Source organism: Sus scrofa, chromosome 2, assembly GCF_054392235.1.
Source record: "Sus scrofa isolate SSC_HxYL_T2T_F1_AM1 chromosome 2, Sscrofa_HxYL_maternal_Yorkshire_Landrace_v2.0, whole genome shotgun sequence".
Classification (NCBI taxonomy): Eukaryota; Metazoa; Chordata; class Mammalia; order Artiodactyla; family Suidae; genus Sus; species Sus scrofa.
In genome coordinates this window covers 54,763,285-54,896,955 of record NC_139384.1, presented here as the reverse complement: position 1 = coordinate 54,896,955, position 133,671 = coordinate 54,763,285, and positions in this window count along the sequence as shown.

The following is a 133,671-nucleotide window of genomic DNA, read 5'->3' as shown; positions in this document are numbered from 1 at the left end:
GTTTGTTCCCCGAGCCCAGTTTCCCTTTGCAGAATGCAGCTCCTATCAGCGCGTTTTGTGCGGTTTCGGAGCTAGGCCCTAGGTGGGGCCCTCCCGAGCTGGCTCTGGGGGGGTTGCTAGGGCCAGTGCACACAGGGCTTCTTCAGGCCAAATCAGCCTTCTCCGCGAAGGAGAAGACATTTGGAGTTTGTTTCCAGCGGCGGAGACCACCAGCCAAGCAGCAGTGCCCACGGAGCCAGAGGCAGCCCAGACCCTCCTTGGCCCTATGGGGAGCCTAGGGCTAGGTGAGAAGCAGGCAGGCGCTGCGCTCCTGAGCCAAGCCGCATCGGGGCTGAGGTTTGTTCCCCGAGCCCAGTTTCCCTTTGCAGAATGCAGCTCCTAGCAGCGCGTTTTGTGCGGTTTCGGAGCTAGGCCCTAGGTGGGGCCCTCCCGAGCTGGCTCTGGGGGGGTTGCTAGGGCCAGTGCACACAGGGCTTCTTCAGGCCAAATCAGCCTTCTCCGCGAAGGAGAAGACGTTTGGAGTTGGTTTCCAGCGGCGGAGACCACCAGCCAAGCAGCAGTGCCCACGGAGCCAGAGGCAGCTCAGACCCTCCTTGGCCCTATGGGCAGCCTAGGGCTAGGTGAGAAGCAGGCAGGCGCTGCGCTCCTGAGCCAAGCCGCATCGGGGCTGAGGTTTGTTCCCCGAGCCCAGTTTCCCTTTGCAGAATGCAGCTCCTAGCAGCGCGTTTTGTGCGGTTTCGGAGCTAGGCCCTAGGTGGGGCCCTCCCGAGCTGGCTCTGGGGGGGTTGCTAGGGCCAGTGCACACAGGGCTTCTTCAGGCCAAATCAGCCTTCTCCGCGAAGGAGAAGACGTTTGGAGTTGGTTTCCAGCGGCGGAGACCACCAGCCAAGCAGCAGTGCCCACGGAGCCAGAGGCAGCTCAGACCCTCCTTGGCCCTATGGGGAGCCTAGGGCTAGGTGAGAACCAGGCAGGCGCTGCGCTCCTGAGCCAAGCCGCATCGGGGCTGAGGTTTGTTCCCCGAGCCCAGTTTCCCTTTGCAGAATGCAGCTCCTAGCAGCGCGTTTTGTGCGGTTTCGGAGCTAGGCCCTAGGTGGGGCCCTCCCGAGCTGGCTCTGGGGGGGTTGCTAGGGCCAGTGCACACAGGGCTTCTTCAGGCCAAATCAGCCTTCTCCGCGAAGGAGAAGACGTTTGGAGTTGGTTTCCAGCGGCGGAGACCACCAGCCAAGCAGCAGTGCCCACGGAGCCAGAGGCAGCCCAGACCCTCCCTGGCCCTATGGGGAGCCTAGGGCTAGGTGAGAAGCAGGCAGGCGCTGCGCTCCTGAGCCAAGCCGCATCGGGGCTGAGGTTTGTTCCCCGAGCCCAGTTTCCCTTTGCAGAATGCAGCTCCTAGCAGCGCGTTTTGTGCGGTTACGGAGCTAGGCCCTAGGTGGGGCCCTCCCGAGCTGGCTCTGGGGGGGTTGCTAGGGCCAGTGCACACAGGGCTTCTTCAGGCCAAATCAGCCTTCTCCGCGAAGGAGAAGACGTTTGGAGTTGGTTTCCAGCGGCGGAGACCACCAGCCAAGCAGCAGTGCCCACGGAGCCAGAGGCAGCTCAGACCCTCCCTGGCCCTATTGGGAGCCTAGGGCTAGGTGAGAACCAGGCAGGCGCTGCGCTCCTGAGCCAAGCCGCATCGGGGCTGAGGTTTGTTCCCCGAGCCCAGTTTCCCTTTGCAGAATGCAGCTCCTATCAGCGCGTTTTGTGCGGTTTCGGAGCTAGGCCCTAGGTGGGGCCCTCCCGAGCTGGCTCTGGGGGGGTTGCTAGGGCCAGTGCACACAGGGCTTCTTCAGGCCAAATCAGCCTTCTCCGCGAAGGAGAAGACATTTGGAGTTTGTTTCCAGCGGCGGAGACCACCAGCCAAGCAGCAGTGCCCACGGAGCCAGAGGCAGCCCAGACCCTCCTTGGCCCTATGGGGAGCCTAGGGCTAGGTGAGAAGCAGGCAGGCGCTGCGCTCCTGAGCCAAGCCGCATCGGGGCTGAGGTTTGTTCCCCGAGCCCAGTTTCCCTTTGCAGAATGCAGCTCCTAGCAGCGCGTTTTGTGCGGTTTCGGAGCTAGGCCCTAGGTGGGGCCCTCCCGAGCTGGCTCTGGGGGGGTTGCTAGGGCCAGTGCACACAGGGCTTCTTCAGGCCAAATCAGCCTTCTCCGCGAAGGAGAAGACGTTTGGAGTTGGTTTCCAGCGGCGGAGACCACCAGCCAAGCAGCAGTGCCCACGGAGCCAGAGGCAGCCCAGACCCTCCCTGGCCCTATGGGGAGCCTAGGGCTAGGTGAGAAGCAGGCAGGCGCTGCGCTCCTGAGCCAAGCCGCATCGGGGCTGAGGTTTGTTCCCCGAGCCCAGTTTCCCTTTGCAGAATGCAGCTCCTAGCAGCGCGTTTTGTGCGGTTTCGGAGCTAGGCCCTAGGTGGGGCCCTCCCGAGCTGGCTCTGGGGGGGTTGCTAGGGCCAGTGCACACAGGGCTTCTTCAGGCCAAATCAGCCTTCTCCGCGAAGGAGAAGACGTTTGGAGTTGGTTTCCAGCGGCGGAGACCACCAGCCAAGCAGCAGTGCCCACGGAGCCAGAGGCAGCCCAGACCCTCCCTGGCCCTATGGGGAGCCTAGGGCTAGGTGAGAAGCAGGCAGGCGCTGCGCTCCTGAGCCAAGCCGCATCGGGGCTGAGGTTTGTTCCCCGAGCCCAGTTTCCCTTTGCAGAATGCAGCTCCTAGCAGCGCGTTTTGTGCCGTTTAGGAGCTAGGCCCTAGGTGGGGCCCTCCCGAGCTGGCTCTGGGGGGGTTGCTAGGGCCAGTGCACACAGGGCTTCTTCAGGCCAAATCAGCCTTCTCCGCGAAGGAGAAGACGTTTGGAGTTGGTTTCCAGCGGCGGAGACCACCAGCCAAGCAGCAGTGCCCACGGAGCCAGAGGCAGCCCAGACCCTCCTTGGCCCTATGGGGAGCCTAGGGCTAGGTGAGAAGCAGGCAGGCGCTGCGCTCCTGAGCCAAGCCGCATCGGGGCTGAGGTTTGTTCCCCGAGCCCAGTTTCCCTTTGCAGAATGCAGCTCCTAGCAGCGCGTTTTGTGCCGTTTAGGAGCTAGGACCTAGGTGGGGCCCTCCAGAGCTGGCTCTGGGGGGGTTGCTAGGGCCAGTGCACACAGGGCTTCTTCAGGCCAAATCAGCCTTCTCCGCGAAGGAGAAGACGTTTGGAGTTGGTTTCCAGCGGCGGAGACCACCAGCCAAGCAGCAGTGCCCACGGAGCCAGAGGCAGCCCAGACCCTCCTTGGCCCTATGGGGAGCCTAGGGCTAGGTGAGAACCAGGCAGGCGCTGCGCTCCTGAGCCAAGCCGCATCGGGGCTGAGGTTTGTTCCCCGAGCCCAGTTTCCCTTTGCAGAATGCAGCTCCTAGCAGCGCGTTTTGTGCCGTTTAGGAGCTAGGCCCTAGGTGGGGCCCTCCCGAGCTGGCTCTGGGGGGGTTGCTAGGGCCAGTGCACACAGGGCTTCTTCAGGCCAAATCAGCCTTCTCCGCGAAGGAGAAGACGTTTGGAGTTGGTTTCCAGCGGCGGAGACCACCAGCCAAGCAGCAGTGCCCACGGAGCCAGAGGCAGCCCAGACCCTCCTTGGCCCTATGGTGAGCCTAGGGCTAGGTGAGAACTAGGCAGGCGCTGCGCTCCTGAGCCCAGCCGCATCGGGGCTGAGGTTTGTTCCCCGAGCCCAGTTTCCCTTAGCAGAATGTAGCTCCTGGAAGCGCGTTTTGTGTTCCTTCGAGATAGCCCCTAGTTTGTTCCTCCCTTGCTCTAGGCTAAGGGTGGGTTAATAGTGCCGGTACAAACAAGGCCTTTGTATGTAAAATCAGCCTTCTCTGCGAAGAAGAAGATGCCTAGACTTGGATATCAGCTGCAGAGACCACCAACCAAGCAGCAGTGCCCTCAGAGCCAGAGGGAGCCCAGACCCTCCTTGGCCCTATGGGGAGCCGAGGGCTAGGTGCGAACTAGGTAGGCACTGTGATTCTGAGCCAAACCGCATCGGGGCTGAAGTTTGTTCCCCGAGCCCAGTTTCCCTTTGCAGAATGCAGCTCCTCGAAGCGCGTTTTGTGCCTTTTCGGAGCTAGGCCCAAGGTGGGGCCCTCCCGAGCTGGCTCTGGGGGGGTTGCTAGGGCCAGTGCACACAGGGCTTCTTCAGGCCAAATCAGCCTTCTCCGCGAAGGAGAAGACGTTTGGAGTTGGTTTCCAGCGGCGGAGACCACCAGCCAAGCAGCAGTGCCCACGGAGCCAGAGGCAGCCCAGACCCTCCTTGGCCCTATGGGGAGCCTAGGGCTAGGTGAGAAGCAGGCAGGCGCTGCGCTCCTGAGCCAAGCCGCATCGGGGCTGAGGTTTGTTCCCCGAGCCCAGTTTCCCTTTGCAGAATGCAGCTCCTAGCAGCGCGTTTTGTGCCGTTTAGGAGCTAGGACCTAGGTGGGGCCCTCCCGAGCTGGCTCTGGGGGGGTTGCTAGGGCCAGTGCACACAGGGCTTCTTCAGGCCAAATCAGCCTTCTCCGCGAAGGAGAAGACGTTTGGAGTTGGTTTCCAGCGGCGGAGACCACCAGCCAAGCAGCAGTGCCCACGGAGCCAGAGGCAGCCCAGACCCTCCTTGGCCCTATGGTGAGCCTAGGGCTAGGTGAGAACTAGGCAGGCGCTGCGCTCCTGAGCCCAGCCGCATCGGGGCTGAGGTTTGTTCCCCGAGCCCAGTTTCCCTTAGCAGAATGTAGCTCCTGGAAGCGCGTTTTGTGTTCCTTCGAGATAGCCCCTAGTTTGTTCCTCCCTTGCTCTAGGCTAAGGGTGGGTTAATAGTGCCGGTACAAACAAGGCCTTTGTATGTAAAATCAGCCTTCTCTGCGAAGAAGAAGATGCCTAGACTTGGATATCAGCTGCAGAGACCACCAACCAAGCAGCAGTGCCCTCGGAGCCAGAGGGAGCCCAGACCCTCCTTGGCCCTATGGGGAGCCGAGGGCTAGGTGCGAACTAGGTAGGCACTGTGATCCTGAGCCAAACCGCATCGGGGCTGAAGTTTGTTCCCCGAGCCCAGTTTCCCTTTGCAGAATGCAGCTCCTCGAAGCGCGTTTTGTGCCTTTTCGGAGCTAGGCCCAAGGTGGGGCCCTCCCGAGCTGGCTCTGGGGGGGTTGCTAGGGCCAGTGCACACAGGGCTTCTTCAGGCCAAATCAGCCTTCTCCGCGAAGGAGAAGACGTTTGGAGTTGGTTTCCAGCGGCGGAGACCACCAGCCAAGCAGCAGTGCCCACGGAGCCAGAGGCAGCCCAGACCCTCCTTGGCCCTATGGGGAGCCTAGGGCTAGGTGAGAACCAGGCAGGCGCTGCGCTCCTGAGCCAAGCCGCATCGGGGCTGAGGTTTGTTCCCCGAGCCCAGTTTCCCTTTGCAGAATGCAGCTCCTAGCAGCGCGTTTTGTGCCGTTTAGGAGCTAGGCCCTAGGTGGGGCCCTCCCGAGCTGGCTCTGGGGGGGTTGCTAGGGCCAGTGCACACAGGGCTTCTTCAGGCCAAATCAGCCTTCTCCGCGAAGGAGAAGACGTTTGGAGTTGGTTTCCAGCGGCGGAGACCACCAGCCAAGCAGCAGTGCCCACGGAGCCAGAGGCAGCCCAGACCCTCCTTGGCCCTATGGGGAGCCTAGGGCTAGGTGAGAAGCAGGCAGGCGCTGCGCTCCTGAGCCAAGCCGCATCGGGGCTGAGGTTTGTTCCCCGAGCCCAGTTTCCCTTTGCAGAATGCAGCTCCTAGCAGCGCGTTTTGTGCCGTTTAGGAGCTAGGACCTAGGTGGGGCCCTCCCGAGCTGGCTCTGGGGGGGTTGCTAGGGCCAGTGCACACAGGGCTTCTTCAGGCCAAATCAGCCTTCTCCGCGAAGGAGAAGACGTTTGGAGTTGGTTTCCAGCGGCGGAGACCACCAGCCAAGCAGCAGTGCCCACGGAGCCAGAGGCAGCCCAGACCCTCCTTGGCCCTATGGGGAGCCTAGGGCTAGGTGAGAACCAGGCAGGCGCTGCGCTCCTGAGCCCAGCCGCATCGGGGCTGAGGTTTGTTCCCCGAGCCCAGTTTCCCTTTGCAGAATGCAGCTCCTCGAAGCGCGTTTTGTGCGGTTTCAGAGCTAGGCCCTAGGTGGGTCCCTCCCGAGCTGGCTCTGGGGGGGTTGCTAGGGCCAGTGCACACAGGGCTTCTTCAGGCCAAATCAGCCTTCTCCGCGAAGGAGAAGACGTTTGGAGTTGGTTTCCAGCGGCGGAGACCACCAGCCAAGCAGCAGTGCCCACGGAGCCAGAGGCAGCCCAGACCCTCCTTGGCCCTATGGGGAGCCTAGGGCTAGGTGAGAACCAGGCAGGCGCTGCGCTCCTGAGCCAAGGCGCATCGGGGCTGAGGTTTGTTCCCCGAGCCCAGTTTCCCTTTGCAGAATGCAGCTCCTCGAAGCGCGTTTTGTGCCGTTTCGGAGCTAGGCCCTAGGTGGGGCCCTCCCGAGCTGGCTCTGGGGGGGTTGCTAGGGCCAGTGCACACAGGGCTTCTTCAGGCCAAATCAGCCTTCTCCGCGAAGGAGAAGACGTTTGGAGTTGGTTTCCAGCGGCGGAGACCACCAGCCAAGCAGCAGTGCCCACGGAGCCAGAGGCAGCCCAGACCCTCCTTGGCCCTATGGGGAGCCTAGGGCTAGGTGAGAAGCAGGCAGGCGCTGCGCTCCTGAGCCAAGCCGCATCGGGGCTGAGGTTTGTTCCCCGAGCCCAGTTTCCCTTTGCAGAATGCAGCTCCTAGCAGCGCGTTTTGTGCCGTTTAGGAGCTAGGACCTAGGTGGGGCCCTCCCGAGCTGGCTCTGGGGGGGTTGCTAGGGCCAGTGCACACAGGGCTTCTTCAGGCCAAATCAGCCTTCTCCGCGAAGGAGAAGACGTTTGGAGTTGGTTTCCAGCGGCGGAGACCACCAGCCAAGCAGCAGTGCCCACGGAGCCAGAGGCAGCCCAGACCCTCCTTGGCCCTATGGGGAGCCTAGGGCTAGGTGAGAACTAGGCAGGCGCTGCGCTCCTGAGCCAAGCCGCATCGGGGCTGAGGTTTGTTCCCTGAGCCCAGTTTCCCTTAGCAGAATGCAGCTCCTGGAAGCGCGTTTTGTGTTCCTTCGAGATAGCCCCTAGTTTGTTCCTCCCTTGCTCTAGGCTAAGGGTGGGTTAATAGTGCTGGTACAAACAAGGCCTTTGTATGTAAAATCAGCCTTTTCCGCGAACAAGAAGATGCCTAGACTTGGATATCAGCTGCAGAGACCACCAACCAAGCAGCAGTGCCCTCGGAGCCAGAGGCAGCCCAGACCCTCCTTGGCCTTATGGGGAGCCGAGGGCTAGGTGCGAACTAGGCAGGCACTGTGATCCTCAGCCAAACCGCATCGGGGATGAAGTTTGTTCCCCGAGCCCAGTTTCCCTTTGCAGAATGCAGCTCCTCGAAGCGCGTTTTGTGCCTTTTCGGAGCTAGGCCCAAGGTGGGGCCCTCCCGAGCTGGCTATGGGTGGGTTGCTAGGGCCAGTGCACACAGGGCTTCTTCAGGCCAAATCAGCCTTCTCCGCGAAGGAGAAGACGTTTGGAGTTGGTTTCCAGCGGCGGAGACCACCAGCCAAGCAGCAGTGCCCACGGAGCCAGAGGCAGCCCAGACCCTCCTTGGCCCTATGGGGAGCCTAGGGCTAGGTGAGAACCAGGCAGGCGCTGCGCTCCTGAGCCAAGCCGCATCGGGGCTGAGGTTTGTTCCCCGAGCCCAGTTTCCCTTTGCAGAATGCAGCTCTTCGAAGCGCGTTTTGTGCGGTTTCGGAGCTAGGCCCTAGGTGGGGCCCTCCCGAGCTGGCTCTGGGGGGGTTGCTAGGGCCAGTGCACACAGGGCTTCTTCAGGCCAAATCAGCCTTCTCCGCGAAGGAGAAGACGTTTGGAGTTGGTTTCCAGCGGCGGAGACCACCAGCCAAGCAGCAGTGCCCACGGAGCCAGAGGCAGCCCAGACCCTCCTTGGCCCTATGGGGAGCCTAGGGCTAGGTGAGAAGCAGGCAGGCGCTGCGCTCCTGAGCCAAGCCGCATCGGGGCTGAGGTTTGTTCCCCGAGCCCAGTTTCCCTTTGCAGAATGCAGCTCTTCGAAGCGCGTTTTGTGCCGTTTCGGAGCTAGGCCCTAGGTGGGGCCCTCCCGAGCTGGCTCTGGGGGGGTTGCTAGGGCCAGTGCACACAGGGCTTCTTCAGGCCAAATCAGTCTTCTCCGCGAAGGAGAAGACGTTTGGTGTTGGTTTCCAGCGGCGGAGACCACCAGCCAAGCAGCAGTGCCCACGGAGCCAGAGGCAGCCCAGACCCTCCTTGGCCCTATGGGGAGCCTAGGGCTAGGTGAGAAGCAGGCAGGCGCTGCGCTCCTGAGCCAAGCCGCATCGGGGCTGAGGTTTGTTCCCCGAGCCCAGTTTCCCTTTGCAGAATGCAGCTCCTAGCAGCGCGTTTTGTGCGGTTTCGGAGCTAGGCCCTAGGTGGGGCCCTCCCGAGCTGGCTCTGGGGGGGTTGCTAGGGCCAGTGCACACAGGGCTTCTTCAGGCCAAATCAGCCTTCTCCGCGAAGGAGAAGACGTTTGGAGTTGGTTTCCAGCGGCGGAGACCACCAGCCAAGCAGCAGTGCCCACGGAGCCAGAGGCAGCCCAGACCCTCCTTGGCCCTATGGGCAGCCTAGGGCTAGGTGAGAAGCAGGCAGGCGCTGCGCTCCTGAGCCAAGCCGCATCGGGGCTGAGGTTTGTTCCCCGAGCCCAGTTTCCCTTTGCAGAATGCAGCTCCTAGCAGCGCGTTTTGTGCGGTTTCGGAGCTAGGCCCTAGGTGGGGCCCTCCCGAGCTGGCTATGGGGGGGGTTGCTAGGGCCAGTGCACACAGGGCTTCTTCAGGCCAAATCAGCCTTCTCCGCGAAGGAGAAGACGTTTGGAGTTGGTTTCCAGCGGCGGAGACCACCAGCCAAGCAGCAGTGCCCACGGAGCCAGAGGCAGCCCAGACCCTCCTTGGCCCTATGGGGAGCCTAGGGCTAGGTGAGAACCAGGCAGGCGCTGCGCTCCTGAGCCAAGCCGCATCGGGGCTGAGGTTTGTTCCCCGAGCCCAGTTTCCCTTTGCAGAATGCAGCTCTTCGAAGCGCGTTTTGTGCCGTTTCGGAGCTAGGCCCTAGGTGGGGCCCTCCCGAGCTGGCTCTGGGGGGGTTGCTAGGGCCAGTGCACACAGGGCTTCTTCAGGCCAAATCAGCCTTCTCCGCGAAGGAGAAGACGTTTGGAGTTGGTTTCCAGCGGCGGAGACCACCAGCCAAGCAGCAGTGCCCACGGAGCCAGAGGCAGCCCAGACCCTCCTTGGCCCTATGGGGAGCCTAGGGCTAGGTGAGAACCAGGCAGGCGCTGCGCTCCTGAGCCAAGCCGCATCGGGGCTGAGGTTTGTTCCCCGAGCCCAGTTTCCCTTTGCAGAATGCAGCTCCTAGCAGCGCGTTTTGTGCGGTTTCGGAGCTAGGCCCTAGGTGGGGCCCTCCCGAGCTGGCTCTGGGGGGGTTGCTAGGGCCAGTGCACACAGGGCTTCTTCAGGCCAAATCAGCCTTCTCCGCGAAGGAGAAGACGTTTGGAGTTGGTTTCCAGCGGCGGAGACCACCAGCCAAGCAGCAGTGCCCACGGAGCCAGAGGCAGCCCAGACCCTCCCTGGCCCTATGGGGAGCCTAGGGCTAGGTGAGAACCAGGCAGGCGCTGCGCTCCTGAGCCAAGCCGCATCGGGGCTGAGGTTTGTTCCCCGAGCCCAGTTTCCCTTTGCAGAATGCAGCTCCTAGCAGCGCGTTTTGTGCGGTTTCGGAGCTCGGCCCTAGGTGGGGCCCTCCCGAGCTGGCTCTGGGGGGGTTGCTAGGGCCAGTGCACACAGGGCTTCTTCAGGCCAAATCAGCCTTCTCCGCGAAGGAGAAGACGTTTGGAGTTGGTTTCCAGCGGCGGAGACCACCAGCCAAGCAGCAGTGCCCACGGAGCCAGAGGCAGCCCAGACCCTCCTTGGCCCTATGGGGAGCCTAGGGCTAGGTGAGAAGCAGGCAGGCGCTGCGCTCCTGAGCCAAGCCGCATCGGGGCTGAGGTTTGTTCCCCGAGCCCAGTTTCCCTTTGCAGAATGCAGCTCCTAGCAGCGCGTTTTGTGCGGTTTCGGAGCTAGGCCCTAGGTGGGGCCCTCCCGAGCTGGCTCTGGGGGGGTTGCTAGGGCCAGTGCACACAGGGCTTCTTCAGGCCAAATCAGCCTTCTCCGCGAAGGAGAAGACGTTTGGAGTTGGTTTCCAGCGGCGGAGACCACCAGCCAAGCAGCAGTGCCCACGGAGCCAGAGGCAGCCCAGACCCTCCTTGGCCCTATGGGGAGCCTAGGGCTAGGTGAGAACCAGGCAGGCGCTGCGCTCCTGAGCCAAGCCGCATCGGGGCTGAGGTTTGTTCCCCGAGCCCAGTTTCCCTTTGCAGAATGCAGCTCTTCGAAGCGCGTTTTGTGCGGTTTCGGAGCTAGGCCCTAGGTGGGGCCCTCCCGAGCTGGCTCTGGGGGGGTTGCTAGGGCCAGTGCACACAGGGCTTCTTCAGGCCAAATCAGCCTTCTCCGCGAAGGAGAAGACGTTTGGAGTTGGTTTCCAGCGGCGGAGACCACCAGCCAAGCAGCAGTGCCCACGGAGCCAGAGGCAGCCCAGACCCTCCTTGGCCCTATGGGGAGCCTAGGGCTAGGTGAGAAGCAGGCAGGCGCTGCGCTCCTGAGCCAAGCCGCATCGGGGCTGAGGTTTGTTCCCCGAGCCCAGTTTCCCTTTGCAGAATGCAGCTCTTCGAAGCGCGTTTTGTGCCGTTTCGGAGCTAGGCCCTAGGTGGGGCCCTCCCGAGCTGGCTCTGGGGGGGTTGCTAGGGCCAGTGCACACAGGGCTTCTTCAGGCCAAATCAGTCTTCTCCGCGAAGGAGAAGACGTTTGGTGTTGGTTTCCAGCGGCGGAGACCACCAGCCAAGCAGCAGTGCCCACGGAGCCAGAGGCAGCCCAGACCCTCCTTGGCCCTATGGGGAGCCTAGGGCTAGGTGAGAAGCAGGCAGGCGCTGCGCTCCTGAGCCAAGCCGCATCGGGGCTGAGGTTTGTTCCCCGAGCCCAGTTTCCCTTTGCAGAATGCAGCTCCTAGCAGCGCGTTTTGTGCGGTTTCGGAGCTAGGCCCTAGGTGGGGCCCTCCCGAGCTGGCTCTGGGGGGGTTGCTAGGGCCAGTGCACACAGGGCTTCTTCAGGCCAAATCAGCCTTCTCCGCGAAGGAGAAGACGTTTGGAGTTGGTTTCCAGCGGCGGAGACCACCAGCCAAGCAGCAGTGCCCACGGAGCCAGAGGCAGCCCAGACCCTCCTTGGCCCTATGGGCAGCCTAGGGCTAGGTGAGAAGCAGGCAGGCGCTGCGCTCCTGAGCCAAGCCGCATCGGGGCTGAGGTTTGTTCCCCGAGCCCAGTTTCCCTTTGCAGAATGCAGCTCCTAGCAGCGCGTTTTGTGCGGTTTCGGAGCTAGGCCCTAGGTGGGGCCCTCCCGAGCTGGCTATGGGGGGGGTTGCTAGGGCCAGTGCACACAGGGCTTCTTCAGGCCAAATCAGCCTTCTCCGCGAAGGAGAAGACGTTTGGAGTTGGTTTCCAGCGGCGGAGACCACCAGCCAAGCAGCAGTGCCCACGGAGCCAGAGGCAGCCCAGACCCTCCTTGGCCCTATGGGGAGCCTAGGGCTAGGTGAGAACCAGGCAGGCGCTGCGCTCCTGAGCCAAGCCGCATCGGGGCTGAGGTTTGTTCCCCGAGCCCAGTTTCCCTTTGCAGAATGCAGCTCTTCGAAGCGCGTTTTGTGCCGTTTCGGAGCTAGGCCCTAGGTGGGGCCCTCCCGAGCTGGCTCTGGGGGGGTTGCTAGGGCCAGTGCACACAGGGCTTCTTCAGGCCAAATCAGCCTTCTCCGCGAAGGAGAAGACGTTTGGAGTTGGTTTCCAGCGGCGGAGACCACCAGCCAAGCAGCAGTGCCCACGGAGCCAGAGGCAGCCCAGACCCTCCTTGGCCCTATGGGGAGCCTAGGGCTAGGTGAGAACCAGGCAGGCGCTGCGCTCCTGAGCCAAGCCGCATCGGGGCTGAGGTTTGTTCCCCGAGCCCAGTTTCCCTTTGCAGAATGCAGCTCCTAGCAGCGCGTTTTGTGCGGTTTCGGAGCTAGGCCCTAGGTGGGGCCCTCCCGAGCTGGCTCTGGGGGGGTTGCTAGGGCCAGTGCACACAGGGCTTCTTCAGGCCAAATCAGCCTTCTCCGCGAAGGAGAAGACGTTTGGAGTTGGTTTCCAGCGGCGGAGACCACCAGCCAAGCAGCAGTGCCCACGGAGCCAGAGGCAGCCCAGACCCTCCCTGGCCCTATGGGGAGCCTAGGGCTAGGTGAGAACCAGGCAGGCGCTGCGCTCCTGAGCCAAGCCGCATCGGGGCTGAGGTTTGTTCCCCGAGCCCAGTTTCCCTTTGCAGAATGCAGCTCCTAGCAGCGCGTTTTGTGCGGTTTCGGAGCTCGGCCCTAGGTGGGGCCCTCCCGAGCTGGCTCTGGGGGGGTTGCTAGGGCCAGTGCACACAGGGCTTCTTCAGGCCAAATCAGCCTTCTCCGCGAAGGAGAAGACGTTTGGAGTTGGTTTCCAGCGGCGGAGACCACCAGCCAAGCAGCAGTGCCCACGGAGCCAGAGGCAGCCCAGACCCTCCTTGGCCCTATGGGGAGCCTAGGGCTAGGTGAGAAGCAGGCAGGCGCTGCGCTCCTGAGCCAAGCCGCATCGGGGCTGAGGTTTGTTCCCCGAGCCCAGTTTCCCTTTGCAGAATGCAGCTCCTAGCAGCGCGTTTTGTGCGGTTTCGGAGCTAGGCCCTAGGTGGGGCCCTCCCGAGCTGGCTCTGGGGGGGTTGCTAGGGCCAGTGCACACAGGGCTTCTTCAGGCCAAATCAGCCTTCTCCGCGAAGGAGAAGACGTTTGGAGTTGGTTTCCAGCGGCGGAGACCACCAGCCAAGCAGCAGTGCCCACGGAGCCAGAGGCAGCCCAGACCCTCCTTGGCCCTATGGGGAGCCTAGGGCTAGGTGAGAACTAGGCAGGCGCTGCGCTCCTGAGCCAAGCCGCATCGGGGCTGAGGTTTGTTCCCTGAGCCCAGTTTCCCTTAGCAGAATGCAGCTCCTGGAAGCGCGTTTTGTGTTCCTTCGAGATAGCCCCTAGTTTGTTCCTCCCTTGCTCTAGGCTAAGGGTGGGTTAATAGTGCTGGTACAAACAAGGCCTTTGTATGTAAAATCAGCCTTCTCTGCGAACAAGAAGATGCCTAGACTTGGATATCAGCTGCAGAGACCACCAACCAAGCAGCAGTGCCCTCGGAGCCAGAGGCAGCCCAGACCCTCCTTGGCCCTATGGGGAGCCTAGGGCTAGGTGAGAACCAGGCAGGCGCTGCGCTCCTGAGCCAAGCCGCATCGGGGCTGAGGTTTGTTCCCCGAGCCCAGTTTCCCTTTGCAGAATGCAGCTCTTCGAAGCGCGTTTTGTGCCGTTTCGGAGCTAGGCCCTAGGTGGGGCCCTCCCGAGCTGGCTCTGGGGGGGTTGCTAGGGCCAGTGCACACAGGGCTTCTTCAGGCCAAATCAGCCTTCTCCGCGAAGGAGAAGACGTTTGGAGTTGGTTTCCAGCGGCGGAGACCACCAGCCAAGCAGCAGTGCCCACGGAGCCAGAGGCAGCCCAGACCCTCCTTGGCCCTATGGGGAGCCTAGGGCTAGGTGAGAACCAGGCAGGCGCTGCGCTCCTGAGCCAAGCCGCATCGGGGCTGAGGTTTGTTCCCCGAGCCCAGTTTCCCTTTGCAGAATGCAGCTCCTAGCAGCGCGTTTTGTGCGGTTTCGGAGCTAGGCCCTAGGTGGGGCCCTCCCGAGCTGGCTCTGGGGGGGTTGCTAGGGCCAGTGCACACAGGGCTTCTTCAGGCCAAATCAGCCTTCTCCGCGAAAGAGAAGACGTTTGGAGTTGGTTTCCAGCGGCGGAGACCACCAGCCAAGCAGCAGTGCCCACGGAGCCAGAGGCAGCCCAGACCCTCCTTGGCCCTATGGGGAGCCTAGGGCTAGGTGAGAAGCAGGCAGGCGCTGCGCTCCTGAGCCAAGCCGCATCGGGGCTGAGGTTTGTTCCCCGAGCCCAGTTTCCCTTTGCAGAATGCAGCTCCTAGCAGCGCGTTTTGTGCGGTTTCGGAGCTAGGCCCTAGGTGGGGCCCTCCCGAGCTGGCTCTGGGGGGGTTGCTAGGGCCAGTGCACACAGGGCTTCTTCAGGCCAAATCAGCCTTCTCCGCGAAGGAGAAGACGTTTGGAGTTGGTTTCCAGCGGCGGAGACCACCAGCCAAGCAGCAGTGCCCACGGAGCCAGAGGCAGCCCAGACCCTCCTTGGCCCTATGGGGAGCCTAGGGCTAGGTGAGAACTAGGCAGGCGCTGCGCTCCTGAGCCAAGCCGCATCGGGGCTGAGGTTTGTTCCCTGAGCCCAGTTTCCCTTAGCAGAATGCAGCTCCTGGAAGCGCGTTTTGTGTTCCTTCGAGATAGCCCCTAGTTTGTTCCTCCCTTGCTCTAGGCTAAGGGTGGGTTAATAGTGCTGGTACAAACAAGGCCTTTGTATGTAAAATCAGCCTTCTCTGCGAACAAGAAGATGCCTAGACTTGGATATCAGCTGCAGAGACCACCAACCAAGCAGCAGTGCCCTCGGAGCCAGAGGCAGCCCAGACCTTCCTTGGCCTTATGGGGAGCCGAGGGCTAGGTGCGAACTAGGCAGGCACTGTGATCCTCAGCCAAACCGCATCGGGGATGAAGTTTGTTCCCCGAGCCCAGTTTCCCTTTGCAGAATGCAGCTCCTCGAAGCGCGTTTTGTGCCTTTTCGGAGCTAGGCCCAAGGTGGGGCCCTCCCGAGCTGGCTATGGGTGGGTTGCTAGGGCCAGTGCACACAGGGCTTCTTCAGGCCAAATCAGCCTTCTCCGCGAAGGAGAAGACGTTTGGAGTTGGTTTCCAGCGGCGGAGACCACCAGCCAAGCAGCAGTGCCCACGGAGCCAGAGGCAGCCCAGACCCTCCTTGGCCCTATGGGGAGCCTAGGGCTAGGTGAGAACCAGGCAGGCGCTGCGCTCCTGAGCCAAGCCGCATCGGGGCTGAGGTTTGTTCCCCGAGCCCAGTTTCCCTTTGCAGAATGCAGCTCCTAGCAGCGCGTTTTGTGCGGTTTCGGAGCTAGGCCCTAGGTGGGGCCCTCCCGAGCTGGCTCTGGGGGGGTTGCTAGGGCCAGTGCACACAGGGCTTCTTCAGGCCAAATCAGCCTTCTCCGCGAAGGAGAAGACGTTTGGAGTTGGTTTCCAGCGGCGGAGACCACCAGCCAAGCAGCAGTGCCCACGGAGCCAGAGGCAGCCCAGACCCTCCTTGGCCCTATGGGGAGCCTAGGGCTAGGTGAGAAGCAGGCAGGCGCTGCGCTCCTGAGCCAAGCCGCATCGGGGCTGAGGTTTGTTCCCCGAGCCCAGTTTCCCTTTGCAGAATGCAGCTCTTCGAAGCGCGTTTTGTGCCGTTTCGGAGCTAGGCCCTAGGTGGGGCCCTCCCGAGCTGGCTCTGGGGGGGTTGCTAGGGCCAGTGCACACAGGGCTTCTTCAGGCCAAATCAGCCTTCTCCGCGAAGGAGAAGACGTTTGGAGTTGGTTTCCAGCGGCGGAGACCACCAGCCAAGCAGCAGTGCCCACGGAGCCAGAGGCAGCCCAGACCCTCCTTGGCCCTATGGGCAGCCTAGGGCTAGGTGAGAAGCAGGCAGGCGCTGCGCTCCTGAGCCAAGCCGCATCGGGGCTGAGGTTTGTTCCCCGAGCCCAGTTTCCCTTTGCAGAATGCAGCTCCTCGAAGCGCGTTTTGTGCGGTTTCGGAGCTAGGCCCTAGGTGGGGCCCTCCCGAGCTGGCTATGGGGGGGGTTGCTAGGGCCAGTGCACACAGGGCTTCTTCAGGCCAAATCAGCCTTCTCCGCGAAGGAGAAGACGTTTGGAGTTGGTTTCCAGCGGCGGAGACCACCAGCCAAGCAGCAGTGCCCACGGAGCCAGAGGCAGCCCAGACCCTCCCTGGCCCTATGGGGAGCCTAGGGCTAGGTGAGAACCAGGCAGGCGCTGCGCTCCTGAGCCAAGCCGCATCGGGGCTGAGGTTTGTTCCCCGAGCCCAGTTTCCCTTTGCAGAATGCAGCTCCTAGCAGCGCGTTTTGTGCGGTTTCGGAGCTCGGCCCTAGGTGGGGCCCTCCCGAGCTGGCTCTGGGGGGGTTGCTAGGGCCAGTGCACACAGGGCTTCTTCAGGCCAAATCAGCCTTCTCCGCGAAGGAGAAGACGTTTGGAGTTGGTTTCCAGCGGCGGAGACCACCAGCCAAGCAGCAGTGCCCACGGAGCCAGAGGCAGCCCAGACCCTCCTTGGCCCTATGGGGAGCCTAGGGCTAGGTGAGAACCAGGCAGGCGCTGCGCTCCTGAGCCAAGCCGCATCGGGGCTGAGGTTTGTTCCCCGAGCCCAGTTTCCCTTTGCAGAATGCAGCTCCTAGCAGCGCGTTTTGTGCGGTTTCGGAGCTAGGCCCTAGGTGGGGCCCTCCCGAGCTGGCTCTGGGGGGGTTGCTAGGGCCAGTGCACACAGGGCTTCTTCAGGCCAAATCAGCCTTCTCCGCGAAGGAGAAGACGTTTGGAGTTGGTTTCCAGCGGCGGAGACCACCAGCCAAGCAGCAGTGCCCACGGAGCCAGAGGCAGCCCAGACCCTCCCTGGCCCTATGGGGAGCCTAGGGCTAGGTGAGAAGCAGGCAGGCGCTGCGCTCCTGAGCCAAGCCGCATCGGGGCTGAGGTTTGTTCCCCGAGCCCAGTTTCCCTTTGCAGAATGCAGCTCTTCGAAGCGCGTTTTGTGCGGTTTCGGAGCTAGGCCCTAGGTGGGGCCCTCCCGAGCTGGCTCTGGGGGGGTTGCTAGGGCCAGTGCACACAGGGCTTCTTCAGGCCAAATCAGCCTTCTCCGCGAAGGAGAAGACGTTTGGAGTTGGTTTCCAGCGGCGGAGACCACCAGCCAAGCAGCAGTGCCCACGGAGCCAGAGGCAGCCCAGACCCTCCTTGGCCCTATGGGGAGCCTAGGGCTAGGTGAGAAGCAGGCAGGCGCTGCGCTCCTGAGCCAAGCCGCATCGGGGCTGAGGTTTGTTCCCCGAGCCCAGTTTCCCTTTGCAGAATGCAGCTCTTCGAAGCGCGTTTTGTGCCGTTTCGGAGCTAGGCCCTAGGTGGGGCCCTCCCGAGCTGGCTCTGGGGGGGTTGCTAGGGCCAGTGCACACAGGGCTTCTTCAGGCCAAATCAGTCTTCTCCGCGAAGGAGAAGACGTTTGGTGTTGGTTTCCAGCGGCGGAGACCACCAGCCAAGCAGCAGTGCCCACGGAGCCAGAGGCAGCCCAGACCCTCCTTGGCCCTATGGGGAGCCTAGGGCTAGGTGAGAAGCAGGCAGGCGCTGCGCTCCTGAGCCAAGCCGCATCGGGGCTGAGGTTTGTTCCCCGAGCCCAGTTTCCCTTTGCAGAATGCAGCTCCTAGCAGCGCGTTTTGTGCGGTTTCGGAGCTAGGCCCTAGGTGGGGCCCTCCCGAGCTGGCTCTGGGGGGGTTGCTAGGGCCAGTGCACACAGGGCTTCTTCAGGCCAAATCAGCCTTCTCCGCGAAGGAGAAGACGTTTGGAGTTGGTTTCCAGCGGCGGAGACCACCAGCCAAGCAGCAGTGCCCACGGAGCCAGAGGCAGCCCAGACCCTCCTTGGCCCTATGGGCAGCCTAGGGCTAGGTGAGAAGCAGGCAGGCGCTGCGCTCCTGAGCCAAGCCGCATCGGGGCTGAGGTTTGTTCCCCGAGCCCAGTTTCCCTTTGCAGAATGCAGCTCCTAGCAGCGCGTTTTGTGCGGTTTCGGAGCTAGGCCCTAGGTGGGGCCCTCCCGAGCTGGCTCTGGGGGGGTTGCTAGGGCCAGTGCACACAGGGCTTCTTCAGGCCAAATCAGCCTTCTCCGCGAAGGAGAAGACGTTTGGAGTTGGTTTCCAGCGGCGGAGACCACCAGCCAAGCAGCAGTGCCCACGGAGCCAGAGGCAGCCCAGACCCTCCTTGGCCCTATGGGGAGCCTAGGGCTAGGTGAGAACCAGGCAGGCGCTGCGCTCCTGAGCCAAGCCGCATCGGGGCTGAGGTTTGTTCCCCGAGCCCAGTTTCCCTTTGCAGAATGCAGCTCCTCGAAGCGCGTTTTGTGCCGTTTCGGAGCTAGGCCCTAGGTGGGGCCCTCCCGAGCTGGCTCTGGGGGGGTTGCTAGGGCCAGTGCACACAGGGCTTCTTCAGGCCAAATCAGCCTTCTCCGCGAAGGAGAAGACGTTTGGAGTTGGTTTCCAGCGGCGGAGACCACCAGCCAAGCAGCAGTGCCCACGGAGCCAGAGGCAGCCCAGACCCTCCTTGGCCCTATGGGGAGCCTAGGGCTAGGTGAGAACCAGGCAGGCGCTGCGCTCCTGAGCCAAGCCGCATCGGGGCTGAGGTTTGTTCCCCGAGCCCAGTTTCCCTTTGCAGAATGCAGCTCCTAGCAGCGCGTTTTGTGCGGTTTCGGAGCTAGGCCCTAGGTGGGGCCCTCCCGAGCTGGCTCTGGGGGGGTTGCTAGGGCCAGTGCACACAGGGCTTCTTCAGGCCAAATCAGCCTTCTCCGCGAAGGAGAAGACGTTTGGAGTTGGTTTCCAGCGGCGGAGACCACCAGCCAAGCAGCAGTGCCCACGGAGCCAGAGGCAGCCCAGACCCTCCCTGGCCCTATGGGGAGCCTAGGGCTAGGTGAGAACCAGGCAGGCGCTGCGCTCCTGAGCCAAGCCGCATCGGGGCTGAGGTTTGTTCCCCGAGCCCAGTTTCCCTTTGCAGAATGCAGCTCCTAGCAGCGCGTTTTGTGCGGTTTCGGAGCTCGGCCCTAGGTGGGGCCCTCCCGAGCTGGCTCTGGGGGGGTTGCTAGGGCCAGTGCACACAGGGCTTCTTCAGGCCAAATCAGCCTTCTCCGCGAAGGAGAAGACGTTTGGAGTTGGTTTCCAGCGGCGGAGACCACCAGCCAAGCAGCAGTGCCCACGGAGCCAGAGGCAGCCCAGACCCTCCTTGGCCCTATGGGGAGCCTAGGGCTAGGTGAGAAGCAGGCAGGCGCTGCGCTCCTGAGCCAAGCCGCATCGGGGCTGAGGTTTGTTCCCCGAGCCCAGTTTCCCTTTGCAGAATGCAGCTCCTAGCAGCGCGTTTTGTGCGGTTTCGGAGCTAGGCCCTAGGTGGGGCCCTCCCGAGCTGGCTCTGGGGGGGTTGCTAGGGCCAGTGCACACAGGGCTTCTTCAGGCCAAATCAGCCTTCTCCGCGAAGGAGAAGACGTTTGGAGTTGGTTTCCAGCGGCGGAGACCACCAGCCAAGCAGCAGTGCCCACGGAGCCAGAGGCAGCCCAGACCCTCCTTGGCCCTATGGGGAGCCTAGGGCTAGGTGAGAACTAGGCAGGCGCTGCGCTCCTGAGCCAAGCCGCATCGGGGCTGAGGTTTGTTCCCTGAGCCCAGTTTCCCTTAGCAGAATGCAGCTCCTGGAAGCGCGTTTTGTGTTCCTTCGAGATAGCCCCTAGTTTGTTCCTCCCTTGCTCTAGGCTAAGGGTGGGTTAATAGTGCTGGTACAAACAAGGCCTTTGTATGTAAAATCAGCCTTCTCTGCGAACAAGAAGATGCCTAGACTTGGATATCAGCTGCAGAGACCACCAACCAAGCAGCAGTGCCCTCGGAGCCAGAGGCAGCCCAGACCCTCCTTGGCCCTATGGGGAGCCTAGGGCTAGGTGAGAACCAGGCAGGCGCTGCGCTCCTGAGCCAAGCCGCATCGGGGCTGAGGTTTGTTCCCCGAGCCCAGTTTCCCTTTGCAGAATGCAGCTCTTCGAAGCGCGTTTTGTGCCGTTTCGGAGCTAGGCCCTAGGTGGGGCCCTCCCGAGCTGGCTCTGGGGGGGTTGCTAGGGCCAGTGCACACAGGGCTTCTTCAGGCCAAATCAGCCTTCTCCGCGAAGGAGAAGACGTTTGGAGTTGGTTTCCAGCGGCGGAGACCACCAGCCAAGCAGCAGTGCCCACGGAGCCAGAGGCAGCCCAGACCCTCCTTGGCCCTATGGGGAGCCTAGGGCTAGGTGAGAAGCAGGCAGGCGCTGCGCTCCTGAGCCAAGCCGCATCGGGGCTGAGGTTTGTTCCCCGAGCCCAGTTTCCCTTTGCAGAATGCAGCTCTTCGAAGCGCGTTTTGTGCCGTTTCGGAGCTAGGCCCTAGGTGGGGCCCTCCCGAGCTGGCTCTGGGGGGGTTGCTAGGGCCAGTGCACACAGGGCTTCTTCAGGCCAAATCAGTCTTCTCCGCGAAGGAGAAGACGTTTGGTGTTGGTTTCCAGCGGCGGAGACCACCAGCCAAGCAGCAGTGCCCACGGAGCCAGAGGCAGCCCAGACCCTCCTTGGCCCTATGGGGAGCCTAGGGCTAGGTGAGAAGCAGGCAGGCGCTGCGCTCCTGAGCCAAGCCGCATCGGGGCTGAGGTTTGTTCCCCGAGCCCAGTTTCCCTTTGCAGAATGCAGCTCCTAGCAGCGCGTTTTGTGCGGTTTCGGAGCTAGGCCCTAGGTGGGGCCCTCCCGAGCTGGCTCTGGGGGGGTTGCTAGGGCCAGTGCACACAGGGCTTCTTCAGGCCAAATCAGCCTTCTCCGCGAAGGAGAAGACGTTTGGAGTTGGTTTCCAGCGGCGGAGACCACCAGCCAAGCAGCAGTGCCCACGGAGCCAGAGGCAGCCCAGACCCTCCTTGGCCCTATGGGCAGCCTAGGGCTAGGTGAGAAGCAGGCAGGCGCTGCGCTCCTGAGCCAAGCCGCATCGGGGCTGAGGTTTGTTCCCCGAGCCCAGTTTCCCTTTGCAGAATGCAGCTCCTAGCAGCGCGTTTTGTGCGGTTTCGGAGCTAGGCCCTAGGTGGGGCCCTCCCGAGCTGGCTCTGGGGGGGTTGCTAGGGCCAGTGCACACAGGGCTTCTTCAGGCCAAATCAGCCTTCTCCGCGAAGGAGAAGACGTTTGGAGTTGGTTTCCAGCGGCGGAGACCACCAGCCAAGCAGCAGTGCCCACGGAGCCAGAGGCAGCCCAGACCCTCCTTGGCCCTATGGGGAGCCTAGGGCTAGGTGAGAACCAGGCAGGCGCTGCGCTCCTGAGCCAAGCCGCATCGGGGCTGAGGTTTGTTCCCCGAGCCCAGTTTCCCTTTGCAGAATGCAGCTCTTCGAAGCGCGTTTTGTGCCGTTTCGGAGCTAGGCCCTAGGTGGGGCCCTCCCGAGCTGGCTCTGGGGGGGTTGCAAGGGCCAGTGCACACAGGGCTTCTTCAGGCCAAATCAGCCTTCTCCGCGAAGGAGAAGACGTTTGGAGTTGGTTTCCAGCGGCGGAGACCACCAGCCAAGCAGCAGTGCCCACGGAGCCAGAGGCAGCCCAGACCCTCCTTGGCCCTATGGGGAGCCTAGGGCTAGGTGAGAACCAGGCAGGCGCTGCGCTCCTGAGCCAAGCCGCATCGGGGCTGAGGTTTGTTCCCCGAGCCCAGTTTCCCTTTGCAGAATGCAGCTCCTAGCAGCGCGTTTTGTGCGGTTTCGGAGCTAGGCCCTAGGTGGGGCCCTCCCGAGCTGGCTCTGGGGGGGTTGCTAGGGCCAGTGCACACAGGGCTTCTTCAGGCCAAATCAGCCTTCTCCGCGAAGGAGAAGACGTTTGGAGTTGGTTTCCAGCGGCGGAGACCACCAGCCAAGCAGCAGTGCCCACGGAGCCAGAGGCAGCCCAGACCCTCCCTGGCCCTATGGGGAGCCTAGGGCTAGGTGAGAACCAGGCAGGCGCTGCGCTCCTGAGCCAAGCCGCATCGGGGCTGAGGTTTGTTCCCCGAGCCCAGTTTCCCTTTGCAGAATGCAGCTCCTAGCAGCGCGTTTTGTGCGGTTTCGGAGCTCGGCCCTAGGTGGGGCCCTCCCGAGCTGGCTCTGGGGGGGTTGCTAGGGCCAGTGCACACAGGGCTTCTTCAGGCCAAATCAGCCTTCTCCGCGAAGGAGAAGACGTTTGGAGTTGGTTTCCAGCGGCGGAGACCACCAGCCAAGCAGCAGTGCCCACGGAGCCAGAGGCAGCCCAGACCCTCCTTGGCCCTATGGGGAGCCTAGGGCTAGGTGAGAAGCAGGCAGGCGCTGCGCTCCTGAGCCAAGCCGCATCGGGGCTGAGGTTTGTTCCCCGAGCCCAGTTTCCCTTTGCAGAATGCAGCTCCTAGCAGCGCGTTTTGTGCGGTTTCGGAGCTAGGCCCTAGGTGGGGCCCTCCCGAGCTGGCTCTGGGGGGGTTGCTAGGGCCAGTGCACACAGGGCTTCTTCAGGCCAAATCAGCCTTCTCCGCGAAGGAGAAGACGTTTGGAGTTGGTTTCCAGCGGCGGAGACCACCAGCCAAGCAGCAGTGCCCACGGAGCCAGAGGCAGCCCAGACCCTCCTTGGCCCTATGGGGAGCCTAGGGCTAGGTGAGAACTAGGCAGGCGCTGCGCTCCTGAGCCAAGCCGCATCGGGGCTGAGGTTTGTTCCCTGAGCCCAGTTTCCCTTAGCAGAATGCAGCTCCTGGAAGCGCGTTTTGTGTTCCTTCGAGATAGCCCCTAGTTTGTTCCTCCCTTGCTCTAGGCTAAGGGTGGGTTAATAGTGCTGGTACAAACAAGGCCTTTGTATGTAAAATCAGCCTTCTCTGCGAACAAGAAGATGCCTAGACTTGGATATCAGCTGCAGAGACCACCAACCAAGCAGCAGTGCCCTCGGAGCCAGAGGCAGCCCAGACCCTCCTTGGCCCTATGGGGAGCCTAGGGCTAGGTGAGAACCAGGCAGGCGCTGCGCTCCTGAGCCAAGCCGCATCGGGGCTGAGGTTTGTTCCCCGAGCCCAGTTTCCCTTTGCAGAATGCAGCTCTTCGAAGCGCGTTTTGTGCCGTTTCGGAGCTAGGCCCTAGGTGGGGCCCTCCCGAGCTGGCTCTGGGGGGGTTGCTAGGGCCAGTGCACACAGGGCTTCTTCAGGCCAAATCAGCCTTCTCCGCGAAGGAGAAGACGTTTGGAGTTGGTTTCCAGCGGCGGAGACCACCAGCCAAGCAGCAGTGCCCACGGAGCCAGAGGCAGCCCAGACCCTCCTTGGCCCTATGGGGAGCCTAGGGCTAGGTGAGAACCAGGCAGGCGCTGCGCTCCTGAGCCAAGCCGCATCGGGGCTGAGGTTTGTTCCCCGAGCCCAGTTTCCCTTTGCAGAATGCAGCTCCTAGCAGCGCGTTTTGTGCGGTTTCGGAGCTAGGCCCTAGGTGGGGCCCTCCCGAGCTGGCTCTGGGGGGGTTGCTAGGGCCAGTGCACACAGGGCTTCTTCAGGCCAAATCAGCCTTCTCCGCGAAGGAGAAGACGTTTGGAGTTGGTTTCCAGCGGCGGAGACCACCAGCCAAGCAGCAGTGCCCACGGAGCCAGAGGCAGCCCAGACCCTCCCTGGCCCTATGGGGAGCCTAGGGCTAGGTGAGAACCAGGCAGGCGCTGCGCTCCTGAGCCAAGCCGCATCGGGGCTGAGGTTTGTTCCCCGAGCCCAGTTTCCCTTTGCAGAATGCAGCTCCTAGCAGCGCGTTTTGTGCGGTTTCGGAGCTCGGCCCTAGGTGGGGCCCTCCCGAGCTGGCTCTGGGGGGGTTGCTAGGGCCAGTGCACACAGGGCTTCTTCAGGCCAAATCAGCCTTCTCCGCGAAAGAGAAGACGTTTGGAGTTGGTTTCCAGCGGCGGAGACCACCAGCCAAGCAGCAGTGCCCACGGAGCCAGAGGCAGCCCAGACCCTCCTTGGCCCTATGGGGAGCCTAGGGCTAGGTGAGAAGCAGGCAGGCGCTGCGCTCCTGAGCCAAGCCGCATCGGGGCTGAGGTTTGTTCCCCGAGCCCAGTTTCCCTTTGCAGAATGCAGCTCCTAGCAGCGCGTTTTGTGCGGTTTCGGAGCTAGGCCCTAGGTGGGGCCCTCCCGAGCTGGCTCTGGGGGGGTTGCTAGGGCCAGTGCACACAGGGCTTCTTCAGGCCAAATCAGCCTTCTCCGCGAAGGAGAAGACGTTTGGAGTTGGTTTCCAGCGGCGGAGACCACCAGCCAAGCAGCAGTGCCCACGGAGCCAGAGGCAGCCCAGACCCTCCTTGGCCCTATGGGGAGCCTAGGGCTAGGTGAGAACTAGGCAGGCGCTGCGCTCCTGAGCCAAGCCGCATCGGGGCTGAGGTTTGTTCCCCGAGCCCAGTTTCCCTTAGCAGAATGCAGCTCCTGGAAGCGCGTTTTGTGTTCCTTCGAGATAGCCCCTAGTTTGTTCCTCCCTTGCTCTAGGCTAAGGGTGGGTTAATAGTGCTGGTACAAACAAGGCCTTTGTATGTAAAATCAGCCTTCTCTGCGAACAAGAAGATGCCTAGACTTGGATATCAGCTGCAGAGACCACCAACCAAGCAGCAGTGCCCTCGGAGCCAGAGGCAGCCCAGACCCTCCTTGGCCTTATGGGGAGCCGAGGGCTAGGTGCGAACTAGGCAGGCACTGTGATCCTCAGCCAAACCGCATCGGGGATGAAGTTTGTTCCCCGAGCCCAGTTTCCCTTTGCAGAATGCAGCTCCTCGAAGCGCGTTTTGTGCCTTTTCGGAGCTAGGCCCAAGGTGGGGCCCTCCCGAGCTGGCTATGGGTGGGTTGCTAGGGCCAGTGCACACAGGGCTTCTTCAGGCCAAATCAGCCTTCTCCGCGAAGGAGAAGACGTTTGGAGTTGGTTTCCAGCGGCGGAGACCACCAGCCAAGCAGCAGTGCCCACGGAGCCAGAGGCAGCCCAGACCCTCCTTGGCCCTATGGGGAGCCTAGGGCTAGGTGAGAACCAGGCAGGCGCTGCGCTCCTGAGCCAAGCCGCATCGGGGCTGAGGTTTGTTCCCCGAGCCCAGTTTCCCTTTGCAGAATGCAGCTCCTAGCAGCGCGTTTTGTGCGGTTTCGGAGCTAGGCCCTAGGTGGGGCCCTCCCGAGCTGGCTCTGGGGGGGTTGCTAGGGCCAGTGCACACAGGGCTTCTTCAGGCCAAATCAGCCTTCTCCGCGAAGGAGAAGACGTTTGGAGTTGGTTTCCAGCGGCGGAGACCACCAGCCAAGCAGCAGTGCCCACGGAGCCAGAGGCAGCCCAGACCCTCCTTGGCCCTATGGGGAGCCTAGGGCTAGGTGAGAAGTAGGCAGGCGCTGCGCTCCTGAGCCAAGCCGCATCGGGGCTGAGGTTTGTTCCCCGAGCCCAGTTTCCCTTTGCAGAATGCAGCTCTTCGAAGCGCGTTTTGTGCCGTTTCGGAGCTAGGCCCTAGGTGGGGCCCTCCCGAGCTGGCTCTGGGGGGGTTGCTAGGGCCAGTGCACACAGGGCTTCTTCAGGCCAAATCAGCCTTCTCCGCGAAGGAGAAGACGTTTGGAGTTGGTTTCCAGCGGCGGAGACCACCAGCCAAGCAGCAGTGCCCACGGAGCCAGAGGCAGCCCAGACCCTCCTTGGCCCTATGGGCAGCCTAGGGCTAGGTGAGAAGCAGGCAGGCGCTGCGCTCCTGAGCCAAGCCGCATCGGGGCTGAGGTTTGTTCCCCGAGCCCAGTTTCCCTTTGCAGAATGCAGCTCCTCGAAGCGCGTTTTGTGCGGTTTCGGAGCTAGGCCCTAGGTGGGGCCCTCCCCAGCTGGCTATGGGGGGGGTTGCTAGGGCCAGTGCACACAGGGCTTCTTCAGGCCAAATCAGCCTTCTCCGCGAAGGAGAAGACGTTTGGAGTTGGTTTCCAGCGGCGGAGACCACCAGCCAAGCAGCAGTGCCCACGGAGCCAGAGGCAGCCCAGACCCTCCTTGGCCCTATGGGGAGCCTAGGGCTAGGTGAGAACCAGGCAGGCGCTGCGCTCCTGAGCCAAGCCGCATCGGGGCTGAGGTTTGTTCCCCGAGCCCAGTTTCCCTTTGCAGAATGCAGCTCTTCGAAGCGCGTTTTGTGCCGTTTCGGAGCTAGGCCCTAGGTGGGGCCCTCCCGAGCTGGCTCTGGGGGGGTTGCTAGGGCCAGTGCACACAGGGCTTCTTCAGGCCAAATCAGCCTTCTCCGCGAAGGAGAAGACGTTTGGAGTTGGTTTCCAGCGGCGGAGACCACCAGCCAAGCAGCAGTGCCCACGGAGCCAGAGGCAGCCCAGACCCTCCTTGGCCCTATGGGGAGCCTAGGGCTAGGTGAGAACCAGGCAGGCGCTGCGCTCCTGAGCCAAGCCGCATCGGGGCTGAGGTTTGTTCCCCGAGCCCAGTTTCCCTTTGCAGAATGCAGCTCCTAGCAGCGCGTTTTGTGCGGTTTCGGAGCTAGGCCCTAGGTGGGGCCCTCCCGAGCTGGCTCTGGGGGGGTTGCTAGGGCCAGTGCACACAGGGCTTCTTCAGGCCAAATCAGCCTTCTCCGCGAAGGAGAAGACGTTTGGAGTTGGTTTCCAGCGGCGGAGACCACCAGCCAAGCAGCAGTGCCCACGGAGCCAGAGGCAGCCCAGACCCTCCCTGGCCCTATGGGGAGCCTAGGGCTAGGTGAGAAGCAGGCAGGCGCTGCGCTCCTGAGCCAAGCCGCATCGGGGCTGAGGTTTGTTCCCCGAGCCCAGTTTCCCTTTGCAGAATGCAGCTCTTCGAAGCGCGTTTTGTGCGGTTTCGGAGCTAGGCCCTAGGTGGGGCCCTCCCGAGCTGGCTCTGGGGGGGTTGCTAGGGCCAGTGCACACAGGGCTTCTTCAGGCCAAATCAGCCTTCTCCGCGAAGGAGAAGACGTTTGGAGTTGGTTTCCAGCGGCGGAGACCACCAGCCAAGCAGCAGTGCCCACGGAGCCAGAGGCAGCCCAGACCCTCCTTGGCCCTATGGGGAGCCTAGGGCTAGGTGAGAAGCAGGCAGGCGCTGCGCTCCTGAGCCAAGCCGCATCGGGGCTGAGGTTTGTTCCCCGAGCCCAGTTTCCCTTTGCAGAATGCAGCTCTTCGAAGCGCGTTTTGTGCCGTTTCGGAGCTAGGCCCTAGGTGGGGCCCTCCCGAGCTGGCTCTGGGGGGGTTGCTAGGGCCAGTGCACACAGGGCTTCTTCAGGCCAAATCAGTCTTCTCCGCGAAGGAGAAGACGTTTGGTGTTGGTTTCCAGCGGCGGAGACCACCAGCCAAGCAGCAGTGCCCACGGAGCCAGAGGCAGCCCAGACCCTCCTTGGCCCTATGGGGAGCCTAGGGCTAGGTGAGAAGCAGGCAGGCGCTGCGCTCCTGAGCCAAGCCGCAACGGGGCTGAGGTTTGTTCCCCGAGCCCAGTTTCCCTTTGCAGAATGCAGCTCCTAGCAGCGCGTTTTGTGCGGTTTCGGAGCTAGGCCCTAGGTGGGGCCCTCCCGAGCTGGCTCTGGGGGGGTTGCTAGGGCCAGTGCACACAGGGCTTCTTCAGGCCAAATCAGCCTTCTCCGCGAAGGAGAAGACGTTTGGAGTTGGTTTCCAACGGCGGAGACCACCAGCCAAGCAGCAGTGCCCACGGAGCCAGAGGCAGCCCAGACCCTCCTTGGCCCTATGGGCAGCCTAGGGCTAGGTGAGAAGCAGGCAGGCGCTGCGCTCCTGAGCCAAGCCGCATCGGGGCTGAGGTTTGTTCCCCGAGCCCAGTTTCCCTTTGCAGAATGCAGCTCCTAGCAGCGCGTTTTGTGCGGTTTCGGAGCTAGGCCCTAGGTGGGGCCCTCCCGAGCTGGCTATGGGGGGGGTTGCTAGGGCCAGTGCACACAGGGCTTCTTCAGGCCAAATCAGCCTTCTCCGCGAAGGAGAAGACGTTTGGAGTTGGTTTCCAGCGGCGGAGACCACCAGCCAAGCAGCAGTGCCCACGGAGCCAGAGGCAGCCCAGACCCTCCTTGGCCCTATGGGGAGCCTAGGGCTAGGTGAGAACTAGGCAGGCGCTGCGCTCCTGAGCCAAGCCGCATCGGGGCTGAGGTTTGTTCCCCGAGCCCAGTTTCCCTTTGCAGAATGCAGCTCCTCGAAGCGCGTTTTGTGCCGTTTCGGAGCTAGGCCCTAGGTGGGGCCCTCCCGAGCTGGCTCTGGGGGGGTTGCTAGGGCCAGTGCACACAGGGCTTCTTCAGGCCAACTCAGCCTTCTCCGCGAAGGAGAAGACGTTTGGAGTTGGTTTCCAGCGGCGGAGACCACCAGCCAAGCAGCAGTGCCCACGGAGCCAGAGGCAGCCCAGACCCTCCTTGGCCCTATGGGGAGCCTAGGGCTAGGTGAGAACCAGGCAGGCGCTGCGCTCCTGAGCCAAGCCGCATCGGGGCTGAGGTTTGTTCCCCGAGCCCAGTTTCCCTTTGCAGAATGCAGCTCCTAGCAGCGCGTTTTGTGCGGTTTCGGAGCTAGGCCCTAGGTGGGGCCCTCCCGAGCTGGCTCTGGGGGGGTTGCTAGGGCCAGTGCACACAGGGCTTCTTCAGGCCAAATCAGCCTTCTCCGCGAAGGAGAAGACGTTTGGAGTTGGTTTCCAGCGGCGGAGACCACCAGCCAAGCAGCAGTGCCCACGGAGCCAGAGGCAGCCCAGACCCTCCCTGGCCCTATGGGGAGCCTAGGGCTAGGTGAGAACCAGGCAGGCGCTGCGCTCCTGAGCCAAGCCGCATCGGGGCTGAGGTTTGTTCCCCGAGCCCAGTTTCCCTTTGCAGAATGCAGCTCCTAGCAGCGCGTTTTGTGCGGTTTCGGAGCTCGGCCCTAGGTGGGGCCCTCCCGAGCTGGCTCTGGGGGGGTTGCTAGGGCCAGTGCACACAGGGCTTCTTCAGGCCAAATCAGCCTTCTCCGCGAAAGAGAAGACGTTTGGAGTTGGTTTCCAGCGGCGGAGACCACCAGCCAAGCAGCAGTGCCCACGGAGCCAGAGGCAGCCCAGACCCTCCTTGGCCCTATGGGGAGCCTAGGGCTAGGTGAGAAGCAGGCAGGCGCTGCGCTCCTGAGCCAAGCCGCATCGGGGCTGAGGTTTGTTCCCCGAGCCCAGTTTCCCTTTGCAGAATGCAGCTCCTAGCAGCGCGTTTTGTGCGGTTTCGGAGCTAGGCCCTAGGTGGGGCCCTCCCGAGCTGGCTCTGGGGGGGTTGCTAGGGCCAGTGCACACAGGGCTTCTTCAGGCCAAATCAGCCTTCTCCGCGAAGGAGAAGACGTTTGGAGTTGGTTTCCAGCGGCGGAGACCACCAGCCAAGCAGCAGTGCCCACGGAGCCAGAGGCAGCCCAGACCCTCCTTGGCCCTATGGGGAGCCTAGGGCTAGGTGAGAACTAGGCAGGCGCTGCGCTCCTGAGCCAAGCCGCATCGGGGCTGAGGTTTGTTCCCCGAGCCCAGTTTCCCTTAGCAGAATGCAGCTCCTGGAAGCGCGTTTTGTGTTCCTTCGAGATAGCCCCTAGTTTGTTCCTCCCTTGCTCTAGGCTAAGGGTGGGTTAATAGTGCTGGTACAAACAAGGCCTTTGAATGTAAAATCAGCCTTCTCTGCGAACAAGAAGATGCCTAGACTTGGATATCAGCTGCAGAGACCACCAACCAAGCAGCAGTGCCCTCGGAGCCAGAGGCAGCCCAGACCCTCCTTGGCCTTATGGGGAGCCGAGGGCTAGGTGCGAACTAGGCAGGCACTGTGATCCTCAGCCAAACCGCATCGGGGATGAAGTTTGTTCCCCGAGCCCAGTTTCCCTTTGCAGAATGCAGCTCCTCGAAGCGCGTTTTGTGCCTTTTCGGAGCTAGGCCCAAGGTGGGGCCCTCCCGAGCTGGCTATGGGTGGGTTGCTAGGGCCAGTGCACACAGGGCTTCTTCAGGCCAAATCAGCCTTCTCCGCGAAGGAGAAGACGTTTGGAGTTGGTTTCCAGCGGCGGAGACCACCAGCCAAGCAGCAGTGCCCACGGAGCCAGAGGCAGCCCAGACCCTCCTTGGCCCTATGGGGAGCCTAGGGCTAGGTGAGAACCAGGCAGGCGCTGCGCTCCTGAGCCAAGCCGCATCGGGGCTGAGGTTTGTTCCCCGAGCCCAGTTTCCCTTTGCAGAATGCAGCTCTTCGAAGCGCGTTTTGTGCGGTTTCGGAGCTAGGCCCTAGGTGGGGCCCTCCCGAGCTGGCTCTGGGGGGGTTGCTAGGGCCAGTGCACACAGGGCTTCTTCAGGCCAAATCAGCCTTCTCCGCGAAGGAGAAGACGTTTGGAGTTGGTTTCCAGCGGCGGAGACCACCAGCCAAGCAGCAGTGCCCACGGAGCCAGAGGCAGCCCAGACCCTCCTTGGCCCTATGGGCAGCCTAGGGCTAGGTGAGAAGCAGGCAGGCGCTGCGCTCCTGAGCCAAGCCGCATCGGGGCTGAGGTTTGTTCCCCGAGCCCAGTTTCCCTTTGCAGAATGCAGCTCCTCGAAGCGCGTTTTGTGCGGTTTCGGAGCTAGGCCCTAGGTGGGGCCCTCCCGAGCTGGCTATGGGGGGGGTTGCTAGGGCCAGTGCACACAGGGCTTCTTCAGGCCAAATCAGCCTTCTCCGCGAAGGAGAAGACGTTTGGAGTTGGTTTCCAGCGGCGGAGACCACCAGCCAAGCAGCAGTGCCCACGGAGCCAGAGGCAGCCCAGACCCTCCTTGGCCCTATGGGGAGCCTAGGGCTAGGTGAGAACCAGGCAGGCGCTGCGCTCCTGAGCCAAGCCGCATCGGGGCTGAGGTTTGTTCCCCGAGCCCAGTTTCCCTTTGCAGAATGCAGCTCTTCGAAGCGCGTTTTGTGCCGTTTCGGAGCTAGGCCCTAGGTGGGGCCCTCCCCAGCCTGCTATGGGGGGGTTGCTAGGGCCAGTGCACACAGGGCTTCTTCAGGCCAAATCAGCCTTCTCCGCGAAGGAGAAGACGTTTGGAGTTGGTTTCCAGCGGCGGAGACCACCAGCCAAGCAGCAGTGCCCACGGAGCCAGAGGCAGCCCAGACCCTCCTTGGCCCTATGGGGAGCCTAGGGCTAGGTGAGAACCAGGCAGGCGCTGCGCTCCTGAGCCAAGCCGCATCGGGGCTGAGGTTTGTTCCCCGAGCCCAGTTTCCCTTTGCAGAATGCAGCTCCTAGCAGCGCGTTTTGTGCGGTTTCGGAGCTAGGCCCTAGGTGGGGCCCTCCCGAGCTGGCTCTGGGGGGGTTGCTAGGGCCAGTGCACACAGGGCTTCTTCAGGCCAAATCAGCCTTCTCCGCGAAGGAGAAGACGTTTGGAGTTGGTTTCCAGCGGCGGAGACCACCAGCCAAGCAGCAGTGCCCACGGAGCCAGAGGCAGCCCAGACCCTCCCTGGCCCTATGGGGAGCCTAGGGCTAGGTGAGAAGCAGGCAGGCGCTGCGCTCCTGAGCCAAGCCGCATCGGGGCTGAGGTTTGTTCCCCGAGCCCAGTTTCCCTTTGCAGAATGCAGCTCTTCGAAGCGCGTTTTGTGCGGTTTCGGAGCTAGGCCCTAGGTGGGGCCCTCCCGAGCTGGCTCTGGGGGGGTTGCTAGGGCCAGTGCACACAGGGCTTCTTCAGGCCAAATCAGCCTTCTCCGCGAAGGAGAAGACGTTTGGAGTTGGTTTCCAGCGGCGGAGACCACCAGCCAAGCAGCAGTGCCCACGGAGCCAGAGGCAGCCCAGACCCTCCTTGGCCCTATGGGGAGCCTAGGGCTAGGTGAGAAGCAGGCAGGCGCTGCGCTCCTGAGCCAAGCCGCATCGGGGCTGAGGTTTGTTCCCCGAGCCCAGTTTCCCTTTGCAGAATGCAGCTCTTCGAAGCGCGTTTTGTGCCGTTTCGGAGCTAGGCCCTAGGTGGGGCCCTCCCGAGCTGGCTCTGGGGGGGTTGCTAGGGCCAGTGCACACAGGGCTTCTTCAGGCCAAATCAGTCTTCTCCGCGAAGGAGAAGACGTTTGGAGTTGGTTTCCAGCGGCGGAGACCACCAGCCAAGCAGCAGTGCCCACGGAGCCAGAGGCAGCCCAGACCCTCCTTGGCCCTATGGGGAGCCTAGGGCTAGGTGAGAAGCAGGCAGGCGCTGCGCTCCTGAGCCAAGCCGCATCGGGGCTGAGGTTTGTTCCCCGAGCCCAGTTTCCCTTTGCAGAATGCAGCTCCTAGCAGCGCGTTTTGTGCGGTTTCGGAGCTAGGCCCTAGGTGGGGCCCTCCCGAGCTGGCTCTGGGGGGGTTGCTAGGGCCAGTGCACACAGGGCTTCTTCAGGCCAAATCAGCCTTCTCCGCGAAGGAGAAGACGTTTGGAGTTGGTTTCCAGCGGCGGAGACCACCAGCCAAGCAGCATTGCCCACGGAGCCAGAGGCAGCCCAGACCCTCCTTGGCCCTATGGGGAGCCTAGGGCTAGGTGAGAACCAGGCAGGCGCTGCGCTCCTGAGCCAAGCCGCATCGGGGCTGAGGTTTGTTCCCCGAGCCCAGTTTCCCTTTGCAGAATGCAGCTCTTCGAAGCGCGTTTTGTGCCTTTTCGGAGCTAGGCCCTAGGTGGGGCCCTCCCGAGCTGGCTCTGGGGGGGTTGCTAGGGCCAGTGCACACAGGGCTTCTTCAGGCCAAATCAGCCTTCTCCGCGAAGGAGAAGACGTTTGGAGTTTGTTTCCAGCGGCGGAGACCACCAGCCAAGCAGCAGTGCCCACGGAGCCAGAGGCAGCCCAGACCCTCCTTGGCCCTATGGGGAGCCTAGGGCTAGGTGAGAACCAGGCAGGCGCTGCGCTCCTGAGCCAAGCCGCATCGGGGCTGAGGTTTGTTCCCCGAGCCCAGTTTCCCTTTGCAGAATGCAGCTCCTAGCAGCGCGTTTTGTGCGGTTTCGGAGCTAGGCCCTAGGTGGGGCCCTCCCGAGCTGGCTATGGGTGGGTTGCTAGGGCCAGTGCACACAGGGCTTCTTCAGGCCAAATCAGCCTTCTCCGCGAAGGAGAAGACGTTTGGAGTTGGTTTCCAGCGGCGGAGACCACCAGCCAAGCAGCAGTGCCCACGGAGCCAGAGGCAGCCCAGACCCTCCCTGGCCCTATGGGGAGCCTAGGGCTAGGTGAGAACCAGGCAGGCGCTGCGCTCCTGAGCCAAGCCGCATCGGGGCTGAGGTTTGTTCCCCGAGCCCAGTTTCCCTTTGCAGAATGCAGCTCCTAGCAGCGCGTTTTGTGCGGTTTCGGAGCTCGGCCCTAGGTGGGGCCCTCCCGAGCTGGCTCTGGGGGGGTTGCTAGGGCCAGTGCACACAGGGCTTCTTCAGGCCAAATCAGCCTTCTCCGCGAAAGAGAAGACGTTTGGAGTTGGTTTCCAGCGGCGGAGACCACCAGCCAAGCAGCAGTGCCCACGGAGCCAGAGGCAGCCCAGACCCTCCTTGGCCCTATGGGGAGCCTAGGGCTAGGTGAGAAGCAGGCAGGCGCTGCGCTCCTGAGCCAAGCCGCATCGGGGCTGAGGTTTGTTCCCCGAGCCCAGTTTCCCTTTGCAGAATGCAGCTCCTAGCAGCGCGTTTTGTGCGGTTTCGGAGCTAGGCCCTAGGTGGGGCCCTCCCGAGCTGGCTCTGGGGGGGTTGCTAGGGCCAGTGCACACAGGGCTTCTTCAGGCCAAATCAGCCTTCTCCGCGAAGGAGAAGACGTTTGGAGTTGGTTTCCAGCGGCGGAGACCACCAGCCAAGCAGCAGTGCCCACGGAGCCAGAGGCAGCCCAGACCCTCCCTGGCCCTATGGGGAGCCTAGGGCTAGGTGAGAAGCAGGCAGGCGCTGCGCTCCTGAGCCAAGCCGCATCGGGGCTGAGGTTTGTTCCCCGAGCCCAGTTTCCCTTTGCAGAATGCAGCTCCTAGCAGCGCGTTTTGTGCGGTTTCGGAGCTAGGCCCTAGGTGGGGCCCTCCCGAGCTGGCTCTGGGGGGGTTGCTAGGGCCAGTGCACACAGGGCTTCTTCAGGCCAAATCAGCCTTCTCCGCGAAGGAGAAGACGTTTGGAGTTGGTTTCCAGCGGCGGAGACCACCAGCCAAGCAGCAGTGCCCACGGAGCCAGAGGCAGCCCAGACCCTCCCTGGCCCTATGGGGAGCCTAGGGCTAGGTGAGAACCAGGCAGGCGCTGCGCTCCTGAGCCAAGCCGCATCGGGGCTGAGGTTTGTTCCCCGAGCCCAGTTTCCCTTTGCAGAATGCAGCTCCTAGCAGCGCGTTTTGTGCGGTTTCGGAGCTCGGCCCTAGGTGGGGCCCTCCCGAGCTGGCTCTGGGGGGGTTGCTAGGGCCAGTGCACACAGGGCTTCTTCAGGCCAAATCAGCCTTCTCCGCGAAAGAGAAGACGTTTGGAGTTGGTTTCCAGCGGCGGAGACCACCAGCCAAGCAGCAGTGCCCACGGAGCCAGAGGCAGCCCAGACCCTCCTTGGCCCTATGGGGAGCCTAGGGCTAGGTGAGAAGCAGGCAGGCGCTGCGCTCCTGAGCCAAGCCGCATCGGGGCTGAGGTTTGTTCCCCGAGCCCAGTTTCCCTTTGCAGAATGCAGCTCCTAGCAGCGCGTTTTGTGCGGTTTCGGAGCTAGGCCCTAGGTGGGGCCCTCCCGAGCTGGCTCTGGGGGGGTTGCTAGGGCCAGTGCACACAGGGCTTCTTCAGGCCAAATCAGCCTTCTCCGCGAAGGAGAAGACGTTTGGAGTTGGTTTCCAGCGGCGGAGACCACCAGCCAAGCAGCAGTGCCCACGGAGCCAGAGGCAGCCCAGACCCTCCTTGGCCCTATGGGGAGCCTAGGGCTAGGTGAGAACTAGGCAGGCGCTGCGCTCCTGAGCCAAGCCGCATCGGGGCTGAGGTTTGTTCCCTGAGCCCAGTTTCCCTTAGCAGAATGCAGCTCCTGGAAGCGCGTTTTGTGTTCCTTCGAGATAGCCCCTAGTTTGTTCCTCCCTTGCTCTAGGCTAAGGGTGGGTTAATAGTGCTGGTACAAACAAGGCCTTTGTATGTAAAATCAGCCTTCTCTGCGAACAAGAAGATGCCTAGACTTGGATATCAGCTGCAGAGACCACCAACCAAGCAGCAGTGCCCTCGGAGCCAGAGGCAGCCCAGACCCTCCTTGGCCTTATGGGGAGCCGAGGGCTAGGTGCGAACTAGGCAGGCACTGTGATCCTCAGCCAAACCGCATCGGGGATGAAGTTTGTTCCCCGAGCCCAGTTTCCCTTTGCAGAATGCAGCTCCTCGAAGCGCGTTTTGTGCCTTTTCGGAGCTAGGCCCAAGGTGGGGCCCTCCCGAGCTGGCTATGGGTGGGTTGCTAGGGCCAGTGCACACAGGGCTTCTTCAGGCCAAATCAGCCTTCTCCGCGAAGGAGAAGACGTTTGGAGTTGGTTTCCAGCGGCGGAGACCACCAGCCAAGCAGCAGTGCCCACGGAGCCAGAGGCAGCCCAGACCCTCCTTGGCCCTATGGGGAGCCTAGGGCTAGGTGAGAACCAGGCAGGCGCTGCGCTCCTGAGCCAAGCCGCATCGGGGCTGAGGTTTGTTCCCCGAGCCCAGTTTCCCTTTGCAGAATGCAGCTCTTCGAAGCGCGTTTTGTGCGGTTTCGGAGCTAGGCCCTAGGTGGGGCCCTCCCGAGCTGGCTCTGGGGGGGTTGCTAGGGCCAGTGCACACAGGGCTTCTTCAGGCCAAATCAGCCTTCTCCGCGAAGGAGAAGACGTTTGGAGTTGGTTTCCAGCGGCGGAGACCACCAGCCAAGCAGCAGTGCCCACGGAGCCAGAGGCAGCCCAGACCCTCCTTGGCCCTATGGGCAGCCTAGGGCTAGGTGAGAAGCAGGCAGGCGCTGCGCTCCTGAGCCAAGCCGCATCGGGGCTGAGGTTTGTTCCCCGAGCCCAGTTTCCCTTTGCAGAATGCAGCTCCTCGAAGCGCGTTTTGTGCGGTTTCGGAGCTAGGCCCTAGGTGGGGCCCTCCCGAGCTGGCTATGGGGGGGGTTGCTAGGGCCAGTGCACACAGGGCTTCTTCAGGCCAAATCAGCCTTCTCCGCGAAGGAGAAGACGTTTGGAGTTGGTTTCCAGCGGCGGAGACCACCAGCCAAGCAGCAGTGCCCACGGAGCCAAAGGCAGCCCAGACCCTCCTTGGCCCTATGGGGAGCCTAGGGCTAGGTGAGAACCAGGCAGGCGCTGCGCTCCTGAGCCAAGCCGCATCGGGGCTGAGGTTTGTTCCCCGAGCCCAGTTTCCCTTTGCAGAATGCAGCTCTTCGAAGCGCGTTTTGTGCCGTTTCGGAGCTAGGCCCTAGGTGGGGCCCTCCCGAGCTGGCTCTGGGGGGGTTGCTAGGGCCAGTGCACACAGGGCTTCTTCAGGCCAAATCAGCCTTCTCCGCGAAGGAGAAGACGTTTGGAGTTGGTTTCCAGCGGCGGAGACCACCAGCCAAGCAGCAGTGCCCACGGAGCCAGAGGCAGCCCAGACCCTCCTTGGCCCTATGGGGAGCCTAGGGCTAGGTGAGAACCAGGCAGGCGCTGCGCTCCTGAGCCAAGCCGCATCGGGGCTGAGGTTTGTTCCCCGAGCCCAGTTTCCCTTTGCAGAATGCAGCTCCTAGCAGCGCGTTTTGTGCGGTTTCGGAGCTAGGCCCTAGGTGGGGCCCTCCCGAGCTGGCTCTGGGGGGGTTGCTAGGGCCAGTGCACACAGGGCTTCTTCAGGCCAAATCAGCCTTCTCCGCGAAGGAGAAGACGTTTGGAGTTGGTTTCCAGCGGCGGAGACCACCAGCCAAGCAGCAGTGCCCACGGAGCCAGAGGCAGCCCAGACCCTCCCTGGCCCTATGGGGAGCCTAGGGCTAGGTGAGAAGCAGGCAGGCGCTGCGCTCCTGAGCCAAGCCGCATCGGGGCTGAGGTTTGTTCCCCGAGCCCAGTTTCCCTTTGCAGAATGCAGCTCTTCGAAGCGCGTTTTGTGCGGTTTCGGAGCTAGGCCCTAGGTGGGGCCCTCCCGAGCTGGCTCTGGGGGGGTTGCTAGGGCCAGTGCACACAGGGCTTCTTCAGGCCAAATCAGCCTTCTCCGCGAAGGAGAAGACGTTTGGAGTTGGTTTCCAGCGGCGGAGACCACCAGCCAAGCAGCAGTGCCCACGGAGCCAGAGGCAGCCCAGACCCTCCTTGGCCCTATGGGGAGCCTAGGGCTAGGTGAGAAGCAGGCAGGCGCTGCGCTCCTGAGCCAAGCCGCATCGGGGCTGAGGTTTGTTCCCCGAGCCCAGTTTCCCTTTGCAGAATGCAGCTCCTAGCAGCGCGTTTTGTGCGGTTTCGGAGCTAGGCCCTAGGTGGGGCCCTCCCGAGCTGGCTCTGGGGGGGTTGCTAGGGCCAGTGCACACAGGGCTTCTTCAGGCCAAATCAGCCTTCTCCGCGAAGGAGAAGACGTTTGGAGTTGGTTTCCAGCGGCGGAGACCACCAGCCAAGCAGCAGTGCCCACGGAGCCAGAGGCAGCCCAGACCCTCCTTGGCCCTATGGGCAGCCTAGGGCTAGGTGAGAAGCAGGCAGGCGCTGCGCTCCTGAGCCAAGCCGCATCGGGGCTGAGGTTTGTTCCCCGAGCCCAGTTTCCCTTTGCAGAATGCAGCTCCTAGCAGCGCGTTTTGTGCGGTTTCGGAGCTAGGCCCTAGGTGGGGCCCTCCCGAGCTGGCTATGGGGGGGGTTGCTAGGGCCAGTGCACACAGGGCTTCTTCAGGCCAAATCAGCCTTCTCCGCGAAGGAGAAGACGTTTGGAGTTGGTTTCCAGCGGCGGAGACCACCAGCCAAGCAGCAGTGCCCACGGAGCCAGAGGCAGCCCAGACCCTCCTTGGCCCTATGGGGAGCCTAGGGCTAGGTGAGAACCAGGCAGGCGCTGCGCTCCTGAGCCAAGCCGCATCGGGGCTGAGGTTTGTTCCCCGAGCCCAGTTTCCCTTTGCAGAATGCAGCTCTTCGAAGCGCGTTTTGTGCCGTTTCGGAGCTAGGCCCTAGGTGGGGCCCTCCCGAGCTGGCTCTGGGGGGGTTGCTAGGGCCAGTGCACACAGGGCTTCTTCAGGCCAAATCAGCCTTCTCCGCGAAGGAGAAGACGTTTGGAGTTTGTTTCCAGCGGCGGAGACCACCAGCCAAGCAGCAGTGCCCACGGAGCCAGAGGCAGCCCAGACCCTCCTTGGCCCTATGGGGAGCCTAGGGCTAGGTGAGAAGCAGGCAGGCGCTGCGCTCCTGAGCCAAGCCGCATCGGGGCTGAGGTTTGTTCCCCGAGCCCAGTTTCCCTTTGCAGAATGCAGCTCCTAGCAGCGCGTTTTGTGCGGTTTCGGAGCTAGGCCCTAGGTGGGGCCCTCCCGAGCTGGCTCTGGGGGGGTTGCTAGGGCCAGTGCACACAGGGCTTCTTCAGGCCAAATCAGCCTTCTCCGCGAAGGAGAAGACGTTTGGAGTTGGTTTCCAGCGGCGGAGACCACCAGCCAAGCAGCAGTGCCCACGGAGCCAGAGGCAGCCCAGACCCTCCCTGGCCCTATGGGGAGCCTAGGGCTAGGTGAGAACCAGGCAGGCGCTGCGCTCCTGAGCCAAGCCGCATCGGGGCTGAGGTTTGTTCCCCGAGCCCAGTTTCCCTTTGCAGAATGCAGCTCCTAGCAGCGCGTTTTGTGCGGTTTCGGAGCTCGGCCCTAGGTGGGGCCCTCCCGAGCTGGCTCTGGGGGGGTTGCTAGGGCCAGTGCACACAGGGCTTCTTCAGGCCAAATCAGCCTTCTCCGCGAAAGAGAAGACGTTTGGAGTTGGTTTCCAGCGGCGGAGACCACCAGCCAAGCAGCAGTGCCCACGGAGCCAGAGGCAGCCCAGACCCTCCTTGGCCCTATGGGGAGCCTAGGGCTAGGTGAGAAGCAGGCAGGCGCTGCGCTCCTGAGCCAAGCCGCATCGGGGCTGAGGTTTGTTCCCCGAGCCCAGTTTCCCTTTGCAGAATGCAGCTCCTAGCAGCGCGTTTTGTGCGGTTTCGGAGCTCGGCCCTAGGTGGGGCCCTCCCGAGCTGGCTCTGGGGGGGTTGCTAGGGCCAGTGCACACAGGGCTTCTTCAGGCCAAATCAGCCTTCTCCGCGAAAGAGAAGACGTTTGGAGTTGGTTTCCAGCGGCGGAGACCACCAGCCAAGCAGCAGTGCCCACGGAGCCAGAGGCAGCCCAGACCCTCCTTGGCCCTATGGGGAGCCTAGGGCTAGGTGAGAAGCAGGCAGGCGCTGCGCTCCTGAGCCAAGCCGCATCGGGGCTGAGGTTTGTTCCCCGAGCCCAGTTTCCCTTTGCAGAATGCAGCTCCTAGCAGCGCGTTTTGTGCGGTTTCGGAGCTAGGCCCTAGGTGGGGCCCTCCCGAGCTGGCTATGGGGGGGGTTGCTAGGGCCAGTGCACACAGGGCTTCTTCAGGCCAAATCAGCCTTCTCCGCGAAGGAGAAGACGTTTGGAGTTGGTTTCCAGCGGCGGAGACCACCAGCCAAGCAGCAGTGCCCACGGAGCCAGAGGCAGCCCAGACCCTCCTTGGCCCTATGGGGAGCCTAGGGCTAGGTGAGAACCAGGCAGGCGCTGCGCTCCTGAGCCAAGCCGCATCGGGGCTGAGGTTTGTTCCCCGAGCCCAGTTTCCCTTTGCAGAATGCAGCTCTTCGAAGCGCGTTTTGTGCCGTTTCGGAGCTAGGCCCTAGGTGGGGCCCTCCCGAGCTGGCTCTGGGGGGGTTGCTAGGGCCAGTGCACACAGGGCTTCTTCAGGCCAAATCAGCCTTCTCCGCGAAGGAGAAGACGTTTGGAGTTTGTTTCCAGCGGCGGAGACCACCAGCCAAGCAGCAGTGCCCACGGAGCCAGAGGCAGCCCAGACCCTCCTTGGCCCTATGGGGAGCCTAGGGCTAGGTGAGAAGCAGGCAGGCGCTGCGCTCCTGAGCCAAGCCGCATCGGGGCTGAGGTTTGTTCCCCGAGCCCAGTTTCCCTTTGCAGAATGCAGCTCCTAGCAGCGCGTTTTGTGCGGTTTCGGAGCTAGGCCCTAGGTGGGGCCCTCCCGAGCTGGCTCTGGGGGGGTTGCTAGGGCCAGTGCACACAGGGCTTCTTCAGGCCAAATCAGCCTTCTCCGCGAAGGAGAAGACGTTTGGAGTTGGTTTCCAGCGGCGGAGACCACCAGCCAAGCAGCAGTGCCCACGGAGCCAGAGGCAGCCCAGACCCTCCCTGGCCCTATGGGGAGCCTAGGGCTAGGTGAGAACCAGGCAGGCGCTGCGCTCCTGAGCCAAGCCGCATCGGGGCTGAGGTTTGTTCCCCGAGCCCAGTTTCCCTTTGCAGAATGCAGCTCCTAGCAGCGCGTTTTGTGCGGTTTCGGAGCTCGGCCCTAGGTGGGGCCCTCCCGAGCTGGCTCTGGGGGGGTTGCTAGGGCCAGTGCACACAGGGCTTCTTCAGGCCAAATCAGCCTTCTCCGCGAAAGAGAAGACGTTTGGAGTTGGTTTCCAGCGGCGGAGACCACCAGCCAAGCAGCAGTGCCCACGGAGCCAGAGGCAGCCCAGACCCTCCTTGGCCCTATGGGGAGCCTAGGGCTAGGTGAGAAGCAGGCAGGCGCTGCGCTCCTGAGCCAAGCCGCATCGGGGCTGAGGTTTGTTCCCCGAGCCCAGTTTCCCTTTGCAGAATGCAGCTCCTAGCAGCGCGTTTTGTGCGGTTTCGGAGCTCGGCCCTAGGTGGGGCCCTCCCGAGCTGGCTCTGGGGGGGTTGCTAGGGCCAGTGCACACAGGGCTTCTTCAGGCCAAATCAGCCTTCTCCGCGAAAGAGAAGACGTTTGGAGTTGGTTTCCAGCGGCGGAGACCACCAGCCAAGCAGCAGTGCCCACGGAGCCAGAGGCAGCCCAGACCCTCCTTGGCCCTATGGGGAGCCTAGGGCTAGGTGAGAAGCAGGCAGGCGCTGCGCTCCTGAGCCAAGCCGCATCGGGGCTGAGGTTTGTTCCCCGAGCCCAGTTTCCCTTTGCAGAATGCAGCTCCTAGCAGCGCGTTTTGTGCGGTTTCGGAGCTAGGCCCTAGGTGGGGCCCTCCCGAGCTGGCTCTGGGGGGGTTGCTAGGGCCAGTGCACACAGGGCTTCTTCAGGCCAAATCAGCCTTCTCCGCGAAGGAGAAGACGTTTGGAGTTGGTTTCCAGCGGCGGAGACCACCAGCCAAGCAGCAGTGCCCACGGAGCCAGAGGCAGCCCAGACCCTCCCTGGCCCTATGGGGAGCCTAGGGCTAGGTGAGAAGCAGGCAGGCGCTGCGCTCCTGAGCCAAGCCGCATCGGGGCTGAGGTTTGTTCCCCGAGCCCAGTTTCCCTTTGCAGAATGCAGCTCCTAGCAGCGCGTTTTGTGCGGTTTCGGAGCTAGGCCCTAGGTGGGGCCCTCCCGAGCTGGCTCTGGGGGGGTTGCTAGGGCCAGTGCACACAGGGCTTCTTCAGGCCAAATCAGCCTTCTCCGCGAAGGAGAAGACGTTTGGAGTTGGTTTCCAGCGGCGGAGACCACCAGCCAAGCAGCAGTGCCCACGGAGCCAGAGGCAGCCCAGACCCTCCCTGGCCCTATGGGGAGCCTAGGGCTAGGTGAGAACCAGGCAGGCGCTGCGCTCCTGAGCCAAGCCGCATCGGGGCTGAGGTTTGTTCCCCGAGCCCAGTTTCCCTTTGCAGAATGCAGCTCCTAGCAGCGCGTTTTGTGCGGTTTCGGAGCTAGGCCCTAGGTGGGGCCCTCCCGAGCTGGCTCTGGGGGGGTTGCTAGGGCCAGTGCACACAGGGCTTCTTCAGGCCAAATCAGCCTTCTCCGCGAAGGAGAAGACGTTTGGAGTTGGTTTCCAGCGGCGGAGACCACCAGCCAAGCAGCAGTGCCCACGGAGCCAGAGGCAGCCCAGACCCTCCTTGGCCCTATGGGGAGCCTAGGGCTAGGTGAGAACTAGGCAGGCGCTGCGCTCCTGAGCCAAGCCGCATCGGGGCTGAGGTTTGTTCCCCGAGCCCAGTTTCCCTTAGCAGAATGCAGCTCCTGGAAGCGCGTTTTGTGTTCCTTCGAGATAGCCCCTAGTTTGTTCCTCCCTTGCTCTAGGCTAAGGGTGGGTTAATAGTGCTGGTACAAACAAGGCCTTTGTATGTAAAATCAGCCTTCTCTGCGAACAAGAAGATGCCTAGACTTGGATATCAGCTGCAGAGACCACCAACCAAGCAGCAGTGCCCTCGGAGCCAGAGGCAGCCCAGACCCTCCTTGGCCTTATGGGGAGCCGAGGGCTAGGTGCGAACTAGGCAGGCACTGTGATCCTCAGCCAAACCGCATCGGGGATGAAGTTTGTTCCCCGAGCCCAGTTTCCCTTTGCAGAATGCAGCTCCTCGAAGCGCGTTTTGTGCCTTTTCGGAGCTAGGCCCAAGGTGGGGCCCTCCCGAGCTGGCTATGGGTGGGTTGCTAGGGCCAGTGCACACAGGGCTTCTTCAGGCCAAATCAGCCTTCTCCGCGAAGGAGAAGACGTTTGGAGTTGGTTTCCAGCGGCGGAGACCACCAGCCAAGCAGCAGTGCCCACGGAGCCAGAGGCAGCCCAGACCCTCCTTGGCCCTATGGGGAGCCTAGGGCTAGGTGAGAACCAGGCAGGCGCTGCGCTCCTGAGCCAAGCCGCATCGGGGCTGAGGTTTGTTCCCCGAGCCCAGTTTCCCTTTGCAGAATGCAGCTCTTCGAAGCGCGTTTTGTGCGGTTTCGGAGCTAGGCCCTAGGTGGGGCCCTCCCGAGCTGGCTCTGGGGGGGTTGCTAGGGCCAGTGCACACAGGGCTTCTTCAGGCCAAATCAGCCTTCTCCGCGAAGGAGAAGACGTTTGGAGTTGGTTTCCAGCGGCGGAGACCACCAGCCAAGCAGCAGTGCCCACGGAGCCAGAGGCAGCCCAGACCCTCCTTGGCCCTATGGGGAGCCTAGGGCTAGGTGAGAACCAGGCAGGCGCTGCGCTCCTGAGCCAAGCCGCATCGGGGCTGAGGTTTGTTCCCCGAGCCCAGTTTCCCTTTGCAGAATGCAGCTCCTAGCAGCGCGTTTTGTGCGGTTTCGGAGCTAGGCCCTAGGTGGGGCCCTCCCGAGCTGGCTCTGGGGGGGTTGCTAGGGCCAGTGCACACAGGGCTTCTTCAGGCCAAATCAGCCTTCTCCGCGAAGGAGAAGACGTTTGGAGTTGGTTTCCAGCGGCGGAGACCACCAGCCAAGCAGCAGTGCCCACGGAGCCAGAGGCAGCCCAGACCCTCCCTGGCCCTATGGGGAGCCTAGGGCTAGGTGAGAAGCAGGCAGGCGCTGCGCTCCTGAGCCAAGCCGCATCGGGGCTGAGGTTTGTTCCCCGAGCCCAGTTTCCCTTTGCAGAATGCAGCTCTTCGAAGCGCGTTTTGTGCGGTTTCGGAGCTAGGCCCTAGGTGGGGCCCTCCCGAGCTGGCTCTGGGGGGGTTGCTAGGGCCAGTGCACACAGGGCTTCTTCAGGCCAAATCAGCCTTCTCCGCGAAGGAGAAGACGTTTGGAGTTGGTTTCCAGCGGCGGAGACCACCAGCCAAGCAGCAGTGCCCACGGAGCCAGAGGCAGCCCAGACCCTCCTTGGCCCTATGGGGAGCCTAGGGCTAGGTGAGAAGCAGGCAGGCGCTGCGCTCCTGAGCCAAGCCGCATCGGGGCTGAGGTTTGTTCCCCGAGCCCAGTTTCCCTTTGCAGAATGCAGCTCTTCGAAGCGCGTTTTGTGCCGTTTCGGAGCTAGGCCCTAGGTGGGGCCCTCCCGAGCTGGCTCTGGGGGGGTTGCTAGGGCCAGTGCACACAGGGCTTCTTCAGGCCAAATCAGCCTTCTCCGCGAAAGAGAAGACGTTTGGAGTTGGTTTCCAGCGGCGGAGACCACCAGCCAAGCAGCAGTGCCCACGGAGCCAGAGGCAGCCCAGACCCTCCTTGGCCCTATGGGGAGCCTAGGGCTAGGTGAGAAGCAGGCAGGCGCTGCGCTCCTGAGCCAAGCCGCATCGGGGCTGAGGTTTGTTCCCCGAGCCCAGTTTCCCTTTGCAGAATGCAGCTCCTAGCAGCGCGTTTTGTGCGGTTTCGGAGCTAGGCCCTAGGTGGGGCCCTCCCGAGCTGGCTCTGGGGGGGTTGCTAGGGCCAGTGCACACAGGGCTTCTTCAGGCCAAATCAGCCTTCTCCGCGAAGGAGAAGACGTTTGGAGTTGGTTTCCAGCGGCGGAGACCACCAGCCAAGCAGCAGTGCCCACGGAGCCAGAGGCAGCCCAGACCCTCCTTGGCCCTATGGGCAGCCTAGGGCTAGGTGAGAAGCAGGCAGGCGCTGCGCTCCTGAGCCAAGCCGCATCGGGGCTGAGGTTTGTTCCCCGAGCCCAGTTTCCCTTTGCAGAATGCAGCTCCTAGCAGCGCGTTTTGTGCGGTTTCGGAGCTAGGCCCTAGGTGGGGCCCTCCCGAGCTGGCTATGGGGGGGGTTGCTAGGGCCAGTGCACACAGGGCTTCTTCAGGCCAAATCAGCCTTCTCCGCGAAGGAGAAGACGTTTGGAGTTGGTTTCCAGCGGCGGAGACCACCAGCCAAGCAGCAGTGCCCACGGAGCCAGAGGCAGCCCAGACCCTCCTTGGCCCTATGGGGAGCCTAGGGCTAGGTGAGAACCAGGCAGGCGCTGCGCTCCTGAGCCAAGCCGCATCGGGGCTGAGGTTTGTTCCCCGAGCCCAGTTTCCCTTTGCAGAATGCAGCTCTTCGAAGCGCGTTTTGTGCCGTTTCGGAGCTAGGCCCTAGGTGGGGCCCTCCCGAGCTGGCTCTGGGGGGGTTGCTAGGGCCAGTGCACACAGGGCTTCTTCAGGCCAAATCAGCCTTCTCCGCGAAGGAGAAGACGTTTGGAGTTTGTTTCCAGCGGCGGAGACCACCAGCCAAGCAGCAGTGCCCACGGAGCCAGAGGCAGCCCAGACCCTCCTTGGCCCTATGGGGAGCCTAGGGCTAGGTGAGAAGCAGGCAGGCGCTGCGCTCCTGAGCCAAGCCGCATCGGGGCTGAGGTTTGTTCCCCGAGCCCAGTTTCCCTTTGCAGAATGCAGCTCCTAGCAGCGCGTTTTGTGCGGTTTCGGAGCTAGGCCCTAGGTGGGGCCCTCCCGAGCTGGCTCTGGGGGGGTTGCTAGGGCCAGTGCACACAGGGCTTCTTCAGGCCAAATCAGCCTTCTCCGCGAAGGAGAAGACGTTTGGAGTTGGTTTCCAGCGGCGGAGACCACCAGCCAAGCAGCAGTGCCCACGGAGCCAGAGGCAGCCCAGACCCTCCCTGGCCCTATGGGGAGCCTAGGGCTAGGTGAGAACCAGGCAGGCGCTGCGCTCCTGAGCCAAGCCGCATCGGGGCTGAGGTTTGTTCCCCGAGCCCAGTTTCCCTTTGCAGAATGCAGCTCCTAGCAGCGCGTTTTGTGCGGTTTCGGAGCTCGGCCCTAGGTGGGGCCCTCCCGAGCTGGCTCTGGGGGGGTTGCTAGGGCCAGTGCACACAGGGCTTCTTCAGGCCAAATCAGCCTTCTCCGCGAAAGAGAAGACGTTTGGAGTTGGTTTCCAGCGGCGGAGACCACCAGCCAAGCAGCAGTGCCCACGGAGCCAGAGGCAGCCCAGACCCTCCTTGGCCCTATGGGGAGCCTAGGGCTAGGTGAGAAGCAGGCAGGCGCTGCGCTCCTGAGCCAAGCCGCATCGGGGCTGAGGTTTGTTCCCCGAGCCCAGTTTCCCTTTGCAGAATGCAGCTCCTAGCAGCGCGTTTTGTGCGGTTTCGGAGCTCGGCCCTAGGTGGGGCCCTCCCGAGCTGGCTCTGGGGGGGTTGCTAGGGCCAGTGCACACAGGGCTTCTTCAGGCCAAATCAGCCTTCTCCGCGAAAGAGAAGACGTTTGGAGTTGGTTTCCAGCGGCGGAGACCACCAGCCAAGCAGCAGTGCCCACGGAGCCAGAGGCAGCCCAGACCCTCCTTGGCCCTATGGGGAGCCTAGGGCTAGGTGAGAAGCAGGCAGGCGCTGCGCTCCTGAGCCAAGCCGCATCGGGGCTGAGGTTTGTTCCCCGAGCCCAGTTTCCCTTTGCAGAATGCAGCTCCTAGCAGCGCGTTTTGTGCGGTTTCGGAGCTAGGCCCTAGGTGGGGCCCTCCCGAGCTGGCTATGGGGGGGGTTGCTAGGGCCAGTGCACACAGGGCTTCTTCAGGCCAAATCAGCCTTCTCCGCGAAGGAGAAGACGTTTGGAGTTGGTTTCCAGCGGCGGAGACCACCAGCCAAGCAGCAGTGCCCACGGAGCCAGAGGCAGCCCAGACCCTCCTTGGCCCTATGGGGAGCCTAGGGCTAGGTGAGAACCAGGCAGGCGCTGCGCTCCTGAGCCAAGCCGCATCGGGGCTGAGGTTTGTTCCCCGAGCCCAGTTTCCCTTTGCAGAATGCAGCTCTTCGAAGCGCGTTTTGTGCGGTTTCGGAGCTAGGCCCTAGGTGGGGCCCTCCCGAGCTGGCTCTGGGGGGGTTGCTAGGGCCAGTGCACACAGGGCTTCTTCAGGCCAAATCAGCCTTCTCCGCGAAGGAGAAGACGTTTGGAGTTTGTTTCCAGCGGCGGAGACCACCAGCCAAGCAGCAGTGCCCACGGAGCCAGAGGCAGCCCAGACCCTCCTTGGCCCTATGGGGAGCCTAGGGCTAGGTGAGAAGCAGGCAGGCGCTGCGCTCCTGAGCCAAGCCGCATCGGGGCTGAGGTTTGTTCCCCGAGCCCAGTTTCCCTTTGCAGAATGCAGCTCCTAGCAGCGCGTTTTGTGCGGTTTCGGAGCTAGGCCCTAGGTGGGGCCCTCCCGAGCTGGCTCTGGGGGGGTTGCTAGGGCCAGTGCACACAGGGCTTCTTCAGGCCAAATCAGCCTTCTCCGCGAAGGAGAAGACGTTTGGAGTTGGTTTCCAGCGGCGGAGACCACCAGCCAAGCAGCAGTGCCCACGGAGCCAGAGGCAGCCCAGACCCTCCCTGGCCCTATGGGGAGCCTAGGGCTAGGTGAGAACCAGGCAGGCGCTGCGCTCCTGAGCCAAGCCGCATCGGGGCTGAGGTTTGTTCCCCGAGCCCAGTTTCCCTTTGCAGAATGCAGCTCCTAGCAGCGCGTTTTGTGCGGTTTCGGAGCTCGGCCCTAGGTGGGGCCCTCCCGAGCTGGCTCTGGGGGGGTTGCTAGGGCCAGTGCACACAGGGCTTCTTCAGGCCAAATCAGCCTTCTCCGCGAAAGAGAAGACGTTTGGAGTTGGTTTCCAGCGGCGGAGACCACCAGCCAAGCAGCAGTGCCCACGGAGCCAGAGGCAGCCCAGACCCTCCTTGGCCCTATGGGGAGCCTAGGGCTAGGTGAGAAGCAGGCAGGCGCTGCGCTCCTGAGCCAAGCCGCATCGGGGCTGAGGTTTGTTCCCCGAGCCCAGTTTCCCTTTGCAGAATGCAGCTCCTAGCAGCGCGTTTTGTGCGGTTTCGGAGCTCGGCCCTAGGTGGGGCCCTCCCGAGCTGGCTCTGGGGGGGTTGCTAGGGCCAGTGCACACAGGGCTTCTTCAGGCCAAATCAGCCTTCTCCGCGAAAGAGAAGACGTTTGGAGTTGGTTTCCAGCGGCGGAGACCACCAGCCAAGCAGCAGTGCCCACGGAGCCAGAGGCAGCCCAGACCCTCCTTGGCCCTATGGGGAGCCTAGGGCTAGGTGAGAAGCAGGCAGGCGCTGCGCTCCTGAGCCAAGCCGCATCGGGGCTGAGGTTTGTTCCCCGAGCCCAGTTTCCCTTTGCAGAATGCAGCTCCTAGCAGCGCGTTTTGTGCGGTTTCGGAGCTAGGCCCTAGGTGGGGCCCTCCCGAGCTGGCTCTGGGGGGGTTGCTAGGGCCAGTGCACACAGGGCTTCTTCAGGCCAAATCAGCCTTCTCCGCGAAGGAGAAGACGTTTGGAGTTGGTTTCCAGCGGCGGAGACCACCAGCCAAGCAGCAGTGCCCACGGAGCCAGAGGCAGCCCAGACCCTCCCTGGCCCTATGGGGAGCCTAGGGCTAGGTGAGAAGCAGGCAGGCGCTGCGCTCCTGAGCCAAGCCGCATCGGGGCTGAGGTTTGTTCCCCGAGCCCAGTTTCCCTTTGCAGAATGCAGCTCCTAGCAGCGCGTTTTGTGCGGTTTCGGAGCTAGGCCCTAGGTGGGGCCCTCCCGAGCTGGCTCTGGGGGGGTTGCTAGGGCCAGTGCACACAGGGCTTCTTCAGGCCAAATCAGCCTTCTCCGCGAAGGAGAAGACGTTTGGAGTTGGTTTCCAGCGGCGGAGACCACCAGCCAAGCAGCAGTGCCCACGGAGCCAGAGGCAGCCCAGACCCTCCCTGGCCCTATGGGGAGCCTAGGGCTAGGTGAGAACCAGGCAGGCGCTGCGCTCCTGAGCCAAGCCGCATCGGGGCTGAGGTTTGTTCCCCGAGCCCAGTTTCCCTTTGCAGAATGCAGCTCCTAGCAGCGCGTTTTGTGCGGTTTCGGAGCTCGGCCCTAGGTGGGGCCCTCCCGAGCTGGCTCTGGGGGGGTTGCTAGGGCCAGTGCACACAGGGCTTCTTCAGGCCAAATCAGCCTTCTCCGCGAAAGAGAAGACGTTTGGAGTTGGTTTCCAGCGGCGGAGACCACCAGCCAAGCAGCAGTGCCCACGGAGCCAGAGGCAGCCCAGACCCTCCTTGGCCCTATGGGGAGCCTAGGGCTAGGTGAGAAGCAGGCAGGCGCTGCGCTCCTGAGCCAAGCCGCATCGGGGCTGAGGTTTGTTCCCCGAGCCCAGTTTCCCTTTGCAGAATGCAGCTCCTAGCAGCGCGTTTTGTGCGGTTTCGGAGCTAGGCCCTAGGTGGGGCCCTCCCGAGCTGGCTCTGGGGGGGTTGCTAGGGCCAGTGCACACAGGGCTTCTTCAGGCCAAATCAGCCTTCTCCGCGAAGGAGAAGACGTTTGGAGTTGGTTTCCAGCGGCGGAGACCACCAGCCAAGCAGCAGTGCCCACGGAGCCAGAGGCAGCCCAGACCCTCCTTGGCCCTATGGGGAGCCTAGGGCTAGGTGAGAACTAGGCAGGCGCTGCGCTCCTGAGCCAAGCCGCATCGGGGCTGAGGTTTGTTCCCTGAGCCCAGTTTCCCTTAGCAGAATGCAGCTCCTGGAAGCGCGTTTTGTGTTCCTTCGAGATAGCCCCTAGTTTGTTCCTCCCTTGCTCTAGGCTAAGGGTGGGTTAATAGTGCTGGTACAAACAAGGCCTTTGTATGTAAAATCAGCCTTCTCTGCGAACAAGAAGATGCCTAGACTTGGATATCAGCTGCAGAGACCACCAACCAAGCAGCAGTGCCCTCGGAGCCAGAGGCAGCCCAGACCCTCCTTGGCCTTATGGGGAGCCGAGGGCTAGGTGCGAACTAGGCAGGCACTGTGATCCTCAGCCAAACCGCATCGGGGATGAAGTTTGTTCCCCGAGCCCAGTTTCCCTTTGCAGAATGCAGCTCCTCGAAGCGCGTTTTGTGCCTTTTCGGAGCTAGGCCCAAGGTGGGGCCCTCCCGAGCTGGCTATGGGTGGGTTGCTAGGGCCAGTGCACACAGGGCTTCTTCAGGCCAAATCAGCCTTCTCCGCGAAGGAGAAGACGTTTGGAGTTGGTTTCCAGCGGCGGAGACCACCAGCCAAGCAGCAGTGCCCACGGAGCCAGAGGCAGCCCAGACCCTCCTTGGCCCTATGGGGAGCCTAGGGCTAGGTGAGAACCAGGCAGGCGCTGCGCTCCTGAGCCAAGCCGCATCGGGGCTGAGGTTTGTTCCCCGAGCCCAGTTTCCCTTTGCAGAATGCAGCTCTTCGAAGCGCGTTTTGTGCGGTTTCGGAGCTAGGCCCTAGGTGGGGCCCTCCCGAGCTGGCTCTGGGGGGGTTGCTAGGGCCAGTGCACACAGGGCTTCTTCAGGCCAAATCAGCCTTCTCCGCGAAGGAGAAGACGTTTGGAGTTGGTTTCCAGCGGCGGAGACCACCAGCCAAGCAGCAGTGCCCACGGAGCCAGAGGCAGCCCAGACCCTCCTTGGCCCTATGGGGAGCCTAGGGCTAGGTGAGAAGCAGGCAGGCGCTGCGCTCCTGAGCCAAGCCGCATCGGGGCTGAGGTTTGTTCCCCGAGCCCAGTTTCCCTTTGCAGAATGCAGCTCTTCGAAGCGCGTTTTGTGCCGTTTCGGAGCTAGGCCCTAGGTGGGGCCCTCCCGAGCTGGCTCTGGGGGGGTTGCTAGGGCCAGTGCACACAGGGCTTCTTCAGGCCAAATCAGCCTTCTCCGCGAAGGAGAAGACGTTTGGAGTTGGTTTCCAGCGGCGGAGACCACCAGCCAAGCAGCAGTGCCCACGGAGCCAGAGGCAGCCCAGACCCTCCTTGGCCCTATGGGCAGCCTAGGGCTAGGTGAGAACCAGGCAGGCGCTGCGCTCCTGAGCCAAGCCGCATCGGGGCTGAGGTTTGTTCCCCGAGCCCAGTTTCCCTTTGCAGAATGCAGCTCCTAGCAGCGCGTTTTGTGCGGTTTCGGAGCTAGGCCCTAGGTGTGGCCCTCCCGAGCTGGCTCTGGGGGGATTGCTAGGGCCAGTGCACACAGGGCTTCTTCAGGCCAAATCAGCCTTCTCCGCGAAGGAGAAGACGTTTGGAGTTGGTTTCCAGCGGCGGAGACCACCAGCCAAGCAGCAGTGCCCACGGAGCCAGAGGCAGCCCAGACCCTCCTTGGTCCTATGGGGAGCCTAGGGCTAGGTGAGAACCAGGCAGGCGCTGCGCTCCTGAGCCAAGGCGCATCGGGGCTGAGGTTTGTTCCCCGAGCCCAGTTTCCCTTTGCAGAATGCAGCTCCTAGCAGCGCGTTTTGTGCGGTTTCGGAGCTAGGCCCTAGGTGGGGCCCTCCCGAGCTGGCTCTGGGGGGGTTGCTAGGGCCAGTGCACACAGGGCTTCTTCAGGCCAAATCAGCCTTCTCCGCGAAGGAGAAGACGTTTGGAGTTGGTTTCCAGCGGCGGAGACCACCAGCCAAGCAGCAGTGCCCACGGAGCCAGAGGCAGCCCAGACCCTCCTTGGCCCTATGGGGAGCCTAGGGCTAGGTGAGAACCAGGCAGGCGCTGCGCTCCTGAGCCAAGCCGCATCGGGGCTGAGGTTTGTTCCCCGAGCCCAGTTTCCCTTTGCAGAATGCAGCTCCTAGCAGCGCGTTTTGTGCGGTTTCGGAGCTAGGCCCTAGGTGGGGCCCTCCCGAGCTGGCTCTGGGGGGGTTGCTAGGGCCAGTGCACACAGGGCTTCTTCAGGCCAAATCAGCCTTCTCCGCGAAGGAGAAGACGTTTGGAGTTGGTTTCCAGCGGCGGAGACCACCAGCCAAGCAGCAGTGCCCACGGAGCCACAGGCAGCCCAGACCCTCCTTGGCCCTATGGGGAGCCTAGGGCTAGGTGAGAAGCAGGCAGGCGCTGCGCTCCTGAGCCAAGCCGCATCGGGGCTGAGGTTTGTTCCCCGAGCCCAGTTTCCCTTTGCAGAATGCAGCTCCTAGCAGCGCGTTTTGTGCGGTTTCGGAGCTAGGCCCTAGGTGGGGCCCTCCCGAGCTGGCTCTGGGGGGGTTGCTAGGGCCAGTGCACACAGGGCTTCTTCAGGCCAAATCAGCCTTCTCCGCGAAGGAGAAGACGTTTGGAGTTGGTTTCCAGCGGCGGAGACCACCAGCCAAGCAGCAGTGCCCACGGAGCCAGAGGCAGCCCAGACCCTCCCTGGCCCTATGGGGAGCCTAGGGCTAGGTGAGAACCAGGCAGGCGCTGCGCTCCTGAGCCAAGCCGCATCGGGGCTGAGGTTTGTTCCCCGAGCCCAGTTTCCCTTTGCAGAATGCAGCTCCTAGCAGCGCGTTTTGTGCGGTTTCGGAGCTAGGCCCTAGGTGGGGCCCTCCCGAGCTGGCTCTGGGGGGGTTGCTAGGGCCAGTGCACACAGGGCTTCTTCAGGCCAAATCAGCCTTCTCCGCGAAGGAGAAGACGTTTGGAGTTGGTTTCCAGCAGCGGAGACCACCAGCCAAGCAGCAGTGCCCACGGAGCCAGAGGCAGCCCAGACCCTCCTTGGCCCTATGGGGAGCCTAGGGCTAGGTGAGAACCAGGCAGGCGCTGCGCTCCTGAGCCAAGCCGCATCGGGGCTGAGGTTTGTTCCCCGAGCCCAGTTTCCCTTTGCAGAATGCAGCTCCTAGCAGCGCGTTTTGTGCGGTTTCGGAGCTAGGCCCTAGGTGGGGCCCTCCCGAGCTGGCTCTGGGGGGGTTGCTAGGGCCAGTGCACACAGGGCTTCTTCAGGCCAAATCAGCCTTCTCCGCGAAGGAGAAGACGTTTGGAGTTGGTTTCCAGCGGCGGAGACCACCAGCCAAGCAGCAGTGCCCACGGAGCCAGAGGCAGCCCAGACCCTCCTTGGCCCTATGGGGAGCCTAGGGCTAGGTGAGAACCAGGCAGGCGCTGCGCTCCTGAGCCAAGCCGCATCGGGGCTGAGGTTTGTTCCCCGAGCCCAGTTTCCCTTTGCAGAATGCAGCTCCTAGCAGCGCGTTTTGTGCGGTTTCGGAGCTAGGCCCTAGGTGGGGCCCTCCCGAGCTGGCTATGTGGGGGGTTGCTAGGGCCAGTGCACACAGGGCTTCTTCAGGCCAAATCAGCCTTCTCCGCGAAGGAGAAGACGTTTGGAGTTGGTTTCCAGCGGCGGAGACCACCAGCCAAGCAGCAGTGCCCACGGAGCCAGAGGCAGCCCAGACCCTCCTTGGCCCTATGGGGAGCCTAGGGCTAGGTGAGAAGCAGGCAGGCGCTGCGCTCCTGAGCCAAGCCGCATCGGGGCTGAGGTTTGTTCCCCGAGCCCAGTTTCCCTTTGCAGAATGCAGCTCCTAGCAGCGCGTTTTGTGCGGTTTCGGAGCTAGGCCCTAGGTGGGGCCCTCCCGAGCTGGCTCTGGGGGGGTTGCTAGGGCCAGTGCACACAGGGCTTCTTCAGGCCAAATCAGCCTTCTCCGCGAAGGAGAAGACGTTTGGAGTTGGTTTCCAGCGGCGGAGACCACCAGCCAAGCAGCAGTGCCCACGGAGCCAGAGGCAGCCCAGACCCTCCCTGGCCCTATGGGGAGCCTAGGGCTAGGTGAGAAGCAGGCAGGCGCTGCGCTCCTGAGCCAAGCCGCATCGGGGCTGAGGTTTGTTCCCCGAGCCCAGTTTCCCTTTGCAGAATGCAGCTCCTAGCAGCGCGTTTTGTGCGGTTTCGGAGCTAGGCCCTAGGTGGGGCCCTCCCGAGCTGGCTCTGGGGGGGTTGCTAGGGCCAGTGCACACAGGGCTTCTTCAGGCCAAATCAGCCTTCTCCGCGAAGGAGAAGACGTTTGGAGTTGGTTTCCAGCGGCGGAGACCACCAGCCAAGCAGCAGTGCCCACGGAGCCAGAGGCAGCCCAGACCCTCCTTGGCCCTATGGGCAGCCTAGGGCTAGGTGAGAACCAGGCAGGCGCTGCGCTCCTGAGCCAAGCCGCATCGGGGCTGAGGTTTGTTCCCCGAGCCCAGTTTCCCTTTGCAGAATGCAGCTCCTAGCAGCGCGTTTTGTGCGGTTTCGGAGCTAGGCCCTAGGTGGGGCCCTCCCGAGCTGGCTCTGGGGGGGTTGCTAGGGCCAGTGCACACAGGGCTTCTTCAGGCCAAATCAGCCTTCTCCGCGAAGGAGAAGACATTTGGAGTTGGTTTCCAGCGGCGGAGACCACCAGCCAAGCAGCAGTGCCCACGGAGCCAGAGGCAGCCCAGACCCTCCCTGGCCCTATGGGGAGCCTAGGGCTAGGTGAGAAGCAGGCAGGCGCTGCGCTCCTGAGCCAAGCCGCATCGGGGCTGAGGTTTGTTCCCCGAGCCCAGTTTCCCTTTGCAGAATGCAGCTCCTAGCAGCGCGTTTTGTGCGGTTTCGGAGCTAGGCCCTAGGTGGGGCCCTCCCGAGCTGGCTCTGGGGGGGTTGCTAGGGCCAGTGCACACAGGGCTTCTTCAGGCCAAATCAGCCTTCTCCGCGAAGGAGAAGACGTTTGGAGTTGGTTTCCAGCGGCGGAGACCACCAGCCAAGCAGCAGTGCCCACGGAGCCAGAGGCAGCCCAGACCCTCCCTGGCCCTATGGGGAGCCTAGGGCTAGGTGAGAAGCAGGCAGGCGCTGCGCTCCTGAGCCAAGCCGCATCGGGGCTGAGGTTTGTTCCCCGAGCCCAGTTTCCCTTTGCAGAATGCAGCTCCTAGCAGCGCGTTTTGTGCGGTTTCGGAGCTAGGCCCTAGGTGGGGCCTTCCCGAGCTGGCTCTGGGGGGGTTGCTAGGGCCAGTGCACACAGGGCTTCTTCAGGCCAAATCAGCCTTCTCCGCGAAGGAGAAGACGTTTGGAGTTGGTTTCCAGCGGTGGAGACCACCAGCCAAGCAGCAGTGCCCACGGAGCCAGAGGCAGCCCAGACCCTCCCTGGCCCTATGGGGAGCCTAGGGCTAGGTGAGAACCAGGCAGGCGCTGCGCTCCTGAGCCAAGCCGCATCGGGGCTGAGGTTTGTTCCCCGAGCCCAGTTTCCCTTTGCAGAATGCAGCTCCTAGCAGCGCGTTTTGTGCGGTTTCGGAGCTAGGCCCTAGGTGGGGCCCTCCCGAGCTGGCTCTGGGGGGGTTGCTAGGGCCAGTGCACACAGGGCTTCTTCAGGCCAAATCAGCCTTCTCCGCGAAGGAGAAGACGTTTGGAGTTGGTTTCCAGCGGCGGAGACCACCAGCCAAGCAGCAGTGCCCACGGAGCCAGAGGCAGCCCAGACCCTCCTTGGCCCTATGGGGAGCCTAGGGCTAGGTGAGAACCAGGCAGGCGCTGCGCTCCTGAGCCAAGGCGCATCGGGGCTGAGGTTTGTTCCCCGAGCCCAGTTTCCCTTTGCAGAATGCAGCTCCTAGCAGCGCGTTTTGTGCGGTTTCGGAGCTAGGCCCTAGGTGGGGCCCTCCCGAGCTGGCTATGTGGGGGGTTGCTAGGGCCAGTGCACACAGGGCTTCTTCAGGCCAAATCAGCCTTCTCCGCGAAGGAGAAGACGTTTGGAGTTGGTTTCCAGCGGCGGAGACCACCAGCCAAGCAGCAGTGCCCACGGAGCCAGAGGCAGCCCAGACCCTCCTTGGCCCTATGGGGAGCCTAGGGCTAGGTGAGAAGCAGGCAGGCGCTGCGCTCCTGAGCCAAGCCGCATCGGGGCTGAGGTTTGTTCCCCGAGCCCAGTTTCCCTTTGCAGAATGCAGCTCCTAGCAGCGCGTTTTGTGCGGTTTCGGAGCTAGGCCCTAGGTGGGGCCCTCCCGAGCTGGCTCTGGGGGGGTTGCTAGGGCCAGTGCACACAGGGCTTCTTCAGGCCAAATCAGCCTTCTCCGCGAAGGAGAAGACGTTTGGAGTTGGTTTCCAGCGGCGGAGACCACCAGCCAAGCAGCAGTGCCCACGGAGCCAGAGGCAGCCCAGACCCTCCCTGGCCCTATGGGGAGCCTAGGGCTAGGTGAGAACCAGGCAGGCGCTGCGCTCCTGAGCCAAGCCGCATCGGGGCTGAGGTTTGTTCCCCGAGCCCAGTTTCCCTTTGCAGAATGCAGCTCCTAGCAGCGCGTTTTGTGCGGTTTCGGAGCTAGGCCCTAGGTGGGGCCCTCCCGAGCTGGCTCTGGGGGGGTTGCTAGGGCCAGTGCACACAGGGCTTCTTCAGGCCAAATCAGCCTTCTCCGCGAAGGAGAAGACGTTTGGAGTTGGTTTCCAGCGGCGGAGACCACCAGCCAAGCAGCAGTGCCCACGGAGCCAGAGGCAGCCCAGACCCTCCCTGGCCCTATGGGGAGCCTAGGGCTAGGTGAGAACCAGGCAGGCGCTGCGCTCCTGAGCCAAGCCGCATCGGGGCTGAGGTTTGTTCCCCGAGCCCAGTTTCCCTTTGCAGAATGCAGCTCCTAGCAGCGCGTTTTGTGCGGTTTCGGAGCTAGGCCCTAGGTGGGGCCCTCCCGAGCTGGCTCTGGGGGGGTTGCTAGGGCCAGTGCACACAGGGCTTCTTCAGGCCAAATCAGCCTTCTCCGCGAAGGAGAAGACGTTTGGAGTTGGTTTCCAGCGGCGGAGACCACCAGCCAAGCAGCAGTGCCCACGGAGCCAGAGGCAGCCCAGACCCTCCCTGGCCCTATGGGGAGCCTAGGGCTAGGTGAGAACCAGGCAGGCGCTGCGCTCCTGAGCCAAGCCGCATCGGGGCTGAGGTTTGTTCCCCGAGCCCAGTTTCCCTTTGCAGAATGCAGCTCCTAGCAGCGCGTTTTGTGCCGTTTCGGAGCTAGGCCCTAGGTGGGGCCCTCCCGAGCTGGCTCTGGGGGGGTTGCTAGGGCCAGTGCACACAGGGCTTCTTCAGGCCAAATCAGCCTTCTCCGCGAAGGAGAAGACGTTTGGAGTTGGTTTCCAGCGGCGGAGACCACCAGCCAAGCAGCAGTGCCCACGGAGCCAGAGGCAGCCCAGACCCTCCCTGGCCCTATGGGGAGCCTAGGGCTAGGTGAGAAGCAGGCAGGCGCTGCGCTCCTGAGCCAAGCCGCATCGGGGCTGAGGTTTGTTCCCCGAGCCCAGTTTCCCTTTGCAGAATGCAGCTCCTAGCAGCGCGTTTTGTGCGGTTTCGGAGCTAGGCCCTAGGTGGGGCCCTCCCGAGCTGGCTCTGGGGGGGTTGCTAGGGCCAGTGCACACAGGGCTTCTTCAGGCCAAATCAGCCTTCTCCGCGAAGGAGAAGACGTTTGGAGTTGGTTTCCAGCGGCGGAGACCACCAGCCAAGCAGCAGTGCCCACGGAGCCAGAGGCAGCCCAGACCCTCCTTGGCCCTATGGGGAGCCTAGGGCTAGGTGAGAACCAGGCAGGCGCTGCGCTCCTGAGCCAAGGCGCATCGGGGCTGAGGTTTGTTCCCCGAGCCCAGTTTCCCTTTGCAGAATGCAGCTCCTAGCAGCGCGTTTTGTGCGGTTTCGGAGCTAGGCCCTAGGTGGGGCCCTCCCGAGCTGGCTATGTGGGGGGTTGCTAGGGCCAGTGCACACAGGGCTTCTTCAGGCCAAATCAGCCTTCTCCGCGAAGGAGAAGACGTTTGGAGTTGGTTTCCAGCGGCGGAGACCACCAGCCAAGCAGCAGTGCCCACGGAGCCAGAGGCAGCCCAGACCCTCCTTGGCCCTATGGGGAGCCTAGGGCTAGGTGAGAAGCACGCAGGCGCTGCGCTCCTGAGCCAAGCCGCATCGGGGCTGAGGTTTGTTCCCCGAGCCCAGTTTCCCTTTGCAGAATGCAGCTCCTAGCAGCGCGTTTTGTGCGGTTTCGGAGCTAGGCCCTAGGTGGGGCCCTCCCGAGCTGGCTCTGGGGGGGTTGCTAGGGCCAGTGCACACAGGGCTTCTTCAGGCCAAATCAGCCTTCTCCGCGAAGGAGAAGACGTTTGGAGTTGGTTTCCAGCGGCGGAGACCACCAGCCAAGCAGCAGTGCCCACGGAGCCAGAGGCAGCCCAGACCCTCCCTGGCCCTATGGGGAGCCTAGGGCTAGGTGAGAACCAGGCAGGCGCTGCGCTCCTGAGCCAAGCCGCATCGGGGCTGAGGTTTGTTCCCCGAGCCCAGTTTCCCTTTGCAGAATGCAGCTCCTAGCAGCGCGTTTTGTGCGGTTTCGGAGCTAGGCCCTAGGTGGGGCCCTCCCGAGCTGGCTCTGGGGGGGTTGCTAGGGCCAGTGCACACAGGGCTTCTTCAGGCCAAATCAGCCTTCTCCGCGAAGGAGAAGACGTTTGGAGTTGGTTTCCAGCGGCGGAGACCACCAGCCAAGCAGCAGTGCCCACGGAGCCAGAGGCAGCCCAGACCCTCCTTGGCCCTATGGGCAGCCTAGGGCTAGGTGAGAAGCAGGCAGGCGCTGCGCTCCTGAGCCAAGCCGCATCGGGGCTGAGGTTTGTTCCCCGAGCCCAGTTTCCCTTTGCAGAATGCAGCTCCTAGCAGCGCGTTTTGTGCCGTTTCGGAGCTAGGCCCTAGGTGGGGCCCTCCCGAGCTGGCTCTGGGGGGGTTGCTAGGGCCAGTGCACACAGGGCTTCTTCAGGCCAAATCAGCCTTCTCCGCGAAGGAGAAGACGTTTGGAGTTGGTTTCCAGCGGCGGAGACCACCAGCCAAGCAGCAGTGCCCACGGAGCCAGAGGCAGCCCAGACCCTCCTTGGCCCTATGGGGAGCCTAGGGCTAGGTGAGAACCAGGCAGGCGCTGCGCTCCTGAGCCAAGGCGCATCGGGGCTGAGGTTTGTTCCCCGAGCCCAGTTTCCCTTTGCAGAATGCAGCTCCTCGAAGCGCGTTTTGTGCCGTTTCGGAGTAGGCCCTAGGTGGGGCCCTCCCGAGCTGGCTCTGGGGGGGTTGCTAGGGCCAGTGCACACAGGGCTTCTTCAGGCCAAATCAGCCTTCTCCGCGAAGGAGAAGACGTTTGGAGTTGGTTTCCAGCGGCGGAGACCACCAGCCAAGCAGCAGTGCCCACGGAGCCACAGGCAGCCCAGACCCTCCTTGGCCCTATGGGGAGCCTAGGTCTAGGTGAGAACCAGGCAGGCGCTGCGCTCCTGAGCCAAGCCGCATCGGGGCTGAGGTTTGTTCCCCGAGCCCAGTTTCCCTTTGCAGAATGCAGCTCCTAGCAGCGCGTTTTGTGCGGTTTCGGAGCTAGGCCCTAGGTGGGGCCCTCCCGAGCTGGCTCTGGGGGGATTGCTAGGGCCAGTGCACACAGGGCTTCTTCAGGCCAAATCAGCCTTCTCCGCGAAGGAGAAGATGTTTGGTGTTGGTTTCCAGCGGCGGAGACCACCAGCCAAGCAGCAGTGCCCACGGAGCCAGAGGCAGCCCAGACCCTCCTTGGCCCTATGGGGAGCCTAGGGCTAGGTGAGAAGCAGGGAGGCGCTGCGCTCCTGAGCCAAGCCGCATCGGGGCTGAGGTTTGTTCCCCGAGCCCAGTTTCCCTTTGCAGAATGCAGCTCCTCGAAGCGCGTTTTGTGCCGTTTCGGAGCTAGGCCCTAGGTGGGGCCCTCCCGAGCTGGCTCTGGGGGGGTTGCTAGGGCCAGTGCACACAGGGCTTCTTCAGGCCAAATCAGCCTTCTCCGCGAAGGAGAAGACGTTTGGAGTTGGTTTCCAGCGGCGGAGACCACCAGCCAAGCAGCAGTGCCCACGGAGCCAGAGGCAGCCCAGACCCTCCTTGGCCCTATGGGCAGCCTAGGGCTAGGTGAGAACCAGGCAGGCGCTGCGCTCCTGAGCCAAGGCGCATCGGGGCTGAGGTTTGTTCCCCGAGCCCAGTTTCCCTTTGCAGAATGCAGCTCCTCGAAGCGCGTTTTGTGCCGTTTCGGAGTAGGCCCTAGGTGGGGCCCTCCCGAGCTGGCTCTGGGGGGGTTGCTAGGGCCAGTGCACACAGGGCTTCTTCAGGCCAAATCAGCCTTCTCCGCGAAGGAGAAGACGTTTGGAGTTGGTTTCCAGCGGCGGAGACCACCAGCCAAGCAGCAGTGCCCACGGAGCCAGAGGCAGCCCAGACCCTCCCTGGCCCTATGGGGAGCCTAGGGCTAGGTGAGAAGCAGGCAGGCGCTGCGCTCCTGAGCCAAGCCGCATCGGGGCTGAGGTTTGTTCCCCGAGCCCAGTTTCCCTTTGCAGAATGCAGCTCCTAGCAGCGCGTTTTGTGCGGTTTCGGAGCTAGGCCCTAGGTGGGGCCCTCCCGAGCTGGCTCTGGGGGGGTTGCTAGGGCCAGTGCACACAGGGCTTCTTCAGGCCAAATCAGCCTTCTCCGCGAAGGAGAAGACGTTTGGAGTTGGTTTCCAGCGGCGGAGACCACCAGCCAAGCAGCAGTGCCCACGGAGCCAGAGGCAGCCCAGACCCTCCCTGGCCCTATGGGGAGCCTAGGGCTAGGTGAGAACCAGGCAGGCGCTGCGCTCCTGAGCCAAGCCGCATCGGGGCTGAGGTTTGTTCCCCGAGCCCAGTTTCCCTTTGCAGAATGCAGCTCCTAGCAGCGCGTTTTGTGCGGTTTCGGAGCTAGGCCCTAGGTGGGGCCCTCCCGAGCTGGCTCTGGGGGGGTTGCTAGGGCCAGTGCACACAGGGCTTCTTCAGGCCAAATCAGCCTTCTCCGCGAAGGAGAAGACGTTTGGAGTTGGTTTCCAGCGGCGGAGACCACCAGCCAAGCAGCAGTGCCCACGGAGCCAGAGGCAGCCCAGACCCTCCCTGGCCCTATTGGGAGCCTATGGCTAGGTGAGAACCAGGCAGGCGCTGCGCTCCTGAGCCAAGCCGCATCGGGGCTGAGGTTTGTTCCCCGAGCCCAGTTTCCCTTTGCAGAATGCAGCTCCTAGCAGCGCGTTTTGTGCGGTTTCGGAGCTAGGCCCTAGGTGGGGCCCTCCCGAGCTGGCTCTGGGGGGGTTGCTAGGGCCAGTGCACACAGGGCTTCTTCAGGCCAAATCAGCCTTCTCCGCGAAGGAGAAGACGTTTGGAGTTGGTTTCCAGCGGCGGAGACCACCAGCCAAGCAGCAGTGCCCACGGAGCCAGAGGCAGCCCAGACCCTCCTTGGCCCTATGGGGAGCCTAGGGCTAGGTGAGAACCAGGCAGGCGCTGCGCTCCTGAGCCAAGGCGCATCGGGGCTGAGGTTTGTTCCCCGAGCCCAGTTTCCCTTTGCAGAATGCAGCTCCTCGAAGCGCGTTTTGTGCCGTTTCGGAGCTAGGCCCTAGGTGGGGCCCTCCCGAGCTGGCTCTGGGGGGGTTGCTAGGGCCAGTGCACACAGGGCTTCTTCAGGCCAAATCAGCCTTCTCCGCGAAGGAGAAGACGTTTGGAGTTGGTTTCCAGCGGCGGAGACCACCAGCCAAGCAGCAGTGCCCACGGAGCCAGAGGCAGCCCAGACCCTCCTTGGCCCTATGGGGAGCCTAGGGCTAGGTGAGAAGCAGGCAGGCGCTGCGCTCCTGAGCCAAGCCGCATCGGGGCTGAGGTTTGTTCCCCGAGCCCAGTTTCCCTTTGCAGAATGCAGCTCCTAGCAGCGCGTTTTGTGCGGTTTCGGAGCTAGGCCCTAGGTGGGGCCCTCCCGAGCTGGCTCTGGGGGGGTTGCTAGGGCCAGTGCACACAGGGCTTCTTCAGGCCAAATCAGCCTTCTCCGCGAAGGAGAAGACGTTTGGAGTTGGTTTCCAGCGGTGGAGACCACCAGCCAAGCAGCAGTGCCCACGGAGCCAGAGGCAGCCCAGACCCTCCCTGGCCCTATGGGGAGCCTAGGGCTAGGTGCGAAGCAGGCAGGCGCTGCGCTCCTGAGCCAAGCCGCATCGGGGCTGAGGTTTGTTCCCCGAGCCCAGTTTCCCTTTGCAGAATGCAGCTCCTAGCAGCGCGTTTTGTGCGGTTTCGGAGCTAGGCCCTAGGTGGGGCCCTCCCGAGCTGGCTCTGGGGGGGTTGCTAGGGCCAGTGCACACAGGGCTTCTTCAGGCCAAATCAGCCTTCTCCGCGAAGGAGAAGACGTTTGGAGTTGGTTTCCAGCGGCGGAGACCACCAGCCAAGCAGCAGTGCCCACGGAGCCAGAGGCAGCCCAGACCCTCCCTGGCCCTATGGGGAGCCTAGGGCTAGGTGAGAACCAGGCAGGCGCTGCGCTCCTGAGCCAAGCCGCATCGGGGCTGAGGTTTGTTCCCCGAGCCCAGTTTCCCTTTGCAGAATGCAGCTCCTAGCAGCGCGTTTTGTGCGGTTTCGGAGCTAGGCCCTAGGTGGGGCCCTACGAGCTGGCTCTGGGGGGGTTGCTAGGGCCAGTGCGTCGGGACTTTGGGGCTGAGCGGCCGAGCTGGCTGGGGGGCATGGCTGGAGACTGGGCGCAGAAGGCCTTCGCCCACCCAATCCTGCTTCCCCACGAAGGAGAACATGTTAGGAGTGGGTTTCGGGTGCCGGAGACCCCCAGCAAAGCAGCAGGGCCCAAGGAGCCAGAGGCAACCCAAACCCGCATCGCCCTATGAAGAGCGCAGGGCCGAGGGCGAAAACCGCTTGAGCTGCTTTCCTGAGCTAAGGGGCCTAGGGGTTGTGGTTTGCTGCCAAGGAGAGTTTCCCTTTGCAGGATGCAGCTCCCAGAAGCTCGTTTTGGGTCGCCGTTGCGAGGGGGCCTCGGCGCTGAGCGGCCGAGCTGGCTCAGGGGGCATGGCTGGGGACTGGGCGCAGAAGGCCGTCGAGCGCCCAATCCTGCTTCCCCACGAAGGAGAACCTGATGGGAGTGGGTTTTGGGCGCCGGAGACCCCCAGCAAAGCAGCAGGGCCCAGGGAGCAAGGGGCAGCCTAGCCCCGCTTTGCCCTATGGATAGCGGAGGGCCGGGGGTGTAAACAGCTTGTGTTGAGTTTCTGCACAGAGGCAAGGTGAGGCTGTGGTTTGCTGCTGGAGGAGAGTTTCCCTTTGCAGGGTGCAGCTCCCAGAAGCTCGTTTTGGGTCGCCATTGCGTCGGGACTTCGGCGCTGAGCGGCCGAGCTGGCTGGGGGGCATGGCTGGAGACTGGGCGCAGAAGGCCTTCGCCCACCCAATCCTGCTTCCCCACGAAGGAGAACATGTTAGGAGTGGGTTTCGGGTGCCGGAGACCCCCAGCAAAGCAGCAGGGCCCAAGGAGCCAGAGGCAACCCAGCCCCGCATCGCCCTATGCAGAGCGCAGGGCCGGGGGCGAAAACGGCTTGCGCAGCTTTCCTGAGCGGAGGCGCGTTAGGGCTGTGGTTTGCTGCCCTAGGAGAGTTTCCCTTTGCAGGATGCAGCTCCAAGAAGCTCGTTTTGGGTTGCCATTGCGACAGGACCTCGGCGCTGAGCGGCCGAGCTGGCTCAGGGGGCATGGCTGGGGCCTGGGCGCAGACGGCCTTCGCGCTCCCAATCCTGCTTGCCCACGAAGGAGAACCCGTGTGGAGTGTGATTCGGGTGCAGGAAACCCCCAGCAAAGCAGCAGGGCCCAGGGATCCAGGGGTAGCCCAGCTCAGCTGCGCCCTATGGGAGCGGTGGGCCGGTGTCGAAAACGGATAGCGGGGCTTTCCTGAGTGGAGGCGCGTTGGGGCTGTGGTTTGCTGCCAAGGAGAGTTTCCCTTTGCAGGATGCAGCTCCAAGAAGCTCGTTTTGGGTCGCCGTTGCGAGGGGACCTCAGCGCTGAGAGGCCGAGCTGGTTCAGGGGGCATGGCTGGGACCAGGGCGCAGAAGGCCTTCGTGCGCCCAGTCCTGCTTCCCCACGAAGGAGAACCCGTGGGGAGTGGGTTTCGGGCGCCAGAGACCCCCAGCAAAGCAGCAGTGCCCAGGGAGCCATGGGCAGCCCAGCCCCGCATCGCCCTAGGGAGAGCGCAGGGCCTGGGGCGAAAACGGCTTGCGCTGCTTTCCTGAGCCAAGGCGCCTAGGGGTTGTGGTTTGCTGCCCGAGGAGAGTTTCCCTTTGCAGGATGCAGCTCCCAGAAGCTGGTTTTGGGCCGTCAGTGCGACGGGGCCTCGGCGCTGAGCGGCCGAGCTGGCTCAGGGGGCATGGCTGGGCCCAAGGCGCAGAAGGACTTCGCGCACCCAATCCTGCTTCCCCACGAAGGAGAACCCGTTGGGAGTGGGTTTCGGGCGCCGGAGACCCCGAGCAAAGCAGCAGGGCCCAGGGATCCAGGGGTAGCCCAGCTCAGCTGCGCCCTATGGAGAGCGGAGGGTCAGAGTGGAAAACGGATAGCGGGGCTTTCCTGAGTGGAGGCGCGGTGGAGCTGTGGTTTGCTGCCCGAGGAGAGTTTCCCTTTGCAGGATGCAGCTGCCAGAAGCTCCTTTGGGGCCTTCGGTGCGAGGGGGTCTCACGCTGAGCGGCCGAGCTGGCTCAGGGGGCATGGCTGGGACCAGGGCGCAGAAGGACTTCGCGCGCCCAATCCTGCTTCCCCACGAAGGAGAACCCGTGGGGAGTGGGTTTCGGGCGCCGGAGACCCCGAGCAAAGCAGCAGGGCCCAGGGAGCCAGGGGCAGCCCAGCCCCGCATCGCCCTAGGGAGAGCGCAGGGCCGGGGGTGTAAACAGCTTGTGTTGAGTTTCTGCACAGAGGCAAGGTGAGGCTGTGGTTTGCTGCTGGAGGAGAGTTTCCCTTTGCAGGGTGCAGCTCCCAGAAGCTCGTTTTGGGTCGCCATTGTGTCGGGACTTCGGCGCTGAGCGGCCTAGCTGGCTGGGGGGCATGGCTGGGGACTGGGCGCAGAAGGCCTTCGCGCACCCAATCCTGCTTCCCCACGAAGGAGAACATGTTAGGAGTGGGTTTCGGGTGCCGGAGACCCCCAGCAAAGCAGCAGGGCCCAAGGAGCCAGAGGCAACCCAAACCCGCATCGCCCTATGAAGAGCGCAGGGCCGAGGGCGAAAACCGCTTGAGCTGCTTTCCTGAGCTAAGGGGCCTAGGGGTTGTGGTTTGCTGCCAAGGAGAGTTTCCCTTTGCAGGATGCAGCTCCCAGAAGCTCGTTTTGGGCCATCAGTGCGACGGGGTCTCGGCGCTGAGTGGCCGAGCTGGCTCAGGGGGCATGGCTGGGGCCTGGGCGCAGACGGCCTTCGCGCGCCCAATCCTGCTTCCCCAGGAAGGAGAACCCGTGGGGAGTGGGTTTCGGGCGCCGGAGACCCCGAGCAAAGCAGCAGGGCCCAGGGAGCCAGGGGCAGCCCAGCCCCGCATCGCCCTAGGGAGAGCGCAGGGCCAGGGGCGAAAACGGCTTGCGCTGCTTTCCTGAGCAGAGGCGCGTTAGGGCTGTGGTTTGCTGCCAAGGAGAGTTTCCCTTTGCAGGATGCAGCTCCCAGAAGCTCGTTTTGGGTCGCCTTTGCGAGGGGGCCTCGGCGCTGAGCGGCCGAGCTGGCTCAGGGGGCATGGCTGGGGACTGGGCGCAGAAGGCCGTCGAGCGCCCAATCCTGCTTCCCCACGAAGGAGAACCTGATGGGAGTGGGTTTTGGGCGCCGGAGACCCCCAGCAAAGCAGCAGGGCCCAGGGAGCAAGGGGCAGCCCAGCCCCGCTTTGCCCTATGGATAGCGGAGGGCCGGGGGTGTAAACAGCTTGTGTTGAGTTTCTGCACAGAGGCAAGGTGAGGCTGTGGTTTGCTGCTGGAGGAGAGTTTCCCTTTGCAGGGTGCAGCTCCCAGAAGCTCGTTTTGGGTCGCCATTGCGTCGGGACTTCGGCGCTGAGCGGCCGAGCTGGCTGGGGGCATGGCTGGAGACTGGGCGCAGAAGGCCTTCGCCCACCCAATCCTGCTTCCCCACGAAGGAGAACATGTTAGGAGTGGGTTTCGGGTGCCGGAGACCCCCAGCAAAGCAGCAGGGCCCAAGGAGCCAGAGGCAACCCAGCCCCGCATCGCCCTATGCAGAGCGCAGGGCCGGGGGCGAAAACGGCTTGCGCAGCTTTCCTGAGCGGAGGCGCGTTAGGGCTGTGGTTTGCTGCCCTAGGAGAGTTTCCCTTTGCAGGATGCAGCTCCAAGAAGCTCGTTTTGGGTTGCCATTGCGACAGGACCTCGGCGCTGAGCGGCCGAGCTGGCTCAGGGGGCATGGCTGGGGCCTGGGCGCAGACGGCCTTCGCGCTCCCAATCCTGCTTGCCCACGAAGGAGAACCCGTGTGGAGTGTGATTCGGGTGCAGGAAACCCCCAGCAAAGCAGCAGGGCCCAGGGATCCAGGGGTAGCCCAGCTCAGCTGCGCCCTATGGAGAGCGGTGGGCCGGTGTCGAAAACGGATAGCGGGGCTTTCCTGAGTGGAGGCGCATTGGGGCTGTGGTTTGCTGCCCGAGGAGAGTTTCCCTTTGCAGGATGCAGCTCCAAGAAGCTCGTTTTGGGTCGCCGTTGCGAGGGGACCTCGGCCGAGCTGGCTCAGGGGGCATGGCTGGGACCAGGGCGCAGAAGGCCTTCGTGCGCCCAGTCCTGCTTGCCCACGAAGGAGAACCCGTTGGGAGTGGGTTTCGGCGCCGGAGACCCCGAGCAAAGCAGCAGGGCCCAGGGATCCAGGGGCAGCCCAGCCCCGCATCGCCCTAGGGAGAGCGCAGGGCCTGGGGCGAAAATGGCTTGCGCTGCTTTCCTGAGCCAAGGCGCCTAGGGGTTTTGGTTTGCTGCCCGAGGAGAGTTTCCCTTTGCAGGATGCAGCTCCCAGAAGCTCGTTTTGGGCCTTAGGTGGGAGGGGGCCTCGGCGCTGTGCAGCCGAGCAGGCTCAGGGGGCATGGCTGGGGCCTGGGCGCACAAGGCCTTCGCGCACCCAATCCTGTTTCCCCACGAAGGAGAACCCGTGTGGAGTGTGATTCGGGTGCAGGAAACCCCCAGCAAAGCAGCAGGGCCCAGGGATCCAGGGGTAGCCCAGCTCAGCTGCGCCCTATGGAGAGTGGAGGGTCAGTGTCGAAAACGGATAGCGGGGCTTTCCTGAGTGGAGGCGCGTTGGAGCTGTGGTTTGCTGCCCGAGGAGAGTTTCCCTTTGCAGGATGCAGCTCCCAGAAGCTCGTTTTGGGTCGCCGTTGCGAGGGGGCCTCTGCGCTGAGCGGCCGAGCTGGCTCAGGGGGCATGGCTGGGGACTGGGCGCAGAAGGCCGTCGAGCGCCCAATCCTGCTTCCCCACGAAGGAGAACCTGATGGGAGTGGGTTTTGGGCGCCGGAGACCCCCAGCAAAGCAGCAGGGCCCAGGGAGCAAGGGGCAGCCCAGCCCCGCTTTGCCCTATGGATAGCGGAGGGCCGGGGGTGTAAACAGCTTGTGTTGAGTTTCTGCACAGAGGCAAGGTGAGGCTGTGGTTTGCTCCTGGAGGAGAGTTTCCCTTTGCAGGGTGCAGCTCCCAGAAGCTCGTTTTGGGTCGCCATTGCGTCGGGACTTCGGCGCTGAGCGGCCGAGCTGGCTGGGGGGCATGGCTGGAGACTGGGCGCAGAAGGCCTTCGCCCACCCAATCCTGCTTCCCCACGAAGGAGAACATGTTAGGAGTGGGTTTCGGGTGCCGGAGACCCCCAGCAAAGCAGCAGGGCCCAAGGAGCCAGAGGCAACCCAGCCCCGCATCGCCCTATGCAGAGCGCAGGGCCGGGGGCGAAAACGGCTTGCGCAGCTTTCCTGAGCGGAGGCGCGTTAGGGCTGTGGTTTGCTGCCCTAGGAGAGTTTCCCTTTGCAGGATGCAGCTCCAAGAAGCTCGTTTTGGGTTGCCATTGCGACAGGACCTCGGCGCTGAGCGGCCGAGCTGGCTCAGGGGGCATGGCTGGGGCCTGGGCGCACAAGGCCTTCGCGCTCCCAATCCTGCTTCCCCACGAAGGAGAACCCGTGTGGAGTGTGATTCGGGTGCAGGAAACACCCAGCAAAGCAGCAGGGCCCAGGGATCCAGGGGTAGCCCAGCTCAGCTGCGCCCTATGGAGAGCGGTGGGCCGGTGTCGAAAACGGATAGCGGGGCTTTCCTGAGTGGAGGCGCGTTGGGGCTGTGGTTTGCTGCCCGAGGAGAGTTTCCCTTTGCAGGATGCAGCTCCAAGAAGCTCGTTTTGGGTCGCCGTTGCGAGGGGACCTCGGCCGAGCTGGCTCAGGGGGCATGGCTGGGACCAGGGCGCAGAAGGCCTTCGTGCGCCCAGTCCTGCTTGCCCACGAAGGAGAACCCGTTGGGAGTGGGTTTCGGCGCCGGAGACCCCGAGCAAAGCAGCAGGGCCCAGGGATCCAGGGGCAGCCCAGCCCCGCATCGCCCTAGGGAGAGCGCAGGGCCGGGGGCGAAAATGGCTTGCGCTGCTTTCCTGAGCCAAGGTGCCTAGGGGTTTTGGTTTGCTGCCCGAGGAGAGTTTCCCTTTGCAGGATGCAGCTCCCAGAAGCTCGTTTTGGGCCTTAGGTGGGAGGGGGCCTCGGCGCTGTGCAGCCGAGCAGGCTCAGGGGGCATGGCTGGGGCCTGGGCGCACAAGGCCTTCGCGCACCCAATCCTGTTTCCCCACGAAGGAGAACCCGTGTGGAGTGTGATTCGGGTGCAGGAAACCCCCAGCAAAGCAGCAGGGCCCAGGGATCCAGGGGTAGCCCAGCTCAGCTGCGCCCTATGGAGAGTGGAGGGTCAGTGTCGAAAACGGATAGCGGGGCTTTCCTGAGTGGAGGCGCGTTGGAGCTGTGGTTTGCTGCCCGAGGAGAGTTTCCCTTTGCAGGATGCAGCTCCCAGAAGCTCGTTTTGGGTCGCCGTTGCGAGGGGGCCTCGGCGCTGAGCGGCCGAGCTGGCTCAGGGGGCATGGCTGGGGACTGGGCGCAGAAGGCCGTCGAGCGCCCAATCCTGCTTCCCCACGAAGGAGAACCTGATGGGAGTGGGTTTTGGGCGCCGGAGACCCCCAGCAAAGCAGCAGGGCCCAGGGAGCAAGGGGCAGCCCAGCCCCGCTTTGCCCTATGGATAGCAGAGGGCCGGGGGTGTAAACAGCTTGTGTTGAGTTTCTGCACAGAGGCAAGGTGAGGCTGTGGTTTGCTCCTGGAGGAGAGTTTCCCTTTGCAGGGTGCAGCTCCCAGAAGCTCGTTTTGGGTCGCCATTGCGTCGGGACTTCGGCGCTGAGCGGCCGAGCTGGCTGGGGGGCATGGCTGGAGACTGGGCGCAGAAGGCCTTCGCCCACCCAATCCTGCTTCCCCACGAAGGAGAACATGTTAGGAGTGGGTTTCGGGTGCCGGAGACCCCCAGCAAAGCAGCAGGGCCCAAGGAGCCAGAGGCAACCCAGCCCCGCGACGCCCTATGCAGAGCGCAGGGCCGGGGGCGAAAACGGCTTGCGCAGCTTTCCTGAGCGGAGGCGCGTTAGGGCTGTGGTTTGCTGCCCTAGGAGAGTTTCCCTTTGCAGGATGCAGCTCCAAGAAGCTCGTTTTGGGTTGCCATTGCGACAGGACCTCGGCGCTGAGCGGCCGAGCTGGCTCAGGGGGCATGGCTGGGGCCTGGGCGCAGACGGCTTTCGCGCTCCCAATCCTGCTTGCCCACGAAGGAGAACCCGTGGGGAGTGGGTTTCGGGCGCCGGAGACCCCGAGCAAAGCAGCAGGGCCCAGGGAGCCAGGGGCAGCCCAGCCCCGCATCGCCCTAGGGAGAGCGCAGGGCCTGGGGCGAAAACCGCTTGCGCTGCTTTCCTGAGCTAAGGGGCCTAGGGGTTGTGGTTTGCTGCCAAGGAGAGTTTCCCTTTGCAGGATGCAGCTCCCAGAAGCTCGTTTTGGGCCATCAGTGCGACTGGGCCTCGGCGCTGAGCGGCCGAGCTGGAACAGGGGGCATGGCTGGGGCCTGGGCGCAGACGGCCTTCGCGCGCCCAATCCTGCTTCCCCAGGAAGGAGAACCCGTGGGGAGTGGGTTTCGGGCGCTGGAGACCCGGAGCAAAGCAGCAGGGCCCAGGGAGCCAGGGGCAGCCCAGCCCCGCATCGCCCTAGGGAGAGCGCAGGGCCAGGGGCGAAAACGGCTTGCGCTGCTTTCCTGAGCAGAGGCGCGTTAGGGCTGTGGTTTGCTGCCCTAGGAGAGTTTCCCTTTGCAGGATGCAGCTCCCAGAAGCTCGTTTTGGGTCGCCTTTGCGAGGGGGCCTCGGCGCTGAGCGGCCGAGCTGGCTCAGGGGGCATGGCTGGGGACTGGGCGCAGAAGGCCGTCGAGCGCCCAATCCTGCTTCCCCACGAAGGAGAACCTGATGGGAGTGGGTTTTGGGCGCCGGAGACCCCCAGCAAAGCAGCAGGGCCCAGGGAGCAAGGGGCAGCCCAGCCCCGCTTTGCCCTATGGATAGCGGAGGGCCGGGGGTGTAAACAGCTTGTGTTGAGTTTCTGCACAGAGGCAAGGTGAGGCTGTGGTTTGCTGCTGGAGGAGAGTTTCCCTTTGCAGGATGCAGCTCCAAGAAGCTCGTTTTGGGTTGCCATTGCGACAGGACCTCGGCGCTGAGCGGCCGAGCTGGCTCAGGGGGCATGGCTGGGGCCTGGGCGCAGACGGCCTTCGCGCTCCCAATCCTGCTTCCCCACGAAGGAGAACCCGTGTGGAGTGTGATTCGGGTGCAGGAAACCCCCAGCAAAGCAGCAGGGCCCAGGGATCCAGGGGTAGCCCAGCTCAGCTGCGCCCTATGGAGAGCGGTGGGCCGGTGTCGAAAACGGATAGCGGGGCTTTCCTGAGTGGAGGCGCGTTGGGGCTGTGGTTTGCTGCCAAGGAGAGTTTCCCTTTGCAGGATGCAGCTCCAAGAAGCTCGTTTTGGGTCGCCGTTGCGAGGGGACCTCGGCCGAGCTGGCTCAGGGGGCATGGCTGGGACCAGGGCGCAGAAGGCCTTCGTGCGCCCAGTCCTGCTTGCCCACGAAGGAGAACCCGTGGGGAGTGGGTTTCGGGCGCCAGAGACCCCCAGCAAAGCAGCAGTGCCCGGGGAGCCAGGGGCAGGCCAGCCCTGCATCGCCCTAGGGAGAGCGCAGGGCCTGGGGCGAAAAGGGCTTGCGCTGCTTTCATGAGCCAAGGCGCCTAGGGGTTTTGGTTTGCTGCCCTAGGAGAGTTTCCCTTTGCAGGATGCAGCTCCCAGAAGCTCGTTTTGGGCCTTAGGTGGGAGGGGGCCTCGGCGCTGTGCAGCCGAGCAGGCTCAGGGGGCATGGCTGGGGCCAGGGCGCACAAGGCCTTCGCGCACCCAATCCTGTTTCCCCACGAAGGAGAACCCGTGTGGAGTGTGATTCAGGTGCAGGAAACCCCCAGCAAAGCAGCAGGGCCCAGGGATCCAGGGGCAGCGCAGCCCCGCATCGCCCTAGGGAGAGCGCAGGGCCGGGGCGAAAACGGCTTGCGCTGCTTTCCTGAGCCAAGGCGCCTAGGGGTTTTGGTTTGCTGCCCGAGGAGAGTTTCCCTTTGCAGGATGCAGTTCCCAGAAGCTCGTTTTGGGCCTTAGGTGGGAGGGGGCCTCGGCGCTGTGCAGCCGAGCAGGCTCAGGGGGCATGGCTGGGGCCTGGGCGCACAAGGCCTTCGCGCACCCAATCCTGTTTCCCCACGAATGAGAACCCGTGTGGAGTGTGATTCGGGTGCAGGAAACCCCCAGCAAAGCAGCAGGGCCCAGGGATCCAGGGGTAGCCCAGCTCAGCTGCGCTCTATGGAGAGTGGAGGGTCAGTGTGGAAAACGGATAGCGGGGCTTTCCTGAGTGGAGGCGCGTTGGAGCTGTGGTTTGCTGCCCGAGGAGAGTTTCCCTTTGCAGGATGCAGCTCCCAGAAGCTCGTTTTGGGTCGCCGTTGCGAGGGGGCCTCGGCGCTGAGCGGCCGAGCTGGCTCAGGGGGCATGGCTGGGGACTGGGCGCAGAAGGCCGTCGAGCGCCCAATCCTGCTTCCCCACGAAGGAGAACCTGATGGGAGTGGGTTTTGGGCGCCGGAGACCCCCAGCAAAGCAGCAGGGCCCAGGGAGCAAGGGGCAGCCCAGCCCCGCTTTGCCCTATGGATAGCGGAGGGCCGGGGGTGTAAACAGCTTGTGTTGAGTTTCTGCACAGAGGCAAGGTGAGGCTGTGGTTTGCTCCTGGAGGAGAGTTTCCCTTTGCAGGGTGCAGCTCCCAGAAGCTCGTTTTGGGTCGCCATTGCGTCGGGACTTCGGCGCTGAGCGGCCGAGCTGGCTGGGGGGCATGGCTGGAGACTGGGCGCAGAAGGCCTTCGCCCACCCAATCCTGCTTCCCCACGAAGGAGAACATGTTAGGAGTGGGTTTCGGGTGCCGGAGACCCCCAGCAAAGCAGCAGGGCCCAAGGAGCCAGAGGCAACCCAGCCCCGCATCGCCCTATGCAGAGCGCAGGGCCGGGGGCGAAAACGGCTTGTGCAGCTTTCCTGAGCGGAGGCGCGTTAGGGCTGTGGTTTGCTGCCCTAGGAGAGTTTCCCTTTGCAGGATGCAGCTCCAAGAAGCTCGTTTTGGGTTGCCATTGCGACAGGACCTCAGCGCTGAGCGGCCGAGCTGGCTCAGGGGGCATTGCTGGGGCCTGGGCGCAGACGGCCTTCGCGCTCCCAATCCTGCTTGCCCACGAAGGAGAACCCGTGGGGAGTGGGTTTCGGGCGCCGGAGACCCCGAGCAAAGCAGCAGGGCCCAGGGAGCCAGGGGCAGCCCAGCCCCGCATCGACCTAGGGAGAGCGCAGGGCCTGGGGCGAAAACCGCTTGCGCTGCTTTCCTGAGCTAAGGCGCCTAGGGGTTGTGGTTTGCTGCCAAGGAGAGTTTCCCTTTGCAGGATGCAGCTCCCAGAAGCTCGTTTTGGGCCATCAGTGCGACTGGGCCTCGGCGCTGAGCGGCCGAGCTGGAACAGGGGGCATGGCTGGGGCCTGGGCGCAGACGGCCTTCGCGCGCCCAATCCTGCTTCCCCAGGAAGGAGAACCCGTGGGGAGTGGGTTTCGGGCGCTGGAGACCCGGAGCAAAGCAGCAGGGCCCAGGGAGCCAGGGGCAGCCCAGCCCCGCATCGCCCTAGGGAGAGCGCAGGGCCAGGGGCGAAAACGGCTTGCGCTGCTTTCCTGAGCAGAGGCGCGTTAGGGCTGTGGTTTGCTGCCCTAGGAGAGTTTCCCTTTGCAGGATGCAGCTCCCAGAAGCTCGTTTTGGGTCGCCTTTGCGAGGGGGCCTCGGCGCTGAGCGGCCGAGCTGGCTCAGGGGGCATGGCTGGGGACTGGGCGCAGAAGGCCGTCGAGCGCCCAATCCTGCTTCCCCACGAAGGAGAACCTGATGGGAGTGGGTTTTGGGCGCCGGAGACCCCCAGCAAAGCAGCAGGGCCCAGGGAGCAAGGGGCAGCCCAGCCCCGCTTTGCCCTATGGATAGCGGAGGGCCGGGGGTGTAAACAGCTTGTGTTGAGTTTCTGCACAGAGGCAAGGTGAGGCTGTGGTTTGCTGCTGGAGGAGAGTTTCCCTTTGCAGGATGCAGCTCCAAGAAGCTCGTTTTGGGTTGCCATTGCGACAGGACCTCGGCGCTGAGCGGCCGAGCTGGCTCAGGGGGCATGGCTGGGGCCTGGGCGCAGACGGCCTTCGCGCTCCCAATCCTGCTTCCCCACGAAGGAGAACCCGTGTGGAGTGTGATTCGGGTGCAGGAAACCCCCAGCAAAGCAGCAGGGCCCAGGGATCCAGGGGTAGCCCAGCTCAGCTGCGCCCTATGGAGAGCGGTGGGCCGGTGTCGAAAACGGATAGCGGGGCTTTCCTGAGTGGAGGCGCGTTGGGGCTGTGGTTTGCTGCCAAGGAGAGTTTCCCTTTGCAGGATGCAGCTCCAAGAAGCTCGTTTTGGGTCGCCGTTGCGAGGGGACCTCGGCCGAGCTGGCTCAGGGGGCATGGCTGGGACCAGGGCGCAGAAGGCCTTCGTGCGCCCAGTCCTGCTTGCCCACGAAGGAGAACCCGTGGGGAGTGGGTTTCGGGCGCCAGAGACCCCCAGCAAAGCAGCAGTGCCCGGGGAGCCAGGGGCAGGCCAGCCCTGCATCGCCCTAGGGAGAGCGCAGGGCCTGGGGCGAAAAGGGCTTGCGCTGCTTTCATGAGCCAAGGCGCCTAGGGGTTTTGGTTTGCTGCCCTAGGAGAGTTTCCCTTTGCAGGATGCAGCTCCCAGAAGCTCGTTTTGGGCCTTAGGTGGGAGGGGGCCTCGGCGCTGTGCAGCCGAGCAGGCTCAGGGGGCATGGCTGGGGCCAGGGCGCACAAGGCCTTCGCGCACCCAATCCTGTTTCCCCACGAAGGAGAACCCGTGTGGAGTGTGATTCAGGTGCAGGAAACCCCCAGCAAAGCAGCAGGGCCCAGGGATCCAGGGGCAGCGCAGCCCCGCATCGCCCTAGGGAGAGCGCAGGGCCGGGGCGAAAACGGCTTGCGCTGCTTTCCTGAGCCAAGGCGCCTAGGGGTTTTGGTTTGCTGCCCGAGGAGAGTTTCCCTTTGCAGGATGCAGTTCCCAGAAGCTCGTTTTGGGCCTTAGGTGGGAGGGGGCCTCGGCGCTGTGCAGCCGAGCAGGCTCAGGGGGCATGGCTGGGGCCTGGGCGCACAAGGCCTTCGCGCACCCAATCCTGTTTCCCCACGAATGAGAACCCGTGTGGAGTGTGATTCGGGTGCAGGAAACCCCCAGCAAAGCAGCAGGGCCCAGGGATCCAGGGGTAGCCCAGCTCAGCTGCGCTCTATGGAGAGTGGAGGGTCAGTGTGGAAAACGGATAGCGGGGCTTTCCTGAGTGGAGGCGCGTTGGAGCTGTGGTTTGCTGCCCGAGGAGAGTTTCCCTTTGCAGGATGCAGCTCCCAGAAGCTCGTTTTGGGTCGCCGTTGCGAGGGGGCCTCGGCGCTGAGCGGCCGAGCTGGCTCAGGGGGCATGGCTGGGGACTGGGCGCAGAAGGCCGTCGAGCGCCCAATCCTGCTTCCCCACGAAGGAGAACCTGATGGGAGTGGGTTTTGGGCGCCGGAGACCCCCAGCAAAGCAGCAGGGCCCAGGGAGCAAGGGGCAGCCCAGCCCCGCTTTGCCCTATGGATAGCGGAGGGCCGGGGGTGTAAACAGCTTGTGTTGAGTTTCTGCACAGAGGCAAGGTGAGGCTGTGGTTTGCTCCTGGAGGAGAGTTTCCCTTTGCAGGGTGCAGCTCCCAGAAGCTCGTTTTGGGTCGCCATTGCGTCGGGACTTCGGCGCTGAGCGGCCGAGCTGGCTGGGGGGCATGGCTGGAGACTGGGCGCAGAAGGCCTTCGCCCACCCAATCCTGCTTCCCCACGAAGGAGAACATGTTAGGAGTGGGTTTCGGGTGCCGGAGACCCCCAGCAAAGCAGCAGGGCCCAAGGAGCCAGAGGCAACCCAGCCCCGCATCGCCCTATGCAGAGCGCAGGGCCGGGGGCGAAAACGGCTTGTGCAGCTTTCCTGAGCGGAGGCGCGTTAGGGCTGTGGTTTGCTGCCCTAGGAGAGTTTCCCTTTGCAGGATGCAGCTCCAAGAAGCTCGTTTTGGGTTGCCATTGCGACAGGACCTCAGCGCTGAGCGGCCGAGCTGGCTCAGGGGGCATGGCTGGGGCCTGGGCGCAGACGGCCTTCGCGCTCCCAATCCTGCTTGCCCACGAAGGAGAACCCGTGGGGAGTGGGTTTCGGGCGCCGGAGACCCCGAGCAAAGCAGCAGGGCCCAGGGAGCCAGGGGCAGCCCAGCCCCGCATCGACCTAGGGAGAGCGCAGGGCCTGGGGCGAAAACCGCTTGCGCTGCTTTCCTGAGCTAAGGCGCCTAGGGGTTGTGGTTTGCTGCCAAGGAGAGTTTCCCTTTGCAGGATGCAGCTCCCAGAAGCTCGTTTTGGGCCATCAGTGCGACTGGGCCTCGGCGCTGAGCGGCCGAGCTGGCTCAGGGGGCATGGCTGGGGCCTGGGCGCAGACGGCCTTCGCGCGCCCAATCCTGCTTCCCCCGGAAGGAGAACCCGTGGGGAGTGGGTTTCGGGCGCTGGAGACCCGGAGCAAAGCAGCTGGGCCCAGGGAGCCAGGGGCAGCCCAGCCCCGCATCGCCCTAGGGAGAGCGCAGGGCCAGGGGCGAAAACGGCTTGCGCTGCTTTCCTGAGCAGAGGCGCGTTAGGGCTGTGGTTTGCTGCCCTAGGAGAGTTTCCCTTTGCAGGATGCAGCTCCCAGAAGCTCGTTTTGGGTCGCCTTTGCGAGGGGGCCTCGGCGCTGAGCGGCCGAGCTGGCTCAGGGGGCATGGCTGGGGACTGGGCGCAGAAGGCCGTCGAGCGCCCAATCCTGCTTCCCCACGAAGGAGAACCTGATGGGAGTGGGTTTTGGGCGCCGGAGACCCCCAGCAAAGCAGCAGGGCCCAGGGAGCAAGGGGCAGCCCAGCCCCGCTTTGCCCTATGGATAGCGGAGGGCCGGGGGTGTAAACAGCTTGTGTTGAGTTTCTGCACAGAGGCAAGGTGAGGCTGTGGTTTGCTGCTGGAGGAGAGTTTCCCTTTGCAGGATGCAGCTCCCAGAAGCTCGTTTTGGGTTGCCATAGCGACAGGACCTCGGCGCTGAGCGGCCGAGCTGGCTCAGGGGGCATGGCTGGGGCCTGGGCGCAGACGGCCTTCGCGCTCCCAATCCTGCTTCCCCACGAAGGAGAACCCGTGTGGAGTGTGATTCGGGTGCAGGAAACACCCAGCAAAGCAGCAGGGCCCAGGGATCCAGGGGTAGCCCAGCTCAGCTGCGCCCTATGGAGAGCGGTGGGCCGGTGTCGAAAACGGATAGCGGGGCTTTCCTGAGTGGAGGCGCGTTGGGGCTGTGGTTTGCTGCCCGAGGAGAGTTTCCCTTTGCAGGATGCAGCTCCAAGAAGCTCGTTTTGGGTCGCCGTTGCGAGGGGACCTCGGCCGAGCTGGCTCAGGGGGCATGGCTGGGACCAGGGCGCAGAAGGCCTTCGTGCGCCCAGTCCTGCTTGCCCACGAAGGAGAACCCGTGGGGAGTGGGTTTCGGGGGCCAGAGACCCCCAGCAAAGCAGCAGTGCCCAGGGAGCCAGGGGCAGGCCAGCCCCGCATCGCCCTAGGGAGAGCTCAGGGCCTGGGGCGAAAACGGCTTGCGCTGCTTTCCTGAGCCAAGGCGCCTAGGGGTTGTGGTTTGCTGCCCTAGGAGAGTTTCCCTTTGCAGGATGCAGCTGCCAGAAGCTCCTTTGGGGCCTTCGGTGCGAGGGGGTCTCACGCTGAGCGGCCGAGCTGGCTCAGGGGGCATGGCTGGGACCAGGGCGCAGAAGGACTTCGCGCGCCCAATCCTGCTTCCCCACGAAGGAGAACCCGTGGGGAGTGGGTTTCGGGCGCCGGAGACCCCGAGCAAAGCAGCAGGGCCCAGGGAGCCAGGGGCAGCCCAGCCCCGCATCGCCCTAGGGAGAGCGCAGGGCCGGGGGTGTAAACAGCTTGTGTTGAGTTTCTGCACAGAGGCAAGGTGAGGCTGTGGTTTGCTGCTGGAGGAGAGTTTCCCTTTGCAGGGTGCAGCTCCCAGAAGCTCGTTTTGGGTCGCCATTGCGTCGGGACTTCGGCGCTGAGCGCCCTGCTGGCTGGGGGGCATGGCTGGGGACTGGGCGCAGAAGGCCTTCGCGCACCCAATCCTGCTTCCCCACGAAGGAGAACATGTTAGGAGTGGGTTTCGGGTGCCGGAGACCCCCAGCAAAGCAGCAGGGCCCAAGGAGCCAGAGGCAACCCAAACCCGCATCGCCCTATGGATAGCGGAGGGCCGGGGGTGTAAACAGCTTGTGTTGAGTTTCTGCACAGAGGCAAGGTGAGGCTGTGGTTTGCTGCTGGAGGAGAGTTTCCCTTTGCAGGGTGCAGCTCCCAGAAGCTCGTTTTGGGTCGCCATTGCGTCGGGACTTCGGCGCTGAGCGGCCGAGCTGGCTGGGGGGCATGGCTGGAGACTGGGCGCAGAAGGCCTTCGCCCACCCAATCCTGCTTCCCCACGAAGGAGAACATGTTAGGAGTGGGTTTCGGGTGCCGGAGACCCCCAGCAAAGCAGCAGGGCCCAAGGAGCCAGAGGCAACCCAGCCCCGCATCGCCCTATGCAGAGCGCAGGGCCGGGGGCGAAAACGGCTTGCGCAGCTTTCCTGAGCGGAGGCGCGTTAGGGCTGTGGTTTGCTGCCCTAGGAGAGTTTCCCTTTGCAGGATGCAGCTCCAAGAAGCTCGTTTTGGGTTGCCATTGCGACAGGACCTCGGCGCTGAGCGGCCGAGCTGGCTCAGGGGGCATGGCTGGGGCCTGGGCGCAGACGGCCTTCGCGCTCCCAATCCTGCTTCCCCACGAAGGAGAACCCGTGTGGAGTGTGATTCGGGTGCAGGAAACACCCAGCAAAGCAGCAGGGCCCAGGGATCCAGGGGTAGCCCAGCTCAGCTGCGCCCTATGGAGAGCGGTGGGCCGGTGTCGAAAACGGATAGCGGGGCTTTCCTGAGTGGAGGCGCGTTGGGGCTGTGGTTTGCTGCCCGAGGAGAGTTTCCCTTTGCAGGATGCAGCTCCAAGAAGCTCGTTTTGGGTCGCCGTTGCGAGGGGACCTCGGCCGAGCTGGCTCAGGGGGCATGGCTGGGACCAGGGCGCAGAAGGCCTTCGTGCGCCCAGTCCTGCTTGCCCACGAAGGAGAACCCGTGGGGAGTGGGTTTCGGGGGCCAGAGACCCCCAGCAAAGCAGCAGTGCCCAGGGATCCAGGGGCAGCCCAGCCCCGCATCGCCCTAGGGAGAGCGCAGGGCCTGGGGCGAAAACGGCTTGCGCTGCTTTCCTGAGCCAAGGCGCCTAGGGGTTGTGGTTTGCTGCCCTAGGAGAGTTTCCCTTTGCAGGATGCAGCTCCAAGAAGCTGGTTTTGGGCCGTCAGTGCGACGGGGCCTCGGCGCTGAGCGGCCGAGCTGGCTCAGGGGGCATGGCTGGGCCCAAGGCGCAGAAGGACTTCGCGTGCCCAATCCTGCTTCCCCACGAAGGAGAACCCGTTGGGAGTGGGTTTCGGCGCCGGAGACCCCGAGCAAAGCAGCAGGGCCCAGGGATCCAGGGGCAGCCCAGCCCCGCATCGCCCTAGGGAGAGCGCAGGGCCTGGGGCGAAAACGGCTTGCGCTGCTTTCCTGAGCCAAGGCGCCTAGGGGTTTTGGTTTGCTGCCCGAGGAGAGTTTCCCTTTGCAGGATGCAGCTCCCAGAAGCTCGTTTTGGGCCTTAGGTGGGAGGGGGCCTCGGCGCTGTGCAGCCGAGCAGGCTCAGGGGGCATGGCTGGGGCCTGGGCGCACAAGGCCTTCGCGCACCCAATCCTGTTTCCCCACGAAGGAGAACCCGTGTGGAGTGTGATTCGGGTGCAGGAAACCCCCAGCAAAGCAGCAGGGCCCAGGGATCCAGGGGTAGCCCAGCTCAGCTGCGCCCTATGGAGAGTGGAGGGTCAGTGTCGAAAACGGATAGCGGGGCTTTCCTGAGTGGAGGCGCGTTGGAGCTGTGGTTTGCTGCCCGAGGAGAGTTTCCCTTTGCAGGATGCAGCTGCCAGAAGCTCCTTTGGGGCCTTCGGTGCGAGGGGGTCTCACGCTGAGCGGCCGAGCTGGCTCAGGGGGCATGGCTGGGACCAGGGCGCAGAAGGCCTTCGTGCGCCCAGTCCTGCTTGCCCACGAAGGAGAACCCGTGGGGAGTGGGTTTCGGGCGCCAGAGACCCCCAGCAAAGCAGCAGTGCCCAGGGAGCCATGGGCAGCCCAGCCCCGCATCGCCCTAGGGAGAGCGCAGGGCCTGGCGTGAAAACGGCTTGCGCTGCTTTCCTGAGCCAAGGCGCCTAGGGGTTGTGGTTTGCTGCCCTAGGAGAGTTTCCCTTTGCAGGATGCAGCTCCCAGAAGCTAGTTTTGGGCCGTCAGTGCGACGGGGCCTCGGCGCTGAGCGGCCGAGCTGGCTCAGGGGGCATGGCTGGGCCCAAGGCGCAGAAGGACGTCGCGCGCCCAATCCTGCTTCCCCACGAAGGAGAACCCGTGGGGAGTGGGTTTCGGGCGCCGGAGACCCCGAGCAAAGCAGCAGGGCCCAGGGAGCCAGGGGCAGCCCAGCCCCGCATCGCCCTAGGGAGAGCGCAGGGCCGGGGGTGTAAACAGCTTGTGTTGAGTTTCTGCACAGAGGCACGGTGAGGCTGTGGTTTGCTGCTGGAGGACAGTTTCCCTTTGCAGGGTGCAGCTCCCAGAAGCTCGTTTTGGGTCGCCATTGCGTCGGGACTTCGGCGCTGAGCGGCCTAGCTGGCTGGGGGGCATGGCTGGGGACTGGGCGCAGAAGGCCTTCGCGCACCCAATCCTGCTTCCCCACGAAGGAGAACATGTTAGGAGTGGGTTTCGGGTGCCGGAGACCCCCAGCAAAGCAGCAGGGCCCAAGGAGCCAGAGGCAACCCAAACCCGCATCGCCCTATGAAGAGCGCAGGGCCGAGGGCGAAAACCGCTTGAGCTGCTTTCCTGAGCTAAGGGGCCTAGGGGTTGTGGTTTGCTGCCAAGGAGAGTTTCCCTTTGCAGGATGCAGCTCCCAGAAGCTCGTTTTGGGCCATCAGTGCGACGGGGCCTCGGCGCTGAGTGGCCGAGCTGGCTCAGGGGGCATGGCTGGGGCCTGGGCGCAGACGGCCTTCGCGCGCCCAATCCTGCTTCCCCAGGAAGGAGAACCCGTGGGGAGTGGGTTTCGGGCGCCGGAGACCCCGAGCAAAGCAGCAGGGCCCAGGGAGCCAGGGGCAGCCCAGCCCCGCATCGCCCTAGGGAGAGCGCAGGGCCAGGGGCGAAAACGGCTTGCGCTGCTTTCCTGAGCAGAGGCGCGTTAGGGCTGTGGTTTGCTGCCCTAGGAGAGTTTCCCTTTGCAGGATGCAGCTCCCAGAAGCTCGTTTTGGGTCGCCGTTGCGAGGGGGCCTCGGCGCTGAGCGGCCGAGCTGGCTCAGGGGGCATGGCTGGGGACTGGGCGCAGAAGGCCGTCGAGCGCCCAATCCTGCTTCCCCACGAAGGAGAACCTGATGGGAGTGGGTTTTGGGCGCCGGAGACCCCCAGCAAAGCAGCAGGGCCCAGGGAGCAAGGGGCAGCCCAGCCCCGCTTTGCCCTATGGATAGCGGAGGGCCGGGGGTGTAAACAGCTTGTGTTGAGTTTCTGCACAGAGGCAAGGTGAGGCTGTGGTTTGCTGCTGGAGGAGAGTTTCCCTTTGCAGGGTGCAGCTCCCAGAAGCTCGTTTTGGGTCGCCATTGCGTCGGGACTTCGGCGCTGAGCGGCCGAGCTGGCTGGGGGGCATGGCTGGAGACTGGGCGCAGAAGGCCTTCGCCCACCCAATCCTGCTTCCCCACGAAGGAGAACATGTTAGGAGTGGGTTTCGGGTGCCGGAGACCCCCAGGAAAGCAGCAGGGCCCAAGGAGCCAGAGGCAACCCAGCCCCGCATCGCCCTATGCAGAGCGCAGGGCCGGGGGCGAAAACGGCTTGCGCAGCTTTCCTGAGCGGAGGCGCGTTAGGGCTGTGGTTTGCTGCCCTAGGAGAGTTTCCCTTTGCAGGATGCAGCTCCAAGAAGCTCGTTTTGGGTTGCCATTGCGACAGGACCTCAGCGCTGAGCGGCCGAGCTGGCTCAGGGGGCATGGCTGGGGCCTGGGCGCAGACGGCCTTCGCGCTCCCAATCCTGCTTGCCCACGAAGGAGATCCCGTGGGGAGTGGGTTTCGGGCGCCGGAGACCCCGAGCAAAGCAGCAGGGCCCAGGGAGCCAGGGGCAGCCCAGCCCCGCATCGCCCTAGGGAGAGCGCAGGGCCTGGGGAGAAAACCGCTTGCGCTGCTTTCCTGAGCTAAGGCGCCTAGGGGTTGTGGTTTGCTGCCAAGGAGAGTTTCCCTTTGCAGGATGCAGCTCCCAGAAGCTCGTTTTGGGCCGTCAGTGCGACTGGGCCTCGGCGCTGAGCGGCCGAGCTGGCTCAGGGGGCATGGCTGGGGCCTGGGCGCAGACGGCCTTCGCGCGCCCAATCCTGCTTCCCCCGGAAGGAGAACCCGTGGGGAGTGGGTTTAGGGCTCTGGAGACCCGGAGCAAAGCAGCTGGGCCCAGGGAGCCAGGGGCAGCCCAGCCCCGCATCGCCCTAGGGAGAGCGCAGGGCCAGGGGCGAAAAAGGCTTGCACTGCTTTCCTGAGCAGAGGCGCGTTAGGGCTGTGGTTTGCTGCCCTAGGAGAGTTTCCCTTTGCAGGATGCAGCTCCCAGAAGCTCGTTTTGGGTCGCCTTTGCGAGGGGGCCTCGGCGCTGAGCGGCCGAGCTGGCTCAGGGGGCATGGCTGGGGACTGGGCGCAGAAGGCCGTCGAGCGCCCAATCCTGCTTCCCCACGAAGGAGAACCTGATGGGAGTGGGTTTTGGGCGCCGGAGACCCCCAGCAAAGCAGCAGGGCCCAGGGAGCAAGGGGCAGCCCAGCCCCGCTTTGCCCTATGGATAGCGGAGGGCCGGGGGTGTAAACAGCTTGTGTTGAGTTTCTGCACAGAGGAAAGGTGAGGCTGTGGTTTGCTGCTGGAGGAGAGTTTCCCTTTGCAGGATGAAGCTCCAAGAAGCTCGTTTTGGGTTGCCATTGCGACAGGACCTCGGCGCTGAGCGGCCAAGCTGGCTCAGGGGGCATGGCTGCGGCCTGGGCGCAGACGGCCTTCGCGCTCCCAATCCTGCTTCCCCACGAAGGAGAACCCGTGTGGAGTGTGATTCGGGTGCAGGAAACACCCAGCAAAGCAGCAGGGCCCAGGGATCCAGGGGTAGCCCAGCTCAGCTGCGCCCTATGGAGAGCGGTGGGCGGTGTCGAAAACGGATAGCGGGGCTTTCCTGAGTGGAGGCGCGTTGGGGCTGTGGTTTGCTGCCCGAGGAGAGTTTCCCTTTGCAGGATGCAGCTCCAAGAAGCTCGTTTTGGGTCGCCGTTGCGAGGGGACCTCAGCGCTGAGCGGCCGAGCTGGTTCAGGTGGCATGGCTGGGACCAGGGCGCAGAAGGCCTTCGTGCGCCCAGTCCTGCTTGCCCACGAAGGAGAACCCGTGGGGAGTGGGTTTCGGGCGCCAGAGACCCCCAGCAAAGCAGCAGTGCCCAGGGATCCAGGGGCAGCCCAGCCCCGCATCGCCCTAGGGAGAGCGCAGGGCCTGGGGCGAAAACGGCTTGCGCTGCTTTCCTGAGCCAAGGCGCCTAGGGGTTGTGGTTTGCTGCCAGAGGAGAGTTTCCCTTTGCAGGATGCAGCTCCCAGAAGCTGGTTTTGGGCCGTCAGTGCGACGGGGCCTCGGCGCTGAGCGGCCGAGCTGGCTCAGGGGGCATGGCTGGGCCCAAGGCGCAGAAGGACTTCGCGTGCCCAATCCTGCTTCCCCACGAAGGAGAACCCGTTGGGAGTGGGTTTCGGCGCCGGAGACCCCGAGCAAAGCAGCAGGGCCCAGGGATCCAGGGGCAGCCCAGCCCCGCATCGCCCTAGGGAGAGCGCAGGGCCTGGGGCGAAAACGGCTTGCGCTGCTTTCCTGAGCCAAGGCGCCTAGGGGTTTTGGTTTGCTGCCCGAGGAGAGTTTCCCTTTGCAGGATGCAGCTCCCAGAAGCTCGTTTTGGGCCTTAGGTGGGAGGGGGCCTCGGCGCTGTGCAGCCGAGCAGGCTCAGGGGGCATGGCTGGGGCCTGGGCGCACAAGGCCTTCGCGCACCCAATCCTGTTTCCCCACGAAGGAGAACCCGTGTGGAGTGTGATTCGGGTGCAGGAAACCCCCAGCAAAGCAGCAGGGCCCAGGGATCCAGGGGTAGCCCAGCTCAGCTGCGCCCTATGGAGAGTGGAGGGTCAGTGTCGAAAACGGATAGCGGGGCTTTCCTGAGTGGAGGCGCGTTGGAGCTGTGGTTTGCTGCCCGAGGAGAGTTTCCCTTTGCAGGATGCAGCTGCCAGAAGCTCCTTTGGGGCCTTCGGTGCGAGGGGGTCTCACGCTGAGCGGTCGAGCTGGCTCAGGGGGCATGGCTGGGACCAGGGCGCAGAAGGCCTTCGTGCGCCCAGTCCTGCTTGCCCACGAAGGAGAACCCGTGGGGAGTGGGTTTCGGGCGCCAGAGACCCCCAGCAAAGCAGCAGTGCCCAGGGAGCCATGGGCAGCCCAGCCCCGCATCGCCCTAGGGAGAGCGCAGGGCCTGGGGCGAAAACGGCTTGCGCTGCTTTCCTGAGCCAAGGCGCCTAGGGGTTGTGGTTTGCTGCCCTAGGAGAGTTTCCCTTTGCAGGATGCAGCTCCCAGAAGCTGGTTTTGGGCCGTCAGTGCGACGGGGCCTCGGCGCTGAGCGGCCGAGCTGGCTCAGGGGGCATGGCTGGGCCCAAGGCGCAGAAGGACTTCGCGCGCCCAATCCTGCTTCCCCACGAAGGAGAACCCGTTGGGAGTGGGTTTCGGGCGCCGGAGACCCCCAGCAAAGCAGCAGGGCCCAGGGAGCCAGGGGTAGCCCAGCTCAGCTGCGCCCTATGGAGAGCGGAGGGTCAGAGTCGAAAACGGATAGCGGGGCTTTCCTGAGTGGAGGCGCGGTGGAGCTGTGGTTTGCTGCCCGAGGAGAGTTTCCCTTTGCAGGATGCAGCTGCCAGAAGCTCCTTTGGGGCCTTCGGTGCGAGGGGGTCTCACGCTGAGCGGCCGAGCTGGCTCAGGGGGCATGGCTGGGACCAGGGCGCAGAAGGACTTCGCGCGCCCAATCCTGCTTCCCCACGAAGGAGAACCCGTGGGGAGTGGGTTTCAGGCGCCGGAGACCCCGAGCAAAGCAGCAGGGCCCAGGGAGCCAGGGGCAGCCCAGCCCCGCATCGCCCTAGGGAGAGCGCAGGGCCGGGGGTGTAAACAGCTTGTGTTGAGTTTCTGCACAGAGGCACGGTGAGGCTGTGGTTTGCTGCTGGAGGACAGTTTCCCTTTGCAGGGTGCAGCTCCCAGAAGCTCGTTTTGGGTCGCCATTGCGTCGGGACTTCGGCGCTGAGCGGCCTAGCTGGCTGGGGGGCATGGCTGGGGACTGGGCGCAGAAGGCCTTCGCGCACCCAATCCTGCTTCCCCACGAAGGAGAACATGTTAGGAGTGGGTTTCGGCGCCGGAGACCCCCAGCAAAGCAGCAGGGCCCAAGGAGCCAGAGGCAACCCAAACCCGCATCGCCCTATGAAGAGCGCAGGGCCGAGGGCGAAAACCGCTTGAGCTGCTTTCCTGAGCTAAGGGGCCTAGGGGTTGTGGTTTGCTGCCAAGGAGAGTTTCCCTTTGCAGGATGCAGCTCCCAGAAGCTCGTTTTGGGCCATCAGTGCGACGGGGCCTCGGCGCTGAGTGGCCGAGCTGGCTCAGCGGGCATGGCTGGGGCCTGGGCGCAGACGGCCTTCGCGCGCCCAATCCTGCTTCCCCAGGAAGGAGAACCCGTGGGGAGTGGGTTTCGGGCGCCGGAGACCCCGAGCAAAGCAGCAGGGCCCAGGGAGCCAGGGGCAGCCCAGCCCCGCATCGCCCTAGGGAGAGCGCAGGGCCAGGGGCGAAAACGGCTTGCGCTGCTTTCCTGAGCAGAGGCGCGTTAGGGCTGTGGTTTGCTGCCCTAGGAGAGTTTCCCTTTGCAGGATGCAGCTCCCAGAAGCTCGTTTTGGGTCGCCTTTGCGAGGGGGCCTCGGCGCTGAGCGGCCGAGCTGGCTCAGGGGGCATGGCTGGGGACTGGGCGCAGAAGGCCGTCGAGCGCCCAATCCTGCTTCCCCACGAAGGAGAACCTGATGGGAGTGGGTTTTGGGCGCCGGAGACCCCCAGCAAAGCAGCAGGGCCCAGGGAGCAAGGGGCAGCCAGCCCCGCTTTGCCCTATGGATAGCGGAGGGCCGGGGGTGTAAACAGCTTGTGTTGAGTTTCTGCACAGAGGCAAGGTGAGGCTGTGGTTTGCTGCTGGAGGAGAGTTTCCCTTTGCAGGGTGCAGCTCCCAGAAGCTCGTTTTGGGTCGCCATTGCGTCGGGACTTCGGCGCTGAGCGGCCGAGCTGGCTGGGGGGCATGGCTGGAGACTGGGCGCAGAAGGCCTTCGCCCACCCAATCCTGCTTCCCCACGAAGGAGAACATGTTAGGAGTGGGTTTCGGGTGCCGGAGACCCCCAGCAAAGCAGCAGGGCCCAAGGAGCCAGAGGCAACCCAGCCCCGCATCGCCCTATGCAGAGCGCAGGGCCGGGGGCGAAAACGGCTTGCGCAGCTTTCCTGAGTGGAGGCGCGTTAGGGCTGTGGTTTGCTGCCCTAGGAGAGTTTCCCTTTGCAGGATGCAGCTCCAAGAAGCTCGTTTTGGGTTGCCATTGCGACAGGACCTCGGCGCTGAGCGGCCGAGCTGGCTCAGGGGGCATGGCTGGGGCCTGGGCGCAGACGGCCTTCGCGCTCCCAATCCTGCTTCCCCACGAAGGAGAACCCGTGTGGAGTGTGATTCGGGTGCAGGAAACCCCCAGCAAAGCAGCAGGGCCCAGGGATCCAGGGGTACCCCAGCTCAGCTGCGCCCTATGGAGAGCGGTGGGCGGTGTCGAAAACGGATAGCGGGGCTTTCCTGAGTGGAGGCGCATTGGGGCTGTGGTTTGCTGCCCGAGGAGAGTTTCCCTTTGCAGGATGCAGCTCCAAGAAGCTCGTTTTGGGTCGCCGTTGCGAGGGGACCTCAGCGCTGAGCGGCCGAGCTGGTTCAGGTGGCATGGCTGGGACCAGGGCGCAGAAGGCCTTCGTGCGCCCAGTCCTGCTTGCCCACGAAGGAGAACCCGTGGGGAGTGGGTTTCGGGCGCCAGAGACCCCCAGCAAAGCAGCAGTGCCCAGGGAGCCATGGGCAGCCCAGCCCCGCATCGCCCTAGGGAGAGCGCAGGGCCTGGGGCGAAAACGGCTTGCGCTGCTTTCCTGAGCCAAGGCGCCTAGGGGTTGTGGTTTGCTGCCCTAGGAGAGTTTCCCTTTGCAGGATGCAGCTCCAAGAAGCTGGTTTTGGGCCGTCAGTGCGACGGGGCCTCGGCGCTGAGCGGCCGAGCTGGCTCAGGGGGCATGGCTGGGCCCAAGGCGCAGAAGGACTTCGCGTGCCCAATCCTGCTTCCCCACGAAGGAGAACCCGTTGGGAGTGGGTTTCGGGCGCCGGAGACCCCGAGCAAAGCAGCAGGGCCCAGGGAGCCAGGGGCAGCCCAGCCCCGCATCGCCCTAGGGAGAGTGCAGGGCCGGGGGTGTAAACAGCTTGTGTTGACTTTCTGCACAGAGGCAAGGTGAGGCTGTGGTTTGCTGCTGGAGGAGAGTTTCCCTTTGCAGGGTGCAGCTCCCAGAAGCTCGTTTTGGGTCGCCATTGCGTCGGGACTTCGGCGCTGAGCGCCCTGCTGGCTGGGGGGCATGGCTGGGGACTGGGCGCAGAAGGCCTTCGCGCACCCAATCCTGCTTCCCCACGAAGGAGAACCCGTTGGGAGTGGGTTTCGGGCGCCGGAGACCCCGAGCAAAGCAGCAGGGCCCAGGGATCCAGGGGCAGCCCAGCCCCGCATCGCCCTAGGGAGAGCGCAGGGCCTGGGGCGAAAACGGCTTGCGCTGCTTTCCTGAGCCAAGGCGCCTAGGGGTTTTGGTTTGCTGCCCGAGGAGAGTTTCCCTTTGCAGGATGCAGCTCCCAGAAGCTCGTTTTGGGCCTTAGGTGGGAGGGGGCCTCGGCGCTGTGCAGCCGAGCAGGCTCAGGGGGCATGGCTGGGGCCTGGGCGCACAAGGCCTTCGCGCACCCAATCCTGTTTCCCCACGAAGGAGAACCCGTGTGGAGTGTGATTCGGGTGCAGGAAACCCCCAGCAAAGCAGCAGGGCCCAGGGATCCAGGGGTAGCCCAGCTCAGCTGCGCCCTATGGAGAGTGGAGGGTCAGTGTCGAAAACGGATAGCGGGGCTTTCCTGAGTGGAGGCGCGTTGGAGCTGTGGTTTGCTGCCCGAGGAGAGTTTCCCTTTGCAGGATGCAGCTGCCAGAAGCTCCTTTGGGGCCTTCGGTGCGAGGGGGTCTCACGCTGAGCGGTCGAGCTGGCTCAGGGGGCATGGCTGGGACCAGGGCGCAGAAGGCCTTCGTGCGCCCAGTCCTGCTTGCCCACGAAGGAGAACCCGTGGGGAGTGGGTTTCGGGCGCCAGAGACCCCCAGCAAAGCAGCAGTGCCCAGGGAGCCATGGGCAGCCCAGCCCCGCATCGCCCTAGGGAGAGCGCAGGGCCTGGGGCGAAAACGGCTTGCGCTGCTTTCCTGAGCCAAGGCGCCTAGGGGTTGTGGTTTGCTGCCCTAGGAGAGTTTCCCTTTGCAGGATGCAGCTCCCAGAAGCTGGTTTTGGGCCGTCAGTGCGACGGGGCCTCGGCGCTGAGCGGCCGAGCTGGCTCAGGGGGCATGGCTGGGCCCAAGGCGCAGAAGGACTTCGCGCGCCCAATCCTGCTTCCCCACGAAGGAGAACCCGTTGGGAGTGGGTTTCGGGCGCCGGAGACCCCCAGCAAAGCAGCAGGGCCCAGGGAGCCAGGGGTAGCCCAGCTCAGCTGCGCCCTATGGAGAGCGGAGGGTCAGAGTCGAAAACGGATAGCGGGGCTTTCCTGAGTGGAGGCGCGGTGGAGCTGTGGTTTGCTGCCCGAGGAGAGTTTCCCTTTGCAGGATGCAGCTGCCAGAAGCTCCTTTGGGGCCTTCGGTGCGAGGGGGTCTCACGCTGAGCGGCCGAGCTGGCTCAGGGGGCATGGCTGGGACCAGGGCGCAGAAGGACTTCGCGCGCCCAATCCTGCTTCCCCACGAAGGAGAACCCGTGGGGAGTGGGTTTCAGGCGCCGGAGACCCCGAGCAAAGCAGCAGGGCCCAGGGAGCCAGGGGCAGCCCAGCCCCGCATCGCCCTAGGGAGAGCGCAGGGCCGGGGGTGTAAACAGCTTGTGTTGAGTTTCTGCACAGAGGCACGGTGAGGCTGTGGTTTGCTGCTGGAGGACAGTTTCCCTTTGCAGGGTGCAGCTCCCAGAAGCTCGTTTTGGGTCGCCATTGCGTCGGGACTTCGGCGCTGAGCGGCCTAGCTGGCTGGGGGGCATGGCTGGGGACTGGGCGCAGAAGGCCTTCGCGCACCCAATCCTGCTTCCCCACGAAGGAGAACATGTTAGGAGTGGGTTTCGGCGCCGGAGACCCCCAGCAAAGCAGCAGGGCCCAAGGAGCCAGAGGCAACCCAAACCCGCATCGCCCTATGAAGAGCGCAGGGCCGAGGGCGAAAACCGCTTGAGCTGCTTTCCTGAGCTAAGGGGCCTAGGGGTTGTGGTTTGCTGCCAAGGAGAGTTTCCCTTTGCAGGATGCAGCTCCCAGAAGCTCGTTTTGGGCCATCAGTGCGACGGGGCCTCGGCGCTGAGTGGCCGAGCTGGCTCAGCGGGCATGGCTGGGGCCTGGGCGCAGACGGCCTTCGCGCGCCCAATCCTGCTTCCCCAGGAAGGAGAACCCGTGGGGAGTGGGTTTCGGGCGCCGGAGACCCCGAGCAAAGCAGCAGGGCCCAGGGAGCCAGGGGCAGCCCAGCCCCGCATCGCCCTAGGGAGAGCGCAGGGCCAGGGGCGAAAACGGCTTGCGCTGCTTTCCTGAGCAGAGGCGCGTTAGGGCTGTGGTTTGCTGCCCTAGGAGAGTTTCCCTTTGCAGGATGCAGCTCCCAGAAGCTCGTTTTGGGTCGCCTTTGCGAGGGGGCCTCGGCGCTGAGCGGCCGAGCTGGCTCAGGGGGCATGGCTGGGGACTGGGCGCAGAAGGCCGTCGAGCGCCCAATCCTGCTTCCCCACGAAGGAGAACCTGATGGGAGTGGGTTTTGGGCGCCGGAGACCCCCAGCAAAGCAGCAGGGCCCAGGGAGCAAGGGGCAGCCAGCCCCGCTTTGCCCTATGGATAGCGGAGGGCCGGGGGTGTAAACAGCTTGTGTTGAGTTTCTGCACAGAGGCAAGGTGAGGCTGTGGTTTGCTGCTGGAGGAGAGTTTCCCTTTGCAGGGTGCAGCTCCCAGAAGCTCGTTTTGGGTCGCCATTGCGTCGGGACTTCGGCGCTGAGCGGCCGAGCTGGCTGGGGGGCATGGCTGGAGACTGGGCGCAGAAGGCCTTCGCCCACCCAATCCTGCTTCCCCACGAAGGAGAACATGTTAGGAGTGGGTTTCGGGTGCCGGAGACCCCCAGCAAAGCAGCAGGGCCCAAGGAGCCAGAGGCAACCCAGCCCCGCATCGCCCTATGCAGAGCGCAGGGCCGGGGGCGAAAACGGCTTGCGCAGCTTTCCTGAGTGGAGGCGCGTTAGGGCTGTGGTTTGCTGCCCTAGGAGAGTTTCCCTTTGCAGGATGCAGCTCCAAGAAGCTCGTTTTGGGTTGCCATTGCGACAGGACCTCGGCGCTGAGCGGCCGAGCTGGCTCAGGGGGCATGGCTGGGGCCTGGGCGCAGACGGCCTTCGCGCTCCCAATCCTGCTTCCCCACGAAGGAGAACCCGTGTGGAGTGTGATTCGGGTGCAGGAAACCCCCAGCAAAGCAGCAGGGCCCAGGGATCCAGGGGTACCCCAGCTCAGCTGCGCCCTATGGAGAGCGGTGGGCGGTGTCGAAAACGGATAGCGGGGCTTTCCTGAGTGGAGGCGCATTGGGGCTGTGGTTTGCTGCCCGAGGAGAGTTTCCCTTTGCAGGATGCAGCTCCAAGAAGCTCGTTTTGGGTCGCCGTTGCGAGGGGACCTCAGCGCTGAGCGGCCGAGCTGGTTCAGGTGGCATGGCTGGGACCAGGGCGCAGAAGGCCTTCGTGCGCCCAGTCCTGCTTGCCCACGAAGGAGAACCCGTGGGGAGTGGGTTTCGGGCGCCAGAGACCCCCAGCAAAGCAGCAGTGCCCAGGGAGCCATGGGCAGCCCAGCCCCGCATCGCCCTAGGGAGAGTGCAGGGCCTGGGGCGAAAACGGCTTGCGCTGCTTTCCTGAGCCAAGGCGCCTAGGGGTTGTGGTTTGCTGCCCTAGGAGAGTTTCCCTTTGCAGGATGCAGCTCCAAGAAGCTGGTTTTGGGCCGTCAGTGCGACGGGGCCTCGGCGCTGAGCGGCCGAGCTGGCTCAGGGGGCATGGCTGGGCCCAAGGCGCAGAAGGACTTCGCGTGCCCAATCCTGCTTCCCCACGAAGGAGAACCCGTTGGGAGTGGGTTTCGGGCGCCGGAGACCCCGAGCAAAGCAGCAGGGCCCAGGGAGCCAGGGGCAGCCCAGCCCCGCATCGCCCTAGGGAGAGTGCAGGGCCGGGGGTGTAAACAGCTTGTGTTGACTTTCTGCACAGAGGCAAGGTGAGGCTGTGGTTTGCTGCTGGAGGAGAGTTTCCCTTTGCAGGGTGCAGCTCCCAGAAGCTCGTTTTGGGTCGCCATTGCGTCGGGACTTCGGCGCTGAGCGCCCTGCTGGCTGGGGGGCATGGCTGGGGACTGGGCGCAGAAGGCCTTCGCGCACCCAATCCTGCTTCCCCACGAAGGAGAACATGTTAGGAGTGGGTTTCGGGTGCCGGAGACCCCCAGCAAAGCAGCAGGGCCCAAGGAGCCAGAGGCAACCCAAACCCGCATCGCCCTATGGATAGCGGAGGGCCGGGGGTGTAAACAGCTTGTGTTGAGTTTCTGCACAGAGGCAAGGTGAGGCTGTGGTTTGCTGCTGGAGGAGAGTTTCCCTTTGCAGGGTGCAGCTCCCAGAAGCTCGTTTTGGGTCGCCATTGCGTCGGGACTTCGGCGCTGAGCGGCCGAGCTGGCTGGGGGGCATGGCTGGAGACTGGGCGCAGAAGGCCTTCGCCCACCCAATCCTGCTTCCCCACGAAGGAGAACATGTTAGGAGTGGGTTTCGGGTGCCGGAGACCCCCAGCAAAGCAGCAGGGCCCAAGGAGCCAGAGGCAACCCAGCCCCGCATCGCCCTATGCAGAGCGCAGGGCCGGGGGCGAAAACGGCTTGCGCAGCTTTCCTGAGCGGAGGCGCGTTAGGGCTGTGGTTTGCTGCCCTAGGAGAGTTTCCCTTTGCAGGATGCAGCTCCAAGAAGCTCGTTTTGGGTTGCCATTGCGACAGGACCTCGGCGCTGAGCGGCCGAGCTGGCTCAGGGGGCATGGCTGGGGCCTGGGCGCAGACGGCCTTCGCGCTCCCAATCCTGCTTCCCCACGAAGGAGAACCCGTGTGGAGTGTGATTCGGGTGCAGGAAACCCCCAGCAAAGCAGCAGGGCCCAGGGATCCAGGGGTAGCCCAGCTCAGCTGCGCCCTATGGAGAGCGGTGGGTGGTGTCGAAAACGGATAGCGGTGCTTTCCTGAGTGGAGGCGCATTGGGGCTGTGGTTTGCTGCCCGAGGAGAGTTTCCCTTTGCAGGATGCAGCTCCAAGAAGCTCGTTTTGGGTCGCCGTTGAGAGGGGACCTCGGCCGAGCTGGCTCAGGGGGCATGGCTGGGACCAGGGCGCAGAAGGCCTTCGTGCGCCCAGTCCTGCTTGCCCACGAAGGAGAACCCGTGGGGAGTGGGTTTCGGGCGCCAGAGACCCCCAGCAAAGCAGCAGTGCCCAGGGAGCCATGTGCAGCCCAGCCCCGCATCGCCCTAGGGAGAGCGCAGGGCCTGGCGTGAAAACGGCTTGCGCTGCTTTCCTGAGCCAAGGCGCCTAGGGGTTGTGGTTTGCTGCCCTAGGAGAGTTTCCCTTTGCAGGATGCAGCTCCAAGAAGCTGGTTTTGGGCCGTCAGTGCGACGGGGCCTCGGCGCTGAGCGGCCGAGCTGGCTCAGGGGGCATGGCTGGGCCCAAGGCGCAAAAGGACTTCGCGTGCCCAATCCTGCTTCCCCACGAAGGAGAACCCGTTGGGAGTGGGTTTCGGCGCCGGAGACCCCGAGCAAAGCAGCAGGGCCCAGGGATCCAGGGGCAGCCCAGCCCCGCATCGCCCTAGGGAGAGCGCAGGGCCGGGGCGAAAACGGCTTGCGCTGCTTTCCTGAGCCAAGGCGCCTAGGGGTTTTGGTTTGCTGCCCGAGGAGAGTTTCCCTTTGCAGGATGCAGCTCCCAGAAGCTCGTTTTGGGCCTTAGGTGGGAGGGGGCCTCGGCGCTGTGCAGCCGAGCAGGCTCAGGGGGCATGGCTGGGGCCTGGGCGCACAAGGCCTTCGCGCACCCAATCCTGTTTCCCCACGAAGGAGAACCCGTGTGGAGTGTGATTCGGGTGCAGGAAACCCCCAGCAAAGCAGCAGGGCCCAGGGATCCAGGGGTAGCCCAGCTCAGCTGCGCCCTATGGAGAGTGGAGGCTCAGTGTCGAAAACGGATAGCGGGGCTTTCCTGAGTGGAGGCGCGGTGGAGCTGTGGTTTGCTGCCCGAGGAGAGTTTCCCTTTGCAGGATGCAGCTGCCAGAAGCTCCTTTGGGGCCTTCGGTGCGAGGGGGTCTCACGCTGAACGGCCGAGCTGGCTCAGGGGGCATGGCTGGGACCAGGGCGCAGAAGGACTTCGCGCGCCCAATCCTGCTTGCCCACAAAGGAGAACCCGTGGGGAGTGGGTTTCGGGCGCCGGAGACCCCGAGCAAAGCAGCAGGGCCCAAGGAGCCAGAGGCAACCCAGCCCCGCATCGCCCTATGCAGAGCGCAGGGCCGGGGGCGAAAACGGCTTGCGCTGCTTTCCTGAGTGGAGGCGCATTAGGGCTGTGGTTTGCTGCCCTAGGAGAGTTTCCCTTTGCAGGATGCAGCTCCAAGAAGCTCGTTTTGGGTTGCCATTGGGACAGGACCTCGGCGCTGAGCGGCCGAGCTGGCTCAGGGGGCATGGCTGCGGCCTGGGCGCACAAGGCCTTCGCGCTCCCAATCCTGCTTCCCCACGAAGGAGAACCCGTGTGGAGTGTGATTCGGGTGCAGGAAACCCCCAGCAAAGCAGCAGGGCCCAGGGATCCAGGGGTAGCCCAGCTCAGCTGCGCCCTATGGAGAGCGGTGGGCGGTGTCGAAAACGGATAGCGGTGCTTTCCTGAGTGGAGGCGCATTGGGGCTGTGGTTTGCTGCCCGAGGAGAGTTTCCCTTTGCAGGATGCAGCTGCCAGAAGCTCCTTTGGGGCCTTAGGTGCGAGGGGGTCTCACGCTGAGCGGCCGAGCTGGCTCAGGGGGCATGGCTGGGCCCAAGGCGCAGAAGGACTTCGCGCGCCCAATCCTGCTTCCCCACGAAGGAGAACCCGTTGGGAGTGGGTTTCGGGCGCCGGAGACCCCCAGCAAAGCAGCAGGGCCCAGGGATCCAGGGGTAGCCCAGCTCAGCTGCGCCCTATGGAGAGCGGAGGGTCAGAGTCGAAAACGGATAGCGGGGCTTTCCTGAGTGGAGGCGCGGTGGAGCTGTGGTTTGCTGCCCGAGGAGAGTTTCCCTTTGCAGGATGCAGCTGCCAGAAGCTCCTTTGGGGCCTTCGGTGCGAGGGGGTCTCACGCTGAGCGGCCGAGCTGGCTCAGGGGGCATGGCTGGGACCAGGGCGCAGAAGGACTTCGCGCGCCCAATCCTGCTTCCCCACGAAGGAGAACCCGTGGGGAGTGGGTTTCGGGCGCCGGAGACCCCGAGCAAAGCAGCAGGGCCCAGGGAGCCAGGGGCAGCCCAGCCCCGCATCGCCCTAGGGAGAGCGCAGGGCCGGGGGTGTAAACAGCTTGTGTTGAGTTTCTGCACAGAGGCAAGGTGAGGCTGTGGTTTGCTGCTGGAGGAGAGTTTCCCTTTGCAGGGTGCAGCTCCCAGAAGCTCGTTTTGGGTCGCCATTGCGTCGGGACTTCGGCGCTGAGCGGCCTAGCTGGCTGGGGGGCATGGCTGGGGACTGGGCGCAGAAGGCCTTCGCGCACCCAATCCTGCTTCCCCACGAAGGAGAACATGTTAGGAGTGGGTTTCGGGTGCCGGAGACCCCCAGCAAAGCAGCAGGGCCCAAGGAGCCAGAGGCAACCCAAACCCGCATCGCCCTATGAAGAGCGCAGGGCCGAGGGCGAAAACCGCTTGAGCTGCTTTCCTGAGCTAAGGGGCCTAGGGGTTGTGGTTTGCTGCCAAGGAGAGTTTCCCTTTGCAGGATGCAGCTCCCAGAAGCTCGTTTTGGGTCGCCGTTGCGACAGGACCTCGGCGCTGAGCGGCCGAGCTGGCTCAGGGGGCATGGCTGGGGCCTGGGCGCAGACGGCCTTCGCGCGCCCAATCCTGCTTCCCCCGGAAGGAGAACCCGTGGGGAGTGGGTTTCGGGCGCTGGAGACCCGGAGCAAAGCAGCAGGGCCCAGGGAGCCAGGGGCAGCCCAGCCCCGCTTCGCCCTATGGAGAGCGCATGGCCAGGGGCGAAAACGGCTTGCGCTGCTTTCCTGAGCAGAGGCGCGTTAGGGCTGTGGTTTGCTGCCCTAGGAGAGTTTCCCTTTGCAGGATGCAGCTCCCAGAAGCTCGTTTTGGGTCGCCTTTGCGAGGGGGCCTCGGCGCTGAGCGGCCGAGCTGGCTCAGGGGGCATGGCTGGGGACTGGGCGCAGAATGCCGTCGAGCGCCCAATCCTGCTTCCCCACGAAGGAGAACCTGATGGGAGTGGGTTTTGGGCGCCGGAGACCCCCAGCAAAGCAGCAGGGCCCAGGGAGCAAGGGGCAGCCCAGCCCCGCTTTACCCTATGGATAGCGGAGGGCCGGGGGTGTAAACAGCTTGTGTTGAGTTTCTGCACAGAGGCAAGGTGAGGCTGTGGTTTGCTGCTGGAGGAGAGTTTCCCTTTGCAGGATGCAGCTCCAAGAAGCTCGTTTTGGGTTGCCATTGCGACAGGACCTCGGCGCTGAGCGGCCGAGCTGGCTCAGTGGGCATGGCTGGGGCCTGGGCGCAGACGGCCTTCGCGCTCCCAATCCTGCTTCCCCACGAAGGAGAACCCGTGTGGAGTGTGATTCGGGTGCAGGAAACCCCGAGCAAAGCAGCAGGGCCCAGGGATCCAGGGGTAGCCCAGCTCAGCTGCGCCCTCTGGAGAGCGGTGGGCCGGTGTCGAAAACGGATAGCGGGGCTTTCCTGAGTGGAGGCGCGTTGGGGCTGTGGTTTGCTGCCAAGGAGAGTTTCCCTTTGCAGGATGCAGCTCCAAGAAGCTCGTTTTGGGTCGCCGTTGCGAGGGGACCTCGGCCGAGCTGGCTCAGGGGGCATGGCTGGGCCCAGGGCGCAGAAGGCCTTCGTGCGCCCAGTCCTGCTTGCCCACGAAGGAGAACCCGTGGGGAGTGGGTTTCGGGCGCCAGAGACCCCCAGCAAAGCAGCAGTGCCCAGGGAGCCAGGGGCAGGCCAGCCCCGCATCGCCCTAGGGAGAGCGCAGGGCCTGGGGCGAAAAGGGCTTGCGCTGCTTTCATGAGCCAAGGCGCCTAGGGGTTTTGGTTTGCTGCCCAAGGAGAGTTTCCCTTTGCAGGATGCAGCTCCCAGAAGCTCGTTTTGGGCCGTCAGTGCGACGGGGCCTCGGCGCTGAGCGGCCGAGCTGGCTCAGGGGGCATGGCTGGGCCCAACGCGCAGAAGGACTTCGCGTGCCCAATCCTGCTTCCCCACGAAGGAGAACCCGTTGGGAGTGGGTTTCGGCGCCGGAGACCCCGAGCAAAGCAGCAGGGCCCAGGGATCCAGGGGCAGCCCAGCCCCGCATCGCCCTAGGGAGAGCGCAGGGCCTGGGGCGAAAACGGCTTGCGCTGCTTTCCTGAGCCAAGGCGCCTAGGGGTTTTGGTTTGCTGCACGAGGAGAGTTTCCCTTTGCAGGATGCAGCTCCCAGAAGCTCGTTTTGGGCCTTAGGTGGGAGGGGGCCTCGGCGCTGTGCAGCCGAGCAGGCTCAGGGGGCATGGCTGGGGCCTGGGCGCACAAGGCCTTCGCGCACCCAATCCTGTTTCCCCACGAAGGAGAACCCGTGTGGAGTGTGATTCGGGTGCAGGAAACCCCCAGCAAAGCAGCAGGGCCCAGGGATCCAGGGGCAGCGCAGCCCCGCATCGCCCTAGGGAGAGCGCAGGGCCGGGGCGAAAACGGCTTGCGCTGCTTTCCTGAGCCAAGGCGCCTAGGGGTTTTGGTTTGCTGCCCGAGGAGAGTTTCCCTTTGCAGGATGCAGCTCCCAGAAGCTCGTTTTGGGCCTTAGGTGGGAGGGGGCCTCGGCGCTGTGCAGCCGAGCAGGCTCAGGGGGCATGGCTGGGGCCTGGGCGCACAAGGCCTTCGCGCACCCAATCCTGTTTCCCCACGAAGGAGAACCCGTGTGGAGTGTGATTCCGGTGCAGGAAACCCCCAGCAAAGCAGCAGGGCCCAGGGATCCAGGGGTAGCCCAGCTCAGCTGCGCCCTATGGAGAGTGGAGGGTCAGTGTCGAAAACGGATAGCGGGGCTTTCCTGAGTGGAGGCGCGTTGGAGCTGTGGTTTGCTGCCCGAGGAGAGTTTCCCTTTGCAGGATGCAGCTCCCAGAAGCTCGTTTTGGGTCGCCGTTGCGAGGGGGCCTCGGCGCTGAGCGGCCGAGCTGGCTCAGGGGGCATGGCTGGGGACTGGGCGCAGAAGGCCGTCGAGCGCCCAATCCTGCTTCCCCACGAAGGAGAACCTGATGGGAGTGGGTTTTGGGCGCCGGAGACCCCCAGCAAAGCAGCAGGGCCCAGGGAGCAAGGGGCAGCCCAGCCCCGCTTTGCCCTATGGATAGCGGAGGGCCGGGGGTGTAAACAGCTTGTGTTGAGTTTCTGCACAGAGGCAAGGTGAGGCTGTGGTTTGCTCCTGGAGGAGAGTTTCCCTTTGCAGGGTGCAGCTCCCAGAAGCTCGTTTTGGGTCGCCATTGCGTCGGGACTTCGTCGCTGAGCGGCCGAGCTGGCTGGGGGGCATGGCTGGAGACTGGGCGCAGAAGGCCTTCGCCCACCCAATCCTGCTTCCCCACGAAGGAGAACATGTTAGGAGTGGGTTTCGGGTGCCGGAGACCCCCAGCAAAGCAGCAGGGCCCAAGGAGCCAGAGGCAACCCAGCCCCGCATCGCCCTATGCAGAGCGCAGGGCCGGGGGCGAAAACGGCTTGCGCAGCTTTCCTGAGCGGAGGCGCGTTAGGGCTGTGGTTTGCTGCCCTAGGAGAGTTTCCCTTTGCAGGATGCAGCTCCAAGAAGCTCGTTTTGGGTTGCCATTGCGAGAGGACCTCAGCGCTGAGCGGCCGAGCTGGCTAAGGGGGCATGGCTGGGGCCTGGGCGCAGACGGCCTTCGCGCTCCCAATCCTGCTTGCCCACGAAGGAGAACCCGTGGGGAGTGGGTTTCGGGCGCCGGAGACCCCGAGCAAAGCAGCAGGGCCCAGGGAGCCAGGGGCAGCCCAGCCCCGCATCGCCCTAGGGAGAGCGCAGGGCCTGGGGCGAAAACCGCTTGCGCTGCTTTCCTGAGCTAAGGCGCCTAGGGGTTGTGGTTTGCTGCCAAGGAGAGTTTCCCTTTGCAGGATGCAGCTGCCAGAAGCTCGTTTTGGGCCGTCAGTGCGACTGGGCCTCGGCGCTGAGCGGCCGAGCTGGCTCAGGGGGCATGGCTGGGGCCTGGGCGCAGACGGCCTTCGCGCGCCCAATCCTGCTTCCCCAGGAAGGAGAACCCGTGGGGAGTGGGTTTCGGGCGCTGGAGACCCGGAGCAAAGCAGCAGGGCCCAGGGAGTCAGGGGCAGCCCAGCCCCGCTTCGCCCTATGGAGAGCGCATGGCCAGGGGCGAAAAGGGCTTGCGCTGCTTTCCTGAGCAGAGGCGCGTTAGGGCTGTGGTTTGCTGCCCTAGGAGAGTTTCCCTTTGCAGGATGCAGCTCCCAGAAGCTCGTTTTGGGTCGCCTTTGCGAGGGGGCCTCGGCGCTGAGCGGCCGAGCTGGCTCAGGGGGCATGGCTGGGGACTGGGCGCAGAATGCCGTCGAGCGCCCAATCCTGCTTCCCCACGAAGGAGAACCTGATGGGAGTGGGTTTTGGGCGCCGGAGACCCCCAGCAAAGCAGCAGGGCCCAGGGAGCAAGGGGCAGCCCAGCCCCGCTTTGCCCTATGGATAGCGGAGGGCCGGGGGTGTAAACAGCTTGTGTTGAGTTTCTGCACAGAGGCAAGGTGAGGCTGTGGTTTGCTGCTGGAGGAGAGTTTCCCTTTGCAGGATGCAGCTCCAAGAAGCTCGTTTTGGGTTGCCATTGCGACAGGACCTCGGCGCTGAGCGGCCGAGCTGGCTCAGGGGGCATGGCTGGGGCCTGGGCGCAGACGGCCTTCGCGCTCCCAATCCTGCTTCCCCACGAAGGAGAACCCGTGTGGAGTGTGATTCGGGTGCAGGAAACACCCAGCAAAGCAGCAGGGCCCAGGGATCCAGGGGTAGCCCAGCTCAGCTGCGCCCTATGGAGAGCGGTGGGCCGGTGTCGAAAACGGATAGCGGTGCTTTCCTGAGTGGAGGCGCGTTGGGGCTGTGGTTTGCTGCCCGAGGAGAGTTTCCCTTTGCAGGATGCAGCTCCAAGAAGCTCGTTTTGGGTCGCCGTTGCGAGGGGACCTCGGCCGAGCTGGCTCAGGGGGCATGGCTGGGACCAGGGCGCAGAAGGCCTTCGTGCGCCCAGTCCTGCTTGCCCACGAAGGAGAACCCGTGGGGAGTGGGTTTCGGGGGCCAGAGACCCCCAGCAAAGCAGCAGTGCCCAGGGATCCAGGGGCAGCCCAGCCCCGCATCGCCCTAGGGAGAGCGCAGGGCCTGGGGCGAAAACGGCTTGCGCTGCTTTCCTGAGCCAAGGCGCCTAGGGGTTGTGGTTTGCTGCCCTAGGAGAGTTTCCCTTTGCAGGATGCAGCTCCAAGAAGCTGGTTTTGGGCCGTCAGTGCGACGGGGCCTCGGCGCTGAGCGGCCGAGCTGGCTCAGGGGGCATGGCTGGGCCCAAGGCGCAGAAGGACTTCGCGTGCCCAATCCTGCTTCCCCACGAAGGAGAACCCGTTGGGAGTGGGTTTCGGCGCCGGAGACCCCGAGCAAAGCAGCAGGGCCCAGGGATCCAGGGGCAGCCCAGCCCCGCATCGCCCTAGGGAGAGCGCAGGGCCTGGGGCGAAAACGGCTTGCGCTGCTTTCCTGAGCCAAGGCGCCTAGGGGTTTTGGTTTGCTGCCCGAGGAGAGTTTCCCTTTGCAGGATGCAGCTCCCAGAAGCTCGTTTTGGGCCTTAGGTGGGAGGGGGCCTCGGCGCTGTGCAGCCGAGCAGGCTCAGGGGGCATGGCTGGGGCCTGGGCGCACAAGGCCTTCGCGCACCCAATCCTGTTTCCCCACGAAGGAGAACCCGTGTGGAGTGTGATTCGGGTGCAGGAAACCCCCAGCAAAGCAGCAGGGCCCAGGGATCCAGGGGTAGCCCAGCTCAGCTGCGCCCTATGGAGAGTGGAGGGTCAGTGTCGAAAACGGATAGCGGGGCTTTCCTGAGTGGAGGCGCGTTGGAGCTGTGGTTTGCTGCCCGAGGAGAGTTTCCCTTTGCAGGATGCAGCTGCCAGAAGCTCCTTTGGGGCCTTCGGTGCGAGGGGGTCTCACGCTGAGCGGTCGAGCTGGCTCAGGGGGCATGGCTGGGACCAGGGCGCAGAAGGCCTTCGTGCGCCCAGTCCTGCTTGCCCACGAAGGAGAACCCGTGGGGAGTGGGTTTCGGGCGCCAGAGACCCCCAGCAAAGCAGCAGTGCCCAGGGAGCCATGGGCAGCCCAGCCCCGCATCGCCCTAGGGAGAGCGCAGGGCCTGGGGCGAAAACGGCTTGCGCTGCTTTCCTGAGCCAAGGCGCCTAGGGGTTGTGGTTTGCTGCCCTAGGAGAGTTTCCCTTTGCAGGATGCAGCTCCCAGAAGCTGGTTTTGGGCCGTCAGTGCGACGGGGACTCGGCGCTGAGCGGCCGAGCTGGCTCAGAGGGCATGGCTGGGCCCAAGGCGCAGAAGGACTTCGCGCGCCCAATCCTGCTTCCCCACGAAGGAGAACCCGTTGGGAGTGGGTTTCGGGCGCCGGAGACCCCCAGCAAAGCAGCAGGGCCCAGGGATCCAGGGGTAGCCCAGCTCAGCTGCGCCCTATGGAGAGCGGAGGGTCAGAGTCGAAAACGGATAGCGGGGCTTTCCTGAGTGGAGGCGCGGTGGAGCTGTGGTTTGCTGCCCGAGGAGAGTTTCCCTTTGCAGGATGCAGCTGCCAGAAGCTCCTTTGGGGCCTTCGGTGCGAGGGGGTCTCACGCTGAGCGGCCGAGCTGGCTCAGGGGGCATGGCTGGGACCAGGGCGCAGAAGGACTTCGCGCGCCCAATCCTGCTTCCCCACGAAGGAGAACCCGTGGGGAGTGGGTTTCGGGCGCCGGAGACCCCGAGCAAAGCAGCAGGGCCCAGGGAGCCAGGGGCAGCCCAGCCCCGCATCGCCCTAGGGAGAGCGCAGGGCCGGGGGTGTAAACAGCTTGTGTTGAGTTTCTGCACAGAGGCAAGGTGAGGCTGTGGTTTGCTGCTGGAGGAGAGTTTCCCTTTGCAGGGTGCAGCTCCCAGAAGCTCGTTTTGGGTCGCCATTGCGTCGGGACTTCGGCGCTGAGCGGCCTAGCTGGCTGGGGGGCATGGCTGGGGACTGGGCGCAGAAGGCCTTCGCGCACCCAATCCTGCTTCCCCACGAAGGAGAACATGTTAGGAGTGGGTTTCGGGTGCCGGAGACCCCCAGCAAAGCAGCAGGGCCCAAGGAGCCAGAGGCAACCCAAACCCGCATCGCCCTATGAAGAGCGCAGGGCCGAGGGCGAAAACCGCTTGAGCTGCTTTCCTGAGCTAAGGGGCCTAGGGGTTGTGGTTTGCTGCCAAGGAGAGTTTCCCTTTGCAGGATGCAGCTCCCAGAAGCTCGTTTTGGGTCGCCGTTGCGACAGGACCTCGGCGCTGAGCGGCCCAGCTGGCTCAGGGGGCATGGCTGGGGCCTGGGCGCAGACGGCCTTCGCGCGCCCAATCCTGCTTCCCCAGGAAGGAGAACCCGTGGGGAGTGGGTTTCGGGCGCTGGAGACCCGGAGCAAAGCAGCAGGGCCCAGGGAGCCAGGGGCAGCCCAGCCCCGCTTCGCCCTATGGAGAGCGCATGGCCAGGGGCGAAAACGGGTTGCGCTGCTTTCCTGAGCAGAGGCGCGTTAGGGCTGTGGTTTGCTGCCCTAGGAGAGTTTCCCTTTGCAGGATGCAGCTCCCAGAAGCTCGTTTTGGGTCGCCTTTGCGAGGGGGCCTCGGCGCTGAGCGGCCGAGCTGGCTCAGGGGGCATGGCTGGGGACTGGGCGCAGAATGCCGTCGAGCGCCCAATCCTGCTTCCCCACGAAGGAGAACCTGATGGGAGTGGGTTTTGGGCGCCGGAGACCCCCAGCAAAGCAGCAGGGCCCAGGGAGCAAGGGGCAGCCCAGCCCCGCTTTGCCCTATGGATAGCGGAGGGCCGGGGGTGTAAACAGCTTGTGTTGAGTTTCTGCACAGAGGCAAGGTGAGGCTGTGGTTTGCTGCTGGAGGAGAGTTTCCCTTTGCAGGATGCAGCTCCAAGAAGCTCGTTTTGGGTTGCCATTGCGACAGGACCTCGGCGCTGAGCGGCCGAGCTGGCTCAGGGGGCATGGCTGGGGCCTGGGCGCAGACGGCCTTCGCGCTCCCAATCCTGCTTCCCCACGAAGGAGAACCCGTGTGGAGTGTGATTCGGGTGCAGGAAACCCCGAGCAAAGCAGCAGGGCCCAGGGATCCAGGGGTAGCCCAGCTCAGCTGCGCCCTATGGAGAGCGGTGGGCCGGTGTCGAAAACGGATAGCGGGGCTTTCCTGAGTGGAGGCGCGTTGGGGCTGTGGTTTGCTGCCAAGGAGAGTTTCCCTTTGCAGGATGCAGCTCCAAGAAGCTCGTTTTGGGTCGCCGTTGCGAGGGGACCTCGGCCGAGCTGGCTCAGGGGGCATGGCTGGGACCAGGGCGCAGAAGGCCTTCGTGCGCCCAGTCCTGCTTGCCCACGAAGGAGAACCCGTGGGGAGTGGGTTTCGGGCGCCAGAGACCCCCAGCAAAGCAGCAGTGCCCAGGGAGCCAGGGGCAGGCCAGCCCCGCATCGCCCTAGGGAGAGCGCAGGGCCTGGGGCGAAAAGGGCTTGCGCTGCTTTCATGAGCCAAGGCGCCTAGGGGTTGTGGTTTGCTGCCCGAGGAGAGTTTCCCTTTGCAGGATGCAGCTCCCAGAAGCTCGTTTTGGGCCATCAGTGCGACGGGGCCTCGGCGCTGAGCGGCCGAGCTGGCTCAGGGGGCATGGCTGGGCCCAACGCGCAGAAGGACTTCGCGTGCCCAATCCTGCTTCCCCACGAAGGAGAACCCGTTGGGAGTGGGTTTCGGCGCCGGAGACCCCGAGCAAAGCAGCAGGGCCCAGGGATCCAGGGGCAGCCCAGCCCCGCATCGCCCTAGGGAGAGCGCAGGGCCTGGGGCGAAAACGGCTTGCGCTGCTTTCCTGAGCCAAGGCGCCTAGGGGTTTTGGTTTGCTGCCCGAGGAGAGTTTCCCTTTGCAGGATGCAGCTCCCAGAAGCTCGTTTTGGGCCTTAGGTGGGAGGGGGCCTCGGCGCTGTGCAGCCGAGCAGGCTCAGGGGGCATGGCTGGGGCCTGGGCGCACAAGGCCTTCGCGCACCCAATCCTGTTTCCCCACGAAGGAGAACCCGTGTGGAGTGTGATTCGGGTGCAGGAAACCCCCAGCAAAGCAGCAGGGCCCAGGGATCCAGGGGCAGCGCAGCCCCGCATCGCCCTAGGGAGAGCGCAGGGCCGGGGCGAAATCGGCTTGCGCTGCTTTCCTGAGCCAAGGCGCCTAGGGGTTTTGGTTTGCTGCCCGAGGAGAGTTTCCCTTTGCAGGATGCAGCTCCCAGAAGCTCGTTTTGGGCCTTAGGTGGGAGGGGGCCTCGGCGCTGTGCAGCCCAGCAGGCTCAGGGGGCATGGCTGGGGCCTGGGCGCACAAGGCCTTCGCGCACCCAATCCTGTTTCCCCACGAAGGAGAACCCGTGTGGAGTGTGATTCGGGTGCAGGAAACCCCCAGCAAAGCAGCAGGGCCCAGGGATCCAGGGGCAGCGCAGCCCCGCATCGCCCTAGGGAGAGCGCAGGGCCGGGGCGAAAACGGCTTGCGCTGCTTTCCTGAGCCAAGGCGCCTAGGGGTTTTGGTTTGCTGCCCGAGGAGAGTTTCCCTTTGCAGGATGCAGCTCCCAGAAGCTCGTTTTGGGCCTTAGGTGGGAGGGGGCCTCGGCGCTGTGCAGCCGAGCAGGCTCAGGGGGCATGGCTGGGGCCTGGGCGCACAAGGCCTTCGCGCACCCAATCCTGTTTCCCCACGAAGGAGAACCCGTGTGGAGTGTGATTCGGGTGCAGGAAACCCCCAGCAAAGCAGCAGGGCCCAGGGATCCAGGGGTAGCCCAGCTCAGCTGCGCCCTATGGAGAGTGGAGGGTCAGTGTCGAAAACGGATAGCGGGGCTTTCCTGAGTGGAGGCGCGTTGGAGCTGTGGTTTGCTGCCCGAGGAGAGTTTCCCTTTGCAGGATGCAGCTCCCAGAAGCTCGTTTTGGGTCGCCTTTGCGAGGGGGCCTCGGCGCTGAGCGGCCGAGCTGGCTCAGGGGGCATGGCTGGGGACTGGGCGCAGAAGGCCGTCGAGCGCCCAATCCTGCTTCCCCACGAAGGAGAACCTGATGGGAGTGGGTTTTTGGCGCCGGAGACCCCCAGCAAAGCAGCAGGGCCCAGGGAGCAAGGGGCAGCCCAGCCCCGCTTTGCCCTATGGATAGCGGAGGGCCGGGGGTGTAAACAGCTTGTGTTGAGTTTCTGCACAGAGGCAAGGTGAGGCTGTGGTTTGCTCCTGGAGGAGAGTTTCCCTTTGCAGGGTGCAGCTCCCAGAAGCTCGTTTTGGGTCGCCATTGCGTCGGGACTTCGGCGCTGAGCGGCCGAGCTGGCTGGGGGGCATGGCTGGAGACTGGGCGCAGAAGGCCTTCGCCCACCCAATCCTGCTTCCCCACGAAGGAGAACATGTTAGGAGTGGGTTTCGGGTGCCGGAGACTCCCAGCAAAGCAGCAGGGCCCAAGGAGCCAGAGGCAACCCAGCCCCGCATCGCCCTATGCAGAGCGCAGGGCCGGGGGCGAAAACGGCTTGCGCAGCTTTCCTGAGCAGAGGCGCGTTAGGGCTGTGGTTTGCTGCCCTAGGAGAGTTTCCCTTTGCAGGATGCAGCTCCAAGAAGCTCGTTTTGGGTTGCCATTGCGACAGGACCTCGGCGCTGAGCGGCCGAGCTGGCTCAGGGGGCATAGCTGGGGCCTGGGCGCACAAGGCCTTCGCTCACCCAATCCTGTTTCCCCACGAAGGAGAACCCGTGTGGAGTGTGATTCGGGTGCAGGAAACCCCCAGCAAAGCAGCAGGGCCCAGGGATCCAGGGGCAGCGCAGCCCCGCATCGCCCTAGGTAGAGCGCAGGGCCGGGGCGAAAACGGCTTGCGCTGCTTTCCTGAGCCAAGGCGCCTAGGGGTTTTGGTTTGCTGCCCGAGGAGAGTTTCCCTTTGCAGGATGCAGCTCCCAGAAGCTCGTTTTGGGCCTTAGGTGGGAGGGGGCCTCGGCGCTGTGCAGCCGAGCAGGCTCAGGGGGCATGGCTGGGGCCTGGGCGCACAAGGCCTTCGCGCACCCAATCCTGTTTCCCCACGAAGGAGAACCCGTGTGGAGTGTGATTCGGGTGCAGGAAACCCCCAGCAAAGCAGCAGGGCCCAGGGATCCAGGGGTAGCCCAGCTCAGCTGCGCCCTATGGAGAGTGGAGGGTCAGTGTCGAAAACGGATAGCGGGGCTTTCCTGAGTGGAGGCGCGTTGGAGCTGTGGTTTGCTGCCCGAGGAGAGTTTCCCTTTGCAGGATGCAGCTCCCAGAAGCTCGTTTTGGGTCGCCTTTGCGAGGGGGCCTCGGCGCTGAGCGGCCGAGCTGGCTCAGGGGGCATGGCTGGGGACTGGGCGCAGAAGGCCGTCGAGCGCCCAATCCTGCTTCCCCACGAAGAAGAACCTGATGGGAGTGGGTTTTTGGCGCCGGAGACCCCCAGCAAAGCAGCAGGGCCCAGGGAGCAAGGGGCAGCCCAGCCCCGCTTTGCCCTATGGATAGCGGAGGGCCGGGGGTGTAAACAGCTTGTGTTGAGTTTCTGCACAGAGGCAAGGTGAGGCTGTGGTTTGCTGCTGGAGGAGAGTTTCCCTTTGCAGGATGCAGCTCCCAGAAGCTCCTTTTGGGTCGCCATTGCGTCGGGACTTCGGCGCTGAGCGGCCGAGCTGGCTGGGGGGCATGGCTGGAGACTGGGCGCAGAAGGCCTTCGCCCACCCAATCCTGCTTCCCCACGAAGGAGAACATGTTAGGAGTGGGTTTCGGGTGCCGGAGACCCCCAGCAAAGCAGCAGGGCCCAAGGAGCCAGAGGCAACCCAGCCCCGCATCGCCCTATGCAGAGCGCAGGGCCGGGGGCGAAAACAGCTTGCGCAGCTTTTCTGAGCAGAGGCGCGTTAGGGCTGTGGTTTGCTGCCCTAGGAGAGTTTCCCTTTGCAGGATGCAGCTCCAAGAAGCTCGTTTTGGGTTGCCATTGCGACAGGACCTCGGCGCTTAGCGGCCGAGCTGGCTCAGGGGGCATGGCTGGGGCCTGGGCGCAGACGGCCTTCGCGCTCCCAATCCTGCTTGCCCACGAAGGAGAACCCGTGGGGAGTGGGTTTCGGGCGCTGGAGACCCCGAGCAAAGCAGCAGGGCCCAGGGAGCCAGGGGCAGCCCAGCCCCGCATCGCCCTAGGGAGAGCGCAGGGCCTGGGGCGAAAACCGCTTGCGCTGCTTTCCTGAGCTAAGGCGCCTAGGGGTTGTGGTTTGCTGCCAAGGAGAGTTTCCCTTTGCAGGATGCAGCTCCCAGAAGCTCGTTTTGGGCCGTCAGTGCGACTGGGCCTCGGCGCTGAGCGGCCGAGCTGGCTCAGGGGGCATGGCTGGGGCCTGGGCGCAGACGGCCTTCGCGCGCCCAATCCTGCTTCCCCCGGAAGGAGAACCCGTGGGGAGTGGGTTTCGGGCGCTGGAGACCCGGAGCAAAGCAGCTGGGCCCAGGGAGCCAGGGGCAGCCCAGCCCCGCATCGCCCTAGGGAGAGCGCAGGGCCAGGGGCGAAAACGGCTTGCGCTGCTTTCCTGAGCAGAGGCGCGTTAGGGCTGTGGTTTGCTGCCCTAGGAGAGTTTCCCTTTGCAGGATGCAGCTCCCAGAAGCTCGTTTTGGGTCGCCGTTGCGAGGGGGCCTCGGCGCTGAGCGGCCGAGCTGGCTCAGGGGGCATGGCTGGGGACTGGGCGCAGAATGCCGTCGAGCGCCCAATCCTGCTTCCCCACGAAGGAGAACCTGATGGGAGTGGGTTTTGGGCGCCGGAGACCCCCAGCAAAGCAGCAGGGCCCAGGGAGCAAGGGGCAGCCCAGCCCCGCTTTGCCCTATGGAGAGCGGAGGGCCGGGGGTGTAAACAGCTTGTGTTGAGTTTCTGCACAGAGGCAAGGTGAGGCTGTGGTTTGCTGCTGGAGGAGAGTTTCCCTTTGCAGGATGCAGCTCCAAGAAGCTCGTTTTGGGTTGCCATTGCGACAGGACCTCGGCGCTGAGCGGCCGAGCTGGCTCAGGGGGCATGGCTGGGGCCTGGGCGCAGACGGCCTTCGCGCTCCCAATCCTGCTTCCCCACGAAGGAGAACCCGTGTGGAGTGTGATTCGGGTGCAGGAAACACCCAGCAAAGCAGCAGGGCCCAGGGATCCAGGGGTAGCCCAGCTCAGCTGCGCCCTATGGAGAGCGGTGGGCCGGTGTCGAAAACGGATAGCGGGGCTTTCCTGAGTGGAGGCGCGTTGGGGCTGTGGTTTGCTGCCCGAGGAGAGTTTCCCTTTGCAGGATGCAGCTCCAAGAAGCTCGTTTTGGGTCGCCGTTGCGAGGGGACCTCGGCCGAGCTGGCTCAGGGGGCATGGCTGGGACCAGGGCGCAGAAGGCCTTCGTGCGCCCAGTCCTGCTTGCCCACGAAGGAGAACCCGTGGGGAGTGGGTTTCGGGGGCCAGAGACCCCCAGCAAAGCAGCAGTGCCCAGGGATCCAGGGGCAGCCCAGCCCCGCATCGCCCTAGGGAGAGCGCAGGGCCTGGGGCGAAAACGGCTTGCGCTGCTTTCCTGAGCCAAGGCGCCTAGGGGTTGTGGTTTGCTGCCCTAGGAGAGTTTCCCTTTGCAGGATGCAGCTCCAAGAAGCTGGTTTTGGGCCGTCAGTGCGACGGGGCCTCGGCGCTGAGCGGCCGAGCTGGCTCAGGGGGCATGGCTGGGCCCAAGGCGCAGAAGGACTTCGCGTGCCCAATCCTGCTTCCCCACGAAGGAGAACCCGTTGGGAGTGGGTTTCGGCGCCGGAGACCCCGAGCAAAGCAGCAGGGCCCAGGGATCCAGGGGCAGCCCAGCCCCGCATCGCCCTAGGGAGAGCGCAGGGCCTGGGGCGAAAACGGCTTGCGCTGCTTTCCTGAGCCAAGGCGCCTAGGGCTTTTGGTTTGCTGCCCGAGGAGAGTTTCCCTTTGCAGGATGCAGCTCCCAGAAGCTCGTTTTGGGCCTTAGGTGGGAGGGGGCCTCGGCGCTGTGCAGCCGAGCAGGCTCAGGGGGCATGGCTGGGGCCTGGGCGCACAAGGCCTTCGCGCACCCAATCCTGTTTCCCCACGAAGGAGAACCCGTGTGGAGTGTGATTCGGGTGCAGGAAACCCCCAGCAAAGCAGCAGGGCCCAGGGATCCAGGGGTAGCCCAGCTCAGCTGCGCCCTATGGAGAGTGGAGGGTCAGTGTCGAAAACGGATAGCGGGGCTTTCCTGAGTGGAGGCGCGTTGGAGCTGTGGTTTGCTGCCCGAGGAGAGTTTCCCTTTGCAGGATGCAGCTGCCAGAAGCTCCTTTGGGGCCTTCGGTGCGAGGGGGTCTAACGCTGAGCGGCCGAGCTGGCTCAGGGGGCATGGCTGGGACCAGGGCGCAGAAGGCCTTCGTGCGCCCAGTCCTGCTTGCCCACGAAGGAGAACCCGTGGGGAGTGGGTTTCGGGCGCCAGAGACCCCCAGCAAAGCAGCAGTGCCCAGGGAGCCATGTGCAGCCCAGCCCCGCATCGCCCTAGGGAGAGCGCAGGGCCTGGCGTGAAAACGGCTTGCGCTGCTTTCCTGAGCCAAGGCGCCTAGGGGTTGTGGTTTGCTGCCCTAGGAGAGTTTCCCTTTGCAGGATGCAGCTCCCAGAAGCTAGTTTTGGGCCGTCAGTGCGACGGGGCCTCGGCGCTGAGCGGCCGAGCTGGCTCAGGGGGCATGGCTGGGCCCAAGGCGCAGAAGGACGTCGCGCGCCCAATCCTGCTTCCCCACGAAGGAGAACCCGTGGGGAGTGGGTTTCGGGCGCCGGAGACCCCGAGCAAAGCAGCAGGGCCCAGGGAGCCAGGGGCAGCCCAGCCCCGCATCGCCCTAGGGAGAGCGCAGGGCCGGGGGTGTAAACAGCTTGTGTTGAGTTTCTGCACAGAGGCACGGTGAGGCTGTGGTTTGCTGCTGGAGGACAGTTTCCCTTTGCAGGGTGCAGCTCCCAGAAGCTCGTTTTGGGTCGCCATTGCGTCGGGACTTCGGCGCTGAGCGGCCTAGCTGGCTGGGGGGCATGGCTGGGGACTGGGCGCAGAAGGCCTTCGCGCACCCAATCCTGCTTCCCCACGAAGGAGAACATGTTAGGAGTGGGTTTCGGGTGCCGGAGACCCCCAGCAAAGCAGCAGGGCCCAAGGAGCCAGAGGCAACCCAACCCCGCATCGCCCTATGAAGAGCGCAGGGCCGAGGGCGAAAACCGCTTGAGCTGCTTTCCTGAGCTAAGGGGCCTAGGGGTTGTGGTTTGCTGCCAAGGAGAGTTTCCCTTTGCAGGATGCAGCTCCCAGAAGCTCGTTTTGGGCCATCAGTGCGACGGGGCCTCGGCGCTGAGTGGCCCAGCTGGCTCAGGGGGCATGGCTGGGGCCTGGGCGCAGACGGCCTTCGCGCGCCCAATCCTGCTTCCCCAGGAAGGAGAACCCGTGGGGAGTGGGTTTCGGGCGCCGGAGACCCCGAGCAAAGCAGCAGGGCCCAGGGAGCCAGGGGCAGCCCAGCCCCGCATCGCCCTAGGGAGAGCGCAGGGCCAGGGGCGAAAACGGCTTGCGCTGCTTTCCTGAGCAGAGGCGCGTTAGGGCTGTGGTTTGCTGCCCTAGGAGAGTTTCCCTGTGCAGGATGCAGCTCCCAGAAGCTCGTTTTGGGTCGCCGTTGCGAGGGGGCCTCGGCGCTGAGCGGCTGAGCTGGCTCAGGGGGCATGGCTGGGGACTGGGCGCAGAAGGCCGTCGAGCGCCCAATCCTGCTTCCCCACGAAGGAGAACCTGATGGGAGTGGGTTTTGGGCGCCGGAGACCCCCAGCAAAGCAGCAGGGCCCAGGGAGCAAGGGGCAGCCCAGCCCCGCTTTGCCCTATGGATAGCGGAGGGCCGGGGGTGTAAACAGCTTGTGTTGAGTTTCTGCACAGAGGCAAGGTGAGGCTGTGGTTTGCTGCTGGAGGAGAGTTTCCCTTTGCAGGGTGCAGCTCCCAGAAGCTCGTTTTGGGTCGCCATTGCGTCGGGACTTCGGCGCTGAGCGGCCGAGCTGGCTGGGGGGCATGGCTGGAGACTGGGCGCAGAAGGCCTTCGCCCACCCAATCCTGCTTCCCCACGAAGGAGAACATGTTAGGAGTGGGTTTCGGGTGCCGGAGACCCCCAGCAAAGCAGCAGGGCCCAAGGAGCCAGAGGCAACCCAGCCCCGCATCGCCCTATGCAGAGCGCAGGGCCGGGGGCGAAAACGGCTTGCGCTGCTTTCCTGAGCGGAGGCGCGTTAGGGCTGTGGTTTGCTGCCCTAGGAGAGTTTCCCTTTGCAGGATGCAGCTCCCAGAAGCTGGTTTTGGGCCGTCAGTGCGACGGGGCCTCGGCGCTGAGCGGCCGAGCTGGCTCAGGGGGCATGGCTGGGCCCAAGGCGCAGAAGGACTTCGCGCGCCCAATCCTGCTTCCCCACGAAGGAGAACCCGTTGGGAGTGGGTTTCGGGCGCCGGAGACCCCCAGCAAAGCAGCAGGGCCCAGGGATCCAGGGGTAGCCCAGCTCAGCTGCGCCCTATGGAGAGCGGAGGGTCAGAGTCGAAAACGGATAGCGGGGCTTTCCTGAGTGGAGGCGCGGTGGAGCTGTGGTTTGCTGCCAAGGAGAGTTTCCCTTTGCAGGATGCAGCTGCCAGAAGCTCCTTTGGGGCCTTCGGTGCGAGGGGGTCTCACGCTGAGCGGCCGAGCTGGCTCAGGGGGCATGGCTGGGACCAGGGCGCAGAAGGACTTCGCGCGCCCAATCCTGCTTCCCCACGAAGGAGAACCCGTGGGGAGTGGGTTTCGGGCGCCGGAGACCCCGAGCAAAGCAGCAGGGCCCAGGGAGCCAGGGGCAGCCCAGCCCCGCATCGCCCTAGGGAGAGCGCAGGGCCGGGGGTGTAAACAGCTTGTGTTGAGTTTCTGCACAGAGGCAAGGTGAGGCTGTGGTTTGCTGCTGGAGGAGAGTTTCCCTTTGCAGGATGCAGCTCCCAGAAGCTCGTTTTGGGTCGCCATTGCGTCGGGACTTCGGCGCTGAGCGGCCTAGCTGGCTGGGGGGCATGGCTGGGGACTGGGCGCAGAAGGCCTTCGCGCACCAAATCCTGCTTCCCCACGAAGGAGAACATGTTAGGAGAGGGTTTCGGGTGCCGGAGACCCCCAGCAAAGCAGCAGGGCCCAGGGAGCCAGAGGCAACCCAAACCCGCATCGCCCTATGGATAGCGGAGGGCCGGGGGTGTAAACAGCTTGTGTTGAGTTTCTGCACAGAGGCAAGGTGAGGCTGTGGTTTGCTGCTGGAGGAGAGTTTCCCTTTGCAGGGTGCAGCTCCCAGAAGCTCGTTTTGGGTCGCCATTGCGTCGGGACTTCGGCGCTGAGCGGCCGAGCTGGCTGGGGGGCATGGCTGGAGACTAGGCGCAGAAGGCCTTCGCCCACCCAATCCTGCTTCCCCACGAAGGAGAACATGTTAGGAGTGGGTTTCGGGCGCCAGAGACCCCCAGCAAAGCAGCAGTGCCCAGGGAGCCATGGGCAGCCCAGCCCCGCATCGCCCTAGGGAGAGCGCAGGGCCTGGGGCGAAAACGGCTTGCGCTGCTTTCCTGAGCCAAGGCGCCTAGGGGTTGTGGTTTGCTGCCCGAGGAGAGTTTCCCTTTGCAGGATGCAGCTCCCAGAAGCTGGTTTTGGGCCGTCAGTGCGACGGGGCCTCGGCGCTGAGCGGCCGAGCTGGCTCAGGGGGCATGGCTGGGCTTAAGGCGCAGAAGGACTTCGCGTGCCCAATCCTGCTTCCCCACGAAGGAGAACCCGTTGGGAGTGGGTTTTGGGCGCCGGAGACCCCCAGCAAAGCAGCAGGGCCCAGGGATCCAGGGGTAGCCCAGCTCAGCTGCGCCCTATGGAGAGCGGAGGGTCAGAGTCGAAAACGGATAGCGGGGCTTTCCTGAGTGGAGGCGCGGTGGAGCTGTGGTTTGCTGCCCGAGGAGAGTTTCCCTTTGCAGGATGCAGCTGCCAGAAGCTCCTTTGGGGCCTTCGGTGCGAGGGGGTCTCACGCTGAGCGGCCGAGCTGGCTCAGGGGGCATGGCTGGGACCAGGGCGCAGAAGGACTTCGCGCGCCCAATCCTGCTTCCCCACGAAGGAGAACCCGTGGGGAGTGGGTTTCGGGCGCCGGAGACCCCGAGCAAAGCAGCAGGGCCCAGGGAGCCAGGGGCAGCCCAGCCCCGCATCGCCCTAGGGAGAGCGCAGGGCCGGGGGTGTAAACAGCTTGTGTTGAGTTTCTGCACAGAGGCAAGGTGAGGCTGTGGTTTGCTGCTGGAGGAGAGTTTCCCTTTGCAGGGTGCAGCTCCCAGAAGCTCGTTTTGGGTCGCCATTGCGTCGGGACTTCGGCGCTGAGCGCCCTGCTGGCTGGGGAGCATGGCTAGGGACTGGGCGCAGAAGGCCTTCGCGCACCCAATCCTGCTTCCCCACGAAGGAAACATGTTAGGAGTGGGTTTCGGGTGCCGGAGACCCCCAGCAAAGCAGCAGGGCCCAAGGAGCCAGAGGCAACCCAAACCCGCATCGCCCTATGGATAGCGGAGGGCCGGGGGTGTAAACAGCTTGTGTTGAGTTTCTGCACAGAGGCAAGGTGAGGCTGTGGTTTGCTGCTGGAGGAGAGTTTCCCTTTGCAGGGTGCAGCTCCCAGAAGCTCGTTTTGGGTCGCCATTGCGTCGGGACTTCGGCGCTGAGCGGCCGAGCTGGCTGGGGGGCATGGCTGGAGACTGGGCGCAGAAGGCCTTCGCCCACCCAATCCTGCTTCCCCACGAAGGAGAACATGTTAGGAGTGGGTTTCGGGTGCCGGAGACCCCCAGCAAAGCAGCAGGGCCCAAGGAGCCAGAGGCAACCCAGCCCCGCATCGCCCTATGCAGAGCGCAGGGCCGGGGGCGAAAACGGCTTGCGCAGCTTTCCTGAGCGGAGGCGCGTTAGGGCTGTGGTTTGCTGCCCTAGGAGAGTTTCCCTTTGCAGGATGCAGCTCCAAGAAGCTCGTTTTGGGTTGCCATTGCGACAGGACCTCGGCGCTGAGCGGCCGAGCTGGCTCAGGGGGCATGGCTGGGGCCTGGGCGCACAAGGCCTTCGCGCTCCCAATCCTGCTTCCCCACGAAGGAGAACCCGTGTGGAGTGTGATTCGGGTGCAGGAAACCCCCAGCAAAGCAGCAGGGCCCAGGGATCCAGGGGTAGCCCAGCTCAGCTGCGCCCTATGGAGAGCGGTGGGTGGTGTCGAAAACGGATAGCGGTGCTTTCCTGAGTGGAGGCGCATTGGGGCTGTGGTTTGCTGCCCGAGGAGAGTTTCCCTTTGCAGGATGCAGCTCCAAGAAGCTCGTTTTGGGTCGCCGTTGCGAGGGGACCTCGGCCGAGCTGGCTCAGGGGGCATGGCTGGGACCAGGGCGCAGAAGGCCTTCGTGCGCCCAGTCCTGCTTGCCCACGAAGGAGAACCCGTGGGGAGTGGGTTTCGGGCGCCAGAGACCCCCAGCAAAGCAGCAGTGCTCAGGGAGCCAGGGGCAGGCCAGCCCCGCATCGCCCTAGGGAGAGCGCGGGGCCTGGGGCGAAAACGGCTTGCGCTGCTTTCCTGAGCCAAGGCGCCTAGGGGTTGTGGTTTGCTGCCCTAGGAGAGTTTCCCTTTGCAGGATGCAGCTCCAAGAAGCTGGTTTTGGGCCGTCAGTGCGACGGGGCCTCGGCGCTGAGCGGCCGAGCTGGCTCAGGGGGCATGGCTGGGCCCAAGGCGCAGAAGGACTTCGCGTGCCTAATCCTGCTTCCCCACGAAGGAGAACCCGTTGGGAGTGGGTTTCGGCGCCGGAGACCCCGAGCAAAGCAGCAGGGCCCAGGGATCCAGGGGCAGCCCAGCCCAGCATCGCCCTAGGGAGAGCGCAGGGCCGGGGCGAAAACGGCTTGCGCTGCTTTCCTGAGCCAAGGCGCCTAGGGGTTTTGGTTTGCTGACCGAGGAGAGTTTCCCTTTGCAGGATGCAGCTCCCAGAAGCTCGTTTTGGGCCTTAGGTGGGAGGGGGCCTCGGCGCTGTGCAGCCGAGCAGGCTCAGGGGGCATGGCTGGGGCCTGGGCGCACAAGGCCTTCGCGCACCCAATCCTGTTTCCCCACGAAGGAGAACCCGTGTGGAGTGTGATTCGGGTGCAGGAAACCCCCAGCAAAGCAGCAGGGCCCAGGGATCCAGGGGTAGCCCAGCTCAGCTGCGCCCTATGGAGAGTGGAGGGTCAGTGTCGAAAACGGATAGCGGGGCTTTCCTGAGTGGAGGCGCGTTGGAGCTGTGGTTTGCTGCCCGAGGAGTGTTTCCCTTTGCAGGATGCAGCTGCCAGAAGCTCCTTTGGGGCCTTCGGTGCGAGGGGGTCTCACGCTGAGCGGCCGAGCTGGCTCAGGGGGCATGGCTGGGACCAGGGCGCAGAAGGACTTCGCGCGCCCAATCCTGCTTCCCCAGGAAGGAGAACCCGTGGGGAGTGGGTTTCGGGCGCCGGAGACCCCGAGCAAAGCAGCAGGGCCCAAGGAGCCAGAGGCAACCCAGCCCCGCATCGCCCTATGCAGAGCGCAGGGCCGGGGCGAAAACGGCTTGCGCTGCTTTCCTGAGTGGAGGCGCATTAGGGCTGTGGTTTGCTGCCCTAGGAGAGTTTCCCTTTGCAGGATGCAGCTCCAAGAAGCTCGTTTTGGGTTGCCATTGGGACAGGACCTCGGCGCTGAGCGGCCGAGCTGGCTCAGGGGGCATGGCTGCGGCCTGGGCGCACAAGGCCTTCGCGCTCCCAATCCTGCTTCCCCACGAAGGAGAACCCGTGTGGAGTGTGATTCGGGTGCAGGAAACCCCCAGCAAAGCAGCAGGGCCCAGGGATCCAGGGGTAGCCCAGCTCAGCTGCGCCCTATGGAGAGCGGTGGGCGGTGTCGAAAACGGATAGCGGTGCTTTCCTGAGTGGAGGCGCATTGGGGCTGTGGTTTGCTGCCCGAGGAGAGTTTCCCTTTGCAGGATGCAGCTCCAAGAAGCTCGTTTTGGGTCGCCGTTGCGAGGGGACCTCAGCGCTGAGCGGCCGAGCTGGTTCAGGTGGCATGGCTGGGACCAGGGCGCAGAAGGCCTTCGTGCGCCCAGTCCTGCTTGCCCACGAAGGAGAACCCGTGGGGAGTGGGTTTCGGGCGCCAGAGACCCCCAGCAAAGCAGCAGTGCCCAGGGAGCCATGGGCAGCCCAGCCCCGCATCGCCCTAGGGAGAGCGCAGGGCCTGGGGCGAAAACGGCTTGCGCTGCTTTCCTGAGCCAAGGCGCCTAGGGGTTGTGGTTTGCTGCCCTAGGAGAGTTTCCCTTTGCAGGATGCAGCTCCCAGAAGCTGGTTTTGGGCCGTCAGTGCGACGGGGCCTCGGCGCTGAGCGGCCGAGCTGGCTCAGGGGGCATGGCTGGGCCCAAGGCGCAGAAGGACTTCGCGCGCCCAATCCTGCTTCCCCACGAAGGAGAACCCGTTGGGAGTGGGTTTCGGGCGCCGGAGACCCCCAGCAAAGCAGCAGGGCCCAGGGATCCAGGGGTAGCCCAGCTCAGCTGCGCCCTATGGAGAGCGGAGGGTCAGAGTCGAAAACGGATAGCGGGGCTTTCCTGAGTGGAGGCGCGGTGGAGCTGTGGTTTGCTGCCCGAGGAGAGTTTCCCTTTGCAGGATGCAGCTGCCAGAAGCTCCTTTGGGGCCTTCGGTGCGAGGGGGTCTCACGCTGAGCGGCCGAGCTGGCTCAGGGGGCATGGCTGGGACCAGGGCGCAGAAGGACTTCGCGCGCCCAATCCTGCTTCCCCACGAAGGAGAACCCGTGGGGAGTGGGTTTCGGGCGCCGGAGACCCTGAGCAAAGCAGCAGGGCCCAGGGAGCCAGGGGCAGCCCAGCCCCGCATCGCCCTAGGGAGAGCGCAGGGCCGGGGGTGTAAACAGCTTGTGTTGAGTTTCTGCACAGAGGCAAGGTGAGGCTGTGGTTTGCTGCTGGAGGAGAGTTTCCCTTTGCAGGGTGCAGCTCCCAGAAGCTCGTTTTGGGTCGCCATTGCGTCGGGACTTCGGCGCTGAGCGGCCTAGCTGGCTGGGGGGCATGGCTGGGGACTGGGCGCAGAAGGCCTTCGCGCACCCAATCCTGCTTCCCCACGAAGGAGAACATGTTAGGAGTGGGTTTCGGGTGCCGGAGACCCCCAGCAAAGCAGCAGGGCCCAGGGAGCCAGAGGCAACCCAAACCCGCATCGCCCTATGGATTTCGGAGGGCCGGGGGTGTAAACAGCTTGTGTTGAGTTTCTGCACAGAGGCAAGGTGAGGCTGTGGTTTGCTGCTGGAGGAGAGTTTCCCTTTGCAGGGTGCAGCTCCCAGAAGCTCGTTTTGGGTCGCCATTGCGTCGGGACTTCGGCGCTGAGCGGCCGAGCTGGCTGGGGGGCATGGCTGGAGACTGGGCGCAGAAGGCCTTCGCCCACCCAATCCTGCTTCCCCACGAAGGAGAACATGTTAGGAGTGGGTTTCGGGTGCCGGAGACCCCCAGCAAAGCAGCAGGGCCCAAGGAGCCAGAGGCAACCCAGCCCCGCATCGCCCTATGCAGAGCGCAGGGCCGGGGGCGAAAACGGCTTGCGCAGCTTTCCTGAGCGGAGGCGCGTTAGGGCTGTGGTTTGCTGCCCTAGGAGAGTTTCCCTTTGCAGGATGCAGCTCCAAGAAGCTCGTTTTGGGTTGCCATTGCGACAGGACCTCGGCGCTGAGCGGCCGAGCTGGCTCAGGGGGCATGGCTGGGGCCTGGGCGCAGACGGCCTTCGCGCTCCCAATCCTGCTTCCCCACGAAGGAGAACCCGTGTGGAGTGTGATTCGGGTGCAGGAAACCCCCAGCAAAGCAGCAGGGCCCAGGGATCCAGGGGTAGCCCAGCTCAGCTGCGCCCTATGGAGAGCGGTGGGCGGTGTCGAAAACGGATAGCGGTGCTTTCCTGAGTGGAGGCGCATTGGGGCTGTGGTTTGCTGCCCGAGGAGAGTTTCCCTTTGCAGGATGCAGCTCCAAGAAGCTCGTTTTGGGTCGCCCTTGCGAGGGGACCTCAGCGCTCAGCGGCCGAGCTGGTTCAGGTGGCATGGCTGGGACCAGGGCGCAGAAGGCCTTCGTGCGCCCAGTCCTGCTTGCCCACGAAGGAGAACCCGTGGGGAGTGGGTTTCGGGCGCCAGAGACCCCCAGCAAAGCAGCAGTGCCCAGGGAGCCATGGGCAGCCCAGCCCCGCATCGCCCTAGGGAGAGCGCAGGGCCTGGGGCGAAAACGGCTTGCGCTGCTTTCCTGAGCCAAGGCGCCTAGGGGTTGTGGTTTGCTGCCCTAGGAGAGTTTCCCTTTGCAGGATGCAGCTCCCAGAAGCTGGTTTTGGGCCGTCAGTGCGACGGGGCCTCGGCGCTGAGCGGCCGAGCTGGCTCAGGGGGCATGGCTGGGCCCAAGGCGCAGAAGGACGTCGCGCGCCCAATCCTGCTTCCCCACGAAGGAGAACCCGTTGGGAGTGGGTTTCGGGCGCCGGAGACCCCCAGCAAAGCAGCAGGGCCCAGGGATCCAGGGGTAGCCCAGCTCAGCTGCGCCCTATGGAGAGCGGAGGGTCAGAGTCGAAAACGGATAGCGGGGCTTTCCTGAGTGGAGGCGCGGTGGAGCTGTGGTTTGCTGCCCGAGGAGAGTTTCCCTTTGCAGGGTGCAGCTGCCAGAAGCTCCTTTGGGGCCTTCGGTGCGAGGGGGTCTCACGCTGAGCGGCCGAGCTGGCTCAGGGGGCATGGCTGGGACCAGGGCGCAGAAGGACTTCGCGCGCCCAATCCTGCTTCCCCACGAAGGAGAACCCGTGGGGAGTGGGTTTCGGGCGCCGGAGACCCCGAGCAAAGCAGCAGGGCCCAGGGAGCCAGGGGCAGCCCAGCCCCGCATCGCCCTAGGGAGAGCGCAGGGCCGGGGGTGTAAACAGCTTGTGTTGAGTTTCTGCACAGAGGCAAGGTGAGGCTGTGGTTTGCTGCTGGAGGAGAGTTTCCCTTTGCAGGGTGCAGCTCCCAGAAGCTCGTTTTGGGTCGCCATTGCGTCGGGACTTCGGCGCTGATCGCCCTGCTGGCTGGGGGGCATGGCTGGGGACTGGGCGCAGAAGGCCTTCGCGCACCCAATCCTGCTTCCCCACGAAGGAGAACATGTTAGGAGTGGGTTTCGGGTGCCGGAGACCCCCAGCAAAGCAGCAGGGCCCAAGGAGCCAGAGGCAACCCAAACCCGCATCGCCCTATGGATAGCGGAGGGCCGGGGGTGTAAACAGCTTGTGTTGAGTTTCTGCACAGAGGCAAGGTGAGGCTGTGGTTTGCTGCTGGAGGAGAGTTTCCCTTTGCAGGGTGCAGCTCCCAGAAGCTCGTTTTGGGTCGCCATTGCGTCGGGACTTCGGCGCTGAGCGGCCGAGCTGGCTGGGGGGCATGGCTGGAGACTGGGCGCAGAAGGCCTTCGCCCACCCAATTCTGCTTCCCCACGAAGGAGAACATGTTAGGAGTGGGTTTCGGGTGCCGGAGACCCCCAGCAAAGCAGCAGGGCCCAAGGAGCCAGAGGCAACCCAGCCCCGCATCGCCCTATGCAGAGCGCAGGGCCGGGGGCGAAAACGGCTTGCGCAGCTTTCCTGAGCGGAGGCGCGTTAGGGCTGTGGTTTGCTGCCCTAGGAGAGTTTCCCTTTGCAGGATGCAGCTCCAAGAAGCTCGTTTTGGTTTGCCATTGCGACAGGACCTCGGCGCTGAGCGGCCGAGCTGGCTCAGGGGGCATGGCTGGGGCCTGGGCGCACAAGGCCTTCGCGCTCCCAATCCTGCTTCCCCACGAAGGAGAACCCGTGTGGAGTGTGATTCGGGTGCAGGAAACCCCCAGCAAAGCAGCAGGGCCCAGGGATCCAGGGGTAGCCCAGCTCAGCTGCGCCCTATGGAGAGCGGTGGGTGGTGTCGAAAACGGATAGCGGGGCTTTCCTGAGTGGAGGCGCATTGGGGCTGTGGTTTGCTGCCCGAGGAGAGTTTCCCTTTGCAGGATGCAGCTCCAAGAAGCTCGTTTTGGGTCGCCGTTGCGAGGGGACCTCGGCCGAGCTGGCTCAGGGGGCATGGCTTGGACCAGGGCGCAGAAGGCCTTCGTGCGCCCAGTCCTGCTTGCCCACGAAGGAGAACCCGTGGGGAGTGGGTTTCAGGCGCCAGAGACCCCCAGCAAAGCAGCAGTGCTCAGGGAGCCAGGGGCAGGCCAGCCCCGCATCGCCCTAGGGAGAGCGCAGGGCCTGGGGCGAAAACGGCTTGCGCTGCTTTCCAGAGCCAAGGCGCCTAGGGGTTGTGGTTTGCTGCCCTAGGAGAGTTTCCCTTTGCAGGATGCAGCTCCAAGAAGCTGGTTTTGGGCCGTCAGTGCGACGGGGCCTCGGCGCTGAGCGGCCGAGCTGGCTCAGGGGGCATGGCTGGGCCCAAGGCGCAGAAGGACTTCGCGTGCCCAATCTTGCTTCCCCACGAAGGAGAACCCGTGGGGAGTGGGTTTCGGCGCCGGAGACCCCGAGCAAAGCAGCAGGGCCCAGGGATCCAGGGGCAGCCCAGCCCCGCATCGCCCTAGGGAGAGCGCAGGGCCGGGGCGAAAACGGCTTGCGCTGCTTTCCTGAGCCAAGGCGCCTAGGGGTTTTGGTTTGCTGCCCGAGGAGAGTTTCCCTTTGCAGGATGCAGCTCCCAGAAGCTCGTTTTGGGCCTTAGGTGGGAGGGGGCCTCGGCGCTGTGCAGCCGAGCAGGCTCAGGGGGCATGGCTGGGGCCTGGGCGCACAAGGCCTTCGCGCACCCAATCCTGTTTCCCCACGAAGGAGAACCCGTGTGGAGTGTGATTCGGGTGCAGGAAACCCCCAGCAAAGCAGCAGGGCCCAGGGATCCAGGGGTAGCCCAGCTCAGCTGCGCCCTATGGAGAGTGGAGGGTCAGTGTCGAAAACGGATAGCGGGGCTTTCCTGAGTGGAGGCGCGTTGGAGCTGTGGTTTGCTGCCCGAGGAGAGTTTCCCTTTGCAGGATGCAGCTGCCAGAAGCTCCTTTGGGGCCTTCGGTGCGAGGGGGTCTCACGCTGAGCGGCCGAGCTGGCTCAGGGGGCATGGCTGGGACCAGGGCGCAGAAGGACTTCGCGCGCCCAATCCTGCTTGCCCACAAAGGAGAACCCGTGGGGAGTGGGTTTCGGGCGCCGGAGACCCCGAGCAAAGCAGCAGGGCCCAAGGAGCCAGAGGCAACCCGGCCCCGCATCGCCCTATGCAGAGCGCAGGGCCGGGGGCGAAAACGGCTTGCGCTGCTTTCCTGAGCCAAGGCGCCTAGGGGTTGTGGTTTGCTGCCCGAGGAGAGTTTCCCTTTGCAGGATGCAGCTCCCAGAAGCTGGTTTTGGGCCGTCAGTGCGACTGGGCCTCGGCGCTGAGCGGCCGAGCTGGCTCAGGGGGCATGGCTGGGCTTAAGGCGCAGAAGGACTTCGCGTGCCCAATCCTGCTTCCCCACGAAGGAGAACCCGTTGGGAGTGGGTTTCGGGCGCCGGAGACCCCCAGCAAAGCAGCAGGGCCCAGGGATCCAGGGGTAGCCCAGCTCAGCTGCGCCCTATGGAGAGCGGAGGGTCAGAGTCGAAAACGGATAGCGGGGCTTTCCTGAGTGGAGGCGCGGTGGAGCTGTGGTTTGCTGCCCGAGGAGAGTTTCCCTTTGCAGGATGCAGCTGCCAGAAGCTCCTTTGGGGCCTTCGGTGCGAGGGGGTCTCACGCTGAGCGGCCGAGCTGGCTCAGGGGGCATGGCTGGGACCAGGGCGCAGAAGGACTTCGCGCGCCCAATCCTGCTTCCCCACGAAGGAGAACCCGTGGGGAGTGGGTTTCGGGCGCCGGAGACCCCGAGCAAAGCAGCAGGGCCCAGGGAGCCAGGGGCAGCCCAGCCCCGCATCGCCCTAGGGAGAGCGCAGGGCCGGGGGTGTAAACAGCTTGTGTTGAGTTTCTGCACAGAGGCAAGGTGAGGCTGTGGTTTGCTGCTGGAGGAGAGTTTCCCTTTGCAGGGTGCAGCTCCCAGAAGCTCGTTTTGGGTCGCCATTGCGTCGGGACTTCGGCGCTGAGCGCCCTGCTGGCTGGGGGGCATGGCTGGGGACTGGGCGCAGAAGGCCTTCGCGCACCCAATCCTGCTTCCCCACGAAGGAGAACATGTTAGGAGTGGGTTTCGGGTGCCGGAGACCCCCAGCAAAGCAGCAGGGCCCAAGGAGCCAGAGGCAACCCAAACCCGCATCGCCCTATGGATAGCGGAGGGCCGGGGGTGTAAACAGCTTGTGTTGAGTTTCTGCACAGAGGCAAGGTGAGGCTGCGGTTTGCTGCTGGAGGAGAGTTTCCCTTTGCAGGGTGCAGCTCCCAGAAGCTCGTTTTGGGTCGCCATTGCGTCGGGACTTCGGCGCTGAGCGGCCGAGCTGGCTGGGGGGCATGGCTGGAGACTGGGCGCAGAAGGCCTTCGCCCACCCAATCCTGCTTCCCCACGAAGGAGAACATGTTAGGAGTGGGTTTCGGGTGCCGGAGACCCCCAGCAAAGCAGCAGGGCCCAAGGAGCCAGAGGCAACCCAGCCCCGCATCGCCCTATGCAGAGCGCAGGGCCGGGGGCGAAAACGGCTTGCGCAGCTTTCCTGAGCGGAGGCGCGTTAGGGCTGTGGTTTGCTGCCCTAGGAGAGTTTCCCTTTGCAGGATGCAGCTCCAAGAAGCTCGTTTTGGGTTGCCATTGCGACAGGACCTCGGCGCTGAGCGGCCGAGCTGGCTCAGGGGGCATGGCTGGGGCCTGGGCGCAGACGGCCTTCGCGCGCCCAATCCTGCTTCCCCCGGAAGGAGAACCCGTGGGGAGTGGGTTTCGGGCGCTGGAGACCCAGAGCAAAGCAGCTGGGCCCAGGGAGCCAGGGGCAGCCCAGCCCCGCATCGCCCTAGGGAGAGCGCAGGGCCAGGGGCGAAAACGGCTTGCGCTGCTTTCCTGAGCAGAGGCGCGTTAGGGCTGTGGTTTGCTGCCCTAGGAGAGTTTCCCTTTGCAGGATGCAGCTCCCAGAAGCTCGTTTTGGGTCGCCTTTGCGAGGGGGCCTCGGCGCTGAGCGGCCGAGCTGGCTCAGGGGGCATGGCTGGGGACTGGGCGCAGAATGCCGTCGAGCGCCCAATCCTGCTTCCCCACGAAGGAGAACCTGATGGGAGTGGGTTTTGGGCGCCGGAGACCCCCAGCAAAGCAGCAGGGCCCAGGGAGCAAGGGGCAGCCCAGCCCCGCTTTGCCCTATGGATAGCGGAGGGCCGGGGGTGTAAACAGCTTGTGTTGAGTTTCTGCACAGAGGCAAGGTGAGGCTGTGGTTTGCTGCTGGAGGAGAGTTTCCCTTTGCAGGATGCAGCTCCAAGAAGCTCGTTTTGGGTTGCCATTGCGACAGGACCTCGGCGCTGAGCGGCCGAGCTGGCTCAGGGGGCATGGCTGGGGCCTGGGCGCAGACGGCCTTCGCGCTCCCAATCCTGCTTCCCCATGAAGGAGAACCCGTGTGGAGTGTGATTCGGGTGCAGGAAACACCCAGCAAAGCAGCAGGGCCCAGGGATCCAGGGGTAGCCCAGCTCAGCTGCGCCCTATGGAGAGCGGTGGGCCGGTGTCGAAAACGGATAGCGGGGCTTTCCTGAGTGGAGGCGCGTTGGGGCTGTGGTTTGCTGCCCGACGAGAGTTTCCCTTTGCAGGATGCAGCTCCAAGAAGCTCGTTTTGGGTCGCCGTTGCGAGGGGACCTCGGCCGAGCTGGCTCAGGGGGCATGGCTGGGACCAGGGCGCAGAAGGCCTTCGTGCGCCCAGTCCTGCTTGCCCACGAAGGAGAACCCGTGGGGAGTGGGTTTCGGGGGCCAGAGACCCCCAGCAAAGCAGCAGTGCCCAGGGATCCAGGGGCAGCCCAGCCCCGCATCGCCCTAGGGAGAGCGCAGGGCCTGGGGCGAAAACGGCTTGCGCTGCTTTCCTGAGCCAAGGCGCCTAGGGGTTGTGGTTTGCTGCCCTAGGAGAGTTTCCCTTTGCAGGATGCAGCTCCAAGAAGCTGGTTTTGGGCCGTCAGTGCGACGGGGCCTCGGCGCTGAGCGGCCGAGCTGGCTCAGGGGGCATGGCTGGGCCCAAGGCGCAGAAGGACTTCGCGTGCCCAATCCTGCTTCCCCACGAAGGAGAACCCGTTGGGAGTGGGTTTCGGCGCCGGAGACCCCGAGCAAAGCAGCAGGGCCCAGGGATCCAGGGGCAGCCCAGCCCCGCATCGCCCTAGGGAGAGCGCAGGGCCTGGGGCGAAAACGGCTTGCGCTGCTTTCCTGAGCCAAGGCGCCTAGGGGTTTTGGTTTGCTGCCCGAGGAGAGTTTCCCTTTGCAGGATGCAGCTCCCAGAAGCTCGTTTTGGGCCTTAGGTGGGAGGGGGCCTCGGCGCTGTGCAGCCGAGCAGGCTCAGGGGGCATGGCTGGGGCCTGGGCGCACAAGGCCTTCGCGCACCCAATCCTGTTTCCCCACGAAGGAGAACCCGTGTGGAGTGTGATTCCGGTGCAGGAAACCCCCAGCAAAGCAGCAGGGCCCAGGGATCCAGGGGTAGCCCAGCTCAGCTGCGCCCTATGGAGAGTGGAGGGTCAGTGTCGAAAACGGATAGCGGGGCTTTCCTGAGTGGAGGCGCGTTGGAGCTGTGGTTTGCTGCCCGAGGAGAGTTTCCCTTTGCAGGATGCAGCTGCCAGAAGCTCCTTTGGGGCCTTCGGTGCGAGGGGGTCTCACGCTGAGCGGCCGAGCTGGCTCAGGGGGCATGGCTGGGACCAGGGCGCAGAAGGCCTTCGTGCGCCCAGTCCTGCTTGCCCACGAAGGAGAACCCGTGGGGAGTGGGTTTCGGGCGCCAGAGACCCCCAGCAAAGCAGCAGTGCCCAGGGAGCCATGGGCAGCCCAGCCCCGCATCGCCCTAGGGAGAGCGCAGGGCCTGGCGTGAAAACGGCTTGCGCTGCTTTCCTGAGCCAAGGCGCCTAGGGGTTGTGGTTTGCTGCCCTAGGAGAGTTTCCCTTTGCAGGATGCAGCTCCCAGAAGCTAGTTTTGGGCCGTCAGTGCGACGGGGCCTCGGCGCTGAGCGGCCGAGCTGGCTCAGGGGGCATGGCTGGGCCCAAGGCGCAGAAGGACGTCGCGCGCCCAATCCTGCTTCCCCACGAAGGAGAACCCGTGGGGAGTGGGTTTCGGGCGCCGGAGACCCCGAGCAAAGCAGCAGGGCCCAGGGAGCCAGGGGCAGCCCAGCCCCGCATCGCCCTAGGGAGAGCGCAGGGCCGGGGGTGTAAACAGCTTGTGTTGAGTTTCTGCACAGAGGCACGGTGAGGCTGTGGTTTGCTGCTGGAGGACAGTTTCCCTTTGCAGGGTGCAGCTCCCAGAAGCTCGTTTTGGGTCGCCATTGCGTCGGGACTTCGGCGCTGAGCGGCCTAGCTGGCTGGGGGGCATGGCTGGGGACTGGGCGCAGAAGGCCTTCGCGCACCCAATCCTGCTTCCCCACGAAGGAGAACATGTTAGGAGTGGGTTTCGGGTGCCGGAGACCCCCAGCAAAGCAGCAGGGCCCAAGGAGCCAGAGGCAACCCAAACCCGCATCGCCCTATGAAGAGCGCAGGGCCGAGGGCGAAAACCGCTTGAGCTGCTTTCCTGAGCTAAGGGGCCTAGGGGTTGTGGTTTGCTGCCAAGGAGAGTTTCCCTTTGCAGGATGCAGCTCCCAGAAGCTCGTTTTGGGCCATCAGTGCGACGGGGCCTCGGCGCTGAGTGGCCGAGCTGGCTCAGGGGGCATGGCTGGGGCCTGGGCGCAGACGGCCTTCGCGCGCCCAATCCTGCTTCCCCAGGAAGGAGAACCCGTGGGGAGTGGGTTTCGGGCGCCGGAGACCCCGAGCAAAGCAGCAGGGCCCAGGGAGCCAGGGGCAGCCCAGCCCCGCATCGCCCTAGGGAGAGCGCAGGGCCAGGGGCGAAAACGGCTTGCGCTGCTTTCCTGAGCAGAGGCGCGTTAGGGCTGTGGTTTGCTGCCCTAGGAGAGTTTCCCTTTGCAGGATGCAGCTCCCAGAAGCTCGTTTTGGGTCGCCGTTGCGAGGGGGCCTCGGCGCTGAGCGGCCGAGCTGGCTCAGGGGGCATGGCTGGGGACTGGGCGCAGAAGGCCGTCGAGCGCCCAATCCTGCTTCCCCACGAAGGAGAACCTGATGGGAGTGGGTTTTGGGCGCCGGAGACCCCCAGCAAAGCAGCAGGGCCCAGGGAGCAAGGGGCAGCCCAGCCCCGCTTTGCCCTATGGATAGCGGAGGGCCGGGGGTGTAAACAGCTTGTGTTGAGTTTCTGCACAGAGGCAAGGTGAGGCTGTGGTTTGCTGCTGGAGGAGAGTTTCCCTTTGCAGGATGCAGCTCCAAGAAGCTCGTTTTGGGTTGCCATTGCGACAGGACCTCGGCGCTGAGCGGCCGAGCTGGCTCAGGGGGCATGGCTGGGGCCTGGGCGCAGACGGCCTTCGCGCTCCCAATCCTGCTTCCCCACGAAGGAGAACCCGTGTGGAGTGTGATTCGGGTGCAGGAAACCCCGAGCAAAGCAGCAGGGCCCAGGGATCCAGGGGTAGCCCAGCTCAGCTGCGCCCTATGGAGAGCGGTGGGCCGGTGTCGAAAACGGATAGCGGGGCTTTCCTGAGTGGAGGCGCGTTGGGGCTGTGGTTTGCTGCCCGAGGAGAGTTTCCCTTTGCAGGATGCAGCTCCAAGAAGCTCGTTTTGGGTCGCCGTTGCGAGGGGACCTCGGCCGAGCTGGCTCAGGGGGCATGGCTGGGACCAGGGCGCAGAAGGCCTTCGTGCGCCCAGTCCTGCTTGCCCACGAAGGAGAACCCGTGGGGAGTGGGTTTCGGGCGCCAGAGACCCCCAGCAAAGCAGCAGTGCCCAGGGAGCCATGGGCAGCCCAGCCCCGCATCGCCCTAGGGAGAGCGCAGGGCCTGGGGCGAAAACGGCTTGCGCTGCTTTCCTGAGCCAAGGCGCCTAGGGGTTGTGGTTTGCTGCCCTAGGAGAGTTTCCCTTTGCAGGATGCAGCTCCCAGAAGCTGGTTTTGGGCCGTCAGTGCGACGGGGCCTCGGCGCTGAGCGGCCGAGCTGGCTCAGGGGGCATGGCTGGGCCCAAGGCGCAGAAGGACTTCGCGCGCCCAATCCTGCTTCCCCACGAAGGAGAACCCGTTGGGAGTGGGTTTCGGGCGCCGGAGACCCCCAGCAAAGCAGCAGGGCCCAGGGATCCAGGGGTAGCCCAGCTCAGCTGCGCCCTATGGAGAGCGGAGGGTCAGAGTCGAAAACGGATAGCGGGGCTTTCCTGAGTGGAGGCGCGGTGGAGCTGTGGTTTGCTGCCAAGGAGAGTTTCCCTTTGCAGGATGCAGCTGCCAGAAGCTCCTTTGGGGCCTTCGGTGCGAGGGGGTCTCACGCTGAGCGGCCGAGCTGGCTCAGGGGGCATGGCTGGGACCAGGGCGCAGAAGGACTTCGCGCGCCCAATCCTGCTTCCCCACGAAGGAGAACCCGTGGGGAGTGGGTTTCGGGCGCCGGAGACCCCGAGCAAAGCAGCAGGGCCCAGGGAGCCAGGGGCAGCCCAGCCCCGCATCGCCCTAGGGAGAGCGCAGGGCCGGGGGTGTAAACAGCTTGTGTTGAGTTTCTGCACAGAGGCAAGGTGAGGCTGTGGTTTGCTGCTGGAGGAGAGTTTCCCTTTGCAGGGTGCAGCTCCCAGAAGCTCGTTTTGGGTCGCCATTGCGTCGGGACTTCGGCGCTGAGCGGCCTAGCTGGCTGGGGGGCATGGCTGGGGACTGGGCGCAGAAGGCCTTCGCGCACCCAATCCTGCTTCCCCACGAAGGAGAACATGTTAGGAGTGGGTTTCGGGTGCCGGAGACCCCCAGCAAAGCAGCAGGGCCCAGGGAGCCAGAGGCAACCCAAACCCGCATCGCCCTATGGATAGCGGAGGGCCGGGGGTGTAAACAGCTTGTGTTGAGTTTCTGCACAGAGGCAAGGTGAGGCTGTGGTTTGCTGCTGGAGGAGAGTTTCCCTTTGCAGGGTGCAGCTCCAAGAAGCTCGTTTTGGGTCGCCATTGCGTCGGGACTTCGGCGCTGAGCGGCCGAGCTGGCTGGGGGGCATGGCTGGAGACTGGGCGCAGAAGGCCTTCGCCCACCCAATCCTGCTTCCCCACGAAGGAGAACATGTTAGGAGTGGGTTTCGGGCGCCAGAGACCCCCAGCAAAGCAGCAGTGCCCAGGGAGCCATGGGCAGCCCAGCCCCGCATCGCCCTAGGGAGAGCGCAGGGCCTGGGGCGAAAACGGCTTGCGCTGCTTTCCTGAGCCAAGGCGCCTAGGGGTTGTGGTTTGCTGCCCGAGGAGAGTTTCCCTTTGCAGGATGCAGCTCCCAGAAGCTGGTTTTGGGCCGTCAGTGCGACGGGGCCTCGGCGCTGAGCGGCCGAGCTGGCTCAGGGGGCATGGCTGGGCTTAAGGCGCAGAAGGACTTCGCGTGCCCAATCCTGCTTCCCCACGAAGGAGAACCCGTTGGGAGTGGGTTTCGGGCGCCGGAGACCCCCAGCAAAGCAGCAGGGCCCAGGGATCCAGGGGTAGCCCAGCTCAGCTGCGCCCTATGGAGAGCGGAGGGTCAGAGTCGAAAACGGATAGCGGGGCTTTCCTGAGTGGAGGCGCGGTGGAGCTGTGGTTTGCTGCCCGAGGAGAGTTTCCCTTTGCAGGATGCAGCTGCCAGAAGCTCCTTTGGGGCCTTCGGTGCGAGGGGGTCTCACGCTGAGCGGCCGAGCTGGCTCAGGGGGCATGGCTGGGACCAGGGCGCAGAAGGACTTCGCGCGCCCAATCCTGCTTCCCCACGAAGGAGAACCCGTGGGGAGTGGGTTTCGGGCGCCGGAGACCCCGAGCAAAGCAGCAGGGCCCAGGGAGCCAGGGGCAGCCCAGCCCCGCATCGCCCTAGGGAGAGCGCAGGGCCGGGGGTGTAAACAGCTTGTGTTGAGTTTCTGCACAGAGGCAAGGTGAGGCTGTGGTTTGCTGCTGGAGGAGAGTTTCCCTTTGCAGGGTGCAGCTCCCAGAAGCTCGTTTTGGGTCGCCATTGCGTCGGGACTTCGGCGCTGAGCGCCCTGCTGGCTGGGGAGCATGGCTAGGGACTGGGCGCAGAAGGCCTTCGCGCACCCAATCCTGCTTCCCCACGAAGGAAACATGTTAGGAGTGGGTTTCGGGTGCCGGAGACCCCCAGCAAAGCAGCAGGGCCCAAGGAGCCAGAGGCAACCCAAACCCGCATCGCCCTATGGATAGCGGAGGGCCGGGGGTGTAAACAGCTTGTGTTGAGTTTTTGCACAGAGGCAAGGTGAGGCTGTGGTTTGCTGCTGGAGGAGAGTTTCCCTTTGCAGGGTGCAGCTCCCAGAAGCTCGTTTTGGGTCGCCATTGCGTCGGGACTTCGGCGCTGAGCGGCCGAGCTGGCTGGGGGGCATGGCTGGAGACTGGGCGCAGAAGGCCTTCGCCCACCCAATCCTGCTTCCCCACGAAGGAGAACATGTTAGGAGTGGGTTTCGGGTGCCGGAGACCCCCAGCAAAGCAGCAGGGCCCAAGGAGCCAGAGGCAACCCAGCCCCGCATCGCCCTATGCAGAGCGCAGGGCCGGGGGCGAAAACGGCTTGCGCAGCTTTCCTGAGCGGAGGCGCGTTAGGGCTGTGGTTTGCTGCCCTAGGAGAGTTTCCCTTTGCAGGATGCAGCTCCAAGAAGCTCGTTTTGGGTTGCCATTGCGACAGGACCTCGGCGCTGAGCGGCCGAGCTGGCTCAGGGGGCATGGCTGGGGCCTGGGCGCAGACGGCCTTCGCGCTCCCAATCCTGCTTCCCCACGAAGGAGAACCCGTGTGGAGTGTGATTCGGGTGCAGGAAACCCCCAGCAAAGCAGCAGGGCCCAGGGATCCAGGGGTAGCCCAGCTCAGCTGCGCCCTATGGAGAGCGGTGGGTGGTGTCGAAAACGGATAGCGGTGCTTTCCTGAGTGGAGGCGCATTGGGGCTGTGGTTTGCTGCCCGAGGAGAGTTTCCCTTTGCAGGATGCAGCTCCAAGAAGCTCGTTTTGGGTCGCCGTTGCGAGGGGACCTCGGCCGAGCTGGCTCAGGGGGCATGGCTGGGACCAGGGCGCAGAAGGCCTTCGTGCGCCCAGTCCTGCTTGCCCACGAAGGAGAACCCGTGGGGAGTGGGTTTCGGGCGCCAGAGACCCCCAGCAAAGCAGCAGTGCCCAGGGAGCCAGGGGCAGGCCAGCCCCGCATCGCCCTAGGGAGAGCGCAGGGCCTGGGGCGAAAACGGCTTGCGCTGCTTTCCAGAGCCAAGGCGCCTAGGGGTTGTGGTTTGCTGCCCTAGGAGAGTTTCCCTTTGCAGGATGCAGCTCCAAGAAGCTGGTTTTGGGCCATCAGTGCGACGGGGCCTCGGCGCTGAGCGGCCGAGCTGGCTCAGGGGGCATGGCTGGGCCCAAGGCGCAGAAGGACTTCGCGTGCCTAATCCTGCTTCCCCACGAAGGAGAACCCGTTGGGAGTGGGTTTCGGCGCCGGAGACCCCGAGCAAAGCAGCAGGGCCCAGGGATCCAGGGGCAGCCCAGCCCCGCATCGCCCTAGGGAGAGCGCAGGGCCGGGGCGAAAACGGCTTGCGCTGCTTTCCTGAGCCAAGGCGCCTAGGGGTTTTGGTTTGCTGCCCGAGGAGAGTTTCCCTTTGCAGGATGCAGCTCCCAGAAGCTCGTTTTGGGCCTTAGGTGGGAGGGGGCCTCGGCGCTGTGCAGCCGAGCAGGCTCAGGGGGCATGGCTGGGGCCTGGGCGCACAAGGCCTTCGCGCACCCAATCCTGTTTCCCCACGAAGGAGAACCCGTGTGGAGTGTGATTCGGGTGCAGGAAACCCCCAGCAAAGCAGCAGGGCCCAGGGATCCAGGGGTAGCCCAGCTCAGCTGCGCCCTATGGAGAGTGGAGGGTCAGTGTCGAAAACGGATAGCGGGGCTTTCCTGAGTGGAGGCGCGTTGGAGCTGTGGTTTGCTGCCCGAGGAGAGTTTCCCTTTGCAGGATGCAGCTGCCAGAAGCTCCTTTGGGGCCTTCGGTGCGAGGGGGTCTCACGCTGAGCGGCCGAGCTGGCTCAGGGGGCATGGCTGGGACCAGGGCGCAGAAGGACTTCGCGCGCCCAATCCTGCTTGCCCACAAAGGAGAACCCGTGGGGAGTGGGTTTCGGGCGCCGGAGACCCCGAGCAAAGCAGCAGGGCCCAAGGAGCCAGAGGCAACCCAGCCCCGCATCGCCCTATGCAGAGCGCAGGGCCGGGGCGAAAACGGCTTGCGCTGCTTTCCTGAGTGGAGGCGCATTAGGGCTGTGGTTTGCTGCCCTAGGAGAGTTTCCCTTTGCAGGATGCAGCTCCAAGAAGCTCGTTTTGGGTTGCCATTGGGACAGGACCTCGGCGCTGAGCGGCCGAGCTGGCTCAGGGGGCATGGCTGCGGCCTGGGCGCACAAGGCCTTCGCGCTCCCAATCCTGCTTCCCCACGAAGGAGAACCCGTGTGGAGTGTGATTCGGGTGCAGGAAACCCCCAGCAAAGCAGCAGGGCCCAGGGATCCAGGGGTAGCCCAGCTCAGCTGCGCCCTATGGAGAGCGGTGGGCGGTGTCGAAAACGGATAGCGGGGCTTTCCTGAGTGGAGGCGCATTGGGGCTGTGGTTTGCTGCCCGAGGAGAGTTTCCCTTTGCAGGATGCAGCTCCAAGAAGCTCGTTTTGGGTCGCCGTTGCGAGGGGACCTCAGCGCTGAGCGGCCGAGCTGGTTCAGGTGGCATGGCTGGGACCAGGGCGCAGAAGGCCTTCGTGCGCCCAGTCCTGCTTGCCCACGAAGGAGAACCCGTGGGGAGTGGGTTTCGGGCGCCAGAGACCCCCAGCAAAGCAGCAGTGCCCAGGGAGCCATGGGCAGCCCAGCCCCGCATCGCCCTAGGGAGAGCGCAGGGCCTGGGGCGAAAACGGCTTGCGCTGCTTTCCTGAGCCCAGGCGCCTAGGGGTTGTGGTTTGCTGCCCTAGGAGAGTTTCCCTTTGCAGGATGCAGCTCCCAGAAGCTGGTTTTGGGCCGTCAGTGCGACGGGGCCTCGGCGCTGAGCGGCCGAGCTGGCTCAGGGGGCATGGCTGGGCCCAAGGCGCAGAAGGACTTCGCGCGCCCAATCCTGCTTCCCCACGAAGGAGAACCCGTTGGGAGTGGGTTTCGGGCGCCGGAGACCCCCAGCAAAGCAGCAGGGCCCAGGGATCCAGGGGTAGCCCAGCTCAGCTGCGCCCTATGGAGAGCGGAGGGTCAGAGTCGAAAACGGATAGCGGGGCTTTCCTGAGTGGAGGCGCGGTGGAGCTGTGGTTTGCTGCCCGAGGAGAGTTTCCCTTTGCAGGATGCAGCTGCCAGAAGCTCCTTTGGGGCCGTCGGTGCGAGGGGGTCTCACGCTGAGCGGCCGAGCTGGCTCAGGGGGCATGGCTGGGACCAGGGCGCAGAAGGACTTCGCGCGCCCAATCCTGCTTCCCCACGAAGGAGAACCCGTGGGGAGTGGGTTTCGGGCGCCGGAGACCCCGAGCAAAGCAGCAGGGCCCAGGGAGCCAGGGGCAGCCCAGCCCCGCATCGCCCTAGGGAGAGCGCAGGGCCGGGGGTGTAAACAGCTTGTGTTGAGTTTCTGCACAGAGGCAAGGTGAGGCTGTGGTTTGCTGCTGGAGGAGAGTTTCCCTTTGCAGGGTGCAGCTCCCAGAAGCTCGTTTTGGGTCGCCATTGCGTCGGGACTTCGGCGCTGAGCGGCCTAGCTGGCTGGGGGGCATGGCTGGGGACTGGGCGCAGAAGGCCTTCGCGCACCCAATCCTGCTTCCCCACGAAGGAGAACATGTTAGGAGTGGGTTTCGGGTGCCGGAGACCCCCAGCAAAGCAGCAGGGCCCAGGGAGCCAGAGGCAACCCAAACCCGCATCGCCCTATGGATTTCGGAGGGCCGGGGGTGTAAACAGCTTGTGTTGAGTTTCTGCACAGAGGCAAGGTGAGGCTGTGGTTTGCTGCTGGAGGAGAGTTTCCCTTTGCAGGGTGCAGCTCCCAGAAGCTCGTTTTGGGTCGCCATTGCGTCGGGACTTCGGCGCTGAGCGGCCAAGCTGGCTGGGGGGCATGGCTGGAGACTGGGCGCAGAAGGCCTTCGCCCACCCAATCCTGCTTCCCCACGAAGGAGAACATGTTAGGAGTGGGTTTCGGGTGCCGGAGACCCCCAGCAAAGCAACAGGGCCCAAGGAGCCAGAGGCAACCCAGCCCCGCATCGCCCTATGCAGAGCGCAGGGCCGGGGGCGAAAACGGCTTGCGCAGCTTTCCTGAGCGGAGGCGCGTTAGGGCTGTGGTTTGCTGCCCTAGGAGAGTTTCCCTTTGCAGGATGCAGCTCCAAGAAGCTCGTTTTGGGTTGCCATTGCGACAGGACCTCGGCGCTGAGCGGCCGAGCTGGCTCAGGGGGCATGGCTGGGGCCTGGGCGCAGACGGCCTTCGCGCTCCCAATCCTGCTTCCCCACGAAGGAGAACCCGTGTGGAGTGTGATTCGGGTGCAGGAAACCCCCAGCAAAGCAGCAGGGCCCAGGGATCCAGGGGTAGCCCAGCTCAGCTGCGCCCTATGGAGAGCGGTGGGCGGTGTCGAAAACGGATAGCGGTGCTTTCCTGAGTGGAGGCGCATTGGGGCTGTGGTTTGCTGCCCGAGGAGAGTTTCCCTTTGCAGGATGCAGCTCCAAGAAGCTCGTTTTGGGTCGCCCTTGCGAGGGGACCTCAGCGCTGATCGGCCGAGCTGGTTCAGGTGGCATGGCTGGGACCAGGGCGCAGAAGGCCTTCGTGCGCCCAGTCCTGCTTGCCCACGAAGGAGAACCCGTGGGGAGTGGGTTTCGGGCGCCAGAGACCCCCAGCAAAGCAGCAGTGCCCAGGGAGCCATGGGCAGCCCAGCCCCGCATCGCCCTAGGGAGAGCGCAGGGCCTGGGGCGAAAACGGCTTGCGCTGCTTTCCTGAGCCAAGGCGCCTAGGGGTTGTGGTTTGCTGCCCGAGGAGAGTTTCCCTTTGCAGGATGCAGCTCCCAGAAGCTGGTTTTGGGCCGTCAGTGCGACGGGGCCTCGGCGCTGAGCGGCCGAGCTGGCTCAGGGGGCATGGCTGGGCCCAAGGCGCAGAAGGACTTCGCGCGCCCAATCCTGCTTCCCCACGAAGGAGAACCCGTTGGGAGTGGGTTTCGGGCGCCGGAGACCCCCAGCAAAGCAGCAGGGCCCAGGGATCCAGGGGTAGCCCAGCTCAGCTGCGCCCTATGGAGAGCGGAGGGTCAGAGTCGAAAACGGATAGCGGGGCTTTCCTGAGTGGAGGCGCGTTGGAGCTGTGGTTTGCTGCCCGAGGAGAGTTTCCCTTTGCAGGATGCAGCTGCCAGAAGCTCCTTTGGGGCCTTCGGTGCGAGGGGGTCTCACGCTGAGCGGCCGAGCTGGCTCAGGGGGCATGGCTGGGACCAGGGCGCAGAAGGACTTCGCGCGCCCAATCCTGCTTCCCCACGAAGGAGAACCCGTGGGGAGTGGGTTTCGGGCGCCGGAGACCCCGAGCAAAGCAGCAGGGCCCAGGGAGCCAGGGGCAGCCCAGCCCCGCATCGCCCTAGGGAGAGCGCAGGGCCGGGGGTGGAAACAGCTTGTGTTGAGTTTCTGCACAGAGGCACGGTGAGGCTGTGGTTTGCTGCTGGAGGAGAGTTTCCCTTTGCAGGGTGCAGCTCCCAGAAGCTCGTTTTGGGTCGCCATTGCGTCGGGACTTCGGCGCTGAGCGCCCTGCTGGCTGGGGGGCATGGCTGGGGACTGGGCGCAGAAGGCCTTCGCGCACCCAATCCTGCTTCCCCACGAAGGAGAACATGTTAGGAGTGGGTTTCGGGTGCCGGAGACCCCCAGCAAAGCAGCAGGGCCCAAGGAGCCAGAGGCAACCCAAACCCGCATCGCCCTATGGATAGCGGAGGGCCGGGGGTGTAAACAGCTTGTGTTGAGTTTCTGCACAGAGGCAAGGTGAGGCTGTGGTTTGCTGCTGGAGGAGAGTTTCCCTTTGCAGGGTGCAGCTCCCAGAAGCTCGTTTTGGGTCGCCATTGCGTCGGGACTTCGGCGCTGAGCGGCCGAGCTGGCTGGGGGGCATGGCTGGAGACTGGGCGCAGAAGGCCTTCGCCCACCCAATCCTGCTTCCCCACGAAGGAGAACCCGTGGGGAGTGGGTTTCGGGCGCCAGAGACCCCCAGCAAAGCAGCAGTGCTCAGGGAGCCAGGGGCAGGCCAGCCCCGCATCGCCCTAGGGAGAGCGCAGGGCCGGGGCGAAAACGGCTTGCGCTGCTTTCCTGAGCCAAGGCGCCTAGGGGTTGTGGTTTGCTGCCCTAGGAGAGTTTCCCTTTGCAGGATGCAGCTCCAAGAAGCTGGTTTTGGGCCGTCAGTGCGACGGGGCCTCGGCGCTGAGCGGCCGAGCTGGCTCAGGGGGCATGGCTGGGCCCAAGGCGCAGAAGGACTTCGCGTGCCTAATCCTGCTTCCCCACGAAGGAGAACCCGTTGGGAGTGGGTTTTGGCGCCGGAGACCCCGAGCAAAGCAGCAGGGCCCAGGGATCCAGGGGCAGCCCAGCCCCGCATCGCCCTAGGGAGAGCGCAGGGCCGGGGCGAAAACGGCTTGCGCTGCTTTCCTGAGCCAAGGCGCCTAGGGGTTTTGGTTTGCTGCCCGAGGAGAGTTTCCCTTTGCAGGATGCAGCTCCCAGAAGCTC